Source organism: Macaca nemestrina, chromosome 14 (assembly GCF_043159975.1).
Source record: "Macaca nemestrina isolate mMacNem1 chromosome 14, mMacNem.hap1, whole genome shotgun sequence".
Classification (NCBI taxonomy): domain Eukaryota; kingdom Metazoa; phylum Chordata; class Mammalia; order Primates; family Cercopithecidae; genus Macaca; species Macaca nemestrina.
Genome location: NC_092138.1, coordinates 86,025,895 through 86,170,073, shown reverse-complemented (window position 1 = coordinate 86,170,073; position 144,179 = coordinate 86,025,895). Strand labels below are relative to the sequence as shown.

Sequence of the window (144,179 nt, the reverse complement as noted above, 5' to 3'; positions counted from 1 at the left end):
TTATGGTGAGCCAAGATTGTGCCACTGCACTCCAGTCTGGATGACAGAGTGAGACTCCATCTCAAGTTAAAAAAGAAAAGAAAAGAAAAAAAAATGCCACTACCTCTAGAATATGCTATTTACTACTCTGGCTTAATAATGCAAGTAAGTAAATTCTAAGCAGAAGGAGTAACTTATCAGAAGGCAAAAAGTGTAAAATAGTATAGATCTCTGGAATGAACATTTAGGACACGGGAATGTGCAGAGTGCTTGCAGGAGGCAGATCTGGAAGGATATCAAGTGGTCAGATCCTGAAGAAACTTGACTGTGAATCCAGGAAATTGAACTTTGTTCCAGAAGCCAGAGTCTCTACCTGGGCCCACCCTTTAATTCTACAAATGAGGACACAGAGAGGAGAATAAATCGAATAAACCAATTTAACTATGGCTGTCCAGTTTTGACTTGAAGAATTCTAAAAACGTGAGTAGAACTTACAGACTATGATATTAGCCTTTGACTTCAGTGATTGCAAAGCACATATGGGTAAACTTAAAATCAAAACATCTCTGCCTTTATCCTGAATCTTGGACCAGTGGTTGCAAAGTCATTCTTCAAGTCTCCTTATCGTGCAGATGGGGCAACAATCCCAGAAAAACAGAAACAAGATAGAATTCAGGTCTCTATCTCCAGCATGAATCTCTTTGCATTCTCCATTCTGTCTTCTAAAGGTGTCTTTCAGCCTCACTCGAACATAACCTAGAGGAATATAAACTTGCACTTTAGCTTCTGAGAAAGGGGACAGCCCTGGGATTAATTAAAATCCTACACACTGATTAAAAGCACTCTAGTACCTCAGGATCAGTTATGAAAGCTTTTCATCATGCAACTTCAGTTAAAAAAAACTCAGTAAACAGCTCCCATTTCCAACCTGTAGTTTGAGAACAAAAGAGATCTGTTGGGAGGGAGGAAAGATGGGGCTGGCCATGGGGATTGTTTTTATGTGGCTGCAGTAGAAAATAGTCTGGTTTGAATTGTTGTAAAGTAGAAAAACAAATGACATGTAGCTGTGCATTTTAACTCACAGTATCAGTCTGAAAAAAAAATGTTGTTTTTCCCTATGACTCAATGGAGCGTCGCATTTGGCAGCTGGACCCTATTACTGGCGTCCCCACAAAGGAAATGTCAAGTCAGGCGTTATTTACAATTTCAAGTTTACTTTTTCACTAAAGCCTCTCATGGCCCACATTTCAAGTGACAGGGCTTCAAACCAAAGTCATTTACACTCCGTCTCATCACGTGTAAACTTTCACATGTTAACATCTTTAATGCCAGAACCAATAAGTCTTCTCCACCAAAATCGTACTTAGAGAACTAAGGGTTCTGTTAATGTATTCCCTGGCAAGGAACAATGTGCATGGGCTAATATTATTTATTCAATGTTATTATAAATGTTTGAAAAACAAACAGGAGTGGTTGCAAACTGGTTCCAGCCATATAACTGGCGCCAGATGATTTTAAGTAAGTTAGAAAGGATACATACACATTACATGCCATGAAACTCCTGTGTCTGCACGAGAGACCATCTGAACTTGCTAAGTCTGAAAGTTTCCGTTGCTTTGTTTTTATCTAAGTTTGACCACTTTGGACAATGAGACATATTGGCCAGCTTTTAATAGAAGAGCTAACATACATAAGGCTGTGTCTTTATGAGAATGTTGGAATTAGATTTTCTTGAATGTCACTCCTTTCTCCAAGGCATTCTAAATTTCACTTAGCCCATATAACGTGCAGAAAAACGTGATTATGTAACTAGAAGCACCTAAATTCAAGTCCTTACTTATAGCAGTGGTTTATATTTAGGCAAGTTACTTTAACCTCTTTAAGCTATTTCCTTGGTTGTAAAATGAAGATAAGGATGTCTATTTTGGGGAATCATTGTAAGGTGATGGGATTGTATTTGCTAACTTCTGGTTTTATAGAGGATTATAGAGGATACTCTGTAATATCCAGCCTCTTCTTTCTATACAAATTACCCTAAAGGAAACTCTCTCAGATACATTTTGTATATAATTTTCCTTACATCACATTTGTTTGTATACATTATTTAGGTAGTACACTATGTGCCTCTTCAAGACAAGTGGTTCCTTTTGGTAAATGATGTAGTAGATATAAATGTGATTCTTTCTTGCTTCAAACACGATAACTTGCATATTGTAGAAACTCAACTAATGGTAGTAAGTAATTGAAGCAATTGAGCCATCCCATTCTCTCCTTGCATTATCTTAAATAAAACATACTAGATATTTCCTGGTTCTTTTCCACAATCTTGGATTCTCTGCTGGTTCTGTAGAAAGTACTCTATAGATCTCAGTAAATTTTTTTTTTTTTTTTGAGACAGAGTTTTGCTCTTGTTGCCCAGGCTGGAGTGCAATGGCATGATCTCAGCTCATTGCAACCTCTGCCAAACGATTCTCCTGCCTCAGCCCCCCGAGTAGCTGGGATTACAGGCATGCACCACCATGACCATGCCCAGCTAATTCTGTATTTTTAGTAGAGACTGGGTTTCTCCATGTTGGTCAGACTGGTCTCAAACTCCTCACCTCAGGTATCTGCCTGCCTCGGCCTCCCAAAGTGCTGGGATTACAGGCGTGAGCCACCGCGCCTGGCCTAAATCACTTTATTTAATGAACTGTTGGAAACTCCCTGAGAAGCCACAAAGCTAGCCACCCTCAAGTACTGTGTCTTTGAGAACCACATTGACATATCACTTTAATTTCTCCTGGCTACATACGTACCCATTTTGTGTTGCGTCAGTTTTATAGGTTGGCAGACAGAAAGGCCAAAAGACACAGACACAAGAAAACCATCTTCATATGGCCTGCCATGCTCTTCATGCCTATTCTTCCTATGGCCTCACTTCCCACTAGAGCTCACTCCACCTGCCCTGCATTCCAGCCGTATTGCTCTCATCTGCGTCTATGACCTAGGAATTCCAGTTGCTGCAGTGTCCTTGCTCTCATGCTTTGTTGACCAAACTGCCCTACTGCTTCTGCAAAACACAACGTAAATTGCACTTGTTTTGTGAAATAATCTTGCAAATTTCTAGGCTGAGCTGCTTTTTCCACTCATTATGGCCCCTACATCACACTTCACAGCACTTGTCCTGTAGCTTCATAACCTGATCTTTGTTTAAACTGTAAGATCCTTAGGGCCAGGCAGTGACTGGCATGTAGAAGATGCTTGGTAAGGTTTTTCCAAATTTAGTGAAGAAGCATAAGGAGGTGTCTATGAAGAGGAGGAAAGAGAAACTGGCTCAATAAGAAAAATAACATGTAAGCAAAAGACATTTAAAAACAAAATAATTTCCCAAATGCCTTTATTCTATACATCGCTTATTTGCTAGTGGGACATAATGATATAAATATATACTATTTACCAGTAGATAAACTCCTTGTATTAGAAAAAAAAATCCTTCAACTTTACTAACAAATTTTATATTTTGAAATCTAAAGCTCCTTTTTCCAGAAAAGTTTTCCAGTCGGCTTATAAATATTTTAACCATAGCAGAGTAAAAATCAGAGAGCCAAAAAATAATTATGCAAAAGCATCCATCAGAAAAGAAAAAGAGATACTTCTGTGTCTCTTTTACTTCTCTACATGTTTCAAGAAAATCTCAAAACCACTCAAAGAGATCCCAAATCTCAGATGTAGTCCACATTTCCTAATTGTTCAATCATACTGTAATTCCCAGTTCCTAGTGCTAGTAATTGTCAAATGGTCTGAGGAAACACACACACGCGCATACATACACAGTCTTTTTCTTGAATCATCTTCAGTTTAGAGCACAGTAGCCATGAGGGTAACACTTTTTTCCTGTCTGACATTTCAGTTCTCAACTTTAGAAATCTGATTGCAGTTGGATTAAGTTTAAACATGATGTCAGATTTTCCACTACTTCATGAGCAAAACATGTTTCTCCTGAGTTTAAATAAGTCTGATAGTGCTTACTCTTGTGTCAATTTGGGAAATCCCTAGATTCTTTTGGACGGAGGCAAATAGCAGTGTCCTACCATACATGATAAAGGGAGGGGAGCACTGAGTGATATGTGTCGGCCAGCAGCAACGCTGCTTCATAAGTAAACTAAGACACACTTAGGTAGGCAAAGCTGAATTGGAGATTTTAGGAATGCTACAGAGAGCATTTTTGGTAGAAGCATGAAAGGATAGTCATTTCAGTAGACCCTGTATCCTTAGTGCTTAAAACATTGCATCTGGTAATTGCTCAATAAATATGTGTTGAATAAAATAAGTGGATAAGTGATACTGCCTCACCAGATAAAGATTAATATATATGGATGGCAGGAACTTCAAGAAAACAAAATATTTGCAGAGTGATGCAAACTCTTTTTCACTTTTTTACATCAACAATGTTTTCGAAGAGTACAAAAATGAACTACATTTCTTCTCCCATAGCAGGAAACAATCTCAGGATTGCTGAAGAGGATTTAGTCCAAATATCATTATCATTATCCTCATCACCCATTTGTCTCTGTCCTCATAAACACAGCCATCACCACATCAGCCACAATAAATGCTCTGTGACCTTGGGCAACTTCATTAAAATCACTGAACCTTAGTTTTATTTCTGTATGTGAAAAGTTAGGGTTTGTCCTCTCTTAGCACCTCCACATCTTCTCTCTAGTTGTGAAAATTTTTTAAGTTAATAGAATATCAGTGTTATACTCTGAGAGATTATTAATACAACATTATAAAGTTTAATTTATTTTATTGGTGAAGTAGTCTAAAGAAGTGAGAATCCAGACTACAGTTGACTAGGCAGACTGAAAACAAATTGTGGTGATAAAATTTTTTGAGATTCCAAGGTAAAAAGAAAAGATAAGAAGAATAAAGAGAAAATACAAAGAAAGTGTGATTTCTGAAGGTTCAATTCATCTTGATTTCTAAAGGAAATAAAGATGTTCTATGGGGAAGATTGAATAACTATGGCACATTCACTTACTATTGATTGGTCATAAATAACATGGGATTCTTCCCATTACAGAGCAATCCAGATGTTTCCTGGAAGCATAAGGGAAAAGTTTTATGCAAAATGGAGAAAAGAGTACAAACTTTCTGTGGTAGAAATTACTAATACTTACCATACCTAGTCTTTTCCTTCTTGAGATTGTGAGAAGACTTTCCAGATTTCCTCGCAGCTAGGCTGAGGTCATGTGACCATTTCTGGCCAATGGGCTGTAAGAAGTGTCACTTTTAATAACAGAATTTGAGAAGCAAGAGTTAGTTCTCTATACTTTCTCTTCCCCTGACACAGCAATCAAGAAAACCATTTGTTGAGATGGCAGAGCCACAAAACAGAAGCACTCTGGATCGCTGCATTTCCACATGAAGAGCTGTCTTGAAGAGTTACCTCCCTCCCATTAGACATGGCACTAGAGAGTAATAAGCTTGTGTTTTGTATAGCCACAGAGATTTAGGAGTATATTTATCACTACATCACAGCTTCAGCTGTCCTAACTGGTTTACTTAACTCATTGCTGGAAAGATTAAATGAGAAAGTATGTGTCAAATTTTCTGGAAATGGTAAAGTACCATTTACTAAATGGTACTTTAATGCTAAATGCTGCTTGCTAATAACTTTGATGAAAGCCTTTCTGGTGGCAAAGTTTTTATTACCAAATAGCTCTATCTACAAGTGCTAAAGAAAGTATTTCAGGCAATACTCAGACAATACTTGCTGCAGCTTTTCATCAAGACAGTGTGTCACATTTAGGACCAAAATATCTATGACGGCAGGACAAGAAAGAGAACACATTTTGGAACCCAACAGATTTGCACACAAATCTCATCTCTGTTATTTACCTGTTTGTGACTTTCATATTTTGTATCTATAAAATGTAATGTAGAAAGTGTGAGAGTACAGAGAAATGCCTTGATTGTGTTAATGTCAGGATAACATTAAAATGTGAGTGACCAATAAATTCCAGTGCCTTACACCCAAATCAAAGTACTAACAGAGAGTAATATCCAATTAACATTAAATATTATCTGATTACCGTAAGAGTGAAAGATTAAAAATATATAGTTGCCCAGTATATTAGATCTTTGTATAATCTTATACAGTAGAAAAAAATGATGTAAAGAAAAAGTAAGAAACAATCAGTAGAAGGTTCTGGTTATAATCCACCTTAAGAGAAAGTTTGAACGAGGGTAGCTGTCTTCCCATTCATGTTCCATTGGCCAATTCCCATGTTGACATTACCTAGTTAAGAACTACAAACTCTAAAGATTGAATTATATTTGGGCAATTAAAAACCAGCCTAGCGGGGTGATGTGAATAAAGATTGTCCTCTCGAGCCAAGAGTTGCTGTCATCAATTATAAACAGACGTAAACCCAGGATGGAGTAGATCTTTGCAGAAAATATTTATGTCGGTTACTATGCACTTGGGTTTTGTGGGATACGTCTATTTTTCCAACAGTTAATGACATGATATTTAATGTGCCCAGGTTAGCTCTCAACTATTTTCTCTCTCCCTTTTACTTTTCTTGCTTTTTTCTTTTCTCTTTTTCTTCATCTGTTTTCCTTTCCCTTTTTCTTTCCTTCCACATAATGACCAGTTTCCATATACTAGGCCTACCTTGCCCCAGTTTTGAATACACAAAATGACTAATACTCAACTACTTAGTTGTTTGATTTTACTATTTCTGTTTCATATCCAATTCTAGCCCTGGATTCCAAAGGTAATTTTTTTTTCAGCTGATATTCCAGAAATAATGAATAGAAAATCTTGGAAGCTGAGACTTATTTTGTGTAATCCAGGCCACAGGATTGACAGAGCTAAAACTAATCCAAACCTCAGGATTCCAGAGACCCTATTTCCAATCACAATTAGCCACAACTAGGTCTCATAAAGGGTCATGTTTTAAAACTATCAATTTAGACCAATTGAAGAAGCGCCCTTGTCTTGATCCATCTCCCCAACTAAAGTATCTCTGTCAATTCAATGAGCTCAGAATCCTTCAGCTTTAGGCCTTTTCCAAGCTGAGAAGAAACTCCCCTATGATATTTTCAGTACTCTATATCTTAGTATGGTTTAGTTTACGATAACCCCATGCAACTTCTTGGATGTCAGGGAAGAGAAAGCCACAAATACTAAATATTTAAGGAGAGATACCAAAATCAAACTTACAGCTTTTGCCTGGGTGTTACCCAACATGTGTGATAGCCATATTCATAGTATTTCTTATTTATTTATCAAATTTTTCTCCTATCAAAAGTGAAAATCACTATCCTAGGCCTAGGTATTGAGGTAAAATGGTTACAAATTTCTGGGACCCTACAGCTAGGAAGGCAATCTGTCTTCAGTAATTGAACACAGTAATAAAACAGAATAATATGCGTGCATCGATAGACATACATGTAACATTTTCAGGGAGTGGGGACGTTGATTTTAATGGAAAAAGGTAAACATAGTAAAGGCTTTCTAGAGAAAATGACCTTTAAATTGAGTTTTTTAGAGTTAATAGCAAGAAAAAGGAATTGCGAGGCTGGAGGAATGTCATATCTAAAAAATCATTCAGCATTTTAAAACTATTTCTTGTGCTCTTTGATGAACCCCAAATATATAATAAAAAAGATGCAGTTTCTTACTAAAGAGGTTTACTGCCTCAAACAAGCCATTAAAGAAACATTAATTAAATACAAAGTAGCTGTAAATGAACAAAAATAGAGTCAGCATATTTAGCTCTAGGCAAACAGCCCATCCAGTTCACTTTCTGTACATAATGCTTCTTGAATTAATTTTTTGTTTTGTTTTTCAACAAAGGCAAATGCTCCTGCAGGGGGGAAGCCAATCTTGTTCAGATTTGCTTTTCCTCTCTATACTCTTCCCACTTTACGCTTGGGCCATTGCAGCAACCCCTTCCACCTTATCTACACTGAGTTTTCTAGCCCTTCTTTTGCCAGAAGCTATCTATTTTCATGGTTTGGTCTTGTCTGCAAAACTATGCTCCTTGGAGCCCCAGATCAGGCTTCTGTCACTTAGGTACTATGTCTTATGTTACGTAGGTACTGTGTCTTACTGAATAGGGTATCTAGATTTTGTGAGTTTTATTTCAGTCTCTTGGAACACCCCATGCCCTGTGACACCGGCAAAGTCACATCTCTCTGAACTTTAGTTTCCCCACCTGTAAAGTAAAAATGACTTGTACTTCAGGGCAAAGGTAGTTGCTTCTTTCCCCCATGTGTATGTGGGGTGTGTGTGTGTGTGTGTGTGTGTGTGTGATCTGTGGAGGAAAAGTAGTTTCTCTGGAAATCAGAAAATCCAAAGTCTTTCCTATTTAGTTTTGAAAACATCATGTTATGCCTTGTAATGACTGACTCTTCTACTTAAGGGGACATGCATGAAGATTAAATGTAAAACTGAACAACAGCATAACCAAATAAGCCACCTTGGAGAGGGGAGAAGGGTAGAAGCAGGTCAACTGATTACTTGACTGAATGACTGATTATTTGACTCAATTGACTAAACTAATTAGAACCATCCGTCTAGTAGCCAAGGGTGCGTGCACATATCAAAACAATCTCTAAAAAGACTTGGGAACATCTGCTCATCTGGACTAATGTAGACAAAATATGGTTGGCTAAATGCTTTGATATCTTCTAATCCTAGTTGAAGCACTTAGAAAAAAAACATAGTTAATGAAATACATGGCTTTATTAAGCCTTGGAAAGTTGACAAAATTGTATCTACATATTTATTCAAAACTTTTTATGTCCCTTCTAATGATTCAAATACAAACTCAGTCATCTGTGTTTTGTTTGGTTTGGTTTTTCTACATGAAAGGAAATGGATCATGGCAATTATAATGAGGATGATGAAGGAGAAGCAAACAGAGGAGCAGAAGGATGATTTCAATAGGTTAGAACATTTTATTGCTTCAGAGTTGAAGCTGCACACTTTGTAGACATCATCTCTAATTATCAAGACCATGATCTGAATATTCATATACTCATTTTTAAAAGGAAGAAAATAAAACCTCAGATAGAATAAACGGTATATTATTTAGGTCTCCTTTAGCTACAAGTAATGACATTAACAACAAGAACAAAGCCCCACTGGCTTAAAAAAAAAAAAAGGTGAAATTTGTTATAAGCCTAGAGATGTGTCTCATGGAATCTAAGGCCAAAGATATAGCCTAACCTTCTAGATGTCCAAGATGTTCTGTCTTTGTTCCTTTCTGTTTCACACAGCCTATCTTATCTCATTTTCATTTATTTGTGTCCTCTCTCACCTCTCTGTCTCCTGATAAAAGAAAAACTGCAGCCGAATTAAATTTAAAGGAGTTTAATTGAGCAATAAATGATTTGCGAATTGAGCAGCCACCGGAACCACAGCAGATTCACAGAGACTCCAGCCCAATCACGTGGTTGAAGAAAATGTATAGACAAAAAAAAAAAGCAAAATGGCATACAGAAATTGGAAGTGAGGTACAGAACAGCTGGATTGGTTACAGCTCGTCATTCACCTTATTTGAACACAGTTTGAACACTCAGCAGTATATGCATGGTTGAAGTACGGCTGCTGGGATTGACCAAGACTCAGCTGTTGTTACAGGCACATACTCCTAAGTCAGGCTTTCAATCTTGTGTACCTATTAAGCTACGTTGCAGTTCGTCCACAAGGACTTCAATATTGAAGTATGGAGTCCTTCTCACACCATATTTAGTTCACTTTAACACTCCAGACTAACGCTTGGGTTTTCAGTTCCTAGAAAAGAACATCTCTCTCTTTTTCTCAGCTCACTTTGTAAATCCCTGTAAAGGTACTCTCATAGCTAAATTTGCACCCAACTCTCAATCTTGATTCAATCATCCGTAACCTCTGACAAGGTCACAGATGCTGGGGCTTTTACAATGTGGGTGGGAAGAGAAGAAACTGAGCAGACAGCCTAAGAGGTGTTCATCACAAGTAACCTGACTCTGGTTACAAAGAAGGATTCAGCAAGGATTTGAACTCAGGTCTATCTAGCTCTGAAGTCCAAGATGCCTTTACCACACCATGACAACATCACACTTAGTAGTTTGAAGAAAGACCATAAAAATGTATCCATACATAACAGATATCTAGACTTTTTCTGTTAGGAAACATCAAGCTAAATCAAACTTAGATTAGGTATTTACTCAGGTCACAAATGTTAAGTGTCTACTTTGTGATTAGTACATTGATAAGTAAGATGCTAACATCTAATAATGATAATATTAATAATGATAACAATTCATATTTAGAAAGCCCTTAGTATGTGTCACTCTTCTGAATTCTTTACATGCATTAACTCAATTAATCCTCTCAAGAACTCTGTGAGACCAGTATTATCATGTAATTCCCATTTTACAGATGAGCAAATTGAGACATAGTGAGGAGAGTGGAAGCTATCAGGCATTTTCACCTCATTAAATTTTTATTGGCAATAAAGTAAAACATGAGAAATTACTAACTTTAATGTCACAGAAAGGCTTCAACAATTGCCTCATATATAGTGCATATAGTTCACAATGTGCTTTATCTAAAAAAAATCTTCAAGTCATCCCAACAATCTCAGAAGGAGTAAAGAACACTCCACTGCCATTTGTTGATAACTTCACTGAAAGTTGAAATAGGTGTCCCACATTTGTGGAGTTGGTTCTCAAATCTACACTATTGGTGTCTAATGATTTCAGAAAAGGAAACACCTTGAGTATTTGAGTTGTATATTAACTTCCTGTGGCTGCCATAACATATTACCACAAATTTAGTGGCTTAAAATAATAAAATATTCCCTCACAGTTCTGTAGCCCAGAAGTCTGAAATTAAGATGTCAGCAGTGCCACACTCCTCATGAAAGGTCCAAGGGGAACACTTCCATTGTCTTGTTTAACTTCTTGTGGCTCTAGGCATTGCTTGACTAGTGGCTACAAGTTTCTTCCTCTTCTGCCTCTTATACTACACCTATTATTGGAGGTAGGAGCTCCTAGGGTAATTTAGAATGACCTCATCTCAAGATCCTTAGTTACATCTGCAAAGACCCTTTTCACAAATAAGGTGACAATCACAGATTTGGGGGTTAGGATGTGGACATATCTTTTGGGGGACAACCATTAAACACATTACAGGTATTCAGGGGAGCCATTTCAGATTTTTATAAGAAACTTAATAGTGTTCAACACACAATTCTAAGTAGTTTACTTAAAATGAAGGTGATATCCATACCCCTCTTTGTTAGTCTATTACCATGCTGCTATGAATAAATGCCTAAGACTGGGTAATTTATTAAGAAAAGAGACTTATATGACTCACAGTTTAGCATGGCTAGGGAGGCCTCAGGAAATTTACAATCATGGTGAAAGGGACCTCTTCACAGGCCAACAGGAGAGAGAATGAGTGCAAGCAGGGGAAACACCAGACACTTATAAAACCATCAGATCTCCCAAGAACTCACTCACTATCACAACAACAGCATGGGGGAGCCTGCTCCCATGATTCAATTACCTCCACCTAGTCTCACCCTTGACATATGGGGATCATGGGGGATTACAATTCAAGGTGAGATTTGGGTAGGGACACAGAGCCAAACTATATCACCCTCACAATGCATGTCCTGGGACCATTATCAGACAAAGGACTCTTACTTAGGGAATACAAATGATTCTGAGATAGGGGCAGGTGTGTTTTGACTTAAAGCAAAAACAGACTTATAAACTTTCACTTTGTCTCTCTAAAATAAAGTACTGACTTTTTAAACTATAATTTTGAATTGGTAAAACATTCATTTAAACTTAATTAAGATCATATGTTTTAGTTTTTCCTCTTTTGACAGTTTTTAAACTATCATTCAGAAGTGTTAACTTAGCAAAAAAAACCACTAAATTTCTGAATGAAATGGGTAAAAATATTTCCAAAATGAAAAAGTAAAATTCTAAGGAAAAAGATAGATTTGTATATTACTTTTAATATTGGAACATATATTCTCACTTCTACACTTTTTAGACCATAGATTTTTAAGTATTAGATATCTTAAAATGTCAACAACTTTTCATAGATTTAAAACTTGAGATTGCTTCTTGAGTCCTTAGAGAAAAATGGGATTATGTTTGGAGGAAAAATGCCTCTGAGAAATGACTTGAAGACTTATATGAGTATGTGTGAATCTCAAGTTTGAATAGTTTACCCTGTGGTAAGAGGTTGGCAAGATTCTAGGGCCCTTTGTTCCTTGCAATAGAGAAACAATGTTTCCTAAAATGTGGTCTGTAAAACACCAGTCAGCTGCATGATACCCAGTTCCTTAATTCTAACATATATATGCCCACCTCCATTTTAATGAATCTGAAACTGGGTTGCCTATTACATAATGTCAAATGACTTTTTTTAGCCACTAGACCTTGATTGAACAAACTTAACTATTTATGGATAATGACCTATCATCTAATGATCTCCTCAGTTGACTTATTTGCATTTATTGCACCTCATGTTGCTGAATTTAACTTAGATCTTCAATTGTGGCTTATAAAACATTATGCTCCAATGTTAGATTAAAATGAAATATTTTTATAAAAGTGAAGATTGACAGTCTCAAGACAAGTCTTTCAATTTAAGGTAGCAGACACTGCCAAATCTCTTGAAGTAAATCATAAAATACTCAAAGCTGGGAGAAGTCTGATTTATTTAGTCTTTGAATTATTTTATCTGTCAAAAGCTTCCAGATGAATTTCAAGAGAAGCTGATTAACTTCTAGTGATACATACTTAAATGAAGTACATAATAGGAAATGCAGATAAAAGTCTAAGAGTCTTTCTTATGATATATAATTATAATGTCAATTCTGAAGATGCTGAAAAAGTTGATATGAGAGCATAGTTTACAGAAAAAAAAAAACATGTCAATCTAATGTCATATTCAACACTTTAGAAAGATGGAAATATTCCTCTTAGAATTTCCAAGGGCAAATTAGCTTATTCAAAGCTCTTAAACATCCTGTAATAATAAAATCTACTTAGCTTTATTTTTTACCATCATTTCCACACACATATAAAACTAAAATTCCCCCACCCCCACCAGTATTTCCTCCCTTCTCCCAACCCCACATACAAACTAGCTACTACCATTTACCATTGTTACATCCTGGTGAATATATCTTATCCCAGGGAATAAGTTATTGTAAAAATGTACCTCATCCTCACTTTTGTAAGTGATAAAGTCATGAATACAGTTAAAATCACACACACACCAAAAACTGCAATCCAGAAGACAATACTACTACTAATTTTTCATTAATTTGCTTTATGACTACAAGCACATCTTTTCTTCTCTGAGCTGATTTTTCAATCTGTTCAATAAATAGATTTTACAAAATAATTGTCAACTTTCCTACTGCCCTACCCTTCAGTGCCTGTGATGAGGTCTATTAGATGGGGGATAGAATATCAGCTTGTTTAAACGTTTGCGTCTTGCATTTGAAAACTTTCTTGCTAAACATAAAACCACAATTTATTCTTTGGTTTTCAAGAATAATGCATGAATTTGCTTAATATTTATTATTTTATATCACCCACACTTCTAATGCCACATTCTGAGAGTGCTAGGCTGGCCATCTCAAAGAGATCTATGAAATCAAATGTACCACCTGGTGTTCATTTATCAAGCTCCTTTGATGAGTTGACCCCAATCCTTGCATGAATAGAGCTGTCTGAGGACACAAGAGGGATTTTTGAATTCTTGGCCACATATTTCTCTTTGGTGATGACATTGTTGAAGGTGATTGTTCTCCTTCTTCTTCTCTTTTCTCCTACTTCTTCTCCATCATTATTACTTCTCAGCTTCAACCCACTTTCTACATTATTTCTTATAAGATTGATCTTGGCATGCCTCTGCTTAACACTTCACCCCAAGGGTAAAGTCCAATCTCTTTGCAAAATTTACCGCCCCTTTAAGGAATGGTACATTTTCCCCTCTCTATCCTCATCTTTTGCTATTTTCCCACCAACCACTGTACATTCCAGACATGACTGATTTCTGTTCAGTTCCTTGAATGTATCACGCTCTCTTTTATTGCCATGCTTCTGCACATGCATTTCCTTTATTCAAGGACATGTCTCTATCTCTACCCTCCTCCTTCCACTTGGTTATAATTTTAGTATAGTTTCATCATCATCTGAAAACATCACTTCCTCTAGGTAAATGTATAATGCCCTTATCACCAATATTGCATTCAGTGACATTCCTATCAGCTCCCACAGCATTTCATACATTTCCTAACTCAATAGAATCAGCATTCTGTTGAAATTACCTTCCTCCATGTATACGTCCCCCTAAATTTCAACTTCTGGGGTGGCTTTCCAGCTAGATAATTTCAGATTATATGAGGAGCTCATGATATCCAGAGCTTTGCTCAGCAGTGAGATCATGTCTGAAATCTACTATCTAAAGCGTGTATATGATAATATAAATGATACAGCCTGTTTGGAGTCATTGTGGGTAGCAAAACCTTTTCAGTCTCACCAAACCAATGTGGAAGCAAAATAAATGGCCAACTATTCATTAGATACACAAATCCCAAACATCTTTGACAAATGTCATACATCTAAAATGATCTCCTGTTGCCCCAGGAATTTCTTGCAGTTACTCTAGTGTTCTTGTCTAATCTGGGGATCTGAGAATACTCCTCTACCTTCTCTCTTACATACTTGTTTGCCTGACCTGGAAATGAGTTCATGCTCCCCTCCTAACACCAAACACAGCTGACTTTTTGAAGCTGTGAATCAAGCTAACTACCTGAAATTCTCTGGCATCATAATCATAAGACTTTCGAAAGTCACTGGATCTAGAAAATAACTCTTTTTTATAACTGCAATTCATTTACTAATGTAAAGGTAATGTAAAATTTATTACTATGTTTTGGGGTTCACTGTGATCTAGATACTTTCAACATACTATAACAGTTAATCCTCTCCACAATTCTACAGCTAGTTATTATTTTCCCCATTTTACAGATGAAAAGACGGAGACTCTCAGTAGTCTAGTGGTTTGTCCAAAGTCACACAGCTATTAAGTGTCAGAACTCATGTTAGAAAAAACATATCTCTGATTCTGAAGTCCATGTTATTTCCATTAAGTTGTGTCTCAATGTTTCAGGGCAGGATATCCCTTATTTGGAACCAATTTAAAAACAGATGATTTATTTGAAAATGCTTGCTTTTCATCTGCAATAGAATGTAGTAAAAAATACTTTTTCTTTGGGTCAATGATTTTCAATAGTTACTGAAATGGAGGACTAACCAGCAACACCATCCACCAGGACACATTTGTGGCAGGTGGGAGACATTGGGGTGCACTATCCCCTCTTCTAAAGAACATTCCCTTAAAATCCCTCCTATATCTACCCAGGCAGTTCTTTCCACCATTGCATTCTAGGAGCTGACAGAGCACTGAACCTGGGGTTAGGCAGATGGGAGTTTGAGCCCTAACTCTGCCAATTCCCACTTATGTGAACTGGATGATTGCTAAGTGGCTTCATATCACAAGGAGGAGAGAGAATCTCACAAGTTTGGAAAGGGAGCCACGTGAGCAAAATCACACATGTGCAAGAACCCTAGAAACTGTAAAGATGCTGAACATATATGAGGCAACATTATTGTGCCCTCCAAATCAGCAGTCAATCAAAACTTAAGATATCAGGATTTCATGTGGATATTATAATCGATTATGAGCACTTTAGGAAGGGAGACATGGTCTCATTCATTTCTTTGTGTGCCCCCTAATTAGCCTAGGGTCTGAACAGTATAGAGGCTCTATAATGACTTGATCTTGATTTTCTGAATGGCAATGATCACAGTTCTTCCCTCACCTCCAAGCTGGAAGTCAGTGGTTTCTCCTTACTCTGAAAACATTCTCTGTCTGAAACTTATACCTGAACTTAGAATCTACTGGCTTAGTGTTTTTGGTTTGTTTTTTATTATTATATGTACATAATAATGTTAGCAGGCATCCTTTATCAAGCAGACAAATTGCACTTTACTGACTAATTTAAGCCTTACAGCTTCTATATTAGTCCATTTTCATGCTGCTATAAAGAAATACCAGAGACTGGGTAATTTATAAAGAAAAAGAGGTTTAATGGGCTCACAATTCCACATGGCCAGAGAGGCCTCACAGTCATGGCAGAAAATGAAGGAGGAGCAAAGGCATGTTTTACATGGCATCAGGGAAGAGAGCATGTGCAAGGGAACTGTCCATTATAAACCATCAGGTTTCATAAGACATATTCACTGTCATGAGAATAACACAAGAAAAACCTGTCCTTATGATTAAATTACTTCCCACCGGATCCCTCCCACAACTTGTGGGGATTATGGGAGCTAAAATTCAAGATGAGATTTGGATGGGAACACAGCCAAACCATGTCAGCTATCTCACATATTACTGTACAATATATATCCCCATTTCCACATGTGAGCTAACTGAGATTTAGAAATGAGATGACAACCCCTTTTTTCTGATTCATCAGGACTCACTGGCAGAAGGGATCCAAACTCAGAGCTTCCTGAGGCCTGACACAGCCTCTTTACCATGCTGATGACTTTGCTAAATTTTGTCTGACAAGTCAGGGAACATCAGGGACTTGCATGAAGTAAGTGTTAAATAAACATTCTCATATTCTTCATCTGTGACAGAGAGATAGTAAAGGTCCCTACTTCATGAGATCATATGAAGATAAAATGATACTGTCTACGAAATGTTTAACAAAATGTCTGCCACAGAAAAACATTCAATGATAAGTGAATCTCATCTTGAATTGTAATCCTCTTAATCCTCACGTGTCAAGGGAGAGAGCAGGTGGAGGCAATTGAATCATGGGAGTGGTTTCCCCCATGCTGTTCTCAGGAAAGTGAGTTCTCACAAGATCTGATGGTTTTATAAAGAGCTCTTCCCATCTTTGCTTAGCACTTCTCCTTCCTGCCACCTTGTGATGAAGGAGCCTTGCTTTACCTTCATCTTCTGCCATGATTGTAAGTGGCCTGAGGCCTCTCCAGCCATGCTGAACTGTGAGTCAATTAAAGCTCTTTCCTTCATAAATTACTCAGTCTTGGGTATTTTTTATAGCAATGTGAAAACAGATTAATACAGTAAATTGGTACTGAGGTAGTGGAGCATTGCTATAAAATACCTGAGAATGTGGAAGCAACTTTTGAACTGGGTAATGGGCAGAAGTTGGAACAGTTTTGAGTGCTCAGAAGACAGGAAGATGTGGGAAAGGTTGGAACTTCTAGAGACTTTTTGAATGACTTTAACCTAACTGCTGATAATGATATGGGCAATGAAGTCCAGGTTAAGATAGTCTTAGATGGAGATGAGGAAGTTCTTGGGAACTGGAGCAGAAGTGACTCTTGCTGTCTTTTAGCAAAGAGACTGGTGTCATTTTGCCCCGCCTTAGAAATCTGTGAAACTTTGAACTTGAGAGACATGATTTATGATATCTGGCAGAAGAAATGTTTAAGTATTATAGCAAAGCATTCAACATGTGACCTGGGTGCTCTTAAAAGCATTCAGTTTTATGCATTCACAAAGAGATTGTTTAAAATTGGAACTTATGTTTAAAAGGGAAGCAGAACATAAAAGTTTGAAAAATTTGCAGCCTAATGGCTTGATGAAAAGGAAAATCCACTTTCTGGGGAGAAATTCAAGTTGGCTAAGAAATTTGAATAATGAGAAGACAAATGTTAATCACCAAGATAATGGGGAAAATGTCTGCAGGGCATGTCAGAGGTCTTCATAGCAGCCTCTCCCATCACAGGCCCAGAGGCCTAGGAAGCAAAAACAGTTTCTCAGGCTATGTCCAGGGCCTTCTGCTTTGTGCAGTCTCAGGACTTGATGCCCTGTGTCCCAGCCTTGGCTAAAAGGGTCCAACATACAGCTCAGGACATTGCTTCAGAGGATATAAGCCAGGAGTCTTGGCAGCTTACACATGGTTTTGGGACTGTGGGTGCACAGAGGTCAAGAATTGAGGTATAGGAGCCTCCACCTAGATTTCAGAGGATGTATGGAAATACTTAGATATCCGGGCAAAAGTTGGCTGCAGGAGTGGAGCCCTCATGGAGACCCTCTGCTAGGGCAGTGCAGAAGGGAAATGTGGGGTTGAAGCCCCCACAAGGAGTCCCCATTGGAGCACTGCCTACTGGAGCTGTGAGAAGAAGGCAACAGTCCTCCAGACCCCAGAAGGGTAGATCCACCGCCCGCTTGTACTGTACACCTGGGAACACTGCAGACACTAAATGTCAGTCTGTGAAAGCAGCTTGGAGTGGGGCTGTACCCTGCAAAGCCATGGGATGGGGCTGTGCAAAGCTGTGGGAGCCCACCTCTTGCATCAGCGTGACCTGGATGTGAGACACAAAGCCAAAGGAGGTCATTTTGGAGCTCTAAGATTTGACTGCCCTGATGAATTTCAGACTTGCGTGGGGCCTGCAGCCCCTTCATTTTGGCTGATTTCGAATGATTGTATTTACCCAATGCCGGTACCCCCATTATAGCTAGAAAGTAACTAACTTGCTTTGATTTTACAGGTTCATAGGAGGACGGGACTTATCTTGTCTCAGAGGATACTTTAGACATGGAGTTTTTAGTTAATGCTGAAATGAATTAAGACTTCGGGGGACTCTTGGGAAGGCATGATTGGTTTTGAAATGTAAAAGGGACATATCATTTGGGAGGTGCCAGGGGTGGAATTCTATGATTAGTCCCCACCCAAATCTTATCTTAAATTGTAATTCCCATAATCCCCACATTTCAAGGGAGAGACCAGGTCGAGGTAAGTGAATCATGGGGGCAGTTTCCCCCATGCTGTTATCATGATAGTGAGTGAGTTCTCATGAGATCTCATGGTTTCATAAGGTGATCTCACCACCTTCACTCAGCACTTCTTCCTGCTGCCTTGTGAAGAAGGTGCCTTGTTTCCCCATTGCCTTCTGCCACGATTGTAAGTTTCCTGAGGCCTCCCTCCCCAGCCACGCTGAACTGTGAGTCAATTAAACCTCTCTCTCTTTTTTTTTTAAATAAATTACCCAGTCTTGGGTATTTCCTTATAGCAGCATAAGAGCAGGCTAGACAGGTTATTATTAAGCTTTTTCATCAAATTTTATTTTTTTCCTACTCTCCTCCCTCTTCTGTGGCATAATATTCTCAAACATAGTGTCAGCACTAACATTTCTTTTACTTTTGCCCCACACAGAAGCCTGCACCGGATCTGTAACCCCCAAAATATATGAATAGATAGGATATAAAGTTCAGAAGGTCTGCTGGGATTTGACTCATAGGGTGATCAGTTTGGGAATCAGAACCAATGACCAAATGCTCATTACATATGAACAGCACTCTATAGTTTAGAGTTAAGCAATACAATGCAATGGTTAGAATCACAGACTTTGTAGTCAACTTGAATTAAAAAACCAAAATTTGGTATAGATTCAATACATGCAAATTGAGTGCTTGCTATGCATCAAGCACTGGGAAAGAAATTTTACACTAACACTTTGTGAACTTGTGCAAGTCAATAAATCTTCCTATCCTCAGTTTCTTTGTCTGTAAAATGAGCATGACAGTCTTGCTGATAGCACTGTAGGCTTCATAAGAAGCAGTATGTCAAGAGTTCTTAGAACAGTGCCTAGTGATGGTACCTCTAATTACTTGGCCTGACGGATTTGCTGTTGGAAATCTTGAGCAATATTTTTATTACCATTGACCTCATTTTTGGGGTGAGGAAATTGAAGAGACTCATTTACGATGCTCTACTATTCTTGCGGGCAGCACTAGCGGGTGTCAGCAGGTATTCATCAGTCCTTCATGAGGGAGTTGTAAGAATGAATAAACTGTGGAGGATATCCAGCAGCTGCAGAGGAGAATATTACCCAGCTTTCTCTAAGTCTTCCCACCAGTGAGTCCTGGAGCACCAGACATGGCCACGTGAATTTGTTGGGCCTCCAGGAGCTGAATGAAAGCAGGAAATCTGTCAGCCTTGGCCTCAACCCTAAGAAAATTCTGCCACCCCTTGATGCCAACTCAGATGCTTGTCATATTATTCATGAATGTGGTGTCTTCCCCAAGAAGCTGCTGGCTCCCCAAGGCTGGCATGGGTAGGCAGGCACTGGAAACCCAGAAATCCAGACCAACAGTGGGAGAGTCTGGCATGCAGTTGGGGGGACTGCTAGGCCCATCAATTTATGTCGATTCTGGGCAAACTAAGAATGGTCCCCTAAGGCTGGCATCCTAAGGACAAGTCTATCAATCACTCCATGGAAGCGAAGCATTATGCCAGACATTGCATGGGAAGTGCGAAGGGAGGTGTCTTAGACTGCTCAGGCTGCCATGACAAAAACTGGGTGGCTAAAACAACAGAAATGTATTTTCTTAATGTTTTGGAGGCTGGAAGTCTGAGATACCAATATAGTCAGTTGATGGTGAGGGCTTTTTTCCTGACTTGCACCTTCCCACTGTGTTTTCATAAGATTGTGAGAGAGAATGAGCAAGTTCTCTGGTATCTCTTCTTATAAGAGCACTAATTTCATCATTAGTCCCCACTCTTATGATCTCATCTAAACCTAAATACCTCTCAAAGGCCTCATCTATAAATACTAAAACAGTGGGGGTTAGAGCTTCAATGCATACATTCTGTGGGGAACACAATTCATCAACAGTAGGAGATAAACATTTTATTGCATTTGGGGTCTGGTCAATTTTGATTGATGTATTTAAGAGAATCAATGATAAATTAGGAAATTCACCAAAGAGAAATCGGAATAGTAAAGGATCTTAAAATCATGTTATATAAGAAAAAAGTAGACATAAAGCAACTATTGGGGGCCTAGACTAGTTTAACAGGAGAGAGTGTTATGAAATTGCAAATTGTGGAATAGGAACAGCTCCAGTCTCCAGCTCCCAGCGCGAGTGACACAGAAGACAGGTGATTTCTGCATTTTCAACTGAGGTACTGTGTTCATCACACTCGGGAGTGCTGGACAATCAGTGCTGGTCAGCTGCTACAGCCTGACCAGCCAGAGCTGAAGCAGGGTGAGGCATTGCCTTACCTGGGAAGTGCAAGGGGGAAGGGAATTCCTTTTCCTAGCCAGGGGAACTGACACACACAACACCTGGAAAATCGGGTAACTCCCACCCCAATACTGCACTTTACCAAGGGTCTTAGCAAATGGGCACACCAGGAGATTATATCCCACACCTGGCTGGGAGGGTCCCACGCCCACTAAGCCTCCCTCATTGCTAGCACAGCGGTCTGTGATCTAAGGGCAAGGCAGCAGTGAGGCTGGGGGAGGGGCGCCCACCATTGCTGAGGCTTAAGTAGGTAAACAAAGCCACTGGGAAGCTCGAACTGGGTGGAGCTCACAGCAGCTCAAGGAAGCCTGCCTGTCTCTGTAGACTCCACCTCTGGGGACAGGGCACAGCTAAACAACAATAACAACAAAGCAGCAGAAACCTCTGCAGACACAAACGTCTCTCTCTGACAGCTTTGAAGAGAGCAGTGGATCTCCCAACACGGAGGCTGAAATCTGAGAATGGACAGACAGTCTGCTCAAGTGGGTCCCTGACCCCTGAGTAGCCTAACTGGGAGACATCCCCCACTAGGGGCAGACCGACACACCACACCTCACACGGTGGAGTACACCCCAGAGAGGAAGCTTCCAAAGCAAGAATCAGACAGGTACACTCACTGTTCAGAAATATTCTATCTTCTGCAGCCTCTGCTGCTGATACCCAGGCAGACAGGGTCTGGAGTGGACCTCAAGCAATCTCCAACAGACCTACAGCTGAGGGTCCTGACTGTTAGAAGGAAAACTAACAAACAGGAAGGACACCTACACCAAAACGCCATCAGTACATCACCATCATCAAAGACCAGAGGCAGATAAAACCACAAACATGGGGAAAAAGCAGGGCAGAAAAGCTGGAAATTCAAAAAATAAGAGCGCATCTCCCCCTCCAAAGGAATGCAGCTCATCACCAGCAATGGATCAAAGCTGGACAGAGAATGACTTTGACGAGATGAGAGAAGAAGGCTTCAGTCCATCAAACTTCTCAGAGCTAAAGAAGGAATTACGTACCCAGTGCAAAGAAACTAAAAATCTTGAAAAAAGAGTGGAAGAATTGATAACTAGAATAATTAATGCAGAGAAGGCCATAAACGAACTGATAGAGATGAAAACCATGACACAAGAAATACGTGACAAATACACAAGCTTCAGTAACCAACTCGATCAACTGGAAGAAAGAGTATCAGCGATTGAGAATCAAATGAATGAAATGAAATGAGAAGAAAAATCTAAAGAAAAAAGAAGAAAAAGAAATGAACAAAGCCTGCAAGAAGTATGGGATTATGTAAAAAGACCAAATCTATGTCTGATTGGGGTGCCTGAAAGTGAGGGGGAAAATGGAACCAAGTTGGAAAACACTCTTCAAGATATCATCCAGGAGAACTTCCGCAACCTAGTAGGGCAGGCCAATATTCAAATTCAGGAAATACAGAGAACACCACAAAGATACTGCTTGAGAAGAGCAACTCCAAGACACATAATTGCCAGATTCACCAAAGTTGAAAGGAGGGAAAAAATCTTAAGGGCAGCCAGAGAGAAAGGTCGGGTTACCCACAAAGGGAAGCCCATCAGACTAACAGCAGATCTCTCGGCAGAAACTCTACAAGCCAGAAGAGAGTGGGGGCCAATATTCAACATTCTTAAAGAAAAGAATTTTCAACTCAGAATTTCATATCCAGCCAAACTAAGTTTCATAAGTGAAGGAGAAATAAAATCCTTTACAGATAAGCAAATGCTTAGAGATTTTGTCACCATCAGGCCTGCCTTACAAGAGACCCTGAAGGAAGCACTGAACATGGAAAGGAACAACTGGTACAAGCCATTGCAAAAACAGGCCAAAATGTAAAGACCGTCGAGGCTACGAAGAAACTGCATCAACTAACGAGCAAAATAACCAGTTAATATCATAATGGCAGGATCAAGTTCACACATAACAATATTAACCTTAAATGTAAATGGACTAAATGGTCAAATTAAAAGACACAGACTGGCAAACTGGATAAAGAGTCAAGACCCATCAGTCTGCTGTATTCAGGAGACCCATCTCACATGCAGAGACATAGATAGGCTCAAAATAAAGGGATGGAGGAAGATCTACCAAGCAAATGCAGAACAAAAAAAAGCAGGGGTTGCAATACTAGTCTCTGATAAAATAGATTTTAAACCATCAAAGATCAAAAGAGACAAAGAAGGCCATTACATAATGGTAAAGGGATCAATTCAACAGGAAGAGCTAACTATCCTAAATATATATGCACCCAATACAGGAGCACCCAGAATCATAAAGCAAGTCCTTAGAGACTTACAAAGAGACTTAGATTCCCATACAATAATAATGGGAGACTTCAACACCCCACTGTCAACATTAGACAGATCAACGAGACAGAAAGTTAACAAGGATATCCAGGAATTGAACTCATCTCTTCAGCAAGCAGACCTAATAGACATCTACAGAACTCTCCACCCCAAATCAACAGAATATACATTCTTCTCAGCACCACATCACACTTATTCCAAAATTGACCACATAGTTGGAAGTAAAGCACTCCTCAGCAAATGTACAAGAACAGAAATTATAACAAACTGTCTCTCAGACCACAGTGCAATCAAACTAGAACTCAGGACTAAGAAACTCAATCAAAACCGCTCAACTACATGGAAACTGAATAACCTGCTCCTGAATGACTACTGGGTACATAACGAAATGAAGGCAGAAATAAAGATGTTCTTTGAAACCAACGAGAACAAAGATACAACATACCAGAATCTCTGGGACACATTTAAAGCAGTGTGTAGAGGGAAATTTATAGTGCTAAATGCCCACAAGAGAAAGCTGGAAAGATCTAAAATTGACACTCTAACATCACAATTAAAAGAACTAGAGAAGCAAGAGCAAACACATCCAAAAGCTAGCAGAAGGCAAGAAATAACTAAGATCAGAGCAGAACTGAGGGAGATAGAGACACAAAAAACCCTCCAAAAAGTCAATGAATCCAGGAGTTGGTTTTTTGAAAAGATCAACAAAATTGATAGACCGCTAGCAAGACTAATAAAGAAGAAAAGAGAGAAGAATCAAATAGATGCAATAAAAAATGATAAAGGGGATATCACCACCGACCCCACAGAAATACAAACTACCATCAGAGAATACTATAAACACCTCTATGCAAATAAACTAGAAAATCTAGAAGAAATGGATAATTTCTTGGACACTTACACTCTCCCAAGACTAAACTAGGAAGAAGCTGAATCCCTGAATAGACCAATAGCAGGCTCTGAAATTGAGGCAATAATTAATAGCTTACCAACCAAAAAAGCCAGGACCAGATGGATTCACAGCTGAATTCTACCAGAGGTACAAGGAGGAGCTGGTACCATTCCTTGTGAAACTATTCCAATCAATAGAAAAAGAGGGAATCCTCCCTAACTCATTTTATGAGGCCAACATCATCCTGATACCAAAGCCTGGCAGAGACACAACATAAAAAGAGAATTTTAGACCAATATCCTTGATGAACATCGATGCAAAAATCCTCAATAAAATACTGGCAAACCGGATCCAGCAGAACATCAAAAAGCTTATCCACCATGATCAAGTGGGCTTCATCCCTGGGATGCAAGGCTGGTTCAACATATGCAAATCAATCAATGTAATCCAGCATATAAACAGAACCAAAGACAAAAACCACATGATTATCTCAGTAGATGCAGAAAAGGCCTTTGACAAAATTCAAGAGCCCTTCATGCTAAAAACACTCAATAAATTCGGTATTGATGGAACGTATCTCAAAATCATAAGAGCTATTTATGACAAACCCACAGCCAATATCATATTGAATGGGCAAAAACGGGAAGCATTCCCTTTGAAAACTGGCATAAGACAGGGATGCCCTCTCTCACCACTCCTATTCAACATAGTGTTGGAAGTTCTGGCTAGGGCAATCAGGAAAGAGAAAGAAATAAAGAGTATTCAGTTAGGAAAAGAAGAAGTCAAATTGTCCCTGTTTGCAGATGACATGATGGTATATTTAGAAAACCCCATTGTCTCAGCCCAAAATCTCCTTAAGCTGATAAGAAACTTCAGCAAAGTCTCAGGATACAAAATTAATGTGCAAAAATCACAAGCATTCTTATACACTAGTAACAGACAGAGAGCCAAATCATCAATGAACTTCCATTCACAAAATTGCTTCAAAGAGAATAAAATACCTAGGAATCCAATTGACAAGGAAAGTAAAGGACCTCTTCAAGGAGAACTACAAACCACTGCTCAGTGAAATCAAAGAGGACACAAACAAATGGAAGAACATACCATGCTCATGGATAGGAAGAATCAATATCGTGAAAATGGCCATACTGCCCAAGGTAATTTAGAGATTCAATGCCATCCCCATCAAGCTACCAATGAGTTTCTTCACAGAATTGGAAAAACTGCTTTAAAGTTCATATGGAACCAAAAAAGAGCCCGCATCTCCAAGTCAATCTTTAGTCAAAAGAACAAAGCTGGAGGCATCACGCTACCTGACTTCAAACTATACTACAAGGCTACAGTAACCAAAACAGCATGGTACTGGTACCAAAACAGAGATATAGACCAATGGAACAGAACAGAATCCTCAGAAATAATACCACACATCTACAGCCATCTGATCTTTGACAAACATGAGAAAAACAAGAAATGGGGAAAGCATTCCCTATTTAATAAATGATGCTGGGAAAATTGGCTAGCCATAAGTAGAAAGCTGAAACTGGATCTTTTCCTTACTCCTTATATGAAAATTAATTCAAGATGGATTAGAGACTTAAATGTTAGACCTAATATCATAAAAACCCCAGAAGAAAACCTAGGTAGTACCATTCAGGACATAGGCATGGGCAAGGACTTCATGTCTAAAACACCAAAAGCAATGGCAACAAAAGCCAAAATTGACAAATGGGATCTCATTAAACTAAAGAGCTTCTGCACAGCAAAAGACACTACCATCAGAGTGAACAGGCAACCTACAGAATGGGAGAAAATTTTTGCAATCTGCTCATCTGACAAAGGGCTAATATCCAGAACCTACAAAGAACTCAAACAAATTTACAAGAAAAAAACAAACAACCCCATCAAAAAGTGGGCAAAGGATACGAACAGACATTTCTCAAAAGAGAACATTCATACAGCCAACAGACACATGAAAAAATGCTCATCATCACTGGCCATCAGAGAAATGCAAATCAAAACCACAATGAGATACCATCACACACCATTTAGAATGACAATCATTAAAAAGTCAGGAAACAACAGGTGCTGGAGAGGATGTGGAGAAATAGGAACACTTTTACACTGTTGGTGGGATTGTAAACTAGTTCAAACATTATGGAAAACAGTATGGTGATTCCTCAAGGATCTAGAACTAGAACTACCATATGACCCAGCCATCCCATTACTGGGTATATACCCAGAGGATTATAAATCATGCTGCTATAAAGACACATGCACACGTATGTTTATTGCAGCACTATTCACAATAGCAAAGACTTGGAATCAACCCAAATGTCCATCAGTGACAGATTGGATTAAGAAAATGTGGCACATATACACCATGGAATACTATGCAGCCATAAAAAAGGATGAGTTTGTGTCCTTTGTAGGGACATGGATGCAGCTGGAAACCATCATTCTCAGCAAACTATCGCAAGAACACAAAACCAAACACCTCATGTTCTCACTCATAGGTGGGAACTGAACAATGAGATCACTTGGACTCAGGAAGGGGAACATCACACACCGGGGCCTATCATGGGGAGGGGGGAGGGGGAAGGGATTGCATTGGGAGTTATACCTGATGTAAATGATGAGTTGATGTGTGCTGACGAGTTGATGGGTGCAGCACACCAATATGGCACAAGTATACATATGTAACAAACCTGCACATTATGCACATGTACCCTAGAACTTAAAGTATAATAATAATAATAATAATAAAAGAAAATGTGGCACATATACCAAAAAAAAAAAAAAAAAAGAAATGGCAAATTGTTAGAGTGTTAACAGAAAGATACTAGAACCCTAGTTACAAAATTATTGGGGCAATAGTTAAAATTTAAGATAGTATTTATAAACATTTAGTATTTTATCATAATTTTAGTGTGCAAGTTTTACATTGTTACTGTGTTACTTGCTCATTATATGGGTGATCATCACAAATGAATAGTGCATTCATTTAGTAATTATAATATTAAAATTCAACCCTACTGGTCAATCCTTCTAGCAATAGTCAAATGATTTGAACAGAAATGTTTTTTAGTCTGCAGTCATAGGCCAGCAGATACATAAAATGTTATTGAAAAATTAACCTTTTATGGCAAATAAATCTAGCCCCAAGTAAACCCTTTTACCAGGATCTCTTACTTACTCATTTGGTTGCAGCTTACAAGCCCATTTAAAAGATTATCGGAGGTTTCTTTTAAATTGTTTTGCCTTTTTTTTTTGTTTTGGTTTTTTAAGATGGAGTTTTGCTCTTTCACCCAGGCTGGGGTGCAGTGATGTGATCTCAGCTCAATGCAACCTCCGCCTTCCGGTTTCAAGTGATTCTCCTGCCTCAGCCTCCCGAGTAGCTGGGATTACAGGCACCTGCCACCACACCCGGCTAATTTTTGTATTTTTAGTAGAGATGGGGTTTCACCATGTTGGCCAGGCTGGTCTCAAACTCCTGACCTCGTGACCCACTGCCTCGGCCACCAAAAATGCTGGGATTACAGGCATGAACCACTGTGCCTGGCCTCGTCTTGCCTTTTAATCTTTATACTAGAGATATAATTGATTTACCCATCATCATTACAGCATTAGATGTGTTACAGATTTCACAGTGTACTTTTACCAATGAGGAGTTTACTTTCATATGTTTTCATGTTACTAATTGAAGTCCTCCTTCATCTTAGAACTCCCATTAACATCTCTTGTAAGGCAGGCCTAGTGTTGATGAACTCTCTCAGCTATTGTTTTCCTGAGAAAATCTTTATCACCTCTTAATTTTTGAAAGACAAATTTGCTGGGTATAATATTCTTGGCTGATAGGTTCTTTCCCCCCCAGGTTTTTGAATATTTATCTCACAATGCATAGACATATAGAAACATTACATTGTATCCCATAAATAGATACAATTATTATCTGTTAATTTAAAACAAAATAAAATTGCAAAGGACTCATTGGAGTAAATGGATAAATTCATAAATCCCTTCCATAGAAAAATGCACCAATACATAAACCCTGACATGTAGTTTCAGAGAATTAAGAACCACCAGTTTAGATAGTATCATAGTTGGTGTTTAGTAATTATATGCTCAATGACTGAATAAATTCATGAATGAGTAAAGATTGAAGCCTACTTTATCTTGAGATTAGGATATTTCATATGCATGAATATGTATAATGAGGTATCACTTTTCTCTTAAGACAGAGGCCTTTTCTGGAGAGTTTCAGGTACATCTTCTTGCATCCATCGGGCTCTAGTAGGCTCTGCTTAGCTTAGCTTCAAGATGTAGGTCTGGTCCAGCTCTGCTCTTGATGTCTCACTCTGCGGCCCAGGTTTATAGGGGAGTGGGCACCCAGGCTATGTGCACATGGTGATGGCAGAAGCAGGAGATAGCAAATTCAAGAGAGCAGGCACATTTCTCATCTGTTTGCATCATGCCTGCTCACATCCTACTGACATGACAAATCAACAGCCACCCCAAAAGTCACAGGGTGGGGAATATATTTTATTACCACAAAGCCAAAGCAAGAGTGTGGATGGTTAATGTTACAGGGTAATGAAAAATTAAAACCAATAATTCAATTTAGCTAACTCCTTCCCTTCCAGTTGTAGGAGCCAGTTGTGTGACTAAAGTCTCCTTATTTCTCAAAAAGGCATTTCTTTTTCACCAAACTACCTTCTTTAGGTCAAATTCAACCTTTGAAAATTACATGAGATGATTATTAAAATGTATTTTCAATTGATCAGATGTGCAGCTCAGGATTCCTGGTCATTCTTTGATGTTTAACCTTACATGACTCTTTGGAAAGCATCACTCTGGGTTCTCCTTACTCAGAATAGATTCAATAAGTGATTTCTCTCCTTTCTTTCACTCTTTATTTATGTAAATATTTCAAATTTATATTTCTTAGTTGGGGGATAAGACAAATAACTTTTTTTTTTTTTTTTTTTTTTGAGACTAAGTTTTGTTCTTGCCGCCCAGGCTGGAGTATACTGGTGTGATCTTGGCTCACTGCAACTGCCGCCTCCCAGGTTCAAGCGATTCTCCTGCCTCGGCCTCCCGAGTAGCTGGGATTACAGGTGCCCACCACCAAGCCCAGCTAATTTTTGTATTTTTGGTAAAGAAGAGGTTTCACCATGTTGGCCAGGCTGGTCTTGAACTCCTGACCTCAGGTGATCCGCCTGCCTCAGCCTCCCAAAGTGACAAATAACTTTTACAACCTACCATTCTAGACTATCACAAGCAACTTGTCTTTTTTTTTTTTTCCATAGTAGCCAGGTTTTTAATTCTCTCTTCATTTATTATATATTTCTTAATGACACTTCAGATGTGCCACAAAATTAGCATTCTAGAAGCCCTTATTTGTAGGATAAATCTGAGCTAAAAAAAGTACACTTACACTATATCTAGAATTTGGAAAGCAAGTTATATCTGGCATAAAAACAGTAAGAAAATGAGAATGGAAATGTATTCCTACTGGGTGGTATGTTTCCAGTTAAATCCGGCTGCTATTTTAATGATCTTAGAGGAACGGATGTAATTCAATGCAAAACATATTGGCACCTGATCTGTGCCAGGTGCTCTGATGATGGGTTCTGGGGACTTAAGGATGCACAAGATTCATCTCTCCACTCAAGTTTCTCACAGACCAGCAGGGAAGGCCTTAACTCACTCACTCATTCACTCACCCATTCATTCAACAACTAAGTCCCAAGTCATCTGCTAGTCATAGTTTTGGGTGCTGAGGATACAGAGGTGAAAAATGGACTAAATTTCGATCTTTATAAACCTAAAACTCCAGTTGGAGAGAGCCATTTTAGAATAATGTGAGGTCTAACTTTAGGACAATGTGAATAGCCATTACCTATTTCTAGATCTTTTTCAGAGTTTTTCTTTCTCTCCCAAAACACCTACAGGATTTGAGCTATAAACTAAAGTAGAGATTTTACTTTGGACAAGATGGTCACTTGAGGTATGAATTAACCAGACTTCTTATAGTAAGCTCATTCTTAAGAGGTACGTGCTCACCCCTCATACTCCAAAGGAAAAAATGTAGAACAGTTGTACCAAAACTTACTTTGTTTTACTTAATGCACCCAAATAATCTGCTGTACTTCTCAAAAATGCAAATTTCTGCACCTACTCTAGACCACTTGTTTGTGAATTTTCACACATTAAGTACAGGGATTTCTTCCTTCAAAAAAGTTCTCCAATAATTTAGACACAGTTAGGTTTGGAACTATTTGTCCCAGGACATGAAAAAAACTTCACAGAGCTGCGTTTGAAGGACAAATTCAAGGGAGCAGAAAAGAATTTCAGACAAACAAAACACAGATGAAGAATTAAGAGTAAACAAATGAATAAACAAAGGAAGCAAGAGAGGGAATGAAGAAGGAATTTGTAAGAATAAACTGATAGAAAATTTTTTATCAGTATTATCAATGTTTGAGGCCCTTTTTTGTTCTTGTTTGTTGCTTGAAAATTCCTTGAAGTTCTGAGATTTAGATCAGGAGCTAGAAAACCTGGGTTTAATCCCAATTTTAGTATTGGGAATACTTGGTCAAAGTTCCTCCCTTCTCAGACTTTTATGCTCCATTCATAAAGATTAAGGATTCACCCAGGTGCTGCTGAAGGGCCTTTTAGCTTTGAGAATGCTCATACTCTGATCTGTTTGGCAATAGATGAGGCTATCACAGAGTTTCCCTCTAGAATCAGAAGACAGGCAAGAAGGGGTGGTAACTCAGTTGTGCATTCTCAAGCATATCAATGGAGACCAGCATTTAAAAATATGCACTTTGTGCCCGGGCCCAGTGGCTCATGCCTGTAGTCCTAGCACTTTGGGAGGCCGAGGCAGGTGGATTGCCTGAGTTCAGGAGTTTAAGACCAGCCTGGGCAACACGGTGAAACCCCGTCTCTACTAAAATACAAAAAAAAAAAAAAAATTAGCCAGGTGTGGCAGTGTGCACCTGTAGTCCCAGCTTCTCAGGACGGTAAGGCAGGAGAATTGCTTGAACTCAGGAGGTGGAGGTTGCAGTGAGCTGAGATCACACCACTGCACTCCAGTCTGGGCAACAGAGTGAGACTCTGTCTCAAAAAAAAAAAAAAAAAAGGGTGCACTTTCCAAAAAAGAAAACAACCAGCTGGGAAATCCATGTTAAAATGTTCCCTCCAGGTTGGCTCTGAAAATGCCCAAAGGTAGAATATTATTATCTCCAAAATTCTGAAGGGGCAGAAGGAGGGCAAGTCTATATCTGATGCCAAATACATAAAGGCCATTCTAGTTGGTTAATGGAATTCACAGTTTGAAAAGAAAGCAACTTGTTTTTGTAAGACTCATTTCCAGAGAGCCAGCTCCTCTGTTTCCACTTGCACCAAATGACTTCAGGTCAGAAGAATATGGAAAGGACAGTCTCAGTCAAGGCTCCAAGAGCTGAGGCTAACAAGGCCCTAGGGGAAAGATCTTCAAAGGGTACACAGATATTACTTACTGTGTCTGCCGTTTGGTCCAAACGGACCAAAAGGAAGCAGAACTGCCATTGCAGGCTAGGCACCAGGAAGTGTGAAAATGCCATGTTAATGGCCACGGACTGTGGACCCTCCTACAAGCTGTTCTTTGGAATTCTGATCCGGTTTGGCTGAAGGGCTGTGCCAGTAAAAACCACTTCCACCTGGCTACTTTGCAGAATTGGGGCATTAGGAAGTTTGACAACCTGCTTTTCATGATCATCAACAGGTACCATTGGAAGAGACCTGAATTCTGGCTGTGAATGGAATTCCCACTCCTGTGAGATCTTGTACAGGTTACTTTCCCTCTCTGAGCCTTAATTTACTCACTGTTAAGAGAAGGAAATTGGATTAGCCTTGATGCATTGGGAGTACAGAAAAGCAAGCTTTGCTTTAAGTAGCTAATATGTGGCTAAAAACTGGCTGTAGGCTATACTATGTCTGCCTGTATGTGTTTATAATGGAGGCAACTAAGTTTCAGAGACAGAGCTTTCCTATGGTCAGTTCAGTAAATGTGAGTTGGGCATATTGCTAGGTACAGGAGGTCAAGGAATGAACAAGGCTCAGTTCCTTCTCTTGACGAGTTTCTATTTGGTGGCAAGGCAAACGTGTAAACAGATAGTGCAGTGTGTTGGGAGCAGCAGAGGACATAATGCCACTGGATGGGAGAGATAGAGATAAGGCATGGATAGGAGTATAGCATTCTCCAGTAAGTAGGGGCAGGAGAGACTGAAAGAGAAGGCTTGTCAGTAGGAAACAAATTCCTGAATTGTCTTGTATGATGATTATGGGTCGTCTTTTTAAAAAATAAAATGTGAGATGGAGTGGCTAGAAGAAAGAAGAAAGAATAAAGGAAGACTTTCCAAGGCAGGAGAAAAGAAATAAGGCATGGAACTGTATAAGGAGTAGCATAGCAGAGATGGAACTAAAAATTCATCCAATTAATTCAGTGTTGCTGGAGGGTAAAATAGAAGGAAATGAAAGAGTGGTTAATCTGGGCTAAAGCAATATCTTCTAAAAGCAAATTCATTCTTTATTCATTAAACCATTCTTCCTTTTATTGCATTTTATTTGAAAATACATTATAAAAGATTTCAATACACAAAATGTGACAAAGAATAAATGAAAGCCCATATACCTACCATTCAGTTTAGGAAATAAAACGTTGCCAACGTAATTATAGAGGCTTGCATTCCCTATGCTAAGCATACCCATTAAGAGCAGATTCATCTCTCGGGATGAGAATCACAGTAATTAAACTCTGAGGAATGAAGTATAAAATTGTAAATTTAATTTATTAACTGATATTGCAAAATACAACTGTCACATGGACCGGAATATGAATGTCCCTGAGGTCAGTACATTCCTTCCCTGTACCAAGCTACAGGGTACACCACATCTTAGTCAAAAGCCAGTTTTTCAGTTAACAGTGAGAAATTCCAGGCAGTCTGAACAGCTTATTCTTTTCCAGTGGCTGGTTCCTCATGAAATGTCAAATTATTGTCAGATGTTTTCTTGGTAAATCTGGGATCAGATTAATCAAAAATTGAATGGCACAAACTTCCTGTTTCCTTCCTTCCTTCCTTCCTTCCTTCCTTCCTTCCTTCCTTCCTTCCTTCCTTCCTTCCTTCCTTCTCTCCTTCCTTCCTTCCTTCTCTCCTTCCTTCCTTCCTTCCTTCCTTCCTTCCTTCCTTCCTTCCTTCCTTCCTTCCTTCCTTCCTTCCTTCCTTCCTTCCTTCCTTCCTTCTTTCCTAAAGTAACCCAACCACCTCACCTTGGGGACATGTTCTCAGGACCTCTTGAGATAGCGCCTTGGGCCATGCTTACTCATATTTGTCTCAGAATAAATCTCTTCAAGTATTTTACAGAGTTTGGCTTTTTGGGTCAACATTCCCAGCAACACTGTGAACTGTGACTTTTTATTCTTTTAACAACCTGTTACTGCTTAATCATCCAGAGTTATTTGCTATTTCCTATGTACAAAATCCTGCTCGTGCTAAGAGCTGTATAATTGACAAAAATAAATAAATAAACATAGGCTCTGACCACATTATCCTTGTAAATTCATGGAGGAGGCAAATGTAAACTAAATGAATACAGAATTACAAATTTATAAAATGTGATAATTTGTAGTTATCTCTACAAGGAACACTACATTAATAAAAAGTGACAGTAGGGAAAACTAATTTCAATTTCAGGGGAATTCACAGTGGCTTCTCTGAGGAAGTGACACTGGAGTCGAGACTGGAAAGTAAGTAGGAGTTAGAGAAATAAAAAGTTGGGTGTGTCTCAGGGGAGAAGGGTTAAAATTATTGTGCAATTCAGTTAATGGCACAATATCAATAAGATTTCAGATTTCTCCTGAGGAGACTGGGAAGCCACTGAAAGGTATTAGGGAAGAGAGTTACCTAATTTAATTTGTTTTCTGTTTATTTGTTTATTGCTTTTTAAAAAGTGTACTCAATGTGTATAATGAATTCGCACTAGATAAAAATAGAAATAGGCAATTCCTCCCACCAGGTCTACCACACCACCATCACTTTGAGTGTGGGCTATACTTAGCAAGTCACATCCAATATTTAGAGTATGGGACAGGGCAAAGTAGTAACTTTATAGAAAAAAACTAACAGACAAACTGGCGAACACTTCCTTAACAAAATAATCAAGGTTAATGTCACCAACAATAGGCCATTCTGATAATAAGTACCTTCTAATATAATGTGATAGGGAGGGAACTTCAACTCTGTGAGATTTTTTTCCCAAATCCATAAACTTAGTTCAATGAGGCAAACATCCGAAAAACATGAATTGGGTTCATTGGCAAAAATGTCTGGCCTCAGGTACTCCACAAAGCTATCAAGGCATGAAAAGCAGGAAAGGACAGACATTGTCACAGACCAGAGGACACTAATGAGATATGATGACTACATGCTATGTGGTATCCTGGAAGAGAAAAATGATATCGGCATAAAAATTGGCTAAATCTGAACAAAGTCTGCAGTTTAGTTACTAGTAATGTACTAATTTCGGATTCTTAGTTGTGATAAATGTGCTGTGGTGATGTAAGATGTTAGTACTAGGTGAGAGATCTACAAAAGCTATCTGTATTATTTTGGAACCGTTCTGTAAATTTAAAATTATTCTAAAATAAGAAGATTATTTTTTAAAAAAAGAATAAGCAGAAAAATCTGTTAGCTATTGAAGCCAGTTTTCTAGACAAGAAAGTAGACTCTAGTGAGGACATTGAGATAGAGAGCAGTGAATTAGAGGTTTATTTTGGAGGTATGATTGACAGTTCCAATATGTCCTTCTCACATTAGAGGAAAGGCTTTTCAGTGGAAAAGCAAGGTCTATAATCAAAAGCTACATGCTGGTGAGGACTTTACTAAGTGACTTACTGTCCTAGCAATATGCACCAGATGTGTGCATGTCTGAAGTCCTGATAGATGTCCAATCATCTAATTCCCATGGAGAATAAATTCTTTTTTTCCAAGTACCAGAAGCTCTCCCCTTAAGCTTCTTGTTTAGCTAGTTTATAAATGTTTGATTTTTTTATTTGCATCAAATAAATTATTCCCCCCAGTGAGGTGGTGATTCAGACTGAGTGGGAAACTCTCTGCTATCCTAGGGCCATGAGCCTGCTAATTTGTCATGCTGTGCTTGTGGCCTTAGGAATCCCTTTATTTATCTTATAGTTAACTACTATCTTCAGTTGTTAAAAGGCTGAGTGAAACTGAAATGCTATTTTGTTTTTTCAAAGCACTATGGTTTTGACAGCTATCTATGGAAGGAGATCAAGAGGAGGCAGGAATGGAAAGTAGTGGGAGGGGTGGGGGCACATGGCTTTCCTCCCAGGCACAAGGTTGCTTCTCTGTTTTTTTTGTTTTTGTTTTTGTTTTTGTTTTGACAGAATCTCACTCCACTCTGTCTCCCAGGCTGAAGTGGAGTGACGTGATTTCAGCTCACTGTAGCCTAGACTTCCCAGGCTCAAGTGAAGGTTACTTTTTACAAAGAGTTTACAGGTTGTCACAGTCTTTGAGTCATGAAATCCAACATGGCTACTACACAACAAAATGAGAAGCCTGGTGGTGGCCAGAAATATTTGAAGTATTTGAAAGTATAATCAAATAGCAAAAGTAAAATAGTGGACTGAAATGTTTGCCTCCTTGACCCTCCTTTAACCTTACTCTATGAGGTTTGGGTGAGGCTGATTCCAGCCCTTGGTAAAAGAGAATTCCAACCTCTTGTCCATAGTCAAGAATGTAGCATATTCTAGGATGGGCCAAGAGTCATATCTGGACATTTTGCTGAAGATATTGGAAAAGAGACATTCTTTCCACTGAGATTGCCAGTAGTCAGAGCACCAATTCAATATCATAAGGACACAGATGGTGGAATAGTTAACAGATAGCTCTGCTTGAGGTAGGACAAAAGGAGCCTTGATGACAAAACAAATAATATTTTGTAGCCTGACACTTGGAATACCCAGCTTTATTGCCTCAGTCTCTTGCATTATCTGGTTAAAGCCTGCCTGGTGATAAAACTGATAGATCTGAAAGCAGAGTGAGAGAGGAAAAGAAACTGAGCTTTGATAAGCTTGGATCCAACCATGCCTAAAGCCATTTTTGAGTTGAGTTAATGAGTTCTGTTTTTATTTCATTTTATGAAGTTTCTGAGATTCTTAATTAGATAAAAAGAGAAGTAATACTTTCTGAATGCCTGTGAATGGTAGCAGAATATGCCACTTTGGCATATTGATTATTTGGAGCTGAAGACAATTGAGAGGAAGCAGATAAAATAAAAGCTCTCTGTCCTACTCTTATTTGCCTAAAAGTGGGACATAAATTTATAAGGGTGCCCCCACACCATCCTCTCTACCAGGAAGGATGTAATTTAATCACCTGAAACAACTCTAAACTCTTATTATCCTGGAGACTGAAGACTGTACCAGGAGTGTCTACATAACAAATCTCACTAATTAGCTCTATTCTTCTGCTAGTTTTCTCATATATTTTCCTTCCTACAATTTGCCACCTCTAGAATGCAAAGTCATTTTCTTTTGTCTTATCAATTGTCTACAAATTTATTGTTGTTTGCTAAGATGATATATATGTTGTTTGCTAAGATGATACATATATATACCCATCCCTTTGAGTTATTCATCACTGAATATTTCTTTGAATAATGCAATGCACATATTAGTCAATTTCTCTTTGTTCTTATCTTGTTAATCTATCATTTGTAGTCTAATTTGCAGGAGTCCAGCCATTGAACCAAAGATGGGTAGAGGAAAAAGTGATTTTTTTTTCCTCTCCTACACCTGCTGACTATTCCACACTAACCCTGCCTGCTAGGAGCTACTCTATAAGTTTTTATTTAATACTCAAAGAAACATTGTAAAGTGTTATTTATCCCATTCAGAGAAAAGGAAACTAAAACATAGAAAGGTTAAAATTCCACCAATTGTAATAAAAGGGTTAAGCAAACGGAGTGAGGATTACAACTAAGGTCAATTCTATGAGTTGCAACCTCACCCTGATGCCTTCTTTTTTTTTTTTTTTTAAAGTACCAAAGACTGTTTTTGTGTCTTTTGAGCAAACTATTTTGGTGAACTTAAACAAAATTACCCAGTTTTGCAGATCAAATCTTGTTAGTGTCTCCCAAATCTTTTTCTATTCCCACTGCCAACACCAAATTCAAGACAAGATGTCCTCTGCTAATTGCAAAAGCATCTTCTCAGGCCTGTCTTCACTCCCACATTGTTCTCTACTCTGCATCCAGATATCAGTATAATATTGTTTTACTCATTACTTTTTGTACTTTGTTCTATTTATTTATTTTTATTTATTGTGAGGTCTTCAAGGACAAGCATTTGGTTTATTTTTCTCTCTGCTGAATGTCCCAGTGTCTGACAATGTCTGACTCTCAGTGTTTTCATTTATTCTTCTACATCTAAATACCTTCCATAGACCAAAGAACTCCAGATTTGTAGGTCTATACCACACCTTTCCCCAAAATGTTGATTTTAATAACTGTCTTTGTACTTGCATATGCAATCAATATTTTGATCAAAAACGGAGCTTCTTATCATCTCTCACAACATTCTCCCAGCTTCTTTCCCATCGTCTTGCCCATGGGACACAGCTAAGGACAACCCCATCCTTTCAGGTGCTCAAGCCGATAACATGAAGTCATTCTGGACTTTCCATCTGTCCTTGCACACCACTTCCAGTGGATCAACACATCTTGTTGGGTGTCACTACAACTTCTGATCATACTCACTGCTTCGACTACAATCCAAGTCACCACCATTTTTTATTCTTGGTTTACTGTACCAGCTGCCTAACTAGTTTCTTTGTTTCTGTCCTTGTTTCATCTCAACTCCAAGAAATTGTTCTGGACTGGAAGGCTTAGTGCTTCAAGCTTCTGATCAGAACATTCCAGTGGCTTCCCTTCTGATCCAGGGTAAGAGCCAAAGCCTGCACAATGTTCCACATGGTCCGTCATCTCTCTAGATACACCTCCTCTCCAGTCCCATGAGCTTCCTTGGTGTTCCTCAAACACACCAAATACCCTCTTTCCTGTAGAACTTTGCCCTGGCTTTTCCCTTTGCCTAGGATGTTTTTCTCATGGATACCCACATGGCTTACCCTTCACCTCCTTCATATCTTTGCCCAAATGCCACCTTCTCAGTGAGGTTTTCCCTGACTACTACATCTAAAATTGCCATCTGCTCCTTCAAGGAAGAAGGATTTGTATGTCTTTTTGTTTGTTTGTTTGTTTGTTTTTGTTTTTGTGTTTATTTATTTTTCTGCTTTGTCTCTAGTGCCTTTATGTGTTCAATAAATGTTTGTTAAATAAAAAGTACAATATGCATGACAAATACCTGACAAGTAAATGTACAAATAAATAACTCTCATCTAATGATTGGTGGCTCTCCATTGCCCTGGAATCACATTAAAATTGCTTAGGACACAAGGTCCTCCAGAATCTCACCCTTGAATCTTGGTTGAGCTTTATTTCTCAACAGCCACCTCATCATGACTTGCTTACATCCGCATACACTGTGTCCCAGCTATATTAAATAACTACTTAGAGTGAGTACACACTCTTTCTGTCCACCTAGTCCATTCAGAAGTTTTCCCTGGCATATCACATTTCCCTCCATTAGAAAGGGTGGCCTCCCAGTTTGTCTCATTGTTCTCCCCTTGCAGCACTTACTAGATTGCATTTCTCTACCACAATTTTCTGCTTCTGGGAGATCTCTATGTGAGACTGATTTCCCCGGAGGCAAAGGGCATATTTATCTAGCCACTGTATCTCCAAGCCCAAGAGAGTGGGCAAAGCTGTCTGATACTTGTTATCAATACTTTTTTCATGACAGGACACTGCTTCCATCTCATCCAACCTGGAATACTCCCAGCTTTGGCCCATTTCAAGTCTTTAGCTAATTTAATGTTCATTTTATTCTATGTCAAACAAGAGTGGTAACAATAAAAAGTAAACATTTCTGTCCTTCCAAAGAAAGAAAAACTCCAAAAGTTTGAGTATCATTGATACAAAATTTTAACATTCATTCAAAGCTTTCAGTTGTGGTTTAAAATGGAGTAGATTCGTCATTATAAACATTAAAATCTACTTTTATTTAGTCTATAGTCTACAGTCTATACAACAGTTCAATGAATGTCATAATTTTATGTAGAAGAACTAAAACAATGAAACATTTAAAAACGTCAAGTAGGCCGGGCGCGGTGGCTCAAGCCTGTAATCCCAGCACTTTGGGAGGCCGAGACGGGCGGATCACGAGGTCAGGATATCGAGACCATCCTGGCTAACACAATGAAACCCCGTCTCCACTAAAAATACAAAAAAATTAGCCGGGCGTGGTGGCGGCGCCTGTAGTCCCAGCTACTCGGGAGGCTGAGGCAGGAGAATGGCGGGAACCCGGGAGGCGGAGCTTGCAGTGAGCCGAGATCGCGCCACTGCACTCCAGCCTGGGCGACAGAGCGAGACTCCGCCTCAAAAAAAAAAAAAAAAAAAAAAAACGTCAAGTTGACTGAGCCCCATTAACAAAAGTCATGTAATATGCAAATGATATTAACAGGCTTGAGTCAGATTAGGTCTTGAGAAGTGATAACCTTTTCCTTCTTGAAAGAATTTCCTTTGCTGCTGGCCTTGCCTTTCCTCCCAAAGCCTTTGATCTGTGATCTCCTTTAGTTGTTTAGGATGCTGGAGATACCATCTCAGATCATATACTGATGGGGCAGTACACCTGAGAAATGGGCACAGAAGATGATGATGCCCTCCAGATATGCTGGGAAGAGGAAATGGCTTTCCCTGGTTGGGACTTTCAGTTGGCCACTGGTCATCAGTTAAGGAGGAGGTGGCAGGGGAGAAGTCAAGGAGGCAGTACTCAGAGGTTTCAGCTTCTGCTCTGGAAATCCTATCATGGACCATCAATCACCTCCTTTTCCTGTTCAGATCTTTGGCTTTGCCAAAGACAGCAATTCTTTGAGAGGATAAGGAGACACTGTAGTAATCACATGTATTCATGGAGGAGAAGACTAGTGGGCTTGTTCTTTTACCCCTGCTTCTCCAATTCTTATGTTTACCACTCTTAGTCTAAGAGACATGTGCCTATAGCTGGTCCCTTCTACCATATGTATCTAAAAGTTTCTCCTAGCTGACATTTCCAGCCATTGTTTCCAAATTGGTGATGAGTTGAAATGTCCTCTTGGGATGTCTGCTTGCAATTTTTTCTTAGAAATGCATGAAAATTGTTCGGTTATGATGGAGATGCAAAGACAGAGCTTGGTTCATGGGAGCAGTTTTCTGATCATGGTTTTAATTTTTCTAAGCTGGAGCTTCATTGTGCTTTGATGAAATTGCCACAATATCAGGATTCAGAAAACCTATGTTTTTTCAAAGATATTTTAACTCTATAAAATATTTACCATATAGTGTATCTTTGGGAATATGAAATCAAATTATGGTTGTAAAGCTATAGTGATTTGGGAATAAATAACTGATTCAGTTAATTGGGTTATGAAATGTTTGACAGATATCTTCCCTGTGCTCTTTATCCTATAGGAAACTTAAATTTTCTAAACTAAATGTAAGCCAAGCGACCCCAGGATCTCTTTCCTTCTTGGGGCAGCTTCCCCTTTCACATCCAAATAATATGATCCAGGTCCAAAATTGAGTATGCAGGAAGCCTTGCCTGTTTCCCATATACTTCTGAGAATCCCTGGGAAGTGAGTATATGTTGCACAAATCTATCTTAGTTGGGCTCCTCATCTCTCATTCCAGGTCAATGCCCCCAACTTCTTTTCCATCAGCTGAGACAAAACACTCAACTTTATCAAACTTTGCTAAGGCTTGAGCATGATACAAGGGAATGAAAATTCATAAATAAAAACCCAGAGCTGGATACAAAATATCTCCTCCTTGAGCACACACAGCATTTCTCTTTACAGGACAGCCCTATGGTCATTTTTCTCCTTAGCATTTGAAGTGTCACAGGAGAAAAGTTGCTTTTCTCAAGTCGCCTTAACCCCTGCTGTCTCTTAACCCTGCCAGAACATTGAAGAAATTAAAATCAACATCATCATCATCACTGAGAGATGCCTTCTGCTTAAAATGAAGGTCCTTTGTTTGAGAATCTTGCATTCTTGACTGAGGAAAAGCCCTCTATATTATTACTTTGGTTCTAAACTTTCCTTAGAACAATAAGTGATAACTTACCTGTATCTCTAAGGTAACAAAGGCACATCTAAAACTCTGCTCCGAGAGATAGATTTCATCTTTATTTACAGAATGCAGAAATGTCACACACTTTTAAAAATAGCTTTAAGGGGGATAGGAGAGGAGAAGCACCCTGCATTCAATACTAGCATTTTGAGAACTTCCTGACCCTATGAACTAGCAGACTTAAGAATAAGCTGAATGTTTAAGTTCTGAGGATGCAGCAGTTAACAAGACAGATCTAGCTTTCAGTCTAATGACACATCTCGACAAAAAGCCAAACTGCTTTAGGAACCATGATAAATATCATGATAGGGCAGCCCACAGGGTGGTGGGGTCTCAGGGGAGCTGTACTATGTCTTATAAAGTGCCAAATACATTTGAAGGTTGTGGCTTGGAAGTTAAATTGCAATTAAACCTCTTGAGTTTGACACTTGGCAATCCATAAATTCCTGTATAAAAATAAACAACCATACCACCACTAAAACCACATATGCTACCTCTTAAAACATCCCATGACATCTTGGACGCTAAATGATTCTGTGAGGCAATCTTTCCCAGTAGTTGAGGGAACATTAGACAATACCTATTTTAAATGTCTTTTGGAAGACATATTGTCAAAAATAAAGAAATGGAGATACCTGTAAATGAAGAATGGCTAGGCCTTTAAATGATAAAATAGTTGAAACTCCACTTATTATATTGTGTAAAGTTAACAGATAATTGTGCATTTTCTGGAAGCAAAACTTTTAAGTTACTTTTATTAGCGTTGTTCAATTGTACTTTTTAATGTCAAAATTGTTAAGTAGCAATTGTAGTATAAAGTAGTAGATAGGACCATGAGCTTGCAGAAGCAGAAAATCTACCTAAATTTCAACTCTGTCACTCTCTTGGGTAGACTGTCAGCCTTTTTGTGCCTCAGGTTGCATAATATTAAAATAGGGATTATTGTGATAATGAAATAAGTGTAAATAAGTTATTTTTCACACTGTAAGTATTCAATAAATATTAGTTTATATTATTGGAAAACAAAAAATTGAGGAAAATTTTAAGAAAGAAGTACAGATTATTCTTCATCCCACAATCAAAAGCCAAGCAAAAATAAAGTTGTGGGTTCATACACATTTTTTTCAGGTGTATATGTGTGTGTTAATTCTAAAAATATGGATTTATTCAGTATCTAATACATAGATTTTGTTTTGTTTTGTTCTGGTTTTAAAGAGAGAGGATCTCACTATGTTGCCCAGGCTGGTCTCAAACTACTGGGCTCATGTGTTCCTCCCACCTTGCCAAGTGCTGGGATTATAGGTGTAAACCACCATGCCCAGCCCTAATACATAGTTTTGAAATGCTTCTTACCTGGGCTATACATTAGACATGTTTTCATTGCAATCAATATTGATGTAAGTCATCATTTTAACAGCTGCATTTTGTTCCATTATATGACAATGCTATTATTTTACGAAGTGTCTATATTTTTTGAGTTTAACTTTTACTTTATACCATATTTGTTTACTATTTCTTTTAAGAGTACGCACAAAGAGGATCACTGTATACATGCTTTTTTTTTTTTAAGCATTTATCATATCATTTATAGGAATGTAACTGTTCGGTAGCCAATAAACTCCTTTACGTACTTGATAACTACCATCAAATTGCCCTCTGGAATTTATACCTCCCATATACTATATAAGAATGTCTCCAAAACATCCCATTTGAGGCTATGTGTGTGTTTGAGCACAGGGGCTCTGCAAGCCCTTCTGTCCTAGAGGTTCAGAGCATCACTCCTTTCTGTGTGTCTTGGTCCAGCTAAAAAGACATTGCCTGAATTGGTTACTATTTAGGTAAGTCAGAGTTTCTACAGGATATGTAATTCTATACCAGTTTCTTTCTTACACTTTCTTGGCTGTAGTCTCTTCACTTGTAAAATGAGAGTAAAATAGATAGTGTTATTGAGAAGATTAAAAAGGGGTAATGTAAAACATATAGTACCTGATTCATCATAAGCACTTAGCAAACATGTGCTCCATTGCCCCATTCTTTTGCAAATTGCAAGTTTTTATGCCACAGTGCTTTGTAAAAAGTGTCAAAAAATGTTTATCCTTATATTTTTAATCATTTTACTCTTGAAAAGGATATCAGGGATAACACATCAAAGAAGACATCTATGAGGTTAGCTAGCCTTAAGGAGTGGAAGAAGAAGAAGAAAAAGGAGGAGAAAAAGAAGAGGGGAGAAGAAAAAGTGGGGGAGGATGAGAAATAGAAGGAAGGGTGGGGGAGGGACCAAGTTCTGTCACTTACTAGCTGAGTGAATTGGGGTTTTGAGTTAACCTCCTTGATTTTCAGTTTCCTGTTCAATCATGAGAAGCTAATGACTTCTGTCTCAGTGTGCTCTTATGGGGATTTATTGTGAGAGTATAGATAAAGTATTAAGAATTATTTTAGACAAACACCAGATGTACAATAAAAGGTAACTCTTATCTGTATTGCCATCATTATCTCTACCAATGACATTTTTAATCCATCATTATGTCCGTTATATGACATTATACATTATATCTGGTGATTAATTCACTAAGAAATCTTCATGGATTAGCACAGTAGATCTATGCCCTGCGCCCGTGACCCACATCAATATGTTTTTATTCAGGCATTCATACTAGAGCCACACACTGAATTTACACCTCAGCCAAACTCGGGGCTTTGCTTATGGACAGTGACTAATTAATACACATTAATCATACTAATTAATTAATTGGTACAGTATTAATTATCAGTGTCACAGGAGTATGGTTAAACTCAACATAGAAAGAAGGCTTCTTTCTGTCTTTTGCATTCTACAGACAATTTGCTCATAATTCATTGCTAACAACCATTACATTAAATCCATACCTATATATCTACTTCTATATCTATATCTATCATCTATCTAACTGTATTAGTCCATTTTCATGCTGCTGATAAAGACATACCCGATACTGGGAAGAAAAAGAGGTTTATATGGACTTATAGTTCCACATGACTAAGGAGGCCTTAGAATTATGGCAGGTGGCAAAAGGCACTTCTTACATGGTGGTGACAAGAGAAAATGAAGAGGATGCAAAAGTGGAAACAACTGATAAAACCATCAGATCTTGTGAGACTTACACACTACTATGAGAACTGCCCTCATGATTCAAATTATCTCCCACTGGGCCCCTCCCACAACACATAGGATTTATGAGTGTACAATTTGAGATGGGATTTTGGAGGGGACACAGAGCCAAACCGTGTCACTAACTATACATGAAAACATATCTCTCTCTCTTTCTCTCTGTCTCTCTCTCTCTCTCTCTGTGTGTGTGTGTATATATATGTATGTACATATATATAAATACATATATACATATATATATGTCTGTTCTTTTGTTTTCATTTTTTGTTTGCTGATTTGTTTTTGTATTTTGTTTGTCACAAAAGGAAAAAAAGGATATAAGACCAAATCTTGAAACCAGAATAGGCAGTGGCAGACCTACACCATTTACACTAAGAGTTGATGATAAAGGAAATCTTCAGGGCAAGTGCTTTCTGACAGCTGTACCGTGCTGGAGCTTACAGAGATTAGGATGCAGAAGAATGCTTTTGGCATTGCCTCTGACTACAAATTAATCAGAATGTATAGACTACAAGAGAACCCTTGTTGGAAAGTATGCCAGAGAGATAACACACATAGGTGTGCCTCAGGGACACAGCACTTCTAGGACATGGTCTTCCATAGCTCCAAGTAGTATACATACCCTACAAAGAAGCCCGGTTGAATGCTCCGAGGAAACTCTTTCATATATTCTTATAGAAAAAGCCTTTCTAGTAAATGATAAGTGGTAAATTAACCCCCTCCAAATGTGTCAACACATTCTTAAGTAATCTTCATAGGTGCAAGCCTCTCTAGGATAGTTTGTGCATGTCTCTGATGAGTTAAATAGATGATTCTAAACAGATTTAGATTTTTGTGGGTTCAGCAGCCAAATGTTATATTGTGGGGGAGGTAAGGTTCTTTTTGTCTGCTTTGCTTTTATTTTTTTCCTCTATTCTCAACCTGTCAAGTCTTCTATTGACATTTTAACTGTTTCTGGCAACTCCTCTTCCTTTCCAAGTCACTTATATTCAATCTGCTGGGAGACAAAAAAAAAAAAAAAAGAAAAAGAAAAAAAAAAAAAGCAAATAACCAAGCTTGCTAAATAAAGTGTGTTTAATAAGATGTCATGAAACCCAGCAAGAGAGCCAGGAAGTTTGTGCCTTCATTAATTAAATCGAATCTACAAATATTCACTGGGCTTCCTTTGTGCAAGGCCTTGTGATGATCCATTAGCTATGCTTGCTCTAGGCAATAAAATACTGGTGTTTGGGGTCTGTAACATTTGAAATGTATACTTCTCTTCTCATGAGGCTTTTTAAATGTCTGAGTTATGGCTAAATTATGAATGGTCAATACTTTTAACTTTGGACCTCTAAAGATTTGGTTAATTACAGAACCACTCTGCCTATGTATATGTGAATTCTCTATGACTCCCAAAGTCTCAACACATGTCATCTCTTGTTTTGTCCACATTTGAGCTAAGGAAGGTTGGAATGTTTAGCCACATCTTAGAAGACAGTGAAAGGGACTTATAAACTGGAATCATTTCAAATCCTTTAAAATAATAGACTAGAATCGACTAGTTCATTAGGTCAAAGCCCATGCCCTAAGCCTTTGTCCAAGCATCAAATAACTAGTTTTTAGATCTCGCTTATTGCCATACCAAAGATCCCATATTGGAAAGGACACTGACCCAGGAATCAGCAGTTCTGGACTGTAAAATGAAATCTGTAAGAAACTCACAGGCAAGTGCCTCTGAATCCCAGGTTTGTCTCTTTTCATCTGTGAGATGAAGATGAACATATCTACCGCATAAGATGAAATGATGATATCCCTTAAAACACCATTATTAAATGAAGTATATTACCAATTCCCTCTGCAGTCTTGGGCCTGACAAGAGATACAGCAAAATCCTTTCCTCCATTGTAACAGACTCCTGCTTGCCACTTTACAGACCTCTCTCTGTGCAGGGCATCAGTAAAAGCCCAAAGATAATAAGAGACACAAAGAAGGTATCCGTATAGGCCATCTCCCTGGATGCATCATTCACCTCATTCCTTTCACACTAGCTTGGGCAGGAAAAGCAATTCTGGGAAAGAGTTGTTCAGAGCCTCCCTGGGAACCTTGGTGTGTTTCTCTCTTGCTGGCCGCTGCCTGGCCTAAGGTCACGCACAGGGAAGAACACCAACTCCATCCAGACTCCTTGCAAGAATTTCAGTGATGCATACTAAAGACTAACAGATGTGCACTTTCTCCTCTTGAAGTCTGAGGCCAGACACCAGCTCCCCTGGAAGTGAGGCCTCTCTCAGGGGCTCAGACAGCAAGCACCCTAGAGTCCCCTCAGCAGGGTAGGATCATATGCCATGGCTTTTGTTTTATATTTGGAGATGTAATAGAGAGATATGTGTGCTTAAGAGGCTAGAGTAGACAATCCTGTGTAGATTTCTGATTCTGACAGTTTCTGGCTATGTAACTTTGCTAAATGCATTTTTCTTATATCTAAAAAGGGGATAGCTACTGCTGTAGTTGGAGTGCTTGTCCCCTCTGAAACTCATGTTGAAATGTAAGTGCCATTGTATCAGTATTAAGAGGTGTGGTCTTTAAGAAGTGATTACGTCATGGGGACTCCACCTTCATGAATGGATTCATGCCTTTATGCCACGAGTGGGCTAGTTATCCTCAGAGTGGGTTTTATAAAGCTAGCTCTGCCCTTAATACTTCCTCTCTTGTTGAGCTCTCACCTACCATCACATATAACATGGCAAGAAGGCCCTCACCAGGTGCTGGCACAATGCTCTTCCACTTCCCAGCCTCAAGAACTGGAAGAAATAAACTTATTTTTTTTGTAACTAACCCAGTCTTAAGTATTCTGTTAGAGCAACAGAAAATAGCCTAAGATGGCAACATTTTGTAATGATCTAATGGAATAATGTACAATACATTAGTACCTTGCACAAAGTACATGTCTATAATTTATTAATCTTCTCATTCCACCAACCTACTTAGCAGATCCCATGGGAATTACTCCATTCTATGCAAAAGTTGACAATAAATAAAATCTTTGGGGCAAGCGTTTTCTGACAGTTGCACCATAGGAGCTCACAGAGATGAAGATGAAAAACAAATGTTTTGTTGTTGTTTTTGCATTCCTTCTGACAGTAAACTCATCAGGTTACATAGAAGAGATAATTGACCAGTGCTAATTAGATTCCCTGCTGCCCTCTAGCCTTCTACCTTTGCTCTATGGTTCTCACATGGCTATCCTACCATCCATCCCTCTTTGCCTATGGTGGGAGGGAGCAAAGGATGTATAGTGTGGACAAGGATGCTGCTCCCTCCCATTCACAGAGCCCTCCCTTATGAGAAAGGAGAACAGCAAAGATGGGAGATAGTCATGGTGATTCCCTTCCCACTTCCAGGAGTCAGGTCTCTCATTCTCTCTTAAACCCCTGAAGAATCCTCCTGACTCAGCTTGTTATGACCTTCAAGAAGGACCCATGGTCACTGCCTATTGAGAGTGTTCAGCAGATATTGAGGGTGTAGGTAAATGGGACATTTTACAAGTCTGTAAATGGTCCACACAATGCTCTGGGGATGCTCCTTTCAAAATCAGGAGACCTTTTAGTGGTACTAGAATAAACACAGTGGCTATAATATGAGTACTCATCATAAGCCAGAGTACTATGTTAAATATATTATAGCCATTACTGATGTTTAAGGACACATGGAAAGATTGAGCAAATTGTCAAGGACTACATCTAGAAAGTGACAAAACCAAAATCCACACGCAGTTCTGGCCGAATCCAATGGTGGTTTCCTAAAGTGCTGAGCTGCTGGGCATCCCCCAGTTGGTCTGGATCAATTTTGCAGTGTTTCTCTACCTCTGACTGTTCCAGGAAAAGAAAGCAATAGCATCTGCAGTGATGTGTCCCACACATCCGGATATGCTCTTCCTGGCAGTGTGGGTTGGTGACAGTCATGTCACCTCTTTGTGTCTGCTTATCATTTGTCAGAGAAGATAATACTAGCACTGGCTCCTTCCATCTTAACCACAAGCTGGCTAAGAGTAATGCTGAAGATACTTATGAAATATTCTAAATAATGTTCCCAGAGTAGTCCCAGCACATAGTAAGCATATTAATCACCCATTTCCCCTTTTCTATGTCCAAGAGGCTGTCTAGGGAGAATTATGGTAATTTCTTTGGGAAAAGTTTACTTCCTGTCTATCATTAATGCTAATTGGGTTTCTACCTTTGAAATTTTCTAAAAACAGGTATCTGATAAAACATCAAACTGAAGGAAGGTAAAAGGATATCTATTTCTATCTCTCTATTTATCTTTCTCTCTATATATATTTGGTGATGTGGGGAGTTTAAATAATTTTCAAGAACTGGTGTAGTGAATGACAATCTGCTTAGAAAAGAATTCCAACAAATAGTAAACATGCTGAAATGTTGCCAATAATTTGATATATTTTTAGAAAGAAAGGGAAAACAAATTTGTTTTAATTTTAATGATTGTTGTTGTTATAGTGTTGTCATTTTCCAAATTCAGCACACAGTGACTTAGAGATTCTCCTTCATAAGTGTCTTAGGTCCCCCAAGGCATGCTGGGATGTTGAAAAGTGTTATAGCACAGCGGCATGATTTTAAGAAGCTGTTGGAGAGATGTGGAGAAGAGGTGCATTTGACCCGTGCCCTGCTCTTCTTGCTTTGAAAAATAAAAACAGGAAGTGAATCTCAGCAATAACTGCCAACAAGGTTGAAAGAAATAGAGAGGGACAGGGAATTTTTACAAAACATTCTTTTTTGTTCTTTTTTATAGTTTCCAAAACTACTCAAGTCACAATCCAGTGCGGTTGGCACGAAAAGGGGTGGTTGTGCTCCAGGCTGTCATTGAGGATGACAGCTCCTTCCACCCTACAATGTTTTCATCAACAACACAGGGTCTCAATGGTTGCTGCAGAAGGATCAGAGTTTAGAACACACGTCAGGTTTTAGGGCCAAGTCTGGAAATGGTGACCGAGTCATATCATGCTCACCTCACTGTAAAAAGAGAATGTGAAGTGTCTTCACAAATACCCAGGACAAACTGGAAGGCTTTCATGCACACATTTTACTGTCTCTGCCCTATGCCTTCTTTGAATTTCTTGCTTCTACCCTTTCCCCCTTCAAACTAATATTAACCCAGCAGCCAATGGAATCATTGAAAAAATATAATTTGATTATGCCACTTCTGTGCTCAAAACTCAGCAGTGACTTTACAGTTTTTAACAGAGTAAAAGCCTAAGTAATCACAATGACCTGTATGGGCCCCCATGATTTGGCCCCATTATCTTGCAAAACTCAGCTTCCACTACTCTCCCCTCACTCACATGCTCTAGCCATGCCTGGCACCTTAGAAACTCTTCTCTTGCTTTGTCCTCTGCCTGGAAAGCTCTTTCCCAGATGCCTCTCTGGACCTTCTTCAAACTCAAATGTACCTTTTCAATGATGACTTCCATAGTCATCCTACTTAAAACTGTACTTGTCCTTCTACCTAACACTCTGATCTCCTTTGCCCTCCTCTCTTTCTTCCAGATCACTTAGCACCTTTTATCTAGTATTTAACCCAGAATTGTGATTATTATCTGTTGTCTGTGCCCACCTCCCCTACACAATAAACACTCTTTGAGTAGAAAGCCATGCTGCACAAGGTGGTGGCTGACAATGGAAGGGGAGACATTATACATATTTTATTCTGTATCTGACTGCAGAGGCAAATCTTTATGTCTTTCTTGTTCTGTAACATAACCTAAGTCCCTAGAGTAGGGCTTGTAGCATAGCAGGTGCTGTATCCATCCTTGCTAAAGGAATGAATGAATGAGTTAGAAAATAGGTGACTGAATGGAATGAATGGACCCAGGACAAGGCTCTAAGATGTTGTCAATTTTTTCAAAACAGGTTCAAATCCTGAACTTTGCACTTAATAGCTGTGGACCTTGGTAGATTCATTTTGCATATGCAAAGCTCTATTTTGTCTTCTGTAAAATGAGGATTTTCACCATAACTGTTATATCTACCTCTTAAATTCACTATAAACACTGAAACATTGAATACATTTTATATGAAGGGAAATAATTTTAACAACAGAAGCACTAATCAGTGTTATGTATCTAGGGATATGGATTGCCTACTCTGCTTCTTGCGTGGGGAATATGTATTGCTCTGGTGTGATATCTGATTGAAAACTGGCAGAGAATCCCTGAGATAATTCCCTGAGAGTCTGCTGTCAATTCACTGCTTGCCTGATGAATTCTGATAAATAATAAGACTACATCCAGTAGGCTTCATAGACAGGCCCTATGAGGAATGTTCAGGGCTCTTTCTGAGGCAGCCAAGGCAAGCAGAGGCACACCAGGTCACTGTTGTTGCACTTGCTGGGACTTTCTGTTGAAAGAGCTATCTCCCCTCTGGTTAGAAAACAAAGAGTTCAAAGACAATCAGACATCTCCGCCTACCCCAACCCTTCATGCAATCAGCTTGAACTGCCAGGCCAAACCCTGTCTGGAATGAAAAGAAATAAAAGATGGTTACCCTTAATGCCCTGTTATGCCTAAGAATTCTTTGCTTTCTTCACTCTTGGATTTCATATGGGCTCCAGGAGGTGGCATTAAAGAGTGAAGCTTTATCCATTCTCTGTTAGTGTTTTGTGTTTTATCCATTCTCTGCACTTGTGTCCCCTGGAGGAAAACAAAATTACTCCAACTCCACCCTAGAACTTTAATGTCAACTCTTCACTGGGGAGCTACAGAAAAGGATATTGGTGAAAAGTATGTGGCTACTTGCCATGAACAGATAAGGATTGTCTGTAACTGAACAGATAAGGGTTGTCTGTAGCTACTTAAAACTGAATGACTGCCTAAAAATGCTTCACAATTTATTCTTTCAAACAAAATGATTTTCTCTACATTATTCTATGAGTACTACTTATCTTTTTATATGAAAAAAAATTATCATGGTCATGAAGAAACTAATCTAAACCACATCTTGCCTGAGTGATCATCTGCACTTTCATTTATAACCTTGAAATTTAGAAAATTTTCCTGAGCAAACAGACCTTCCTCAAATTCCCACTTTCACTATGATTTTCTCTATGGTCTATTCACCTTTTTAAAACCCATCAATAAGAAGCCTTTGCTCTTGCAATCTGCTCTGATTAAGGAGAGTTTAGAAGTTCTATGGGAAGTTTCAGAAAGGAGTTTCCAGAGGCTAATTATGGACCTCATGGAATCTAAACACTTCACTGAATAGGAAAGTTGGCATCTTGCCTTCTAATGGAAGTAAGATAAACATGGTCAGGTGGAAGGGAAGTTGCCCTCCAAGACCAAGTTCTAGCCTGAAGAGCCCTTTAGCTCCAGAACTCTGAGAACATCTTAAAAGGAAGACTCTCAAAGAAATAAATTTTCCCATCTGTGACGGCCTCATTCCTGGCTCTTCCTTGGAACCCCTGAACTTGCCACTGAAAACCCTGGGGAGTTATATCTTGAGCTATGGACAAACTGATTTCAGGGGCTTTCCTTGTTACCACAGTGATATTTGGGCAACAACAAGCAATTTACCAAAGGACATGCCCCTTTTTCCTGTTATCTTCACCCCTCTGTTTTCCCAAACTGAACTGCTCTGTGGGAACTGACAGACATCCCCTCAGATCACTCTCTGAGCTCCCTCTAGCAATGTCCCACTTGAGCTCACAAACCCACTCCTTCTGTCTGTGCTTCTGACCTGATAAGATCTTATTATAGCTCCTATGCATTGATTTCCTACTGAGGTCCAGGCCCTGTGCTTGGAGACTCACATACATAGAATCAATTAATCCTCATATACCATTGGGGTAGGTTCCAACATGATTACTATTTAACACAGGAGGAATCTGAGAATTAAAAAGTTTAAGAGACCTATCAGAGATTGCACAGCAAGGAAGTGACAGAGATGGTCTATTGATAATGAATGTTTTTCCCCATTATCTCTTCTCTTTGAGCTTCCTTGAACATGTATTTCATCAGTTCTTGGAAAACACCGATGGACATGCAATGTCACAGCAGTTGTGTGACTACGAGCAACTCCTTCTTTCTCTCTGAATCTGTTTCCCCTTCTGTAAAATAATATGATGCGGTTAAGCTTTGTCTATGCCTCAGTGTCCTGGGATTCCAAGGATGCACATGATGGTTGTCAAAGCTGAAACACCCCAATTTGAAAACTCTCACATATTTGATCTCACTAAGCCGATGGAGAAGTTACCAGCTGGCAATGCTATATGGCTCAGAAAGAGAAGAAATTGGAAACATTTCAATCTAGAGGTCAAGAGAAATAAGACAGATGTAGAGTTTGGTCACTAAACATTTTTCTGATTTTTAGTAAGATAAAAAAGATCATTAGGTCCTCCAATAATTATGGTATAAATAAGAATTGGAGAGATTCTAGTTCACATTCTGATTCTGTCAGTAGGTTATTGTATGGTCTTGGACGAGTCACCAAAATTCTTGGGAATCTGTTTTCCCATATGTAAAGTAGAGACACTAATGATCATGGTTCCCTCCTATGATTGTTGAAAGGAACAAATTCGCCCCACAGGTGTGATCAGTCTCTGACTAGCCCATCACAGCCTATGCATGCAAAAGTTCACAACTAAATATCCAATATGCTCCCTTCCTTTCAGCCATAGCGAGTTGACCTCTTATGGACACAACTCTAGACAATAAAAATAGTCAGAAAAGGATGGGAGGTGATTGGCTTTCTTCCCCCAACTGCCTGACCATTAATGGAATTGAGCAAGAACAGAATTTCTCAACCCTTGCACTTGCTCTTCTGAGCCAGCAAGACCAAGGAAACGATGCCCATTGAAAACACTAATTTTGTTTCTTAGCCAGTGACTTTAAATACGTATTTGATCTTGAGCTTCTCCATTTTTAGACTGAACGTTGTTAGAAAGGTCCATTTACATTTACTATTTTCTCCTCTCTTGAAGCAGATTTGTCTTTGGATAACCTTGAATAAGAATGGCAAACAAAGACGTATTCAAAAGCTCTGTTAAACTTTCCAAAGCAATGGCCCCTGGTGGGACAGTAGCTTTGACTTTTATTTGAATCCATGTCTCTAGGCACAGAGGCAACATGCACCCAGAAATGTGCTTTCCCAGCATGCCTTGCTCCAGGGTCATACCCTCTTGGGTATTAGTTATTCTTAGCTCTTAAGATCAAGACTAAAGTTACATAAAAGCTAAAAATGGATGATTTGTCACCCAGCAAGCACCAATATAATGTAACCACAAGGAAAGACACGCTAAGCCCAGCCTGTCTTTCTCTCAGAGATAATTTTCTCTAATGTCTCACAAGTTACCATTTTTGTCCTCTGACAAATCCTTCCTGACCCAGAGAGCTAAGCCCAGCCCTTCATTTCTCCTTTACAAGCCCAGTGGCTCTTTCCGCCCAGTAAAATGTAGCTTCTTTGTTCTTTATGAAGAATTGTGCTTCCTGACTTGGGCAGGTACTGTGACTCTGAGTGGACCAGGATTGGCATCATCCACCTGCTGCCACCCTCGCCCCCAGCCAGCATATTTGCTGTTCTTATTTCTAGGTCCCCAGACCCATCCTAGCTGACTTCTGGAGCAACAGCAAAGTCAAGTCTGGTTTCCTGAGGACTGATCTTCTGGAAAAGATGAAACTGTGTCCTGATCCATCTTTTCTTTTTTTTTTCTTTTTTTTTTTTTTTTTTTTGAGACAGAGTCTCGCTCTGTCGCCCAGGCTGGAGTGCAGTGGTGCAATCTCAGCTCGCTGCAAGCTCCACCTCCAGGGTTTACACCATTCTCCTGCCTCAGCCTCCCAAGTAGCTGGGACTACAGGCGCCGGCCACCTCGCCTGGCTAGTTTTTTTTGTATTTTTTAATAGAGAACAGGGTTTCACCCTGTTAGCCAGGATGGTCTCGATCTCCTGACCTCATGATCCGCCCGTCTCAGCCTCCCAAAGTGCTGGGATTACAGGCTTGAGCCACCGCACCCAGCCGATCCATCTTTTCAAAAGATGCTCTCAGTTTGCCCAGTTGTTGGTCCTCACCAAGGGAACAACAGCCTATGTATAGGCTCCAACTATGAGTATTTTTATCTTCTGCGTTACTTAATAATATAGACACAAATAATAAAAATACTAACAAGGGCACTTAATGTAAAATAAAATACTTTAAACACTAATAATAAATTTACACAACTACTAATAATAGCTCTCGTATGCATACTATTAATAACACTAACAAAACTGGCAAGAATATTATATCTACCATATACTGAAAACTTACTCTGTGTCAAACACTCCAACATGCATTTTTCTTCACTACCTCTAGGTTGCTGTGAGTGGATCATGTAATCTTCAGTTTGTACATAAATAAATTAAGGTTCCAAAAGGTTAAATAACTTGCCTACATCATACAGCTAATAAAGGCCAGGGTCAAGATAAACACTCAGGCCTGACTGGGCAAGTCATGCCTTTAATTACTGTCTTCCTCTTCTCATCCAGGTGGTCAGGTAAATCATCCATGTGAAAAAGGTGAAATTTAGTCCTCTGTCTTTATGAAAGAATTAGCATAAAGAAAGATTTGTGTTACATCTGTAGCCACCAGTTCTACTGGATTTGACTATCTACCTCCATCTTCACTAATACACAGCTGAATTATTTCCCTGTGAACAGTCCTGGCTAAATGCACCAATATCTAGACACTGTTTGAACCAAATAAATGATGTAGCATCATTATACAGATTAGAAAAATGCAAGAACTTGGGCTGCATGATTTTTAAATCTCGTCCTTGTCTATTAAGCTAGGAGTCTATGAACAGAAAGAAGGACAGAAAGAAGGAAGGAAAAAAAAGAAAAGAAGAAAGGAAGGGAAAGAGGGAGAGAGAGAAGGAAGGCAGGAAAGAGAGGGGAGTATAGAGAAGGATTTATTTGTAATAGTAGTGAACATTTATTAAATCTTTCAAAAGTGCAAACCCCACAGTAAGAGCTCTATGTATGTAATCTCATTTAATCCCTCCAGTAACCTTGATGTAAACGAGAAAAGATGATCCCTTGTGAGGTTAAGAAATTTCTCTAGGTCAGATGACTAGTAAGTGGTAGAGATAGGATTCAGATCCAGAGTTGTTTGCCCAGAGAATCTGCACATTACCATAATGCTATAATGTCTTGTAGGTGCCAAGCAATGTGGTACACACTTCACATTGCACTGTGTGCAATGCTGCAGTACTTAATATATCATGGGGCTTCCTTTCCTTCCTCAGCCATTCATTCAGTCACTCACTCTGACTCTTTAGCATGATACATAAGGCCCTGTTTGATATGTTCTTTGCCTAGATCTCCAGCCTTGGTTCCTACCCACCCAATGCTTCCATTTAGTTGTCCAGTCAAGCTGGACTTCTCACAGATTTCTCACCTTTGGTTCACTGTCATAGGCTCTCTCTTCCTGGAGCACCCGTCCCTGCCCATTCACGCAGCTCATTCCTTCTATACTTTCAAGATTCGGCCTGTGAATTGCTTCATCCAGAAATCTTTGCTGGGTTACTCCCCAGCTTGTCATAGATGCCTCCTGTGTTAATTTCCTCCACATCCTGAGTTTCTCTCCACCGTGGAAGTCAGTGCACTATACACTGTGCATAAGGTTGGCTATGTCTATCTCTCTGCCTCCAGACTTTGAAGTCCTTGAAAGCAGAGACTATATTACATACACTATTGAATGCCTACTACTCAACATAGTGCCTGATACCTAGCAGAATTCTAAGGATATTTCCAACATCAATGAGTGAGTGCATAACTTGCTGGCTGGATGGCTGAATGGCGTGGCAAAGGAACAAAATTGGAAAATTGCTGCAATGAGTTGTTGCAGATGATAAAGCTTAGACAATGTACTAAGCTTGTACATAACCCTTGAAAGCCCTAAAAACTACAGAGAGGAAAACACAATACCAATCGAGACAAATTAGGAAACAAGAGAAGCACATACAAGCTCATCAAGTTCAACCCTCTTAAATTACAAATAAGGAAACCCAGGCACAGAGAAGGCGAGTAGCCAGACAATGATTTATAGCTAAGTGGAGAATAGGACCAGGTCTTTTGGTTCCCAGCCCACTGTTCTCTATCTTTTCTTCATCTTGAGATGCACGGAATGGGATGCTGCCCACATAAAATATTTGTTCTAATGAGGAAACGGGTTGAAATGGATTTCTTTTAATGAGAGGAAGTGTGTGGAGTGCCAAATCCAGCAAAGTCCAGCCAATAAAAGGCAATAATGAGAGCTGCAGTTAAAGTTAGACTGGGTAATAGGAAGTGCATCTAATTCCCTAGGGAAGAAGTAAGATGCAGAAACACCACCACCACCAAAAATATGATACAACATCAGGAGATGCCCAGGACTCTGGGTTACCTCCCTGATTATTTGAATGATCTTTCTGATGATTCTTGGTTGTAACACATGTCTATAATTTCAGATGTAGATACAGATAAGATCATGGAAGGCCTTGCACTCCTTCCTGTGGCCTGCAAGGCCTTTCATAATCTGATCCTTGGGAGGCCAGGGCGGGCAGGTCCCTTGAGCCCAGGAGTTCAAGACCAACCTGGGCAATATGGTGAAACCCTGTCTCTACAAAAAAAAAAAAAAAAAAAAAAAAAATTAGCTGGGCATGGTGGTCCATAAGGAGATGCATGAAATTAACAAAGAACATTTGATACTAGAAAGCTCAGTGAGTTGGGTTTGAAAACACTTAACTGATGTACATGTCTGATAACACTGAGATCACTCTATAATCCAGACCCAGGTCTCTAGGCTCCTATCTAAGGAACTTTACATTCAAAGTATTTATCATGAGGAGAATCACTTGAACCCGGGAGGCGGAGGGCACAGTGAGCGGAGATCGCAGCATTGCACTCCAGCCTGGGTGACAGAGCAAGACCCAAACGAAGTATTTATTCATGATTTCACTGCGTTAGCCCCCAAATATTATACATTTGCCACAAATCACACAAAATTATTTCATTAAACTACAAATAACATATAAGTCACCTTACTCTTAAAGGTCCTTCATCCATTGCTCATAGAATGGAATTTGCACTCCTTCCTGTGGCCTGCAAGGCCTTTCATGATCTGATCCTTCCTATCTTCCTATTCCTTTTCTTTCTCTCTCTCACTAGGCCTTAGCAACACTGGCCTGATTTCCTGTTTTCCTTTAAAAAAAAAAGCATCAAATTCTTTCTTGCCTCTGGGTCTTTTTACTTGCTTTTCTCTCTACCTAGACTATTATTGTACCTAACTATTCATAAGGCTGGTTCTTTTTCACTTTTCACGTCTAAGATCAAATACTGTGTCCCCAAAGAGGGCATCCGTGACTATCCTTGCTGAAGTAGCTCCCTGCAGTCCACCCCTAATGAGTAACGAACTAAACTCTCTGTTTAGTTCCTTCATAATATCCTTTATTATCCAAATTCACTGTGTCTTTCTAATCATTTGTTCATTGACTGCCTCCTCTAAGCTAAGGTAAGATCCTGGAGGACATGGATCTTGCCAGTCCTATTCACCGCCAAATCGCCTAGTGCCCAGAACAGTACCTGTTGCTTGAAAGTTATCTAAAATATGTGGCTCATGGATAAATTAGCAAATTCATATAACAGAGGTTTATGGATTGTCTCCTAGATGCAAAATATTATGATGAGTACTCGGCAAACAGGTGAATTAATCACAGCATCTACTAGGAAGGATTTTATAGGCTTGTAGAGAAGATAATTCTGGCAATTGGTAGTAAACAAATATAACTCCAGAGCAATGTAGACATGACTGGAGTCGTAAGAGAGAGGTAGATAAAATGATGTGGGGGATTGTATAGGAGGGATTACCTCCCAATAGAGTTAGAGCCTGGGAGAATAGAGCCTTTGTGAAAAATAGAATTTTCACAAAGACAGAAGGAAGAAGGTCAGATTCCCTGCTAGGCTGAAAGCTTTAGGAAGATAAGGATAATGATTATGTTGCTCATTGTTTTATCCCCAAAGTCAAGAAGGGTACCTGGAACATAAGAAGGATTTGATGAATGCATGTCAAGTAAATAAACAAATACATAAATGAGCTTATTGTAATAGAGAGACCTTTTTAAGATATATTAAAATATGCTTGTGTTTGCTTAATGGGAAAACCGTCCCTTGTTCTTATCATATGCCATTTGTAATAAAAGTCTCACTTCTATTAAAGCGAAGAAACACCCTCTTCCTCTATTTACACCCACTCAAATTCCAGGATTCTTGCTTTGGCAATAAATTAGCATTGAGGAAGAAGTTAATCCTCATCTGTCCATATTCTATCATCAAAGAATTGGAAGTTAACAATCCTGGGAGAGAAAGGACCTTTCTATGGTCAAATATGATTGTGGCTCTAAAGAGAAATGAAGATGCCCACACAAGAGGAGAAGCCATGAAGACTAAGAAAAGGCTTCACAATTTCTGTTCCATGTGCTTAATCTTTTAAGAGCTTTGTTGAGGCTTAATTTCCATACCATAAGATTCATTCATCTCAAGTGCAAAAAGAAAAATCAATGATCTTTAGTAAATTTGTGGAGTTGTGGAACCATTATTATAATCCAATTTTAAAGCCAGGTGTAGTGGCTCATGTGTATAATCCCATCACTTTGGGAGGCCAAGGTGGGCAGGTTGCTTGAGCCCAGGAGTTGGAGACCAGCCTGGGCAATATGCTGAAACCCCATCTCTACAAAAAATTAGCTGGGCATGGTAATGCATACCTGTAGTCCCAGCCCTCAGGAGGCTGAGGTGGGAGAATCATCTGAGCCCAGGAGATCAAGGCTGCAATGACTTGTGATCATGCCCCTGCACTCTAGCTGGGGCAACAGAGTGAGATCCTGTCTCAGAATAATAATAATAGCCAAATTTTAACACTTTCCCATCACTCCCGGAATATCCTTCACGGCCCTTGCAGTCACTCCGCATTCCCACTCCCAGCTTCAGGAAAAAACTAATCTGCTTTTTATCTCTGACCATTTACCTTCTCTAGACATTTCATGTAAATGGAATTGTACAAGTACACATCTTTAAATTTATATCAAAATGTTGTACCTCTTTGCTATTTGCAGGAAGAATCTAAGCAGGGTTAAATCATCTGCTCTGAAGTCATATTCCTCTTTTTGCATGTCTGACTTACCCTCCTTGTGCCTAACTTCTTCATCCATAAAATGGGATTCAGAATATTCCCACATATGACTAAGATATTTGGCATAATGCTGGTAAACAGTACATTCTCATTAAATCATAACTGTTAGCATTATTGTTGTTATTATCCCATCACAGTTCAGCAAGGCCAGGTTAGGAAAATAAGAAAAGGAACTCCATGAAAATCTACACGAATGGCATATTAAAAGGAGAGAAGTATTTCCATTCAGATCCTAGCAGAAGGAAGCTTGTATTCATTCCAGGGCTTTCTGTTCCCATTTCTTCTTTGGCGATAGGATATGGATAGATGTGAGTAGCCTTTTAATTCACTACTGATTTACTTCCAAAGAAATGATTCTGGAATCTGACTAGGTGTGAGTAGAAGGAGAGGGTGTTTTTCTGTTTTGATAGAAATGAAAAGAGATCTTTAATATGAGATCCAAGTGACAAGGACAGGGGACTGGTATTCCCATTAAGCAGACATAGCAGTGTTTTTCATGTCTGACTGTGGCATAACCATTAACAGGAAAGTTTTAAAAACATATTTCTATGTTGAAACTCTAGTGGAAATAAAGTTTTTTTGTTTTTGTTTTTGTTTTCTTGAGGAAAATGATTTCTTTCTCCTTTCAAGCTAGAGAGAAAATATGTAGTCCCTGATTTGGAGTCAGGAGATCAAGACTCTGGTGCTGGCTCTATCCCTGGAGCTGCTGACTCTGAATAAATCAGTTTCCCTATCTGGGCCACAGTTTAATATAGCTGTTAAAAAAGAGAGATTTGATCCTTCTCCAAGGTAAGAGTGGTTCTAAGCCTATGGAGTTCTTAAGATAAAGGCAGGACTAGTGGAGAAGAGCACAGAGCCACTGAATTTCCTACAATATTATGTTGCTTGTGTTTGGCGAAACTTACCTCCTTATAAATCATAGAACATTTACAGCTTCTTTACTTTAAAGCAGGAGTTAGCAAACTAATTCCTGTCAACATACCTTTTAAATTTAATTTTATTTGGTAAATAAGGTTTGATTGGAATACAGCCTTGCCCATTTTCGTATTGTACTATATTGTCTACAGTAAAGCCTAAAATGTTTACTATTTGGTCTAGTACGGAAAACAGTTTGTTGACCTCTGGTTTAATCTTTCAATTGATTTCAGAAACCACTCAAAAACAAAGTAAAAATAGTTCCAATATATATTAATAGTTGAACATTTTAGAAAGCCATGAGTCCTGGCTAATGTGAGGTGACTAAGGTCACAGAGCTGGTAAAAAAAGAGTAAGGAAAAAGGGCTAGTAAAGGAGAAGGAGGAGGATCACGATGATTGCACTCACAGAGTGCTTAAGGAAGCAAGATGATAATCTAAATGTTTTATGCTAATATGTTTAATCCTCACAACTGTCATCTTATTATCTCAACTTCATAAATCGGGACAATAAGGCCTGGGAGTTTAAGAAACTTGACTAAGGTCATCGAAGCTAATAAGTCATGGCTTGGGAGATGGAACAGTTACGGGATCTCTGGGGTGTCCATTTTTCTGGCTGGAAAAGCTGGAAAGCTCTGTGGCTGTGGTGCCCTTGCCCAAGTTCTTATCCTACATCTAGGAAGAATGAGGTACACAGACAAGTGAAAGGTGAAGAAAAAGAGTTTTATTTAGTGTTAGAACAGCTCAGAGGAGTGGGTAGCTCCTCTCTTTAGGCAGGTCGTCAGCTCTCAGCAAAGAGGAGGCTCTGAAGAGGGTGGTTCCTCTCCACAGGCAAGTCATTGGAATATCTTTGCAGGTCTCTCATCTCATTTTCACCAGCTATCAGCAGAGAGGATGCGCCTCTCTGCAGCTGGTCATCTCCTCATCTCTCAATCCTCCGCTCTTTTCCTCCTCTGGCAGTTCCCTACCCTGCGCTGACAGAGCCCAGGCCTTTTATGGACCCCAGAGGGGAGGAAGTGCGTGCTGATTGGTCCATGGGCAGCCATGGGCGGGCCTGGAAGAGGCACCACGAGTCCCCACTCCGGTAGGAGAAACTGGCAGCCCAGCCCCCAACCTTCAGGCCCTCTCTGGCCTGAGGGTGGGGCCTTACTGGGGACCCCATCCGCTTCCGCCCGGGACTCAGTCTGCCTCCTACCGCCATTCATGGCCCCGGGTCTTGACTCTAACCCGGCTCCAAGATCGTATCAAGTGCCAAGAGCAGAAAGAGGTTAGCCAGTGGGAGCAGTCACCCCTGAGCCTGCTGGGATGAGGGTGGAGGGGGGGGGGGGGTCCTTCAAGGGGCGTGCGAAGGTGCACGATGCAGAGACACCTGGGTCCTGTGCCTGGGAGGGTGGCCGCAGCTGCGCCCAGGATCTCCCACCACCCCACCACACCCCCGCCTCCAAATGAAAAGGAGCAGGGCTCCCACTTGTTCCCAGTTCCTGCCTGCTTCTTGGAGCCAGAGGCCCAGGTCTGCAGCCGCATATGCCACGGCTGCAGCTGTACCTGAGAGGGCAGATCTTGCCTATTCCCAGCTCCCCTAAAAGCACAGGGAGGCTCGGATCCACAGCTGCAGTTTGGGCAACGGAGCTCTGCCCGGGTAGGCCTGGGTCTGCAGCTGTGGTTTGGGCAGCTGCAGAGGCACAGGGAGCTCACATCCCAACTCAGAAGGGGCGGGGCTCCCATTTGCTCCATGGAGTGTGCAGCCCCAGCTGCACTTCCCTGCTGCAACTGACATGACAGCAGCCAATGCCATCCATCTCCCCTCTGAAGAGGTACACCTAATTGCTGTTAGGATGAAGACGATGACTGCTCTTAACTGCTTCATGCTGACAAGGGGCATTGTTTTGGGAAACCTACAGTCAAATCTCTCAGTGGGTCCTATCTAAAGGTCTCCAGTACAAGGGAGCCACCATCCACGGCTCCATCTGTGTGACCATTTGGAGTTTGATGGCCCATCCCTTTTGTTTCTTCTGAGCTGTAGTCAGAGATCACTGGTTGGTTCACCCTATAATTGTTAAAAGCTACAAATAGCTCAAAGAAACCCTTCCTTGATTCCGAAAAACAGGACATAAGGATCAGCAATGTTCTAAGCAAAAAGCAAAAAGTCAAAAAAGATTGGTCTTCCAATAGTTCAGTTTACCTATTCAACTCCTGTTCACAATCTTCAAAGTTATAAGAAACCTGCACTTGAGGGTTATAATCCATTCTTTGAAGAGGATCAAAATAAGACAACAATTGTCTATGAATGTTAAAATGACCTAGGGCAGTTACAGTCAAAAATATAATTGACAAAGAAATTTGGTCGCCTCTGTGATTTACAATAACCTAACACAATGACCCTAATTATGATTAATAACACAAATTCAGACATCAGAATTCTAGAAATCCCGTACTATTTTGGAACTCATATTAACATTTTTCACTAAAATATAACCCGAAGATCAAACACCACTTTATTTCAATAATCCTATATAACGAAACATATCAAATAATCCTGTTTACCTCTACTTTGGACACTCCAGGGTCCCTCTGCAGCTTCCAAAAGTTGAGAGATAGGAAAGGCAATTTTAAAGCTGTAAACGCTCAAACACTTAATAGAATTTCAGATTACCGTAAGTCATCCGTTTAGCCACAATGATGACTCAAATTTATTTTAAAAAGCAAAACTGTTTACTCATTAAGATAGAAGACCTAGTTTTCCAAATAATCTGTCTCTTGGCCTTCCCTTCTTTTGTTGATGTTTGCAAACAAAAATATTTCATTATACAAAAGTCTTGTTCAAGAGAAAGCCAAATTTCACCCCAATTTTTAAAAAATACAACCTTACAGACCAATCCTCAAGAAACCCTTGTTGTATATTTACCCTAATGTTCAATTTATGGAAAAACCAAATACCTTTTGAATTTAGTCAATATATTTACATGCTTTTATTTTACAAAACGTTTACAAACCTTCCATAACTTGTTTGAACCTTTAGTTTTATCTTATCTCATTTAAAACAATCTTTGAACCCTCTGAACTAGGCAAAAATTTACATTCCCATGCTTTTTCATATTCTTTTACTCAAGACACATTTTACTTTCCTTACATCTTACAAGTAAATCTGTTTTCAGGAGTCTCCATTAGATGTTATAATAGACAAATATAATCCAGACAAAAATGTATGCTAACAATTCTGAAGGATTCCTTTACTTAATTTATGAGTACCTTTTTACTTATAAGCCATTTTGGTTGACACAGCATACATCAGTAAATGCATCTAGACATGTATACACACACACAAACTAAGATCTAATAGCTTGGTACCCTAGCCATGAGACAGCAACATGTGCTCACTGGTTTTACTTTGTGTGCCCCAATAGATAATCCACTGAAGGCTGTAAACCAAAATTTCAGGCAAAACAGTTTCCATATCAATTTGATTTAAAGGTCAAATCTCCCCAGGCTTCGAAGAACACTGGGGCCAAACAGCACCAAAGGAGAATATCACACATTAATGAGGACCCCTACTTAGAACAGCAGCACAAAAGCCTGGATACACGCAATGCCATTCCACTTTCCCATTCAGCAATAAACTCCAGATTCCAGGTAATACTAGCCAAAGAGTGTTGCAACTGTGAGAATGAATTCCAAGGAGGGGTTAGCACTAGACCTCAGAATCTTTGGGCTTCCCCTTTGGAGAGGGGGAGGTCTGGAGGATCTTCTGAGGCATCCCTCTCTGAGATCCAGTCTTACTCTAACCTTAGGTGGGCACCAGGGCCACTTTATGTTTTCCCTCCAGAGGCAATGGCTTACTATGAACTTTAAGGCCATGCTTTCCAATGCTTTCCATTCCACTAGAGTGATAGCCATGAACTAAAAGGAATTACAGCTTTATTTTTCTTTCAAAATATTTAATCTAAGAACTTATTGTCTTTAAGTCAGTTAGAGCTCTTTTATATAAACATGACACACATGACACATATATACCTACACAGACAAACAGACGGAGATCCAGTAGTTGTAAGATTTTCATGTGCCAATCTCCTAGTTGCATTGTTGGCCCTGGGGTGGAGCCCTTCAAGAACCAGGGCCAGGAAAACATGGCAGTTTCAAAGATTTTGAGATCCGTTTTTGTCTTCCGGCTATGGAAGACAAAAGGGATCCATCAGCTCCTAATCCCTGGGGCTCCATGAGGAAAACAGAGATCTTTCCCAAAACGAGCCAGTGGCACCTCCTCCATTTCCCCAAGGAACCCCAGGCCATCAAAAGTTACCTTGGGGCCTCTCATGTGCACATCAAGAGTGGAAAGACAAAAATGGAGAAAAATAATTCAGGCAACTAAAAAGAAAAAAACCTTTTTTCAGAAAAGCAAGATCCACAAAGAGAGAAGACATAAAGGTCTTGTAAATATACATATAGCTTTGATACCAATGAACATCTACTTTAAGCTAACTTTTAACCATAGTGTTCCTTTTTTAAGTTATTTTAAATCTATTACCTGGTCTTAGCCATGCCAAAATGGCCAACTGAATCATGGAGTAGAGAATACAGTGATTTATATCATTCCTGCCACCAGTTTGCACAGAAAGAGAGAAGCCACAGTCTGAATGGCAAGAACCTTTCCCCTTTTGCCAGCATGTCAGGCTTCTGGGTTCCCTTCCCCTGAGCCATGAGCTCTAGAGTCCTGTCCAGTGATTTAGGATGCACTTGAGGAGTGCAGGTTGAAAATGATTGGTTGGTTACCCATCTGGGAAGAGGGGAAAAAGGCATCCCTTTGTTCCTTTCATCATCCCAGCGAACACCCAGGGTATGTGACAAAGAGAAGAAAAGGCATCTCTTTTTCTTCTTCTGACCTTATATCCCTGAGTCCTGGTGACTTGTGCAGGTGACAACTATGGGTACAAGTGCAACCTTCACCCATGAAGTGAGAAGCATAGCTGACAGGAATATTCACACTTACCTGAGTGGAGCCTGGGCCTCCCACTCTTGGTAATCTGTGAGTCCCTTAGACCTTATCTATACCATGGATGTGAGCATAACCTCCATCTGTAAAGTGGGAGGGCCTAATCGGCAAGAATTAGTCATGCTCACTTGCACTGTGACCCTCAACTCCCACTGTCATCTGTCTCAGGTCTAGTGTTCCATTACAGGGCTTCAAACCAAAGTTTGGGATAAAAGATGCCTCAGGAGGGTATATGAACCCTTTAAATTAGTTCCAGATGGCCTTTGTCACATTGCATCTAGCACCTGGCAGAGCCCACTCCTCTGTTGCCTCCCTATCACAAGCAGGTGAAGCTGTGGGGCCAGGTCCTCCTCAAACAAGGGAGATAAAGGCAATCCCAGGAATAGGAGTCCCAGGAATTGGGGTCCTTGCCTAAAAAGGTGACAACTAAGAGTTTTGGCTTTTCCTGAGCTCCTCACAGTCATGCTAAGAGAGGGGGGCCTAGGTTGGAGAGAACTGAAATGCCCACTTGAGTCCAGGAAGAGATCCACTCTCTTTCCCTTGATACCCATAATCACCCAAGGCTCCTGGATGATAATGGCAGTCTGAATCACCAAAGCCAGGGAAAAGAACCCTGAGACCCATAAGCCTTGCTGTACCATTTGAAAGACCAGCCCTGGACCTGGTGACCTGTGTTTCAGGAACAGCCTGCCCTCTGATGGTTTACATTTGCAGCAGTCAGAAAGTGCATCTTAGGAACTCTGGGGTTTCTGAGACTGTATACTGGCTATTAGACCCTCTCCCTTTTTATTCTGTCTCCTTTCCCTCTCTCTCTCGGACCTCCTGATCTCTATTATAAAAGACCAAGGTGGCCACTTTCAGAAGGTCCTCTAAAGTACTACCTGGTCCTATGTCCTGTTTCTGCAGCTTCCTCCTGATATGAGAGGCTGCCTGAGTAACAAACTCATACCCTAGGACCAGCTATCCCTCTACTGAATGAGGGGAGAGAAGGGTGTGTTTTGCCAAGACCCCTCTTAGCCTTTCCAGGAAGGCAGTGGGACTCCAATCGAATCCCTGGTCTACCACAGGTAGCCCAGTGAGATTGCGAGGTCTAATCTCAATCCCTTGCAAAGCACTCTAATATACACACATTAAAGTGTTACCTCTTCAACTCTCCCATTTCATCACTGGGGTCCCATTTAGAGTACTCCAATGGTACTACTGCTATTCTTCCAACTGGATAAGGCTCCTCCCCTTCCCTGGTGCTATACAAGATATAAAGCTCATCCCCAAAATTATTTGCCAGTTGCTGAGAATGGCTTGCTTTTCAGCATCGGTCAGGGTTTGATTCAAAAGTAACATGATATCCTTCCAGGAGAGTTCACATACTAATACTTGGGTTAAGTTCTGGAAGTCCTCTATATACCTCTCAGGGTCATCTGATAATTTGCCAAGATCCCTGATATGGTTTGGCTATGTCCCCATTCAAATCTCAACTTAAATTGTAACTCCCAGAATTCCCACGTGTTGTGGGAAGGACACAGGGGGAGGTAATTGAATCATGGGGGCCGGTCTTTCCCATGTTATTCTCATGATAGTGAATACATCTCACAAAGTCTGATGAGTTTATCATGGGTTTCCACTTTTGCTTCTTTCTCATTTTTCTCTTGCAGTCACCATGTAAGAAGTGCCTTTTGCCTCCCTCCATGATTCTGAGGCCTCCCCAAACATGTGGAACTGTAAGTCCAATTAAACCTCTTTTTCTTCCCAGTCTTGGGTATGTCTTTATCAGCAGCATGAAAACTGGCTAATACAGTAAGTTGGTATCAGTAGACGGGAGCACTGCTGAAAAGATACCCAAAAATGTGGAAGCAGCTTTGGAACTGGGTAATAGTCAGAGGTTGGAACAATTTTGAAGGCTCACAGAAGACAGAAAAATGTATGGAAGTTTGGAACCTCCTAGAGATTTGTTGAATGGCTTTGACAAAATTTCTGATAGTGATATGAACAATAAGGTCTAGGTTGAGGCTCTCAGATGCAGATGAGGAACTTGTTGGGAACTGGGGCAAAGGTCTCTTGTTATGTTTCAGCAAAGAGACTGGCAGCATTTTGCCCCTGTCCTAGAGATCTGTGGAACTTTGAACTTGAGAGAGATGATTTAGGGTATCTGGCAGAAAAGAAATGTCTAGGCAGAAAAGCATTCAAGAGGTGAGTTGGGTACTGTAAAAAGTATTCTCTTAAAATGGAAACAGAGCATAAAAGTTCAGAGAAATTGCAGCCTGATGATGCAGTAGAAAAGGAAAACCCATTTTTTGAGAAGAAATTCAAGCAAGCTTTAGAAATTTACATAAGTAGCAAGAAGCCTAATGTTAATCCCCAAGACCATGGGGAAAATGTCTCCTGGCCATGTCAGAGACCTTCACGGCAGCCCCTCCCAACACAGGCCCAGAGGTCCAGGAGGAAAGAGTGATTTCTTGGGTTGGGCCCAGGGTCTGTGTGCTGTGTGCAGCCTAGGGATTTGGTGCCCTGTGTCCCAGCCACTCTAGCCATGGCTGAAAGGGGCCAATGTACAGCTCAGGCTGTGGCTTCAGAAGGTGTAAGCCTCAAGTCTTGGTAGCTTCCACATGGTGTTGAGCCTGCCAGTGCACAGAAGTCAAGAAGTGAGGTCTGGGAACCTCTGCTTAGATTTCGGAAGATGTATGGAAACACCTGGATGCCCAGGCAGAAGTTTGCTGCAGTGGCAGGACTGTCATGGAGAACTTCTGCTAGGGCAGTGCAGAAGGGAAATGTGGGATCAGAACCCCCACACAGAAAATCAACTGATTCTCCTGCCTCAGCCTCCAGAGTAGCTGAGATTACAGGCTCCCACCACCATTTGCAGCTAATTTTTGTACTTTTAGTAGAGACAGGGTTTCACCATGTTGGCCAGGCTGATCTCAAACTCCTGACTTCAGGCAATCCAGCTGGCTTGGCCTCCCAAAGTGCTAGGGTTACAAGTGTGAGCCACTGCACCCAGCTGAGGCCAGCGCTTTTATGGACCTTAGAGAGGGGAAGTACATGTGAATGGGTCCATGGGCAGTCATGGGTGGGCCAGAAGAGGCACTATGAGTCCCCACTCTGGTTGGAGAAACTGGCAGCCCAGCCCCCAGCCTTTGGGCCCTCCCTAGCCTGAGAATGGGACCTTACTGGGGACCCCACCTGCTTCCGCCCAGGACCCTGTCTGCCTCCTGCTGCCTTTCATGGCCCCTGGGCTTGGCTCCAACCCTGCTCCGAGATTGGAGGTACCAGGAGCGGAGAGAGGCCAGGCAGTGGGAGCAGATACCCCTGAGCTTGCAGGGATGGAAGGGGAATCCTTCCTGGGGCACCCAAGGGTGCAGGCTGCAGAGACACTCCGACCCTGCACTTGGGAGGGTAGCTGGATCCACATTTGCAGTTTGAGTGGCCTGCATCCTAGAGCAGGAAGGCCTGAGTCTGCAGCTGCAGTTTGGGCAGCTGCAGTGGCGTGGGAAGCTCCCATCCCAACTCAGAAGGGGCAGGGCTCCCACTTGCTCCTGCTGCAGCAGGCATGATGGCAGCAGGCACTGCCATCAGAACTATACAGGTGGGTAAAATTCCTCTGTTATAATCATGAGACAACAATCCAGAGAACGAAGGAGGCTTGCACAAAATTCCTTATGACAAAGGAATAGGGAAACCAACTTCCTTACTCCATGACCAGTATTCCTGCCACTGAAGCAGGCACCCATCTATCTGCTAACTTATGGTAGATTTATGTGCCTATATGTAACCTATTTTACTGACTACTTCTAGGTTGTTAGATTTAAGAAACAAAAAGCACATCTTCTGATTCTTTTCCTAGAACCCTAGCATATAGAAAGTACACAACAAATGCCTAATAATGATAGCAAACATTTAGTGATAGAATATGATGCCACAGTTAATTATTTTAGCACTTCATGTGAACTATACTCTGTACTTAAAACAGTCCTATATGTTAGGCACTTTCATTATCTGTATTATATGCAAATGTTTAAAATGAGGAAATGAAGACTCAGAAGCTCAGTAATGTTCTCACGGTCTCAAGTGAACTTGGGCAACTGACCATGCTCTAAGACCTGGTCACACAGTGTGGTCCACAGACCAACAGCCAGAACAGCTGGTTAGAAATGCAGATTCTCAGGCCTGATGAAGCATGATCTGCATTTTAACAAGATCTTCAGGTGATTTGTGGGTGGACTGAAGTTTGAGAATCTCTTCTCTAAGTCAGCACACTGTTCTCTCTGTTGATCACATTAAAAAAAAAAAAAAAAAAAAAGGAGTAGGTGATCAATTGCCTTCTGGGCAATGCAAGAAGTAAACTGGTCAGATGAAAATTGTGTTCTAAAGAAAAGGATTGAAGTGTCCATTCCTATAAATTATACCTGTTTCAAAAACGAATGCCCATTTTTTCTCCTAGATTTTATACTGATTTCAGTGCCCCTACAGGCTCCTAAAACTATCTCACTAAAAATGTCTAAGATCTATATCTATACTCTGAGCAGCATGATAAATACAGAAGCAAACGCTTCTGGACTGAGTAACAGAGCTATAACTCGGCCTGGGCTTTGCTTATGACGCATCTAAAGTGTGTTTTTAGGCAAGAGACAGAGAGGAAATTGCCATCTGCTTGGTAACTTGTGAGTTACTATTTCCCGAAAATCTAAGCTTTTTCCAATTCCATTAACATGAATAAAAAATACAAACTTAAGGCAATAGTTACTGTTGCCCCTGGAAAATGCCCAACTTTCTTGACATCTTCAGAGACAGCAGAGACTACCAGGACTCGTTCAAGGGGCTAGAATTATTTTGTGGTTGGTTACTATTTTTTCATATTTTTAATATAAATTATCATCAAATAATCAAAATTAGGGTTTTGGCCTAAGTCATCTCTTTTTCTTGGTCCATGGAAATGTATCCCACTGAGTCAGGGAGATGAGAATCTGAGTAAGCATCTTACCTATACTTTCATTAGAAGGTGGCAAAGACAAATCATCTCCTTCTTTTGTAACTATATCCTTTTGGGGCTTTGACTGATTGCAACTCCTCCTACATCAGTTTTCTCAATGGTCAGATAAAGATGGTAGCATCTAGCATTATTGGATCTTGATGAAGATAATTCTCCTTTATTATGCTAACCTATTCATAGAGCCACTAACCTAATGGTTTCCCAACAATGATGAGGATAGTAAAACTCTGTGAGCTAATCAATCTTCAGATCCATTTCTCAAACAGTCTGATTCAGTAGGTCAAGGATAAGGTGCAAAAGTCAGCATTTTAAAGAAGTTTTCCAAATGATTTTAAACCAGATGCTCTAGACACCATAATCTGATATCTCTTTCCAATTCTTCTTGGCCACTTTCCATGTAGTAAAAATTTTAACTCTATAAGACAAATATAAGTCCCCAAAACAAGTTAAGCCTAAATTTGAGATGATACTTAAGCACTTGTGGGCAAATTCCATGATATGTTCTTATGGGTCTGAACCTCAAAAATATACTTAGAATGGGGAAAAAAAAAAAAAACCCTCAAAGAGGCAGGACCAACCAAGACTTGAAAAACTTTGCCTTGGATTGGTGTGAGCATGAGTTAAATGTATCCGTTTGAGTCTCAGGTCTTAACCCAGCTCACAGTTGAGGGACCACTACTCTGCTGCAACACTGTGCAGGGAACCCCAGAGCTTCACACACCCTACTTCTGTCAGAGGTTCTGCTCAGTGTATCCAACTATTATTAAAATAGCAGCAGATTCTACTCATGTTTTTTTAAACTTGACTTGTCATTGTCAACAACTTGATTTAAATTCCTTTTTACTTTCAGTGGTAGCTGTTCTACTCCTATGATCCCTCAGAGCTGACAGTGGTGCTAACTTCTCCAAGACTGCCTGCATAATCACACCCTGCTTGTTTTGCACTGGGCTCGTGTAACATTCATTTATTTACTCCGTAAAAGCAGATCTCAGGTCACGGGAATATCTTACCATTCACTATCATAACTGAGCTGCTTTCAGATTTCTCCTTGTCTTTCTCTCCCACATCTAAAGTTCCTTCTCTACTAATGAGAAAGAAATTGTGTTGAAAAACAATGTCTGCTGTATGTATATATCAAGATTCAAAATAAAAAGTGCATACTAACTACTAGGTTTCAGACCCTGTGGTAATTGCAGTAATATGAAAATTCAATTTTTATTTTATTAATAATACTAATAAAAGCTGTCACTCAATAATAGTGTCAATAAACTATATTAAACAATTTTTAGATTATATAATTTTTTTCACATTATGTGACATTATGTGATTAAATTTTATAACAATCTGGGTGAATCATATGTTAGTATTCCTACTAAGAATTTTAAATTAAGAGGTAACTGATACGGTTTGCTTTGTGTCCCCACCCAAATCTTATCTTGAATTATAATCCCCATAATCCCCACATGTCAAGGGATAAACCAGGTGGAAGTAATTGGATCTTGGGGGCGGTTTCCCCCATGCTGTTCTCATAATAGTGAGTGAGCTCTCACAAGATCTGATGGTTTTATACATGTTTGGTAGTTCCTCCTGCATTCATTCTCCCTTCTGCCACCTTTTGAAGACGGTGCCTTGCTTCCCCTTTGCCTTCCTCCATGACTGTAAGTTTCCTGAGACCTCGGCAGCCATGCTGTACTATGAGTCAATTAAACCTCTTTCCTTTCTAAATTACCTAGTTTCAAGCAGTTCTTTATATCAGTGTGAGAACAGACTAATACAGTAACTGCCATAGATTAATTGACCCAGTCAAGGTTTAAATCCAGGTCCATCAGAGACCAAAGTTGAGTGTTTTGTCACCACCATCTTTCCTCTCCCAGAGGAGGATAATGTGACAGCAGAACCTGATGGAGAGGTTAAATGCCAGTTGAGATTGGCAGCAGAGTGGGCTGCTAATTCCCTGGATGGATTATGACAATGTCCTTACCTCCCAGCTATTTTGGTTGACCTTGAAACCCCTCACATTTCTAACAACACATGAAACTTTGAGTTAACTCTAGGGTCACGCTAGTGGAAAGGCATAATAGTTTCTGGTATTATGTGGCCCTTCAGAAAAGGATAAAGTTCTTCTATAATAAATGAGACCATATATTTTCCAAACTGAGAAAAATTTGAGAATCAGAGGGATTATCATCAATATTTACACCTAGACATTAGGCAAAAGCCATGACTGTGCTGGGCAAACTAAGAAGCATGATTATTATATGCTTATATAATATATAGCATATATAGTTTTTATATGCTTATCTCTCCAAATTCACAGCCACTAGCTGAATGTGTTCAAGAATATGAAACACAAGTGTTGTTAGAGAAAAGACAAAATGAAGGTGGGGAAAGGGGCCTCTTGAGTGCACCAAAGTTAGCATTACTACCAGACCAATATGAAAGGGGTGTGGAGAAAAAGCTATGCAGTGAAAGGAGACACATATAAAGAAAGACAAGAAAAAAATTTCCAACTTTCCCATAGTACATTAAGTTTGACCTTGTACCATCGATCTAATCAGTATGGTGACACATGCTAAGAGCAAGATTTTTCAAGTTCCTCGTAATTTTATCCCTAGGCATTGCAACTACTACTAGGACAACTGTGGTCTACCTTTCTCTTTAAACAAAGAGGCTGAGGACAAATGTGTCAGCCACAGGCAGGTCATAGCTTATATCAGAAATATAAGGTGACAGCTAACCATATTCCAAAGAGTCCCTCAAGCCATAAGGCCACAGAGAACATGGCTTCCACTGGATTCTAAAGCTGACTTGCCATGAGTTTGATCATTAACTGTGGTTTCCGAATTGCTACTCCGGTCTTTTTTATTCAAGGTGACAGCTCCCTTTTTTGAAAAATGTGAATTCTTAGCAGCAAAGATACACAGATGCTCTCTGCATCTTTTCTCTCCTCTCAGCCATCCTTTGGAGAATGAAGTACACATATTAGGAGAATAAAGTAGGTCTGATCTTGTATTAGGAACTGAGAATTCGATTATGAATTAGACATGGTTTTTGCTTTGGGGGAAATTCATCCTTATTTGATGAAACAAATACACTTATAGGAAATTCAATATATCATTGTCATGTTGCCAAAATTTATTTTATGCCAGGCATTACACAAATATCTTGGTTAATCTCACAATCAACCTAGTAAGGTAGGTTTTATTGCCCCAATTTATAGATCACATGTTGTGAGTCACAGAGCCAAGATCTCAACAAAAGTCTGTCTCATTCTGCACTCATTCTACTGTTCAGTCTCCAATGGCTTCCCATTTTACTCACGGGAGAAGCCAAAGTCCTCACTGTGACCTAAATGACCCTATTATTGTTTGCCATATTTATGGGATTTCCCCCGGTCTGAACACATGATAGAACTGTACTTCCTGACTCCATATTTTAGGTCAATCCAACTAATCAATTCATTCCAATGAACGATGTGTGGAAATAACGTGCATTAATTTCAGGCTGAGCATTGCTTCCCCAAGGGGTGACCCAGCAGAAATCTCTTTTTATTTTTTCCACTATAATAGCACAGATATTTGTTGCTCTATAGTCAGAGTCCTAGAGTGAGGAAGACAGTGAGGATGTGGGAGCAGAGGTCCCTTCTTGCTCACGATGAAAATTAGGCGAGTGGAAGAAGTGACTGAGATTTCAGTTTGTTAATTATTGCATGTTGGCTGCCTAACCTCTCTTGATTGATACAGCTGCTTTATTTTTTTTTTTCTTTAACATATCACCATACATCTTACTGTGTAGTTTACTTATTTATCATGGTATTTTCTGTCACCCACATGAGAATATTAGCTTCATGAAGGCAAGGAGTAAGTTTAGCCAATTTTCTTCACTACTATATTCCCCGTGGCAAGAACAGTGCATGGTTTGTTGTAGGAAATCAGTAAGTCCTTGTTGAATAAATAGAATCAAGCTACCTCATTACATCTATGAGTGATAACACAAAGTTATGTTCGGGGAGCTATTAAAACACACAAAAAGAGTGATTCAAAATGAAGCTGGACTTGTGTCTTTCCCTCGTGTGACCCCAGTGTTTAGTGAGTGTCTGCATTGTGGGAACTCTATATATGATTGTTGAGCTGTTACAATGAAGAGCCGCTACTGTGGTTTTCATAACTAAATAACTCACCAGGCAAACTTGCATTAATAATTACTCCACTCTCCTAGTGGTGAGACCTTCGTTTATCACCCTGGAGGTCTTAGTCATGGCTTAGTCATGCCCAGTGACTCATCTCCATTCAGCTTTTTGCTTAGTGATGTTCCTCTCCTCCATTTTCTATATCCATTTTTCTCCTTTCTGTTTTGTTTTATTTCTTTTCTCTTTTCCTTTTAGAGATGGGGTCTCACCATATTGCCCAGGCTTGTCTCAAACTCCTAGGCTCAAGCAATCCTCCCACCTAGGCCTCCCAAAGTCCTGGGATTACAGGAGCGATCCATCACACCTGGCCCTCCTTTCTCTTAATTCACATCCCACTCAGATGTGTCTTGAATAGTTAGCCTCAAATGACTCTTACCTCCTTTCAGGACAAAGCAGCTCTTTTTGTTCCCTGTCACTAGAGGCATTTGTTCCAAATTGCAGCCTTAGGAAACTGCTGCAGGCAGACAGGTGGTATATCTGTTGAAGGATCCTAAAGGAGATATACCTTCTCTTCAAAGTATCTTTGCACACTGGAAATAATGCTGACTTCCGCTTAGCTCTGAATGAACATTCTTCTGAAGAATGTCTGTCTGGTTGTCCAGCTGACATCTAAAGGATAACATTCCAAATCTGAACTTTCTCCTCCTGAAATCTTTTCCTTTTTGGTGTTGACACCACTTTCAGGCACCCAAGCTCTCTTTGTAACCCAACTTGCAACCTTCACCTAAAGCAATAAAATCAAATGTCATCATGCTCTTGTCACCCCTCGTATCAGGGTTCTCCAGAGACAGAACCTACACACACACACACACACACACACACACACACAGTGTACGTGTATATATATCTTTAAGGAATTTTCTCACATGATTGTAGGGACTGGTAAGTCTAAAATTTGTATGGCAGGTCAGTAGGCTGGAAATTCAAAATCTACAGAGCAGAGCAGGTCAGCAGACTGAAAACTCAGGTAGGATTTCCACGTTACTCTTGAGGTAGAATTTATTCTCTGAAAAACTTCAGTTTTACTTTTCAGGCCTTCAACTGATTGAATGAGACACATTGTCAAGAAACATATCCTTTATCGTAAGTCGACTGATTGTAAATGTTCATCGTGTCTACAAAATACTTTCACAGCAACATCTAAACTACTGTTTTACCAAACAACTGGGCACTATAGTTTAGCTAAATTGATATACGAAATTAACCATCACATCCTGCTGTGGACTGAGTGTTTGTCTTCCCCCCAAATTCATATGTTGAAATTCTCATCCCCAATGTGATGGTATTAAGAGGTGAGACCTATGGAAGGTAATTAGGTCATGAGGGTAGAATCCCTTTGAATGAGGTTAGTGCCTTTAAAAAAGAAAAAAGAGAGCTAAGAGAGCTTGCTTTTCCTCTCCCTGTTCTCCACTATGTGAGCACACAGAGAGAGAAGATGGCCATCTGTGAACCAGGAATCAGGTTTTTGCCAGATGCAAACCTGCAAGGATCTTCATCTTAGACTTCCAGCCTCCAGAACTATAATAAATAAGTGTGTGTTCTTTAAGCCACCCATCTATGGTACTTTGTTATAGAAGTCCAAACTAACTAAGACACACCTATATATCCTTTACTCTATAGCAGACATTATTAATCAATCACTACCTTTTCCCAGATAAGTTCAGATGAAGTTTCATAATTTCTTTCATGACAACACTGCTGCCAGCCATTATTAATTGGTCAAATCTGGGATGTGGGTTGGAATTCATCTCTGGCTTGTAGTTCTAAAAGTAAGTCTAATCATTTGTCTTTCTTGATTAATGGTTCTTCGTTGCCTAAGATTCCATGTCACAAGATATTAGTCTTACAAGATATTCTGCCAAAAAGGGATTCTGTGATCAGAAAGGTTTATTATAATTGATACATCATGCCTCCCTCTAAAAATTGAACTCCTGCAGGAACCAAAGCAATTAAAATTTGATAAGGCAGTTTTTCCAAAATCTACTTGACTACTCAAATCATTCTTCGTATTTTACTCACTAACATTCTGAAAAATGCATTTTGGAAAATGTTTATCACTAAAGGCCTTTCCAGATCTGGTACCAACTATCGTTCCAAACAAATCTCTTTTATTTCTTGTTTGTTTTTACTTTGTTTGAGACAGAGTCTCAGTGTATCACCAAGGCTAGAATGCAGTGGCACAATCAGGGCTCACTGCAACCTCTGCCTCCCGCATTCAAGTAATTCTCCTGCCTCAACCTCCTGGGTAGCTGGGATTACAGGCACACATCACCAAGCCCAGCTACTTTTTGTATTTTTAGTAGAGATGGGTTTTTTGCCATGTTGGCCAGGCTGACCTTGAACTCCTGACCTAAGGTGATCCACCAGCCTCAGCCTCCCAAAGTGCCGGGATTACAGGTGTGAGCCACCATGCCCAGCCCCAAACCAATCTCTTTTGAATCAAAGTGTTCCATGAATACCCCCTACACTACCTTCATCCTGCATGTGATCTTGAATTAAATGATTCTGCAACACCTATGTCAATATTCCTTGTGGCAGAAACAATGCTATGTGCTCAATTAAGCTCTATTCCCTCCCTGGGTTTACAGGAAGAAGACATTTCCCATCCTTCTTTCAGTTATGTTGGGGCCATATGACTTGTCTGTCCATTGAGATGTAAATGAAATGAAGTAAACCACTTCTAGGCCTAGCACCTCTACTTTCCAATTGATCCTCCTCTCTCTCTCTCTCTCTCTCTCTCTCTCTCTCTCTCTCTCGCTCTCTGTCTGTCTTCTCTAACCAAGTGGCTGGAAACACAGGACTCTCAGAGGGTAGAGCCACGTTACACAAGAAGCCTATCGCCTCAGTGACATCAAAGATGAGAGCACTGCCTCACCCCAACAAAGAGTGAAGAAGAAATTCTTGTTGTGTTAAACCACTGATATTTTGGGGCTGTCACAGGAGCTAGTGTTAATCGTCCTGACTATTGCAATCTTCCATAAAGCCTTATGGAAAAATACTTGTAAATATAGTCTTCACATTCAAAGTTTTGGATAAGACTTATACCTTAGCTAGAATAGATTTCTCCTTTTTCAATTTTCCATCATAATTTAACCCCCTCATAACACTTACCACTTTCTATCTTTCATTAGAATGTTTGATGTTGCTGTTGTATCTCTCTTTCTAGACTTAGAGTTTCTTGAGAGCAAGATGTATACCTATTTCATCTCTGCATCCCTTCACCTCACTTTGGAGAGTAAATTGTACATTATAAGTGTTCATCACTATTGAATACAAGATGCCATCAAGATTATTTATATTCTAATAGTAAATTTCATCATAGTAAGAAAAAGCTGTAAGTCTTAAAAAGACTTAGGATCTATAGCAATGGAACTCTCTGTTGCCAGCTTTGACATACTGACCAAATTGCATCTCACTCACCCCTGTATGATTCTTTGGTACCTCTTGATGCAGAAAGCCAAAGTGAAAAGTAGAAAATGCACAGATTTTGGAATTAGCACTTGGCTGAGTCCCAATTCTTTCACTTGTTCCTCTTTGATTTGGGAAAAATGCTTTTACACTTCTAAGCCTCAGTTTCCTTATCTTAAAATCAGAGATCAATCCCCACCTCACGGGACCGCCATGTGGATTAAATAAAACCTTGAATTTAAAGTGCCCAATAGAGGGACTGGCACATGAGCAAGTGCTCAGCAAATGGCAGCTCCCTCCACCGTGGCTTGGAAAAGCTGTTGCTGCTGACATGTCAGCAGGGGCCATCCTGGCCAGGGAAGCTCGCCAAAGCCCTAAAGGAAATTGGATGGCTTTTAAAGCAGAGTTGATTAAATATGATTTTGCAGCTCCTGCTGAGAGATGAGCTGCAAGGGAACAGCTGTGTTGTTTTATTGGGGAATCAAGGATTGAATGTCATATGAAATCCTTTTTAAAAGAATCTAAAACTAGTTATTGATGCTACTGAGCAGTTTGTTTAGTAAATGAAGTCTTCTCTCAAAGAGTCATGGCTAAATGGTGAGGTCAGGACAAAAAGTAAATAATGGTTTTCTTTCTTCCTTGGTCCTAACAGATTAAAGCATACATATACCAGTGTGTCTGCCTGTGTCAGGCTGAGCCAACTCAACAATGGTGCAACTCCCTTGCTCAGTGGAAAAATTACCAATCAGAGCAAAGAGTCTCCTAATCTTTTACATAAACATGTTGGAAATGGGAGTCCCTGGTTGGCAATTTGAAATGGGCAAGTAATGATATATTCCTGTAACAACCATTATTCTTCATTTGCGAGTGGTGATGGAGAATGGAAGGTTTATGAAGTGGAGACATAACTGTTGTAGATTTGTTTTCTCTGTATAAGTGTCAGGGAAATGTGGCAGAAACTGTATTAAAGAGACCTGAGTTCAAGTCCTGGCTTGTCCACTGTGTCAGGAGGTGAATCCCTTTCCCTCTCTGAGTCTTGATTTCCCTGCATAACAGAAAATTGCACTGGGCAACCAACCAGTAAGCCCTTCCTGCATTTCCACTAAGCTTAACATCTTAAGATTAATTTTTTTTTTACATTCCTTGGGCTTGTGGGAAGAAATAAAATAGCTATATATGAGGTGGGATTGGGAGATTTAGTTTAAGAAGGAGCATTTAGTCTGAAAAGAAAATAATGAGAGCATTTGGTTCAGTTCTCCATTAAAAGATAATTGTCAAATTTGAAGTAACCAAATGGAACAAAGAGATGACATTTTTATTGAACTTTTCTGTTCTCATCAAAGTTATTATTCATAATTTCCTATATAAGCATAGAACATAGCAGGAAAGACTCTCAAACAAACCTCACCAATCCTGCCTCCTCCAATAACAAAAGCCGGCGTTTATTTTGCCCTTGCTATGTGCAAGCATTATGCTAAGTGATTTTTAAATTTTATTTTATTTTTCCTCATCAACAGCTATAAGGAAGTAGAGGTTACTATTCTCATTTCATCAATTTAAAGACAGGAAATCAGTTGCCCAAGGTCATGAAATTGGGGATAGCATTGGGAAGCAATGACAGCTCCTTCCGTTTTTCTTACAGAATAATTGTTCTGTTCTGTTCTCCTTCTAGTGTCCTTCATTTACTCCTTCAGCAAATGTTTACCAAAGGTTTGCAACATATTAAATGCTGGAGATTGGTTCTGTGGCAAGACAAGAAAGGTTCCTATCCTCAGAAAGCTTGTGTTCTAGCTGGGAAAAGGCATAAAATAAGCACGATCGCACACAGGAATATGAGAAAAATGCCAGCTAATAGTGAATAATGTGCAGATGATAATCTTAGAGTAAATGTAAAAAGGGAGCAGGTGACTGTTTTATATTGAGTGCTTTGAGAAGGCATCTATCTCTGAAGGTGTGACATTTAAGCTGAGACCTTGGGAAAAAATGTCTGACCTCTTTGAGCTGCAAGTCTCCCATCTGTAATATGGGAAACATTAAGATGTACCCAGACAACAGGATTTTAGAAAAGAACAAATGAGACTGTAAAAGTAAAGAACTCAGTGTCCACTGAAAATCTTGCAAGTGCAAAGATTTAACAAACAAGTGTTCCATTCCTCTATGATGATATTACACTTCATTCAGGATTTCTCAACACATGCTTCAGTCAGGATCATAATAATAATAGCTTAAGCTTACTGAGCTCTTTTTTACTATATGCCAAGCAGTATTCTCAATATTTTGCACGTATTAAATGATTTCATTTTCTCAACACCCCCATGAAGCAAATACTACTGTGAGCCCCATGTTAGAAATGGGGAAACCAAGGCTCATGGAGAGTAAGTAAGCTGGCCAACTTTAAGTAGACAATAAGTAGTGAACTCTGAATCCTGAGGCCACATCCTCAACTATCAGACTTTGCTGTTTCACATATAATTGTCTTTGAATCTATATCTCCAAAACCCTCTCTTGTCCTAGCAGGAGTGTAAAAATGCTTACAAATCCCATATCACCCTTGCATTATTCAGTTTTGCACCAGACATTGTGACCTCAGCCAGGAATGTAACCTGTCTGGAGACCAATACACAGTGCTGCATTTTCTCCAAATGATTTAAGATCTTCCTCGCACTCAGTGGGCCCTGAGAACGTATTTGATGATAAGAACCACAAGATAATAAGAGCAGACTTTCCAAAGTAATGAGTTGTTCAGCACCATAAGTATTAAAAGTTTCTAGGTCCAGCGGTTTTTCATCAGGGGTGCTATATGATTGACACTGCATATTACCTAAAGTATCGGCTCAGGATCTCTGCAATGCTAATAGACTACCTTCTCATAGAGGTATAAAATAAGGATCTCTCTTGCCTTTCTGTGCGCATAGATGAGGTAGAACGCCACCCGTAAAATAACACTGTAGTGCTGCTCTTCCTCCTCTTCCCAAGGATACCATCCACATGTGTCTGTCACTTTCAAACTAGAAATTGCCGCTCCTCTGATTTAAAGCAAAAAAGTTTTCAGTCAGAATGAATTTGTGATCTCTGGAAGGAGGTGGCTTATCAATGACAAATTCCAAAGCTACCACCTCCTACAATGGGTATTTCCCTACAGAAATAAACAAGGGACAAAAGATTTGCTGAGATAGTGAAAGGAAGTAAGAGTGAGGGCAAGGTCCAGATTGGAACCTAAAGAGAGAAGTTGGAAGATAGAGAAACAAATAACAGAATATTTTCCATTTTTCCTGAGGCCACCCTCAGACTTCTAAAAATATCTCCAAACCATAGGAAATGTTTTCGGATATAAATCATAATCCAGAAACAAAAAGTGGAGTCAGGGAAAATAAAAAGAAAACTCCTTATAGGCATTCCTGCTCATTCTCAAAGAAGGAGCCTTGTACTCACAGTCCAAGAAGAAGTGGGGGGGGGGGGGGACTACCACTATTATATTTTCCACACATCTAGGAAAGTAACCAGTTTATAGACTCAGACATGTGGTTCATAACCAGATTTTTATTTTATTTTATCTCTGTCGATTCACAAAAGTCAGTCTGTGTGAGGCCATCAAACTGAAAAATCAAGGGTTGAAAGTAAATTCTGAAAGCCCAAGAAGGAAAGAGGCTGATTCAGCAGCCTGGAGACTGGACAGAAAGTCTCCTTTTCCCTGAAATAAGGGCCAGACCGGACGTGGTCCTTCTAGGGCTGAAACCTAGAGGAGGCGTTGATGATTAGGCCTGCAGAGTCTCAGAGCAGGGTTCCAGTATTGAAAGTTCCAATTCTACACTGAGAATGGTATGCGACAGAAATGCAGGGTTCTGAGCTTCTGTTGTCTCCAATCTGTTGGAAGTTCTGCATGAGGATTATTTCCTGAGGGGCTGATTTATCAAGTCAGTGGCAGGACAACCTGATCAAAACTTATGGCTGACACCCTAAAGATAGCATCACATAGCAGCAAAAATAAGCAAAACAGACTTGAGTATTAATTCCGCCTCTACTTTGGCCCAGTTGTTTCCACTTTCTGAGCCACTTAACTCATCTGTAAATGTAGAATGGCAATCCAAACTTACTCTTGTGGAGACTGAATGAGGTAATGTAAATAACATTTAAGGTTCGATACAGTGAATTTTCAATACATTTTGTTATTAGCATTGTTTTTATACAATATTATACAAAACTATACTTACTATTGAGAGAGATTTATCTAGCAAATAACTGCCCGATACTCTTTTGTATTTTAAAATCTGAATTTCAGAGAGTCTGTCTGAATGGATTAACTTAATTATAAAATATCATCAGCCAGGCGTGGTGGCTCACGCCTGTAATCCCAGCACTTTGGGAGACCGAGGCGGGAAGATCATGAGGTCAGGGATCGAGACCATCCTGGCTAACACTGTGAAACCCTGTCTCTACTAAAAATACAAAAAAAAATTAGCTGGGCATAGTGGTGGGTGCCTGTAGTTCCAGCTACTCTGGAGGCTGAGGCAGGAGAATGGCATGAACCGGGGAGACAGAGCTTTCAGTGAGCGGAGATAGCATCACTGCACTCCAGCCTGGGTAAAAGAGTGAGACTCCGTATATATAATATACGGATATATATATATATATATATATATAAAATCAATCGGTGGTTGCCAGGGGGCAGATGTCTGCTTATAGCCCATTCGGATGTACATATTAGGTTGGTGCAAAGAAACTGCAGTTTTTGCCATTACTTTTACTGACAAAGGCTGCAGTTACTTTTGCACCAACCTATAGAATAGCCTACAGAAGCTTCCATGAATCAAAACTGTGGACCTGACAGTTTTGAACAGAGAAGGCCTTAGATTAACTTTGTGCCTCTCCTCGACTGAACCAATCACATGTATGTAAAACATCTTAAGAGAAACCCCAGGCATGGCAAGACCCTCTACATACCTTGGCAGCTAATCAGCAACCCCAAATCAAGGGTAAAATAAATATTCCCATTGGAGTGGTCTTGATGAGATCAGTTTTATGAAGTCACATCAAAGCCCATTTTATGCTGGCCTTTTATTTTCATAGGAGAAAAGTGAATGCTGAGAGTGATTTGGAGAAATCATACAATCTCTTCTTTTTTTTTTTTTTTTTTTTTTTTTTTTTGAGACAGAGTCTTGCTGTGTTGCCAGACTGGAGTGCAGTGGCATGATCTCGGCTCACTGCAACATCTGCCTCCCGGGTCCAAGAGATTCTCCTGCCTCAGCCTCTAGAGTAGTTTGGACTACAGGTACACGCCAACACACTAATTTTTATATTTTTAGTAGAGATGGGGATTCACCAAGTTGGTCAGGCTGGTCTCGAACTCCTGACCGCATGGTCTGCCCACTTTGGCCTCCCAAAGTGCTGGGATTACAGAGATGAGCCACCGCACCCGGCATGGCACAATCTCTTCTTTAGTTACTCAAGAATTTAGCTTCAAGGGCTTCGTTTCCAGCTTCGAGGCCTTCTGCATCCCTTGTACAGATTTTCCTGGCCTTGTATGGAAATAGTGTTCATTTCCTCTCCCTTGTAGTCCCATTGTTCTCAGTATCTGCACTGTTTATTTGGGACTTAATGATATTCACTCACTTACCTCATGCAGAGAAGTCCTTGAGCACCTACCATAGGCCCGACTCTATATGCAGAGATGAATAAAACACTGTCCCTACCTTTAAGTATCTCACGGTCTAGATCAGTGTTGTCCAAATGAAATAAAATGAGCCCCTTACATAAATTTAAATTTTCACATAGATGCATTTTAAAAAATAAAGAGAAAAAATAAAATTAATTTTAATAACATTTTCATTTAGCCCAATGTATATGTTAATTTCAATAGGTAATCACTATAAAACTACTGATGAGACACTCTACATGGTTTCATAACAAGACTTTGAAATGTTGTGTGTGAATTTTACACTTCCAGCATATCTCATTTTGGACTAGCCATATTTCAAGAGCTCAACAGCCACATGCTATCAATGGCTACCACATTAAAGTCTCCAAGTCTAGATGGAAAATAAACAAGCAAACCTATAAACACAGTTAATAGGTAGGTATGCAGGGTTTTAATGGAGAAAAAAATTGCTCCCTAACCTAGTATCGTGTGCATGTACATGTATATGTGTTAATATCTGCTTTTAGGTACTCGACTGTATGGTAGAGTGAGTTAAGAGAGGGAAGTTTATCATAAAAGAGTCATCAATGTTTTGTTGTTGTTTTTAATAGCATCTTTATTAAGATATATTTCATATGCCATAAAATTCACCCTTCTCAAAGATTTCAGTAATTAAGCTACATCATAAAGGGTGATTTTATTACTTGGACTACTAGAGTAGAACATTCCAGACTGAAGAAATAGTATTTTCAAAAGTTTAGCTATGTGAATAAGTATAGCATGTAACAGATAATTAAGTCATTTTTTGTATGGTGGTAAAAAGGGGCCTTAAAGAACATTAAGAGATGAGGCTAGGGGAGGTACAGTGTATCTTTTAAGGATCCCCCACCCCTAGGCCACAGACTGATAGTGGTCTGTGTGGAACTGGGCCATAAAACAAGAGGTGAGCAGTGGGCAAGAGGGTGAAGCTTCATTTGTATTTATAGCCACTCCTTGCTGCATTACAGCCTGAGCATTAGATTCTCATAGAAGCACGAATGCTATTGTGGACTGTGTAAGTGAGGGATCTAGGTAGTGTGCTCCATATGAGAACCTCTCACTGTCTCCTATCACCTCCCTATGGGGCCATCTAGTTGCAGGAAAACAAGCTCAGGGCTCCCACTGATTTTTACCTTGGGGAGAGTTGTATAATTATTTCATTATATATTAATTATATATTAATGAAAAATGTAATAATAGAAATAAAGTGCACGAGAAGTGTGATGCACTTGAATCATTCTGAAACCATCCTGCCCCCCTCATTCCATGGAAAAATTGTCTTCTACAAACGTGGTCCCTGGTGCCAAAAAGGTTGGGGACCACTGTTTTAAGGCATTTGAACTTGATCATTAAAGCAATGAAAACCCATTGAAGTTGTTTGATTGCAAAAGTAGTAAGAGATCAGGATCATTGCAGTGGGAACTGGAGGAGTCAAGGTTAGAGGCAGGAGGGCTTATCAACTGACAGCTTGATTTATTTTGAGGAAGGGATTGATATTTGGTCTGTCTGAAATTTTAACATATGGTAGGCTTTCTGTTGTATCAAATAGCATAGGGACTCCCCAAGGGCAGGGACTGTTTGTTATGGTTTTTCTGTTCAATATTCTTGGTCACTAGAATCCCTTTAGATGTTTTTCAGCTGCAATCTGTACTGTGACTGGAATGAGAAAGCCTTAATTTATACCATCTTCTGATGATACAAGACAAGCAAGTTTGTAATTTAATAAACACAGTCAAACCTGACCTTTGCAATGAACAACAAACATCTTGTAGCCTGAAATTTAGTCCCAAAAACTTTGCAGAGACGCTGGATAATATGATACCTTGATTCTTCTGCACATAAAATCCTGGGCATACAATTTCAAATGTGTGTCTTGAGTCTTCCCATAAAAGATAATCATGGAGTTCTTCCTTCTAAGATATTAAGATAATTAGAATGATGTCTCACAAAAAAACATGGCTTGTCAAGCTGGACCCAATATGTCAGGAGATAGCTTCTTAAAAGGATGAATTACATGGAAAGTAACTTGGGGCCAGCCAGATGGAAGTTGTCACCTGATGCTTTTACCATTGTGAAAGAAATGAAGAAATGTAGTGAGCAGATTATGAAAAACTTAAACCAGAGTCAAACTCGAGCCCTAATCTCTGATAAATGACAATACATCATGTCCCTTGGATACTAAGCCATGTAAACAAATAATAATGCAAATACGCTACTGCTCCCATGCATGCCTAATATGTTATGTGTGCACCTCTGACATTCTCTCGTCTCACCTCATTTGTGATTTAGTGTTTAAAACCATCAGAATTAGCTAAGTTGTTTGGGTAATCTCTTAAATAATTTGGTACTTGTCATGATTAGTTGAAATTTCTTTTTTTTATCTCTGTGTACTTAAGAGAGACAGTAAGCAAGAATGGGTTCTCACGCCGGCTTTGTGCTTACCAGTCTGGAGAATTTAGACAAGGCACTTTCTCTCCCGGAGCATCAGTTTCCCAATCTTAGAAATAAAACATTCACACTTTAATATTCCTCTAAGATCTGAGAATGACCTTCAGATATTTATGGACAGATCATGCAGTCATGCTAAGTGACCACTGATGAATCCAATAAATACAAAGTTGCAAATGTTGATTGAAGTCACATAACATTGCTTCAGACAATGCTTGGGACTTTTGAATGTGGACTCTTTTCCCCTAGAAAGAGATTTCAGTGTACACCTTGGTTTACTGTTTACCATCCATTTCCCTTTCTTAAGGATAATAGTTCCACAAATTTCCTTTGGAGAACTGACTTGCTACCATTCTTGGATACCCATTTCAGGTAGTTTTGACTGATCCCCAGCGATGTTCTTTTGATCTCTGCCTGTGAATAAGCATGTAGACCCGCTTATGTTATCATATTAGATAACATATTATATGGCTAGTATAGCAACCTTATATTCTAATATGATAAAAAAAAAAAAGGACAAAAACAAAGAATAAAAAGACAAAATATTCTTTTGGTAATAATCTCGAGCCACTGATGTGAGCTGTACATAAAGTTCCTCCTACCTCTGAACTTTTGGATGCAATCACAAATAAATTCCCCTTCATTTTCTAAACAAGTTTGATTTATTTCTGTTATGTATAACTAAACAGTACAATGAGTTCAGTCATGAAGACTGCATCATACCTGAAAATTCTTCACTGTTTTTCAAACTCCATGGCACCAAATATCTTTGTTAGGAAATCAGTTTCATGGACTGATTCCAAACATTTCAGCAAGTCTCTTCACCTTAAACAAAACTGTTTTTCTTTGTGTGTAAAAGGTGATACTTAACTAGATTTTAAAAACTTTATGCAATATCACAACGTATTTCCAGACAACTAAATCTTCCAGATAACTAAGTCAAATCAGTGTCTTAGACAAAACCGTAGTTAGGTTGTTGGTAATTGTCTAACAATGTACACAAAATAAGATTATTTCTGATATGAGTATTAAGGGGCTAAATAAGATGGTTTAAAGTTGTTTCAAAACTCAACTTCCAACTTCCCTGAGTTCAGTTTATGACTACATGCAGCATTAGATCAGGGTTGCCAGAACCACTGACTTCATACATGACGCTGCGATATGTTATTTACTGTACGGCCTTTTTTTTTTTTTTTTTTTTTTTTTTAGCAATATAGGAAAGCATTTCAATCCCAGACAGCCTGGCTTTGAGTCCCAACTCTACCACCTCTGGCCAGCATCTTCATGCAAATTCATACTTATTTCCACCGGGCTTCTGTTTTCTTCTTTGTAAAGTGAGAATAACAGAATTCACTATCTTATAGGGTCTTTGGCAGGATTAAATCCACGGTCACTATAAATCTCAGAACAGTGCATAACACAATATAAGCATTCAATAAATATAGCTACTCTTAGTGGTGTATTAGAAAACATCCAAATTTAGGATGGCTTCTTATCTTAAATGATGTTTTCTGAGTATCCCAGTAGAAGTATAGGCCCTGTGCTGAGAATTTTATATATAAAGGCATTATACATAAAGCTATTATACTTTCACAACAATTCCACGCAGGGATACCATAAATCACATCTTCCCGATAAAGAAACTTAGTCTCAAAAAGATGAAAGTCGATAGGTGGTAGGAACAAAGGCAAGGTTGGAACGCCATTCTCTCTGGGGCTTAAATACACACATTCCATTCTGTTGCCTACCCATGCAAGATGATTTGTCCATCTCTGCATTTCTTTAGGCGGGGCATAGGCCTTCCTTATTTAGTCTGTTCCCTGGGATGAATCCTCTTCTATGTGTCTCCTTCTCCTGTTTTCCCCATATTCCCGTTTTGTTACATGCTATGGTGATTGCAACACAGAGGAAGATTGTTCCTCCTATGTCAAGCTCTCATATGAGGCACCAAGTAGAATTATTTGTTAACCTAGATTCTATGATCATATAACACGAGTCAGATGCTAATTTAAATGAAGTAATGGCTCTTCATTTCCCTCAGAATACAGTTTATTGATCCATTTAATCTTTCAACAAAGATGTACCAATGTTCCAAGCACTGAGGTAGTTCAAATTCCTTAGACAAGATTTGCCTTTGGTTTGCTTTTCCACCCTCAACTCTCACTATGTCCAACTTTGTATACAAGACTTTGTGCAATCTTTACAGTTTTCTGTATGTGCTACGCTTTTGCTAATTCCTAGGCCTTTATATGTTGTTACTTCTGGCAGAAATACACCCTAATATCCCATTTCCACTTTGCCTGGCTTACTTTTACCCTGCCTTCAGACCTCAGTTCAGCAGACACATTTTTTTGACAGTCATCACTAAATGTAATCTGGCCCCAAAGAGGAGGCGGGAACCTTGCTTATGTGTCCCAGACATGTCCCTATGCCACCCTCCCATTTGCTATAATCTACTGAAATTTCTTGCCTCCTTATCTAACCCTCCACTGCAAGATAACAGTCATGATAGTAGAGATAATACTTTATTCCTGTCTAAATCCTGAGTACTTAGCAGAGTGCTTAGGGTACTGTGTGAGCTCAATAAATATTTTATTAATAAAAGAATCAGCTCTGTGGTCTCTGAACTGGTATGGGCAGGGTTGTAAGAAAGGCAGATGTTATTGGGAGTCGCCATGCATTTCCGATCACAGGGGCTGGAAGAAACTTAAAGATAACAAGTTTCAAGAGTTTCCAGTAATCAATTCACTTAAGCCAAATCCCTGACACTTGAGTGCCTGACGTGACAATGCCATAATTCTTTAGTCTTAAACTTCCTATGAAACTACGTGCTTAATCACTCAAGAAGAAGGCTTGGGTTAGAGAACAGTAGCCTGTCTCTCTGACTACATTCCAGACCCATGAAGAACGTGGAAACTTGTGGGGGGTGGAAATCAGTCTTCAGAGATGTTTTGGAATAATGAGTAAAACTTTCCCAAATTCCCAAGAGCTGTGTAATAATATTTAAAGAGTTCTACTGGAAACAACACCTCTCAAACATAATTATCTTAGAAAAGTTACACATATAAAAACACATTCAGTTCTACTTACATTGCAAAATTCTGTTTTCTTCTGCCTTCAGTGAATTATTAACAAAATTTAAGTGAGCATCTACTATGTACCCAAGAACTAGCATTATTGAGCATTTACTCTGTGCTTAGCCCTAAGTGCTTTTCATAAATTATCTCATTTTTTCCTTACAGCAACTAATAGCATTTTCCTCACTGTATTAGTTCGTTCTCACACTGCTATAAAGGTACTACTGGAGACTGGGTAATTTATAAAGGAAAAAGGTTTAACTGAGTCACAGTTCCACATGGGGAGGTCTCAGGAAACTTACAATCATGGCAGAAGGAGAAGCAGCACATCTTTCATGGTGGTAGGTGAAAGAGATAGTGTGTGTAGGAGGAAACGTAAAACACTTATAAAACCACCAGATCTCATGAGAACTCACTCACCATCATGAGAACAGCATGGGGGAAACTGCCCCCACAATCCAATCACCTCCCCCCCTCAACACATGGGGATTACAATTCGAGATGAGATTTGGGTGAGGACACAAATCCAAATCATATCACTCACTTCACTGAAGAGATACTTGAGGCGAAAGGAGTTCAGTGCTTAGATCTGGGACTCAAACTCAGGCATTCTGACTTCAGAGCCTGACCTCCTAACCAGTTTGCCATATTTACTCATGTTCATGCATACATGTAATTTAACTCTCACAACTGCCCTACTACATGGTTGCTTTTATTTACATTTTATAAATGAAAAAATACTCTCATTCATAAATTCAGCCAAAAATTTCTAAGAAGCCAGCACTGTGTGGGCAAGTACTATGTCCTTTCTTTTTTTCTCCCTGCTCTAACTCCAGCTCCCAGCACTGTATCTGCCACATGGCAAGCACTCCATATGCCTTCTTTGAATAGTTAGGAAGTACTTACTGCTTCATGGTCTTTGTTTTTATCCCATTCGATCCCACAGTAATACTCACTGGGACTAGGTAGTACCTCATCACTGGAGTGGGCAGCTTAAGATTTTATTTAAAAGAAAAATAGAGCAAATCAAAAAAAGCCTCATGAGAGCACTTAAAAGTGGACTGTTGGAAGTCAATGAAAAGAAAAAATAGATATTACTTGTGTCTATATACACTGTATTACATGATTCTAGAACAAGTAGGTTTGGAGACATCTGGGAAACTGAATCTTGCCATTTTCCACTGGAAATAAAGAATACAGGTGCATACATTGTTTTACACATATAAAAATTATAACATTTTATTTTTATAAATAAAACATATTTATAACATAAAATAAAAATATTTATTTTTAAAAAATAAAAAAGGGAGATGCAGGCAAGGTAAAAGACACACACATGCACATACACAGAGAGAGAGAGAGAGAGAGAGATTGGGGTGCCATGGTTTCTATTTTCAAAATGCAAAACATGCTTCTTTCTGTACTCAAATCTCTAGTGAAGGCAAGATTATCATTGAAGGGATACGTCTGTCGGAAACATCTTCAATGAAATTCAAATCTGGAAGTTCAGCCACTCCATTCCTATAGGGACTTACAAAGTTCCACTATTTCAGAGAAAAGAACTTCCATGAAAAGGTGCAGTCCAATACTGTCATTTCTAAGAAAAAAAACTATCTTTGAAATAAGAGACTAAAGAGAAGTCTCAAATCAGAGTCTTCCCTTATATCATCAAACTAGCACCTTAGCCCTGACAAGGAAGGAAATCATTTTGTGCACAGGTAAATAATGGAATTGTTGTATCTATCCAGAAAGTAACTGGTGTGCTCCACTGGTGAACATAAAGTGCTGCTGACATAGAGACCCTAGGGAGACATTCTTCAAATCCCAGCCAGTCTCTCCGGTTGGAGGAAGTGTTTCCAACCACCATGTTATCCCCCTCTGATAACACAGTCACAGTGATAAGAGATAAATCTTTGTTGGGATGCAGGGAGCAAAGAGAGTTCATATTCTTTGAAGGTAGCGATCATGTCAGATTCACCTTCCTTCTATCTCCTAGCAAGGGAATTTGAAAAACGAACTCGTATTAGGTCCGATTATATGTTGAACTCTGTCCTAGTTACTCTACATGTGACTTTTTTTTTTTTTTTAACACTCATCACAAACCTACTAGAGAGAGATTATTTTACTCCATTTGACAGGACATTGAAACCCAGGAGGAAGCTCATTCTTGGCCACAGAGTAAATCAACGGTAGATCTCTAACCTGGACCAAGATCCAAGTGGCTTCAAAACCTATACCCTTCCCAACACACCTTACTTGTGCAAGGAGAACATAAAATGAGAAGTAAGAATCAGAATCTAGCATTAGAACTATAAATGCTAGTGAGAAGATCATAAGAACAGGAACTATAAACCTGGGTCTCACTTCTGGCCTGGCCACAAGCACTCTCCATCACACTGAGCCAGTGCTGAATTTCCCTGGGCCTCAGTTTCCTAATGTGAAAGATGAGGGAGTAAGGTTTGCATGAAGTCTGAGAACTTCCTGGCAATAATGAATAACTGTGAGATGACAATTGTTGGATAATTCTTTGCTAGCATTCAATGGATTTGATCATGACATTCTTTTAGTTTGTGGACATCTGAACCAGAATGTGTGTTATACTGTACAATATATTGGAAAGTTCTTAGATTTTGTTTTAGAACATTTATGAAAACATATTTTTGCTGGATTGGTTGGTGTAAAAAGAATTGTGGTTTTGGATCATGAATTTTAAATCATTATAGCTAGGGTTAAACACATCTTTATTAATCAAAATAGGAACTATTACAATAAACACATTTTTGCCATTGAGGAATAAGTTTGCTTATTCCTGTAGAGTGGAAATCTATGCTTCGGGATTCAATAAACTCTTGGAAAGTGTTTTCTGCATCTTACTGGTTGTGGAAGCGTTCTCCCTGCAAGAAGTTGTTGAGCTGCTTGAAAAAGTGGTAATCAGCATTTTCTGCATCTTACTGGTTGTGGAAGCATTTTCCCAGCAAAAAGTTGTTGAGCTGCTTGAAGAAGTGGTAATCGGTTGGTAAGAGGTCAGGTGAATACGGTGGATGAGGCAAATCTTCATGGACTTATTACTAACGACTTATTACTTGCTGTTTATTTTATGTTTATTTTAGACTACAGAAATGATGTTAGACAAAAAGCAAATTCGAGCAATTTTTTTTACACAAGTTTAAAATGGGTCATAAAGCAGCAGAGACGGCTCACAACATCAACAACACATTTGGCCCAGGAACTGCTAGCAAACGTACTAAATTTGTCTGGACAATTTGTCCAAATTTTGAAGCACTGGTTGTGCGACATGCAGTCAGGTGTTGTAGAGAATTGGGCCCTTTCTGTTGACCAATGCCAGCTGCAGGTGTTGCAGTTTTTGGTGCATCTCATCGATTTGCTGAGCATACTTCTTAGATGTAACACTTTCACCCAGATGAAGAAAGCTGTAGTGGATCCGACTGGCAGCCAGCCACCAGTTGGTGACCATGATTTTTTTTGGTGTAAGTTTGGCTTTGGGAAGTGCTTTGGAGCTTCTTCTCGGTCAAACCACTGAGCTAGTCATCGCTGTTTGTGGTATAAAATCCACCTTTCATCACACGTCACAATCTAATTGAGAAATGGTTTGTTGTGTAGAATAAGAGAAGATGGCACTTCAAAAATGACTGTTTTTTTTATTTTCACTCAGCTCATGAGGCACCCACTTAGCAAGTTTTTCACCTTTCCAATTTGCTTCAAATGCTGAATGACTGTAGAATGGTCAATGCTCAGTTCTTTGGCAACTCTCATGTAGTTGCAAGAGGATCAGCTTCAATGATTGCTCTCAACTGGCCATTGCCAACTTCCAATGGCCAGCCACTATGCTCCTCATCATCAAGGCTCTTATGTCCTTTGCAAAATTTCTTGAACCACCATTGCACTGTAAATTTGCTAGCAGTTCCTGGGCCAAATGTGTTGTCAATGTTGTGAGCTGTCTCTGCTGCTTTATAACCCATTTTAAACTTTGTAAAATAAATTGCTTGAATTTGCTTTTTGTCTAACATCATTTCTATAGTCTAAAATAAACATAAAATAAACAGCAAGTAATAAGTCATTAGCAAAAAACATAAAGCAAGAAATGCCCCTTAAAATGATATATAACATAACCACATTTATTTAAGAATGTCTTTCAATATCAAATGGCAAATTCCAATAATGGAAAACCACAATTACTTTTGCAGCAACCTAACACTTTCTAGTTTCAGTTGTCTCATCTGCAAGATGGTGTTTATGAAACAGATCTTACAAGTTATGGGTAAATGGAATAATATAACTAAATGCTTATAAAAGTGCCTGGCAAAATGTAGGTGTTCAAGAAAGCTTAGTTAAATGGAAGATGTGGGAGGACTATAAAGTTGGAGTGGTCACTTAATGTCAGAGATGGGAAGATTTTTTAGACCTGAGTCATGGGAGAAAAATGCAACAGATATTTAAGAACATAAAAACATGTGCATTGAAAACATATTCTTCTCTTTGCATTGCAGAATTTATCCTCTGAGCTACTTTCTCCATGAAGAGCTCCTGGGGTTACATATTCTCCCTTCACAGTAATCCCTCCTTTCCTCACATCCCTCACCATTGCCTACTCTGTCACTATCAGCCCACTCTGGGTATGCTGAGTAGAAGATGACAGATTGCTTTCAGTTTGTTTCATTTTTGTTTTTGTGTCTCACAAGTTAAAGTAGAGGTCAGGGCCTGACTTCTGTTAGTATTTGATAGACTGCAGGCTTCTTGGAGGAGGGAATTTGTATTGTTTCTACCCACATTTTTCAGTGTGATAGCACCTAAGTACCCAATAAATGTTTACTCAAATAATGGATGAATGGTTCAATATCCTTTTAACGTGTTTAGCCATCAACATGTGGTTACTCTTAAGAGTTCAATCTCCCAAGGCAAGCATGAAAACCACTTCATGATCTAACTCACAGATACCTCTTCAACTGCAATCTTGGATATGCCTCTGAACCAAGCAGGTGCTCCAGGCAAACCAAACCATTTGCTATGGATGTTGTTTCACACTTTCTTTTCTTTTCCCTCTGCTCGTATTTCTCCCTTCATCTGCATTTCCTTCTGCCTAACCACATATCACCCTTGTTCACCTGATAAACACCTTTTCACTTTTGTGGGCTCCCACCAAGCTCCCTCTCCTCTAGAAACCCATTCCTAGGTAAAATGAACTAACTCTACCTTCTCTCCACCCAGGGACTTCCCTGGGCCCCCTATTACCAATAACACTTTAATTCTCTTATTTTTTTAAAGTAGTATCTTTAAAAAATAACATAGTAGTATCATAAAAAGATAAGACAGTCTCCCTATGGGACTATGAGCTCCTTGAAAGCAGTGCCATGTAAAACTTTCCACTGTACACAGCAAGGTCAATCAGCACAGGGCCCAGGACAGAATATGGGCTCAACAAAATGATCTAACTCATTTGCTTATAAGTGGTTATTGGCAACCTATTATGTGCCAGGGACTATTCAGGAGCTGGAGAAACAAGGGAAAACCAATCCGGGCATGTGGCTTGCATTCAGACACTAGTTAACTAATCACTCAAAAATGCTTGATTAGAAGTGACAAGTACAAAGAGGAGATGGAGGTCTATAAGAGAGGAGCTGACCTAGTGAGGGAGGTAAGAAAACCCCTCCAAGATGGAAACCATCATTCTCAGCAAACTATCACAAGAACAGAAAACCAAACACCACATGTTCTCACTCATAAGTGGGAGTTGAACAATGAGAACACATGGACACAGGGAGGTGAACATCACACAACAGGACCTGTTGGGGGGTGGGGGGCTAAGGAAGGGATAGTATTAGGAGAAATACGTAATGCAGGTGATGGATTGATGGGTGCAGCAAACCACCATGGCACATGTATACCTATGTAACAAAACTGCACGTTCTGCACAGGTACCCCAGAACATAAAGTAAAATTAAAAAAAAAAAAAAAGAAAAAGAACCCCCCCGCCCTATAAAAGTGACGTTTGAATCGAAATGTGAAGTGTAAGTAAAAGTCATCAGGTAGGCCTGGGGTGGGGAAAGGGAATAAGTGACCAAGGCATCCAGGTGTTCAGGGTATTATTCTTTCTCCTCATATACCCTGAGGCTCTCTGAGTCTTGATTTTCTCATTAGCCTCACTGCCGGGAACAATCCTCACCTCAATGTGTGGTTTGTGAGGATGCCATGAGAAAATGTGCTTTACGTGCCCTGCTTAGTCCTTGGCATAGAGTTCCTGCTTGATCAATGCTAATGGCCCTACTCATTCTTCTGAGGCACCTAATCTTTCTCTTGATGTTTCTAATCATTTTCCTGGTGCCTCTAATCAATCTCCAAATAATAGCAGGAGACAGAACATGTGGCTGCTCAATAGGCCACGTCAGGGAATTGGCTTTCACTGAGAAACAGCAAACTCATATACTTCATGTTACAAGGATAATTGACCTCTCTTTGAATTATCTCTGGATCTATTGTACTTATTTGTTTGTTCTACTGAACTGAGATTCAGGAGACCTAGATTTTAGACTTCAATTCTGCCATCACCTTACAGATAAGTCCAGAGATTGAAACTGATGATTGGAAATTGTTTTTGTTTTACAAATTAAATTATTCCCTTTCTTCTCCTTCTTTCTCCTCTTCCTTTCTTCCATGTATCCTTCTTTCCTCTTGTCCTCCCTCCTTCCTTCCCTTCTTTTCTTCTCTCCTTCTTTCTCCCCCTTTTTACTTTTTATTAAGTACTATATTCAGTAAAACCTTCTATACGCCAGGTGCTGGATTAGGTACTAGGTATGGAAGAGAAACTAAGGTAGATATTTTCTGGCCCTCCTATAGCTCACAGAGTCATGAAGAAGACACATGGGAAACACAGCTATTGAAAAAACTGCAATGAAGAAGATCAAGTTACTATGGAAACATGTAACCGCAATCTGATCTCTCTGGGAGGTCAGGAAAGTTACATCCCAACTTATCCTAAGGATGAGAAGGATTCAATCAGGATAGGGGTTGAAGAGTAAGCCCTTCCAGGATAAAGTAATAGCATTTGCAAAGACTTTGAGGAGAGAACAATGCCCTGTTAGAGGCACTAAAATGTGGTCAGCCTGACTGGTGGGTAGATATTGAAGATAACGGCAGCGCAGGGGGAGGCTAGAGAGAAAGATGGCATGGTAACCTGCTCATGACAGGCCTAGTAGGCCACATTAGGCAATTTGAACTTTATCCGAAGAGCAGTAAGAGTGACGTGATGCTGAGATTCCTCCACCTCCTTCTCAAACCCTTGCTTTTATTTCTCTAAAAACTCTAGCAATAATTCATGAAAACCATTTTCTTCTTTTTCTTCGCCTCACCAACTGATGCCTTGAGGGACCCACCCTAGATTTTCCCCCAGCCTCCATTAACAGGGCAGAAGTATAAGGAGTCCCAGCTTGGAAAATTGCCCTTGGAGCCTGGGGCTGCAGCTGGCGTTGCCCACCACATCACTGACCCAAATGTGAATCAACCAGAAATTACTGGGTGAAGCTCATTCATTGGCTGTGCCCTCAGCTATGTGGTCACAGTGGAAGAACTGGCCCCCTAAAATAATCATGCCTGCCCATCGAGGAACATCTGAGTCAATAGCTCCATTCATCAGCCTGCCTACGCCTCCCAGGTCTTCTTCTCTCCAGAGATATATGGCAGGATATCCATATATGCAGCTGTCAGTGGAAAACCATTGCATGGGTGGGGGTGGGTGGAAAATATATTTCTTTTTGCAAATTTATGGAAAGCAAATATTGCAGTTCTCCTCCTTCATGATGCTAAATATAGCAGGTAACAGATCCTCCTTTTAAAATGGGCATTAATTTTTTTTCATAAAGAAAGAATAGCAAAAACACAGGAGACAGGCAAATCTGTTACAGTCATTGAGTATTGATTCAAAGGCCAATTCTTGCTATCTAGGCCCCAAACCACCCAAGCAAAGGATGGCTGGTATGCAGTGGTAACTCAGAACTTACTATTAACAATGATGTGCTTGTGGTCAGCAAATTCCTCCCAAGGCTCTAAGTCCCACTCTAAAGTATATTTCTTTTCCTCTTCTTTCTGCACAGCAAACCCATTTCTTTGTATACTTTCAGTCCCTCTAGACATAATAGTGTTAACATTAATGTGCTAAAAATATAATTTTTATAAAGATCAGTAACTTCATTCCATTCTTGATCTCAGCATTATTGACATATTGAGCCAAGTATGTCTTTGTTGTAGCAGTTGTCTTGTGCATTGTAGGATGTTTCACAGCATCCCTGGCCTTTACTCAGTAGACACCAGTGGCACCCCTTTTTCCTCCCACCCAGAAGCTGTGACAGTCAAAATGTCTTCAGACATTGCCAAATATCTTCTGGGGGTAAAATCACTCCAAGTGAAGAACCACTGGTTTATTCTCGTACTTAAGAGGCAATATAGCACAGTGGTTAAAGACATAATAGACTTTTAAGTTGAAAAGAAACTAAGTTTCTTTTGTGATTAATCTCCTTTGTGATTCAAAAGCTGTGTGACCTGTAGCAAGTGATTTAACATCTCCAAGCCTCAGTTTCCTTGGTAACATGAGGAAAAGAATATACCTTGCTGTTGTATTGAGAATTACATAATATAATGTGGATGAAACAATTTGGAGGGCCTGAAACCTGGTAATCACTTAATTAATGAAACTTGCCATTAACTCGAATCAATATTATTGATCATTTGTTTAGCTGCTTCATTCCTCTTTTTCAAACTTAGTCTTCCTTCCCTGCTCCTTTTTCCTTCTCTATTCACTTATTCTCTTAAAATATATCTATCTCGGCCGGGCGCGGTGGCTCAAGCCTGTAATCCCAGCACTTTGGGAGGCCGAGACGGGCGGATCACGAGGTCAGGAGATCAAGACCATCCTGGCTAACACGGTGAAACCCCGTCGCTACTAAAAAAATACAAAAAACTAGCCGGGCGAGGTGGCGGGCGCCTGTAGTCCCAGCTATTCGGGAGGCTGAGGCAGGAGAATGGCGTAAACCCAGGAGGCGGAGCTTGCAGTGAGCTGAGATCTGGCCACTGCACTCCAGCCCGGGCGACAGAGCGAGACTCCGTCTCAAAAAAAAAAAAATATATATATATATATATATCTATCTCTAAATTAGTAACATGCAGAAAGTTGCTGTATTATTAACATTGCCCATGAAGTCTAGCCCTGTGTTCTAAATATCTAGAAAACTGCTCTGCTTGAGTGTCATGGGATGCATTAAAAGCAGAATGTCGAAAACTAAACAAGCCCAAATTTAACAGAGATGACTAAGACAAAGATTACTAAAGGAAATGCAGAAATATGAATTGTTTAAATGACTCAAGTGAGGTCACAGTTCTTAGACAAACAAAACAGATATAAAATCCCTTGAGGAATAAACTTGGGATTTAATATGATCATAGCAATTTTAGAAATACATTAACAAACAGTGGAGCGTCTAGAGTAAAGAATCCAACCAGAGAAAGGTCTGATAAGAAATCATCAATCCAATCAATTGATAAACATTCATTATTTTTAGGAGCTGATTTCTGCTCAGTTTTACAAAGGACACTCTTGTGTTAGTGAGCGATTAAGTGGCAATCATTTTTTTAAGGCTACTTCATCTCCAAGCATGGGCATTTTATCATAAACTTCTTAATGTCTCCTTAAAGATGATGATATGGTTTGGCTCTGTGTCCCCACCCAAATCTCATCTTATAGCTCCCATAATCCCCACATGTTGTGGGAGGCACCCAATGGAAGATGATTAAATCATGAGGTTGGGTCTTTCTTGTGCTGTTCTCATGATAGTGAGTGGGTCTCATGAGATCTGATGGTTTTAAAAATGGGATTTTCCCTGCGCAAGTTATATTTTTGCTTGCTGCCATCCATGTAAGATGGGACTTGCTCCTTCTTGCCTTCTGCCATGATTCAGAGACTTCCCCAGCCATGTGAAACTGTAAATCCAATTAAACCTCTTTCTTATGTAAATTGTCCAGTCTTGGGTATGTCTTTATCAGCAGCACAAAAAATGACTAATACAGTAAATTGGTAACAGTAGAGTGGCACACTGCTGAAAAGAGACCTGAAATGCAGACTCAACTTTGGAAATAGGTAACAGGCAGAGGTTGGAACAGTTTGGAAGGCTCAGAAGAAGACAGGGAAATATGGGAAAGATTGGAACCTCCTAGAAACTTGTTGAATCACTTCGACAAAAATGCTGATAGTGATGTGAAGAATAAGGGCCACACTGAGGTGTTCTCAGATGGAAATGAGGAACTTGTTGGGAACTGGAGCGAAGGTGAATCTTGCCATGGTTTAGCAAAGAGACTGGTGGCATTTTGCCCCTACCCTAGAGACTTGTGGAACTTCGAACTTGGGAGAGATGATTGAGAGTATCTGGCAGAAAAAATTTCTAAGCAGCAAAGCATGCAAGAGGTCATTTGGGTGCTGTTAAAGGCATTCAGTTTTATAAGGGAAACAGAGCATAAAAATTTGGAAAATTTGCAGCCAGATAATGTGATAGAAAAGAAAATCCTGTTTTCTAAGGAGAAGTTCAAGCCAGCTGCAGAAATATGTGTAAGTAATGAGGAGCTGAATGTTAATCCCCAAGACCATGGGGGAAAACGCATCCGGGGCATGTCGGAGGTCTTCGTGGCAGCCCATCCCAGCACAGACCTGGAAGCCTAGGAGAAAAAAGTGGTCTTGTGGGCTGGACCCAGGGTCCTCGTGCTATGGGCAACCTTGGGACTTGGTGCCCTGCATCCCAGCCACTCGAGCCACAGCTGAAAGGGGCCAATGTAGAGCTTGGGCTATGGCTTCAGAGTATGTAAACCTCAAGCCTTGGCAGCTTCCAAGTGGTGCTGAGCCTGTCAGTGCACAGAAGTCAAGAATTGAGGTTTGGGAACCTCCACCTAAATTTCAGAGGATGTATGGAAATGCCTGGATGTCCAGATAGACGTTTGCTGCAGAAGCAGGGAGCTCACGGAGAACCTCTGCTAGGGCAGTGTGGAAGGGAAGTGTGGGGTTGGAGCCCCCACACAGAGTCCCTACTGGAGCACCACCTAGTGGAGCCTAGAGGGGAAGGTCACCATCCTCCAGACCCCAGAAAGGCAGATCCACTGACAGCTTGCACCGTTTGCCTGGAAAAGCCACAGATGCTCAACACCAGTCCATGAAAGCAGCTGGGAGGGAGGCTGTACCCTGCAAAGCCACAGGGACAGAGCTGCCCAAGACCACGGGAGCCTACCTCTTGCATCAGTGTGACCCGGATGTGAGACATGGAGTTAAAGGAGATCATTTGGGAGCTGTAAGATTGATTGCCCTGCTGGTTTTCAAACTTGCATGGGGCCAGTAGCCTCTTTGTTTTGGTCAATTTTCCCCATTTGGAATGGCTGTATTTATCCAATGCCTGTACCCACATTGCATCTAGGAAGTAACTAACTTGCTTTTGATTTTACAGACTCATAGGCCGAGGAGACTTGTCTTGTCATAGATAAGACTTTGGACTGTGGACTTTTGAGTTAATGCTGAAATGAGTTAAGACTTTGAGGGACTGTTGGGAAGGCATAATTGGTTTTGAAATGTGAAGACATCATATTTGGGAGGTGCCAGGGGGAGAATGATATGGTTTGGCTCTGTGTCCCCACCCAAATTTCATCTTGTAGCTCACATAATTCTCGTGTGTTGTGGGAGAGACCCAGTGAAAGATGATTAAACCATGGGGGCAGGTCTTTCCTGTGCTGTTCTCATGATAGTGAGTGAGTCTCACGAGATCTGATGGTTTTAAAAATGGGAGAAACAGGGACATGGCTGCCTTTCTCTCTTTTTCCGTGTGAGAGCTGTTAACCCTTCACCCACTCAGGAAGCTGCCTCTAGCTCCTCAGGATTTCAGTGGAACACTGAGGGGAAATAAAGGGCAGGAAAGGTCTCCGTATTAGTCAGGGTTTTCTAGAGGCATAGAAGTAATAGGATAGATAGTATATATGAAGGAGAGTTTATTAAGGAGTATTTACTTATGCATTCACAAGGTGAGGTCCCACAGTAGGGCCGTCTGCAAGCTGAGGGGAAAGGAAGCTAGTCCAAGTCCCAAAACCTCAAAGTACGAAAGCCAACAGAGCACCCTTAAGTGTGTGACCAAAGGCCCAAGAGCCACCGGTAAACCACTGGTATAAGTCCAAGAATCCAAAAGCTGAAGAACATGGAGGGCAATGTTCAAGGGCAGGAAGCATCCAGCACAGGAGAAAGATGAAGGCCGGAAGACTCAGCAAGTCAAATCCTTCCACTTTCTTCTGCCTGCTTTATTCTAGCCATGCAGGCAGCTGATTAGATCATGCCCACCCAGATTGAGGGTGGGTCTGCCTCTCCCAGTCCACTGACTCAAATGTTAATCTCCTTTGGCAACATCCTCACAGACACACTAAGAACAATACTTTGCATCCTTCAATTCAATCAAGTTGACACTCAGTATTAACCATCACAGTCTCTCTTTTTCAGTGCTAATATAATCTAGTATTGGTTTCCTTTGGGCATAATGGGATCTAAAATCTGAGCCTGGGTTCCATGGATGTTCAAATCTGAAGCTTTTTGAAGATATATTCACGAGTCCTTCATGGACAGTCCTCCATCAACTGAGGGTGTCCCACTTCCGGTATCCTGTGGTGGACTCTCTACAATTTCCCTTTGGCCCCTGGTAACCTAATTGATGCTTTCTACTGGGGTCTCATTATCCATCCAGAAATCTCTTTTGGGAAAAATTACAACTTCTTTTGGATGACTCCTGGCCAGCTCTTTCCAAGTGACCACCATCTGACCCATTAGAAGTATATATCCTATGCTCCAATGCACTCTGGAAGAGCAGGTGTTTCTCAGTAGAAATCTCCCTCATCATCTATCCCCAGAGCAAATACCAGGCACAGTTTTTCTTATTAGGCTTTAACAGAGACGAAGCCAGCATCAGCCACTGCCTACAGTTTCTGGTCTCCTTAAAGCTTCACTCACTCACCCTGAGGTTAGGTAAAATGAGCCCTTGTCTCCTCCGATGTGCAAGAGCCACATCCCTAACAACTTTTTTCAATTAAAAAGTCTCTCACTTTTTAAATCTTCTTTTCATTCATTTTATATCCTCCAGGTGAATATTGGGGTAATGGTCACATAACCTTTGAGCTCATCCTCTGCATGTTCTGCATGGGTCTTCCAACACCTCACTCTAGAATGTAATAGTAGTTGGCGCTATATATTTTTAAACTAGCTTATTGGAAGGTCTTATTTTAATACCTCATTACAGAAGGTAATCTTTCAAAAACCAAGGTAACCATTGCACTAAAGTCTTATCTTGCTCTCTAAAGCTGTGCAAGTAGGCAGCAATGTCATGAGGTTACAACCCCAGCATCCTCACCCTTTAGCAGACTAAAGGAAAACAGAATAGAGAATGTGTGGGAAGCTCTTTCCAACCTGTGAGCCCTATACCAAAGTGATGTGAGTGATTAAGGATCTCAGGTTGTAGTCTTTTTTTTGGTATCTGCATACTTAATCTCTTCTAATTTTTTCTTCTTTTTCTCTCAAACTCATAACATACCAGAAGGTAATCACCTATGGCAGGCTCAAAGCCCAGTGTGGGCTGACAAAGTGTCATTTGGCATTTGACAAAGGGTTTCATTATCAGAATTCTACTGTTCCATTCTCTAGAGATTAAAAAAGGGAGTCTGGTATAGCAGAGAGCAGAAAGACTTTTCCATTAAAGAGTTTCTTCAGTTTAAAAGTCACTTTACTTTCTGAGCTTTGGTTTCCTCATCTGAAAAGTAGGAAAGTCATAGCTATCTAGCGTAACTACAGGGTCTGTGGTGAGCCTCAAATTCCAGTTTTGTCACTCCCTTCCTAGGTGCACCTTGGGAAGAGGGCTTAATCTTCATACACGTATCATTCACGAATACTTGTTAACTCAATTCACGAATGCTTATTAGGCACTATTATATGCCAAGTACTATGCCAGATTCTGAAGGATAGTAAATAAACATGCAAAAGTTACACAATATATATTCTTCACAGAGTCTATAACCATGAGTGGGATAGACATCTAAGTCCAGAGTCTAATGATAAAACTCTTGAGAGAATAATATAGCTGATCTTAATTTCAAAAGGTAGAAGCAAATTTGGTTAAACATCAGTCCTGATGACTTGCTGATGACAGTTGAGAAGGTTAATTGCACAAAAAACTTGTATTTTTAATGCAAAGGGTGTATTAGTATCAGATGTTATAAGAGGCCTACAAAGTATAAGTGTTGAGCTGTGTAGGGCTCACAGTTGTAATACACACTTTCTAAGATTTGCTCTGTTACTACTGAGCATGGCTTATTATGGTATTTAGTAGTCCTAAGGCACAGTACATGTTTCCTCATTTCCTCATCTTTTATTCATTATTCTTTTTTCTTCTTCACCTTCATAGATTTTAATTTCAATCTAATTCTATTTGATCCCTGTTCTACTATTTTATTAGCATATCTCCTATGGTTTCTGAGAGATTGCCTGCTCGATTCCATCATGTGCACTTCTTAAAACAGATACAAATTTGATTAAGAAAAAAAATCACAGATATGTAATTTTAAAACTAATCATTGCCTATATGTATCCCTTCAATGAAAGCAGAGTTCTCCAATGCAGACCACTTAAAATATAAAGCATTATTGTCGCTTGTCTTGAATTTATTATAAAGTAGAACCTAACATGAAACTAAAGGAGTAACTGAAAAATTTATATAAGTTTCCTTATACAAATAGATTTCACTTATGAAAATCTCTAAAGTTCAAGGCAGAAAATATTATTTTAAAAAATTAGATTGAAGATATTTTTAAAAATTATAGGCCAGGCATGGTGGTTCACACCTGTAATCCCAGCACTTTGGGAGGCTGAGGTGGGCAGATCACAAGGTCAGGAGTTCGAGACCAACCTGGCCAACATGGTGAAACCCTGTCTTTACTAAAAATACAAAAAAATTAGCTAGGCATGGTGGTGTGCACCTGTAATCCCAGCTACTCGGGAGGCTGAGGCAGGAGAATTACTTGAACCCAGGAGACGGAGGTTGCAGTGAGCCAAGATCGCGCCTTTGCACTCCAGCCTGGGAGACAGAGCAAGACTCCATCTCGAGGAAAAAAAAAAATTATATACCTCCTTGCACATAGTATCTCTTGAATTCTTGATTTGCCTGTTTTCTTATTTACAATATGATTTTTATTGTCAAGTTTTATAATATTTTATTCTACTGGGTAACAATAATACTCAGAGCTATTAATCTTAGTTACATACTTAAATGGATTTAATGATCACTACCAATCAATCTTTTTACTAGACTTCTCTATTTCTAAGTTTTGTTTTGTTTTTTTTTTTTCATTTCTTCATTGGGTGTGTTTCTTTGTCTTGTGTCTGTTTTTTTAATCCTAAGGAAAGTTTATGCATGCCATAGGATGAATATCTGCATGTCTGAGGTTTTAGATCTTGTCTTCATCTTCCAAAGTCAAGCTGTGCTGTGTATAATGGGTCTAGTTTTCTTCCCTTTAAACATTATGGATATTATGCCACTGTCTTCTGGTATTACATGTTGCTGTGGAGAAGTATAAGGTAAGTCTGAATTTTTTCCTTCTAAATTACTTTATTATTATTATTACATTATTATTATCATATCAGAAATGTATTAAATTTACTGGGATCTGTGCTGTTGATTCTATATAAAAATTTCTTGGCATGTAATATGATGATATTTCTTTCTGTTAAATTATTTTCATTTCATAAAACATTTTCTAATGTGATTGTTTTCAAGCACAGCTTTGTCCTTGATTAGGTTTTCAGTTGAATTCATTCTACTTTTGGAATTTTCATGTGTCTTCCACTTCAATATTACTTAAAATTTCTTCTTTAGTTATTTCTTCAGCTCTTCTCACCTTCTGTTTTGTTTTATTTATGTATTTATTTATGTATTTATTTATTTATTTATTTATTTTTACTGGAACTCTTGCTTTTTATCTCAGAACTCCCTTTTTAATGCAACAGAGATATCAGGGTGACCTAATGTTCCTGAAGCTGCCTGGAACTGGAAAACTATTTGCTAGAACTCTTCCTCCAGAGATGTGTGTTCTTTTGTTTGCTTTTCATTCCTTTGCTTATTCAGTGTCTATGCATAGACTTCTGTGTTTATGTCTTGCTGATAATCCTTTTTAATATGATAAAGTATTTACTAAATAATATTGTGCAGAGTGAGGAGTGCAGAAGTCAAAGATGGAGGGAAGTTATTTAAAGGCAGTATTCATCTTTATAGCAAGTTTGTTTTCCAGAACATTTTTATTAAGTTTAACCCTTCCATTCCTGCATGCAGCTGTCTATTCTTTCTGGTTTAGGTATTTGGAAGATCAGTTTGGCTTCCATGCTATCTCTGTAGACACAAGCCTTCTGGCCTGTCATTCGGTGAATACTATTTTCATTTCATCCTCCACCTTTCTTTTCCCCAGAGATGCAGTGACCAGACTAGGTGGGCTAAATCACAAGCAATTACAAATGTCATGATATAGCGTCCATCTCCAGCCCAGTGGTTTTTTTATAGCTTTATCTCCCTTCTTCCATGACTTCCCACAATTTTATATTCTTCTACTTTAATCAAAAGATCACTGAATAGTCTTTTGAGGATTTTGGCACTTCTAGGAAAATCTGCACCCAGTTTCAGGTCCATAACAAGAGTGCATGGTGCTAAGTAGGAATACATCAAAGTCTATGGTTCAGGGTTATAGCTATTTCCACATTCACTGAAGATAGAGTAGATTTTATTTCTTTTTTAATTTTTTTTTTCTTTTTATCATTTTCAGAAAACTTAAAGGAAACATTTCTTGATGTTTAATCCAATCAAGTCTCTTTGAGTGCTTAACAATCCCCATGTTAAGAATTGATCACCAAGTCCATGTAAATTGCATTGCTCTGCTTCCAGCTAGAGAAAAACATGTGAGGCAGATCTAGAGGCTGCACCTGTAAGGAGAGATGAGCTACATTTAATCAGCCTCCTTTAGTGAAAGATGATCATTTTGAAAGACATATTTTGTATTCTGTATTTAAACTACGACTTGAAAGAGGAGAAAAATTACCTATAGTTAGTTCATTATGCCCTGCTCTTTGCTAGTTCTGTTCTTTGAACAAATCCCACTATGATATCACTAAGAGATTATGACTCTTTAAATCCTCTAAGAGTTCCCCCAGCACCTAGCACAAGGTGTTTCACACAGTACACTCAAACAATGGGAAATCAAATGAAATAATTCCAGAAATTTACTGTGCAAAACAAATCTTAAAGCAGTGTGTAGAGGGAAATTTATAGAACTAACTGCCCACAAGAGAAAGCAGGAAAGATCTAAAATTGACACTCTAACATCACAATTAAAAGAACTAGAGAAGCAAGAGCAAACACATTCAAAAGCTAGCAGAAGGCTAGAAATAACTAAGATCAGAGCAGAACTGAAGGAGATAGAGACACAAAAAACCCTCCAAAAAGTCAATGAATCCAGGAGTTGGTTTTTTGAAAAGATCAACAAAATTGACAGACCGCTAGCAAGACTAATAAAGAAGAAAAGAGAGAAGAATCAAATAGATGCAATAAAAAATGATAAAGGGGATATCACCACTGACCCCACAGAAATACAAACTACCATCAGAGAATACTATAAACACCTCTACGCAAATAAACTAGAAAATCTAGAAGAAATGGATAATTTCCTGGACACTTACACTCTTCCAAGACTAAACCAGGAAGAAGTTGAATCCCTGAATAGACCAACAGCAGGCTCTGAAATTGAGGCAATAATTAATAGCCTACCAACGAAAAAAAGTCCAGGACCAGATGGATTCACAGCTGAATTCTACCAGAGGTACAAGGAGGAGCTGGTACCATTCCTTGTGAAACTATTCCAATCAATAGAAAAAGAGGGAATCCTCCCTAACTCATTTTATGAGGCCAACATCATCCTGATACCAAAACCTGGCAGAGACACAACAAAAAAGAGAATTTTAGACCAATATCCCTGATGAACATCGATGCAAAAATCCTCAATAAAATACTGGCAAATCGGATTCAGCAGCACATCAAAAAGCTTATCCACCATGATCAAGTGGGCTTCATCCCTGGGATGCAAGGCTGGTTCAACATCCGCAAATCAATAAACATAATCCAGCATATAAACAGAACCAAAGACAAGAACCACATGATTATCTCAATAGATGCAGAAAAGGCTTTTGACAAAATTCAACAGCCCTTCATGCTAAAAACGCTCAATAAATTCAGTATTGATGGAACGTACCTCAAAATAATAAGAGCTATTTATGACAAACCCACAGCCAATACCATACTGAATGGGCAAAAACTGGAAAAATTCCCTTTGAAAACTGGCATAAGACAGGGATGCCCTCTCTCACCACTCCTATTCAACATAGTGTTGGAAGTTCTGGCTAGGGCAATTAGGCAAGAGAAAGAAATCAAGGGTATTCAGTTAGGAAAAGAAGAAGTCAAATTGTCCCTCTTTGCAGATGACATGATTGTATATTTAGAAAACCCCATTGTCTCAGCCCAAAATCTCCTTAAGCTGATAAGCAACTTCAGCAAAGTCTCAGGATACAAAATTAATGTGCAAAAATCACAAGCATTCTTATACACTAGTAACAGATAAACAGAGAGCCAAATCAGGAATGAACTTCCATTCACAATTGCTTCAAAGAGAATAAAATACCTAGGAATCCAACTGACAAGGGATGTAAAGGACCTCTTCAAGGAGAACTACAAACCACTGCTCAGTGAAATAAAAGAGGACACAAACAAATGGAAGAACATACCATGCTCATGGATAGGAAGAATCAATATCGTGAAAATGGCCATACTGCCCAAGGTAATTTATAGATTCAATGCCATCCCCATCAAGCTACCAATGAGTTTCTTCACAGAATTGGAAAAAAACTGCTTTAAAGTTCATATGGAACCAAAAAAGAGCCCGCATCTCCAAGACAATCCTAAGTCAAAAGAACAAAGCTGGAGGCATCACGCTACCTGACTTCAAACTATACTACAAGGCTACAGTAACCAAAACAGCATGGTACTGGTACCAAAACAGAGATATAGACCAATGGAACAGAACAGAATCCTCAGAAATAATACCACACATCTACAGCCATCTGATCTTTGACAAACCTGAGAGAAACAAGAAATGGGGAAAGGATTCCCTATTTAATAAATGGTGCTGGGAAAATTGGCTAGCCATAAGTAGAAAGCTGAAACTGGATCCTTTCCTTACCCCTTATAAGAAAATTAATTCAAGATGGATTAGAGACTTAAATATTAGACCTAATACCATAAAAACCCTAGAGGAAAACCTAGGGAGTACCATTCAGGACATAGGCATGGGCAAAGACTTCATGTCTAAAACACCAAAAGCAACGGCAGCAAAAGCCAAAATTGACAAATGGGATCTCATTAAACTAAAGAGCTTCTGCACAGCAAAAGAAACTACCATCAGAATGAACAGGCAACCTACAGAATGGGAGAAAATTTTTGCAATCTACTCATCTGACAAAGGGCTAATATCCAGAACCTACAAAGAACTCAAACAAATTTACAAGAAAAAATCAAACAACCCCATCAAAAAGTGGGCAAAGGATATGAACAGACATTTCTCAAAAGAAGACATTCATACAGCCAAATCTCACCTTTGAAAGCTAAAGCTCATCTTTCTCTGAAACCTCTCTCTCACTCCTTACAGTTTCTCCATACGGGTTCCCTCTTTCTGGAGATAAACTGAAGAGAGGAGTCTTGTTTGCTATATTCTTTGCAGGCAGCATCATGTGAAATAGGCACAGTGAAATGATTTCCTTTCAACTGCAGCCCTTATTTTTCCATTTTTGTTCAAGACTCAAGAGTCCAGCTTTGCCCAGGCCTGAAGAAAGAATGAAAAATTAAGGAAAAAGTTTAAAATCATGATGCTCAGAATCTCCATCCCAGGCCTGGAGGGAGCTCCTGGAAAATATGTGTCACCTTTGTAAGCAAGACTCTCTGCTCCCTCCTTTTTCTTTCCTCCAAGACTCTGGAGCAAGCTTTGGGTGGGGCTCCTCTTCTCCCTAGAGGAACAGGCTGCTATTTTGTGGAATCTGATTGGGTTTCACGTTAACTGGAAACTTTGCCGCAAGGAGTGGCTCAAGGTCAAGAGAGACAGCTTCCAGTTTGCTGTGTATTAGAAAGATTACCCACACACAGGTGCTTTGGCATCAAGAAACCTTATTTAAATCTCAAATCCCAGGTCTGCATTTTCTAGACATTTGACCTGAGACAAATTATTTACGTTGTCTGAGCTTCCATTTTTCTCATCTGTAAAATGGGTTTAATAAAATCTGTATCAGATAATCATATACACATGACAATTAGCATAGTTTCTACCATAGAAGTACTCAATAAATGCTAAGTCATATGCACAAACACACACTCTCTTCCTCCCTCCCTTTCTCTCTCTCTCTCACACACACACACATACATGTATGATCATCATTCACTTAGTACCAGTTGTGTCCTTGAGCCAACTCTATGAATTGGTTTTTAGGACAATTATTTTGCAGATGCAAATGATAAAAGCAATGTCAAGTAACCTCCCTGAGGTGGCATAATGAAGAAGTGAAGCAGTGAAACTCATATTTGAACCCAGATCTTTGACTCCAAAGCCTGTGTTCTTAAATGGTCTGACTGCTCCATTTCAAATCATTCACCAACATACCCCAAATTATCTTTTCAACCCAAACCAAAGTACCCAAAGTGACCTTACCTCAGGTTGATAAAGGGACATTGCAAGAAAAATCCCACATTGACCAAACCTCTTCTCAACACACACTTCCCTTCTCTGCTCCTCTGCAGGAGTAGCACTCTAAGTCCTCATCAGCTGTCTCTTTAATAAAATCTGAAGAGGACAGAGGATGAGGTCTGAGTTAGGTACCCAGGAAGAAATGGTTCCAGGACAGTAGAGGGGCTCAGAAAGGAGGTAAGGACCATGAAAGAATTGAGGACTGAGGGCAGGTCCCGCTCTCCCCCTGCTGTTACTAGGACACCTCAGGATCTGGGACTGTCGGCAGCTAAGCAGGCAAGGCCACGTCCCTCCCTGTCTGTCTCTGAGGTCATTCCCCAAGCACTCCATCAGCCTGACTCGCCAGGGATTAGCCCCATCTCTAAGGGAGGTGCTGCCCCTGCCTGGCTCTGTGTCCTCTGGTTCCAGACTTTGAGCCAGTCCTAGAACCGACTCAGTTGCCCACTCCTTGCAACTCCTTCCACACTAAGTATGGGCCCATTTTGTCTGTTTATCTATTTGCATCCATACAGAGAATCAATGTCATCTGCATATCCCTGGCACATAGCAGAGTCGGTGCTTAGTAAATGCCTATCTGTTTGAAGGACATCAAGGTATGGAGAAAAATGTCTTCAGAATTAAAAACATGGATTTAAATGCTAACCCGGCCACTCAGTCTCTGTGACACCTTGGGTCTTTACAATATCTCCACGGGCCTTTTTTTTTTTTTTTTTTCATTTGCAATTGGAACTGATAATTCTTCCAATTCAATACTGCTGGGTGGATCATGTGAGATAATGCAAGTGAGAGAAGCTCATAAACTGTAAAGTGCTTACCAATGAGTAATTCTCAGGGAGACCAAGTGTCTAATGTCCCATGATTGGAACAGCTATCCTAACCAGAGACTCATTTTACAGGTACATATGTGTCTCAAACATTTGTCTTATGCTTTCTGTGTGCTTAGAAGTTGTTCCTTACATCATTATTTAAGTACACTGCATCTCATTTGTATTATTTCATTCAGCATATGTTTATAACTTGGTATTTTCCAGGTTCTGTGATAAGTTCAAAAGATACCACAGTGAGGAAAGCAGACATGGATTTTGTCTCTTGGTGCTTATAGACTAATGGGAGAGAAAGGCATTATATAGATAGAAATTCAAATATTTTATTATAGTTGTGATAGTACAAAAAATGAAAGATACAGAAAATCAGAGCAGTATATAACAGACCATAAACTCTGTGTGTGTGTGTGTGTGTGTGTTTTCATGGTAGTGAGGTAGAAAGTCAATGCTTAAAAATAGTGAATACTTTCTTAGAACGTGTCAATTAAACACAGCCTAAATAATGAGTAGGACATCAGCAGGTTAAATGTCTGTGTGGAGGGTGTTGATGGGTGGGGGTAGTTAGACACAAGCCTTTCAGAAAGAGATCAATTGGCAGCAAGATGACCACCAGGTAGAAAAGAGCTTGGCACCTAGAAAGCTGTTTGGGGAAGAGACAGGAAAAGACACTTTCTGTCAAGTCTGAGATTTGTCTCACTTTTTCCTATTGGCTTATACCAATGCTGCTAGCTTCACAGAAGAAGAGAAGAAAGAGAAGGAGGAGGGAGAGGAGAAGAAGGAAAGGAGAAAGGAAATGAGGAAGGGGAGCAGGAAGAGGACTTTTGGATTTCTTTAAAAGAGGAAATATAATTATTCTTTATGGAATTTTTGCCATTCTGCCTGGGTTCTCCGTCTAACCAGTGACCTCATTTCACTCCACCGTTTGGGCAAAATGATAGGGATTATCTAGAACTTCTCTCTTTTCTTCACATTCAGCATCCAATTACCACTGTTTCTACCCATAGAACCTTCAAATCTGGGGGACAGGCTTGCTGGGGAGAACATGGAGAATCCCCCAGTGCCCATGGGTTGCTGGGCATATTGACTGTGTTTGAACCAGCTTCCTTTCAAAGAGGACTTAGCCATCTCCTGGGGCTGGAAGAATCCTGTAGCAAATGAGGATTTCTGGCTGAGGCTATCCCCGGGTGTTATCTAAAGGCTTCTGGACTGGCCCCAGCCTCTGACCACCCGATGGGTGTCAGCAACAGGGTCTCCAACTTTTCTATCCTAATTTCCTCCTTTCCTGTCCATGACCGTTATATCTCCTACACTCTCTGTGTATGCAATGTGCAGGAAGTTTTATAGATCAGGAAAGCCTGTGAGACCTATGTAAATCAGACACCGCCTCTTCAAAACTGACTGTAAAATCTGGCACATCTGCCACCAGCCTTCTTCCCTCTCAGAAGTCCCGTCTCTCTCAAGAGAGAACTATTTTTCCTTCTCTTTCTTCTGCTTTTTAAAATTCTGCTCCAAAAAATAAAAAAATAAAATAAAATAAAAAAGAAAAAAAAAGAAAAGCCCTGACATTTCCTTGCTAACAGAAGTTACTGAACTTAGGCTGGGCATGGTGGCTCACATCTATAATTCCCACATTTTGAGAGGCCAAGGGGTAAGGTTTGCTCGAGGCCAGGTGTTTGAAACTTGCCTATGCAAAATAACAAGACCCTGTCTCTATAAAAATTAAAATTAAAAAAAAAATAGCCAGGTATGGTGGTGTATTCCTGTAGTCCCAGCAACTCCAGAGACTGAGGCAGGAGGATTGCTTGAGTCTGCAAGTTCGAAGCTGCAGTAAGCCACATATGATAAATCCACTGCACTTCAGCCTGAGTGACAGAGCGAGATTCCATCTCTTAAAAAAAAAAAGTCACTGAATTTCATTGGAACTGTTTATTTCACAATTTCTTAACCATAACTTGAATTTGCTAGTCGCATGGACAAGGTCCTCCAACTCTAGACCATATATAGACCTAATATTGATATTTTCTGATATCCACTGATTAGTTAACATTATGAACTAATTGTGCTAAATAATTTACATATATAATTTAATGTGACACATATTATTATAATGCAAGTAGTTTGCCCAAGATCACAGATAGGAACTGGCAGAGACAGTACTCGGGACAAAACTCTTTTGATTCCAAAGTCTGTATTCTTAACCTATATACTTTACTCATTCTCAAAATGTGGAGTAAAATAGAAATTTAAATTTTGAGGTAGAAAATTTACTTACAAATTCTATCATTATGTGTGTGTGTGTGTGTATATATATATATGTGTGTGTGTGTATACATATATATTTCATATTGAGGGAGGAGAAAGTGGCATACACATAACTAAAGGAAGTGGTAGGCTGAATAATGTCCCTGCAAAAGACATCCTCATGCTTGGATTCTGTGACTATTCATTATCTCATGTTCCAAAAATGGGATTTTGCAGGAATGATTAAAATTTTTCAGGTGAAAAGTTTATCCTAGATTATCTAGGTAGACCCTAAATGTAATCACATATATCCTAATAAGAAGGATGCAAAGGGAGATTTCACACTCAGAAGAGGAAGCAATATGATCATAGGGGCAGAGATTGGAGTAAGGCAGCCACTAAAAAATCAAAGGGGCAAGGAACACACTATCCCCTAGAGCACCCTAACGTAACACATCCTACTGACGACTTGATTTCAGCCCAGTAATACTGATTTTGGACTCTTGGTCGCCAAGAATTGTGAAAGGGTACATTTCTCGTGTTTTAGGTCACCAAATTTGTGACAATTTATTATAGTAGACATTAAAATTAACACATGGGACAAATGAATGTTTATTCAGCAGAATGAATGAATAAGTGGTGAATGTATAAGAGAACAAATAAATTATACAGTGAAGGATTCCAATCGAAAACACATACAATTTATAACTTCCAGGGTAAGCCTTACACAATTGTAAGAACTGGGACTGAGTTTAAATGACTTTTATAAATCACCAGCTAATGAGAAAAGGATTTGGGTGTAGACGCCAGGCTTCCTGACTCCTAGTTGAGCCCCTTTTCAACTGTAACCCACTTTCTCCTCCCTCAATACTATATATATATGAGTGATTGAATTAATAAGTAAATTTTCTACCTCAAAATTTAAATTTCTGTTTTACTCCACACTTATGTCCAGTTGATGTATAATTGGTGGGGGGCAGAGACCACAGTTCCTCAGCCACCACAGCTGTGAACCCCGTGAGAACAAAAAACATCTCTTTTATTTTTTCACATTAAAAAAATAATGTCACTGGCATGATGTTTGGTACTCAGTCATACTTGGTGAATATTTGATTAAATAAAGAAGAAATGAATCAAAGAAATTGAATATCAGACTCAGTAAAACTTGTGATTTAGTACATTTTTCCCCATTTATTATGACCCTGAATGCCTGAGTCACTAAAATATTGGTAAAAATAATTTCCAAATGAGTGGGAAATATTAGCTGGTAGTATAGTTAGAGATGTGTCTTCACCACGAGCTGCGAATGTTATGAGAGGAGACAATGTTTTCCCATGTTTCAGTATCTCTCTTCTCATGGTGGGTATTAAACAAATCTGTATTTACTGCAAGTAAAGCTATGGCAAGACCCCTTTCTCTGGGACTTTTATGCTTCTAGGACTCAAATGTGACTGTGTTCTTTCTGTGACTTTGTGAAAAGGCTCCAACTTGAATATAAGTGGCATTTGTATCATTTCAGCCACCATGCATCCCCATCACTGTAGGTAATTGAGAGCTAACTCTGTCTTCCTCAGGGAGGAATTACCTACGGAAGATTCATGCCTTTGGGATGTAGCGTTCCCAGTTGAAAGGCCCCTGTTAATTTATAGGAGGCTATAAATCAGCAGGAAAAGAAACATTGGCCCACAACCCATGAAAGGAAAATACATCCTTCAGGACCAAATGCAAACCTGGCCACAAACCTACGAGTGATTTAAGACCCCGGGCATACTTACCTGTCCCTGGCTGATTTAGATTCTTTGGGGGCTTCTCTGCTTAGGGCAAGGGAAAGAGGGTTTTGCACTGGCCGTTGATCACAAATGAGAGATACAAAATGTCATTCAGTTAATGATACATCACCAACCATGCTATTTCTCCTGAAAAGAGTGATGCCATCCTTTGCATCATTTACTATGACCCTGCCAATTGGCTGTGGCCCTTGTGGGCCCTTGGGCCAAGGTTTGTATTAGTAGGAGGCAGCTCATGTTCAGATATTAATTTAAAACTGACATTCTTAGCCTTGGCCAAGGTGTTTAACAGATTGCTTTTGTGGGCTGGAAGCAAGGAAAACAAACAAACAAAAAAATGCGTCTATAACTTCTTTGAGGTGGTTGTTCCCCAGATGCATACAAATGTCAAAACTCATCTAACTGAATACTTAGAATCTGTATATTTTATTGTATGCAAGATTATAAGAACGTTCCAATAGCATTGTTTCTGGGAGTGATGAATGATTACTTAATAACTAGAAACTATTTGTCAGTTTGTGATTTCTGATCAAGGCAATAAATGTTTCCCAAGCACCTGCAATTATTGGTCGAATTCTGCATTAGATGCTGGAGATAGAAAGTCCTTGTCCCCAAGTGGCTTCTGGGCCAGAGGAAGAGGCCGGGCATTTAAACAGACAATTCTAACAGAGTCCAGTGAGTGCTATGATGAGGCACATATAGAGAGGGGATATGGCAGCAGACAACCCATTTGACTTGCTTGGAGGTCAAGGGTAGATTTCTAAGGCTTGAGGAAGGATAGAAGTTTTCTATTCAAAGAGAAGGACAATTGGAATAGGAAAAAGAGCTTTAACAAAGAAACATGCAGTAGTGTGAAATAACAGTTTGGGGTTTATTTAAATCATTATGAGTAGTGGTGTTGGATCAGAAAGTATGAGGTTGGAGAGGGCAGTCAATGAGACTGGAAACCTTAAAAAATGAATTTTTTCCAGATGAGAGATTGTCTCCACTGAGTTCAAGGAAAGCAGACTAGAGACTGCATCCACATTTAGGTAGACATGGGAACAAGGGAATATTATTTTGTTCTGTTTTACCCATTGACATAGTGGAATAAAAAATAAGATATTGAAGGTAGCATTGCACAGGGGTGAGTAGGCTAGATAGAAACTAGGAGACCTGGGTTCCAGGTCCCTCTGTTTCAGGACATTTACAGTGTGACTTTGGGCAGGCCTCTACTTCTCTGAGCCTGTTTCTCACTAGTCAATTGGGGACAATAATAGCTACTTCACAAACTTTGAGTGAGATGCAGAGTTATATTGGGTAAAGCTCTTTGGATATTATATAAGCTTTTCTTACATTTGGTTATAAAATTGATAGGAGGTACAGGAGGAAGTTTACATATATCAAGTTATTTCCAACTTTTAATTTCAACAAATCTGGCAGATGACTCCAGAAGGGAGTGAATGAAGATTAGGCTGACTAAGTGGGGGCATGAATATATCCAGCTAGACATTCAAAGAAGAATACTACAAATACCCAAGAGAGGAAAGAAGTGCCATCAGGAAATATGGCTTGATCAAGAGCAAGGACAGGGGATGTTTTGTAGACTTAATGATTTTTGTTAACTCTCTACAAGGCTCTTACAAATGCCCCCAGTGTGTAGGGATATTGGAACCATGTCACGTTTCCTGCTCTAGGGCCTTCACACGAAGTGGGAGGCAAGACTATAATTCCTTGGGCACAGTCCAGGAATGGGCATAGCTTTTGGCACCATTGAGTCATCCACAGGATATGACGAGACTTTCAGGGCCTCCCCTATGCCTTCACTGACCCGTCTTAATGCTCTGTTGAGGCCCAAATCCTGTCTGTAAATGGAAGACCCCCAGGTCTCACAGGGGTCCCCCACTGCTGTTCTGTGAGAGCCATCCAGTCCCGTCCAATTGATTGATTTCTCCGGATACATCAAGGGTGGTCTTTGGGGGAAGGGGATCTTGGCAGGCTCTCCCCCCATATTCTCAGCTCATTTGCCACTGTGCCCTTGCCAAGTTTTGCTTCCCCTGCATTTCATCAGATCATTCCTCAGTCTGTCTCCTTAAGGCACATTCTGAGAATCTGAATTAAGCTTCAGTCAGTCCCTGACTTCCCTCAGAAAGCGTTGTTAGGGAACTCGCATACAAAGGCAGCCTGGGCGCAGTCCCAGATTCCAATCTCCCTTTCCTCTCCTCCTCATCCTTCTCCCCATCATTCAATTAATTTTCAGCCTGTTTTCCTCAGTGGCCCCTACTCTCCTGGTCACTGGGCAAGTCCTTGTGCATCCTGAAGAGCTACGCCAAGAATCTGCCCATCATAGCCCTTCTTTCTTGCTCCCTGCAGCAGTGAGACTTTTGTCTAATTATCTCTGGATCTGGAAGTAGTTTCATTTTCTGGAGAAGAGCATATCAGCTCTGGTCTCTAGCTTTTCCTATACCCCTTGGGTAACAGGGCTGCTCAAAGTGCCTCCTGTCAAGTGCTCTTAGCTACCCAAAGCAAACTCCTCTCTGAGACAAAGGAGAGGATTAACTTACAGTATTTTATCCACAAGTCAGACATCAAAGTAAGTGAGTGAAAACTCTTGTTTGTTTCCACAGCCTTGTCTGAGAGTTTGTTTGTAAATGTTCTCTGAAACATCAACAAGACCTTTCATAAGGTGGCTACTGGGGAGAATGGGAACTTGCCTGTCACAAACAGCAAAAATAAACCCCCCATCTGCAGAGTTATCTCCATCCAGTTGCTATCACTCTAGTCTGGATCTTCATTGGCTCTTGCCCTCCCCACTACAGTAACAGCCCGCATAGTCTCCTTGCTGCCACTTTTATAGCCCTATAGTCCATTCTTCACTTGGCAGCTAGATAAACTCTTTAAAAATAAAGTTATGGAGCTAGAGGTCATTATCCTAAGTGAAATGACTCAGAAACAAAAAGTCAGGTACCACATGTTTTCACTTATACGAGGCAGCTAAACAATGGTTACATATGGACGTACAGTGTAGAAGAATAGACACTGGAGACTCCAGAAGGTGGGAGGGCAAGAGGGGGATGAGGGTTGAAAAATTACCTATATGGTACAGTGTTCACTAATTGGGTGATGAGTATGTGGGAGATAAACAATGGGTACACATGGACATACAGTGTGGAAGACTAGACACTGGAGACTCCAGAAGGTGGGAGGGCAAGAAGGGGATGAGGGTTGAAAAATTACCTATATGGTACAGTGTTCAGTATTTGGGTGATGAGTACATGAAAAGCCCAGGCTTCACCACAATGCAGTACATCCATGTAGGAAAATTGCACTTGCACCCTCTAAATCTACAAAAATAATAAAACATCAATCAGTCAATCACATCTCATTTTTTCCTATCTGTCCCTAGTCAAAACCCATTTAGTATAAAACTCAAACTCTTTACTCCTGCTTTCAAAGCTCAGTGGTCTTACTTCTGCCTACCCATCCCAACTCAACCTGTACCACTCTGTCTCTCACTCACTCTACTTCAGTCATAACAGGAGTCTCAGTGCTCAAACTCACCTGGTCCCCTCCTCAGAGCACTTGCAGCAGAAGATTCCCTTTGCATAGCTTCTTCTCTCTTCTGAACTTTTATATGCCAAGTTCCCTGTTGTTCACATCTCAGATCTTCAGAGGCCTTTCTTGGCCACCGAATTTAAACTAGCTGGCATATTATATTGGGTTGAGCCATATGACATTCCTGTTTTGTAGGTTAAATACATATTGGAAGTTTCATAAGGTTTAACCTGATAAAGTCTCTATACGTATGTTTCACAACTTGAGAGTTTTTACATATAGTTGTGTTGTTTACACTATTTTTATATAATGAGAAGCACTGTGTCTGACATATAGTAAGTAAATTAAAGGTAGTTGCTGATTTTATCATTGTCATCATCATCATCGTCATCATTCTAAATCATGTAAGAAGATGTAGAAGATAAGAAATATGTAGGAACAGAGGAAACCTCATTGTTGCACTGGTTTGGGATACAGGACAGAAGTGGTCTGAGATTAGATCTTTTATTGTTGCCCAACTTTGTGATCTAGGATCAGGCAGTATCTGTTGGAGATAACACAAGGGCTAGATTTTCAAATCAGACCCGCAAGACTGAAATATTTTACCAAGTATCAAGCTTTACTAATAATTTCAAAGCTCTAATCACAAGGTACAGGGAACACAGGGAGAAGCCCATGACTACCAATACTACTCCACAGCCCTTTTCTTACCACATTAGGACTTGGTCTGATTCAGATTTAACATATAACTCTCTAAAAGATGTACACAAGTACATTACTTGCACGAAATGAAAGCCAGTTCTTTTAACCCTGAAGTAGCTCTATCTCCTGCAGTAGTTACATAACTTGACACTTTTCAAGAAGCCATTCCCCATGAATCCTTGGATTCCAGGTTTGTTTACCATATATAATTCTGCTACGGGGGTAAGGTTCATGCTGCTAAAAGTCTCCCAAAGATAAAGACTGCCACTAATAAATATCATTAGTGGTTTTCCCCAGAGTCTTCACAGCATCTTTATAAGGAGATTTGCTCAACCACGTTTCTTCTCCAAGGAATCCCCAGGGAAGGGAAGGAACACACTGCAAGCCTGGATAACCCTTTTCTTCCCACCTCTTTAGGCTGCAATTTCTTCATCTATGAAGTGAAAACCTTGCTCACTATATCTGGGGACCCAAAGTGTTCTAAATCTCATTAGACCTACAACAAGGGAAACCATTTTCTGCTGCTGCATGTACCAGGCAGAAGCTAAGTAAACAGCATATAGCAGAAGAGATTCTCTACCATGGAAATTGTTAAACTCAACCCAAAAGGCACTTTCTTACTTAAAGGTTACTCAAGCCAGGCACAGTGGCTTACACCTGCAACCCCAGCACTTTGGGAGGCCGAGGTGGGCAGATCACCTGAGGTCAGGAATTTGAGACAAGCCTGGCCAACATAGTGAAACCCTATTTCTACTAATAAAACAAAAATTAGCTGGGCATCGTGGCGGGCACCTATAACCCCAGCCACTCGGGAGGCTGAGGCAGGAGAATCACTTAAACCCTGGAGGCAGAGGTTGCTCTCAGTGAGCTGAGATCATGCCATTTTACTCCAGCCTGGGTGACGAGAGTGAAACTCCATCTCAAAACAAACAAACAAACAAACAAACAAACAAACAAAGTTACTCAGCAAGCAGAGGGCAATGAAAAGAGCATAAACTCTGGAGTCAGAAGCCTGAGTACAAGCCTCAACTCAAGAATTTAATGGCTGCAGGTCTTTGAGGAAGTTGCCCAAACTGACCAAGCTTCTGTTTCCTCACCTGTTAGAGGAGAATCATGATATTTATCTTCTGAGTTGTGGCAAGTTTTAAATGAGATGATGCACGTCAATGCCAAGCACAATGACTGGTATAAAATCATTGGTAGTGATGAAGTCATTTGAACCACTGTATGCAACATCCACAGTGTACAAAAATTGAATAAAATGACGGAGTTAGGCATACTCTTGAGGGCAGTGGAGATAGAGCATTAGCCACTCATGTCTCCCATTCCCACCATCTAGTGCCAACCCATTCAGACAACACAGCATTCAGAACAAATGTCCTGAGCCACAGATCTGAACCACTCTGTTGCTTAAAACTGTGCAATAGCTCTCAATATCCTTAAAGATAAATCCTAACCTCTTCATTCCATGTATAAGGCTCTGAGTATCATTTTCCTCTCCCAACCACCATGATTAGTAAAGATAGACTAAGCACTAGAATGAATAATCCCCAAATTTTATCAGCATAACACAATAAAAGTGTGTCCACTGAGAAAGGGGTGATTGCCTAGGGCAATAATTCAGAGACCTTTTCTTTGGTCTTGTGGGTCCTTTGGGTTCTGAGTTCTCTTTGACTGCCAGAATATGGGGAGAGAGGAAAAGGATCACTTATTGAAGGGTTTATGATCCAGACTTGGAAGATGGGCATATAATTTCCTGTCCTATTCTATCATCCAGAAATGAAATCAGAATACTGCTTCACCTAATTACAAAGGAGGCAAAAAAAAAAAATAGATATTGATTAGCATTCTATTATCTTTCAGTTGACACTAGAGCAATTCTAGACTCCTTCTATTTATCTGCCACACCATTCTAGTCCACATCTCTCTGTGTTTTTGCCTCTGCTGGTCTCACTGTCAATCGTGTTTTAGATGAACTTCTTTTCTTCTCTATGCTGAAGTTCTTGTCCAAGGATGATCTTCTCTTCAAGTCTTCCTTTACAAAGCGCCTTCCTTACTCAAGGAAACAGCTAATCGCTCATTCCTCCTTAGTACATTTAGACTTGTACTAAGCCCTCTTTAGTACTTTTAGATACCCTTTTAGATACATCTGCTCAGATGATTTTGTTCATATGCTTGTCTCCTCTCTAGAATTTAGGCTCCTTCTCTGCAATTAACAGAGACCTGTGCTAATTGCATCATAGCTGTCCCTTCTCCTCCCTCTCTCCTCACCCCACACAGCACACAACCTGGTGCTGAGTAAGCTGCACTGGGGGGGAACTGCAATAACACCCAGTGTCCCCAGAGAAATAGAACGGAGTATTAGGAGCTAAGTTTAAGACAAACCACCTGGTTTTGAAGCCCAATGCTGTTGCATAATCTTAATCAAGTTGTTTGTTCCGATTCTCAGAAAAAAAGAATGTCTATAAAACCAGAAGATTATTAGCTTCCCATATCAGATGGTTGTGAAGAGTTTATTAATTGAGGAATACAAAGGTCTCAATATGGTACTTGCTACACACAAGGAACGCTAAATAAAATTCTACCTATTGCTATTATCATATCCTTCTCACCTATTTTGTGGATGGAAACAGAAAGGCTCTCCCCTGACTTTGAGAAGCCTTAAATTAGGACAGAGAAACTTGCCCTGTGGATATGTGGTCCCCAGAGAGTGACTCAGGCAGACTGAGGCCTTTGTGAGCTCCCATGGCCCTGGAAGCATTCCTTGAGTGAGGTCTGGCAAGGACAGGGAGAAGCTGACAAATTAAATGATTTAGTCTGCTCAGCAAAGTAAACGTGGCTCCAGGAAGTTAGAAGTAGCACAGAATGGAAGCTCCAAATGCCACTGGGTGGAGGAAATTTTTTTTTTTTTCCAAACTCAATTTGTTTTCACTTAAACTGCTCCATTTCATCAACATGGCTCTTTGGAACATTGGCTAACTTCCCTAAAAATGTCTCTCTTTTTAAATGTTTTCCTCCCTCCTTCCTAGTTCCTCAAATGCAATAAAATTAAATACTTGGAACTCAAGAGAAAGCCCCCCAAAACATCAGATCAGCCTAGGTGTGCATCAGGTACCTGTTTGCAAATTGATGGCAAAGTAGGAGCTATAGGTGTGGATGTAAAGTTGCTGTGAACAGCACCGTGACCACAGATAAATCATTCCCTGAAATGGCACTGCAGTTAATAAATTGCCTTCTCTTTACAAAGACCCTTTTATCCAGGTCAGTCCTGTGTGAGGCTTTCCATGCCTCCCCATTTAAGCCTCGGGAGGAAGGAAATAGACCTTCATCTATAGAGGCACAGAAGGTTTCTCAATCAAGAGTCCAGGTTGCAACCCATTCTGCACTTACACACCTGGGAGATAGACACCCACTCCATTGCCCCAACAACATGACTGAGACAGGGGCCCAAAGCCAGAACATGTTGAGGGAATTTCTTTCTTCATTACCTGGAATGTCTTTTAAAATATAACAATAAACCAGAGAATCCTGCTTGTACTGGCTCATGAAAAGTTTGACACAACCTTACCCTTTCAGTCCATAACCGACTCATACCAGACCAGCTTTGATTCTTTTTGAGTATGAATCATCCCAGTTTTAAAGCCATAGTTTTCTCTTCTGCAGAGGAAATCTATGTCAACAGTAAAATACTACAGAAAGGATATCTTCCTTTTTTTTCTGCTGCTTCACCTTTTTTTTTTTTTTTTTTTTTTTGATTTTGTAAGAACTTGGCAGAGCTGATAAATGAGGCAGATTTTTCCATACAAGGGACAAAAGGATTCATTGTAAACTTACATGCAGGAGTTAACAGGACTATAGTATACTAGTTTAGGAAGATAATTTCACTTAATTTCATCCCTGGATTGTTAAGCATTTACTATCTATGGATATTAAAAAAAAATCTGCAAAAGAGTAAGAAAAGAGTAACACCATCATTTTGTAGGTATTTTCCAACAACTAGCACTCTGTTGTAACTCTTACACAATCCTTCAAGATCTCTTTATTCAGAGAAAATATAAGCTCCTGGAAGTTAGATACTTTGTTCAAGGACCTACAGATAGGACCAGGAAAAGCTATAAATCAATCAAGTTTTGGTTTATCAGATCCTAAAGCCCGTTCACACCTATAACTATGAATCTCCTCACCTTACTGGTTTTTTTGTTGTTGTTGTTTTTGTTTTTTTTTGTTTTAAAAGACAGTGTGATCTGCCTCTTGGGGCTTTTAGAAGGATTAAATGAAATATATTTTATGTGCCTATTATGTGATTGTATGTGAAATTCCACCAGCATAAAGTCTAAATCCTCAGCTATTTGGAGAAGTTCAAAGCAAGAGAGTGAGTGGATGGATCAAGGAGAGGAGCAGACCCTTCTCTGACTTCTCCACCTATCAATATCATCCTACCCTAAGCTAGGCACATAACATGGTTACTGCACTAACATAACACAGAAGGGCTAGTGATAGGTCTTAATTCTCAGACCTCTGGGAAATAACTACTACACAGCTGCTTCTAGTAAATGCTGATTTAGATTTTATCTAGGGTCTCGCTGACCTTTGAGATCTTAGCGAAATTAGCTTCTTATCCTCCCCAACTGTGCAGCCTGTAGATATCTTCTCCAGTACTTTGGCAAATTTTCAGAAAACCCAGCACCTCTTGTATCTTAAGATTTGTTTCTGGATGGGTATCTCTGTCTTAGTCTAGAAAGACTTAGCTGGGGAAAAAATTCAACTATTGCTTTGAGTTTCTAAAAAAAACTCCACTCACATTTGTAAGAAGAGTGAACTTCACACAATAATGGGGAGAGGGGCTTCAGGGGGAAAAAAATCTCCATAGCCACCAACAAAACAACTATCAATGGAGCAGAACAGAACACGTTTAGAAATCTCCTCCAGACATCTAACTATCAAGGTGCTTCACAAACCCCTTATATTGCCCGGTCTCAGCCTCTCTCTATTTTGCAGACTTCTTTTTCTCCCTTCTTTTATCTCATTACTCATCTCTTATCTATTCATATTCAGGATAAAAAATGATTAACCATGTTCTTGTCCCATCAGATGCTGAGACTCGCATCCATGATAGTCTGACATCTATCAGCATCCATGTCTTCAAGATCTCACTTCAAAAAGATTTATGAAGCTCCAGCCTTCTTCCATTCTAATGGAGGCATGCTAAGATCACGAGATAAATAATAGCAAAGTTGTCTATAGCTCTTAAGCTGCACCAGGCATCATTTTAAGTAGTTTGTATTTATGAACTAATTTAATCCTCACAACAACTCCATGAAGTTATTATTATATCCCCATTTCACAGATGGGAACTGAGGTGCAGAAAGGTTAAACGACTTACTCAAGGTCACATAGATAGTGGCAGACCTGTGATTCAATCCCAAGCAGTCTGATTCATAATGTGTACTATTAAATTCTACATAGTCATTTGGCAGAAAGATGAACAGTCAGATATTTCTCCCTCCTAACTCATGACAACATTGAATGAATGCATTTATTTACGAAATAAATGAATGAGTAGAATTTGAAGCAAATCTCTGGGGTTTTGAAATATGTACAAAATGTAAACAACAAAAAGTAGGACACAAATTATTAGGGATAAAAAAAATAGGAAGATTTAAATGGGTAGTTTCAGGACAGAGGGAGGCCCTGGGGCAGGCAATCGTCAACTGCGTTGAATAGGATCCAGGAAGTTATATGCAGAGGTTAAGTCGGGTTCAGGGAAATAACTGTTTTTAATTGGATAATCTATCTCCCATACCTACAGGAAAACATCATGGCCGCTGAGCCTGGCTGCTTCCTTTGGAAAGGCCTTTGGGGGAAGATAGAGGTTGTAAAGCGATAGGAGAAGAGAGCTCTCAGCTACACGAAGACTCATTTTGCTTCAGAAGAAGGGCCCCTCATCAGAGCAGTAAGTTCAGGAAATTATCCACTTCCAAGTGGTCTTTGTTTCCTATTTGGACATCACAGCAGTGCATCTACATCTGGACAATGATGTCCCTTATAGGAATACAGTTCTCTCATCAAAATTCAGCAGACTGCATAACCAGGGCTGGGGCATCGTAAAGAGTTGAGGGCCTTAGGTTCTCTCCCCCAGCTCCCCTTTCCAAACACTTTGCTCTGTCAACACAGGAAAAGTTAAATCATTCTGTATTTCCAGACCCATTATTGTAGAAGAGTAGAAAAATAACTCTGATGATTAGGTTCTTTGACATTTTACATTGCTTAAAGATCTATCTTGAGAAATAAAGGTCTCATTATCTGAACAATTTCATCTTTTTCATTTGGCAAACTAGTATACTTTTACCTTCTTCATCCAGATTAAGTGAAAGTTTATCTCATCAAGCACAATACTTTATTTTTGGGCTCCAAAATCATCTGTACTCAGAGTGGCAAGAGTGGTAACAACAATACCCCTTAATAAACATTCTATAACTACACAGTGCTGTTTGATTATCATTAACTTTTTCTGAACACTTTATTGGAGTTTTAAGATAATCTTGAGGTAAATAATATTTTCCTCATTTTGTAGTTGAAGAACCTGGAATTTAAAGAAGGTCCCACATGCAGTAAGTGATGAGCAGAACCTGGGTTCCACCCAGGCCTGACTGATGCTAGAGCTTTAATTACTTCACTATTGCTCAGACTGAGAGAGTGAGCACTGTCATTGGTGGCCACTGACATTGGTGGAGAATGAAGCAGAGCCCATCATCTTCACCACTAAACTGTCTGCTTCCTCATCCATCCTGAAGGGTCTCCCATCACCAAAAAGCCTCTATTCATGCTATGCATATCAGCAACATTGAGCCAGGAAACCCTCCATAAACCCCTTTTTCAAGCCACACAATAGACCACTCATGGGGAAGATGTTCCTCCTCCCATCTCCCATGTCACTGAAGGTTGGGAGTCCATGTTCTCCTGGTTTGTAACACCACTTCTGGATTAACTTTCCTCACTCCTTCCGTACAGTTCCCACTTACTGAAGGTGTTTGCCTTGTGGTTCTACCTTTGGGTACTCCTCCTGAGCACTTCATCAAAACACCTTCTGTCCTGGCCAATCCTCCAAATTCTCTGAAGATTGGCCTCTGCCTTTCCATCATTCTCCCCACCACAGGCATTGCTATTATTGGTGATTTCTACCAATAGCATTGGGTGATCCTTTTGACAACCTAGCTTTTCAGATTCCTTGCCTTCTTCATCCCCTATGGTCTCAGTTTCTTCACTTTGGCCACATTATCCCAATTCACTGATCCCCAATATATTATTTTATAGGCCTTCTAGGAACTTCCAGTTTACAGACTCCTTTACTTTCTCCTTATTTCTCAGGACTCCCATTTCCACTTCTCTCATTATCCAGCTGAGATTTTATTGATAATCACATTAAATACTGTCCTCAAAATATTTAATTTCTTAAGTTGTAATTATCTTATTATGAGTCATCTGTCAAACTTCAAACCTGAATAAACTCAACTTGTTATTTTCTCCACTCTACAGTTGGGTTGCTGAGTAATTGTGGAAGAAAAAAAAAATCACTCTCAATTGGAAATGTTCTAATTCATGGTCCTCAACCTTAACTAGGTCCTTAATAATGCCCAGGAGATCTATTATGTTTCTATGGGAAGTACTTTCCCCTTCTCTGAGGCAGCATATTTCAAACTGTCTTCTTTTCTCTCAAACCTATGACTTCCACCTCTCTCCCTCAGTCTCTGTATGACATTGACTCCACAGAAAAAAACAAAAGGCATCAGTCAAAACTCCCTCAACTTTGTGTCATAAAAGTTACACACATATTTGCCTCTTCACTCATCACTTCCTTCCCCGCTCCTGATAGACTGAAAGGAATGTCCTTTATCTTACCAAAAACTGGATCCCATACTCTGGATCTCATCCTTTTTGACGTTCAGAAGAATGTTACTCCATTTATTTCCACTCTCTAGTGGCTACATCCCATTAGCCTGTAGAGGTAGCATGATGCTTTGTTTTGGGGCTTTAACGTCACCTACAGCCAGAATTGTAATGGTAATAACAATACTTTTTACTGAGTACTTATTTTATGGCTACACCATGCTGTTTGATGATCACAAACTTGGGCCATCTTGGGCCTTCTTGTTTCATGTTTCCCCATCTCTCTGGTTGATCTCATGCTGTCTTGTGATGATTTTAATGAGTTCATTTACCCAAACCTGGATCTCTATCTCAAGTCAGTTTTCTGTGCTCCAGGCTTTATTTCAATGGTCTTTTACAGACTGCACCGGGATATCTCAAAGGTACTTTACATTCAATATTTATGACATCCCTTCTCCCCCAGCCTTTCACTAAGCCCATTTCTTTGCTTATGTATTTAAATTTCAATGAAGAGTGCCGTAATTTTCCCAGTTAATCAATTTAGAAAAGTAATAACATCGTTGTCCTCTTTGCCGCAGCTTTCACATGTAACAATTATTAAATTCTATAAATTCTATTTCTCAACTATACATTGAATAAGCCTACTTATGTCTAACTTCAAATTTATTCACAGGCTACCCCCTGCTCTCTCACTCCAAGTCCAAGGTATACATTACCATCTCCTTGGATCGTTTCCCACACCCTCATCCCTTTTACATATTCTTCCATCTGTTTTCCACTCTGATATTATCTTTCCTGACCCCAAGGCTGAGTTGAGTACCTCTTCTCTCTGAATCCATAACATTGTGATTACCAACATCATATCAGTTATACTGTTTTTTTAAATTTCCCGTTTACTCACCTGTTCCACTCACTGTCTAGCACTCACTTTGTCTTGAATAACTAGACTAACCTTTGGCACATAATAAGTGATAATTCTATACTGGTTGAAAAAATGGCCTATTTTAGGTCATAACTTTGTTTTCTAGTAGTTGTACAGTGACATTCAAAATTGTATCACTCAACAAGTGTATAACTTTTAAAAGTCAGCTTCATTGAGGTATGCTTACATACAATAAAATTTACCAATATTAAGTGCATATTTCAATGAGTTTAGACAAATGTATGCAACCACAACTACAATAGTAATAATACAGAGCATTTCCATCACTGCAAAAAATACCCTTGTCTCTCTCTGCAATAAATTCCTTCCCCACTCCCTCAGGCTCTTGGCAGTGATTTATCTGTTTTTGTCACTATAGTTTTGCCTTTTCTAAAATTTCACAAAATTTTAATCATAGTGTGTAGTCTTCTGACTCTGGCTTTTTTCACTTAGAATAATGCATTCATTATGTTGTGCATATCAGTAGTTGGTTCATTTTTATTTGCTGAATAATATTCTATTGTATTGACATGCCACACTTTGCTTATCCATTCACCACTTAATGATTACTAAGGTCATTTCACATATATTACATTATCATTTATTATGAATAAAGCTGCTGGGACCATCCAAGTAACTTTGTAGACAGATGTTTACATTTCCCTAGGGTAACCACATAGGAGTGGAATTTCTGGATCATATTGTAAGTATTTGTTGAACTTTATAAGAAATTGCCAAACGTTTCCAAAATACTGTGCATTCCTACTAGCAACATATGAGTTTCCAGTTGTTGCACTTCTCACTAAAACTTAAAATCATTTTTAAAAATCATAGCCGTTGTAATGGTTGTGCAGTGACATCTCACTGTGGTTTTAATTTGTATTTTCATGATGTCTAATGTTTAACATGTTTCCATAAGCTTATTGGGCATTTGTGTCTTCTTTTGTAAAGTGTCTGTTAAATTTTTTTGCTAATATTTATTGAGCAGTTTATCTTCTTATTTTTAAACTGTAAAAGTTCTTATATTATTCTAGATACAAGTCCTTTGTTAGACACACCTATTGAAAATATTTTCTCATAGTCCATAGCTTGCCCTTCAAATTTGTAAGAATATATTGTGAAGAGCAGAAATGCTTAAATTCCATGAAGTATATTTACTAATATTTACTTTCATGGTTTATACTTTTTTGTGTCTTATTTAAGAACTCTTTTACACTATTCCCAATAGAAAAGATTTATTCCTATAGTTTCTTCTAAATCTTGCCTGAAAATAAAGGCAATTTTTATGTTTTTATAAGTTTGTATTTTATATTTTTCTTGTGTTATTTCACTGCATAGGACTTCCAGTATAATGCTGAATAGAAGTTATGAAAGTAAAGAACCGTGGCTGGATGTGGTGGCTCATGCCTGTAATCCCAGCATTTCGGAGGCCAAGGCGGGCGGATCACCTGAGGTCAGGAGTTCTAGACCAGCCTGACCAACATGGAGAAACCCTGTTTCTACTAAAAATACAAAAAATTGACCGGGCATGGTGGTGCACACCTGTAATCCCAGCTACTCAGGAGGCTGAGGCAGGAGAATCGCTTGAACCTGGGAGGCGGGGATTGCAGTGAGCGAAGATCGTGCCATCGCACTCCAGCTTGAGCAGCAACAGTGAAACTCCATTTAAAAAAAAAAAAGTAAAGAAAGTAAAGAACCTTGCCTTCTTTCTGATTTTATGGAAAATGCAGTCAGCCCTTCACAATTAAATATGAGGTAACATAAGTTTTTGTTGTTATTGTCACTTGCTTGCTTGCTTTTTATCAGGTTAAAAGCTCCCTCTACTTCTAGGGCTCTCAGAGGTTTATATCTTAATACATACTGAGTTTATTCAAATGCTTATTCTTCATCTATTGAGATAATCCTTTAGTTTTGGTGTTTGTTTTTTACTCTGTAAATACAGTACATTTTGTTGTGTCATTTTGATTAATAGATAAACATTACATTTCTGGGGTAAAACTCACTTAGTCATGCTGTAATACATTTTATATATTGCTCTATTTGATTTTCCAGTATTTATTAAATATTTTTGAATATTTTTATAAATAATATTGGATGGATTTTATTTCTGGATAACGTTGCCTTGTAGAATTAATTTGAAAGTGTGTTAGTTATCTATAGCTACATATCAAATGCCCCCAAAACATAGCATCTTATAGCAACAAATACTTACTATCTTAGAGTTTTTTTTTCAGTCAGAGATCCAAGAGAGCTTAGATGGATGTACTACTGGTGAGGGCATCTTAAGAGGTTGTAGTCAAATTGCCTATTTATTAGTCCATTTTCACACTGCTGATAAAGACATACCAGAGACTAGGCAATTTACAAAACAAAGAGGTTTATTGGACTTACAGTTCCACATGGGTGGGAAGGCCTCACAATTACGGTGGAAAGCGAGGAGGAGAAAGTCACATCTTATGTGGATGGCAGCAGGCAAAAAGAGTTCTAGAAACTCCTGTTTTTAAAACCATCATATCTCATGAGACCCATTCACTATCGCGAGAACAGCATGGAAAAGACCCACCCTCATGATTCAGTCGTCTCCCACCAGGTCCCTCCCACAACATGTGGGAATTATGGAAGCTACAAGATGAAATTTGGGTGAGAACACAGAGCCAAACCATACCAGCCCACTAGGGATGAAGTCATCTGTGGCTTGAGAATTCATTTCCAAGCTCATCCACATGCCTGTTGGCTAAAACCAGTTTCTTACCATGAAGGTCTTTTCATAGATTGCCTGAGTCTTCTCATAACATCAAAATTGGCTTCCCACAGAGTGATTGATGAGAAGAAACAGAGAGAGGCGGAGGCAGAAACAGAGACATAGAAAGACTTGTCTTTTATAACCTAATCTCAGAAGTGACATACCATCACATCAGCCATATTTCCTTGGTTAGACAGACCAAACATGATACAGTGTGGGAAGAAACTACACAAAGGGGTGAATGGCAGTAGGTGGGGCTCATTTTCCTTAGGCCCAAAGAACTTCCTGTAACATTTCTTTCTTTTCTTTTTTTCTTTCTTTATTTTCTTTATTTTTTATAGAAACAGGTTTTCACTATGTTGCCCAGTCTGGTCTCAAACTCCTGGGCTCAAGTGATCTTCTCACCTTCACCTCCCAAAATTCTGGGATCACAGGCATGAACCACTGTACCCAGCCTGTCATATTACTTATAGCATAGGTTTGCTAGTAACAAATATTCTAAGTTTTTTGCTTTGTCTAAAGATGGTTTTATTTCACCTTCAATTTTGAAAGATAGTTTATCTGGGTATAGAATATTAAGTTTTGTCTTTTTCTTTTAGTTTATTTCACTGTTTTTCCTAGTTCCATTTGCTTGAATAGTTTTATTCTGCTATATCCAGGGTACAATTTTTTTCTGGCAATTTTAAACTATGTCTATAAAATTTGCTTTCAAATATTTGATTATGATATTTCTTTATGTTATTTTCTTTGTGTTTATTTTCTTTTGAGCTCACTGAACTTCTTAGATTGATGGGTGGATGGTTTTCATCAAACTTAAAATTTTTTCAGCCATTACCTCTTCAGATCCCTTTCTTAGATTCCAGTCACATGAATTTTAAATTCTTGATACTTTCCAAAAGATCAATAAAGTTCTGTTCTTATTTTTCAGTCTCCTTTTCTTTCTCTGCTTCATTTTAGATAGTTTCTATTGTTATGTCTTCATTTTCACTATTTTTCTGAAGTATTATAGTTCTCATCCTATAGGATTTAATTTTAGATGTTATGTTTTTACAACTAGAAGTTCCATTTGCTTTTCTTTTTTATCTTATATTTCTCTCCTTATTATATTTAGGCTTTCTTTTCAATACTTGAACTTATGAAGCTTATTTACAAAAGTATGTTTAATGCTTTTGTCTGCTAATTTTATCATCTTTTTAATCTCTGGATCTGTTTATGTTGGCTGATATTCACCCAGTTATGAGTCCCCATTTTCTACTTCTTTGTACATATAGTATTTTTTGAGAATGTTACATTTGTACGTAGTGTATTTTTTATACTTCTTTGAAGAGTGCTACCTTTTCTTGTGGCAGGAAGTTAGGCTACTTGCAGATTTGTTTGGTCCCTTTGAAGTTGTTTTTATGCTTTTTCAGGGTGACTCTGGAGTAGTATTTTCTTCAGAGCTAAGTTAGCCTAACTTCTAAGATATGAAAATTCTGGGATCTCTACTGAATGCCTCCAGTATTCAATAAAGCCCCTCCACTATGGCTGGTGGGAACTAAAATGATATGTTCAGGAATCATCTGGCTTGAAATTCCCTAGTAAACTCTTTGTCCAGAAGTTCTTTATATAAGCCTGAAGTTTTCACTCTAAGCCTAGACCAGTCAAGAATTTTAAGGAAACCCTTTGCAGATGTCTGGTACTTATTCTTTGTTAAGCTCATCCTCTCAGGTACTCTCTTGCCTATATACATTTTAACCACTTTTGCCTCCTAAACTCCAATCTCTGTCTTAGCTACTCAGCAAGATCCTTCTTAATCCTTGAGCTGCCCCTCCCTATGAAGCATTCTGGAAATTGCCTCCTAGTAGAAAGCCTGCGTGATTCCAGGGCTTACTTCATTTGTTTCCCTTTTTATAGGAACTACAGTCCTAGTACGTATTAGCCAATGATTAAAAATGTTTGTTTTCTATCTTTTGTCCAGTCTTCTAGTATTTATGATAGGGGAATAATTCTGGACACCACTACTTTCTAACAGCCAGAAACAGAAGTAATAATATATTTCTAACTGCTAAATTTAAGTTCTTTGATAGTAAGACATTTTTATTTCCCCTAGCACTACATTCTAAATAAAGACAACGGGAGGAAATGGGGAAGGAAGTTGCTACTTCATGATGTATCAATATGATTTAGGTAGATGCTACTTCATAAGTATGAATGATTTAGGGAGATGTTTCATCTAGACCAGAGAGAAAAACAAAATCTGCTTCTTTGGGGCCAAAGGTTAGTAAAAGAAGGAGAGAGGGAGTAAGAAAGAGGAATTAGCTTATGTATATCCCAAAGTCTTCGCTCTGTAGAATAAAAGATTATGTAGTACCCAATTCCCCTCCTTTCTATGTGGCATGAACACTGAATTGAAAGTCAACAGACCTGTTTTTATGCAAGTGGTATAGGTAAGATGCTCCCAAAGCAGAAGCTTCAGTCCAAATGGAGACCATGAGAGAATTTCAGAGAGATATTCATCCCAGTAAGAGTTAAGGGTGGCTAGGTCAGCAGGAAGAATCTGTGTGATTCTGACTGAGTCAGGAAAGGATAATTGGACATAGGAGTAATTCAGGAGAAAGCAGAAAACCTAGTAGAATGCCCAAAACATGATGAACTGACTATACTTCAGTGGCCACTAGCCAGAACACTACTAAAAAGCACTATGAGGCCAGGAGAAATTTTCCTTCCAAAGCCATTAGCTTTTTCCTCATACACCTAAATCAGAAAGGAGACTGGAGAAAATGGAGGAATCTAAAAGTAAATATCATAGGGTAAAAAAAAAAAATCAAAAGGTTTTTAAATTATTAGATCAAAGTACGTTTCAAATTTGTAGATTAAGTTTAGTTTAGTTTAAATCTTTTTTGAAAAGTAACAGGAGGGGAGATTATGATAATGAAATAAACAGGCTACATTTTCATTGCTTGTCTGAATTGTGATGTGAGCAAATTTGCATTCCCACTACATAGAGGTAGAAAAATAAATGAATATTAAAGTTCAAAAAGAGAGAGAAAATAAAGAAAGAAAAACGAAAAAAAGAGGAAAGGAGGAAGGAAGGGAGAAAGGAAATATACCAGAAAGGAAGGGAAGGAGGGAAAGAGGAAAGGTAAGGACAGAAAGAAGAGTAAGAAAAAGAAAAAGAGAGAAGAAAGATTGTTCTTTCATTTTCCTTTTCAGAAGTCTATATTTCTAGAGATTGGTCCTTCTTTATAAGTTGAGAATACCATTAGGAATTTCTTGGCATTGGAAAACTTTTTTTTTTTTTTTTTTTTTTTTGAGACAGGGTCTCGTTCTATCGTCCAGATTGGAGTGCAGTGGCATGATCTCGGCTCACTGCAAACTCCCGAGTCCAAGCGATTCTCCTGCATCAGCCTCCCGAGTAGCTGGGACTACAAGCACGCACCACCGTGCCCAGCTAATTTTTGTATTTTTAGTAGAGACAGGGTTTCACTATGTTGGCCAGGAAGCTCATGATCTCTTGACCTCGTGATCCACCCGCCTCGGCCTCCCAAAGTGCTGGGATTACAGGCATGAGCCACTGCACCTGGCCAGTATTGGTGAACTTTTAAAAGTCAGTGATGCAGAGTTGGAATGAAAATTTTAAGGGTGAGGATGAAAGAATGAAATAATAAATTTAGAATGTTTCAAAGGTACCATTTTACAGATAGAGATTTTAGGCTCTTCCAATAAGTCTACTCTATGGAAGTGGGGTGTGGGAAAGTAGGTTTACCTAGGGTTCAAAGCCCAGGTTTTCTGCTCAGACACTTGCCAAAAACTGATTTCCTCCAACAATTTTCATTAATTTTATGTTAACACTATTCAGTAGAGTATGTTTTCACCTCTGGATGTTCTCTCTCAATACTAACCAGCATGGGAACTAATCCAAACGAGAGATATAAAGAACTTCAATAATACTCTGTGACAGAAGCTATTTACTTATATTTATGAACCGTTTGGGATATTCAGATATAGGACAATTCTTAAACCATATTTTTACAACTTCTGAGTAACCCTAGCATACTTTGGGTTACCCACTCATGTCAACTATTTTTAGTTTTTGTTTGATCTAGTATTTTCTTTAAAAATGTAGATGTGAATCTTTATCTTCCTTGCTTGGAAAACTATCTTTTGATTCTCAACCTATAGGATAAAATGCAAATACACATTCCTTTATAATTTGAAACTAATTTATATTTTGGGCTTTATTTACTACTGTTTTCCTTCTTGCACTATATATTCTCATTAAGTGACCTCTCTAATATAGTATTTTACGAAACTATTTTTAAAAAAACTTCCTTTTCTTGGAATGTGTTCCTTTTATTTCTCTACCTACCTGACACCCTTCAGTGTTTACCCTGCTCAGAAGAGAGCCTGGTTTAATGTAAAGGCATACCTCTGAAATATCATGGGTTTGATTATACACCACTGAAATATAGCAAATATACCAATAAAGCAAGTCACACAATTTTTTTGCTCTCCCAGTAAATATAAAAGTTACTTTTATAATATACTGCAATCTATTAAGTGTGCATAGCATTGTGTCTTAAAAATGTACATATCTTTTTTTATTGTTTAAATTTTGTGGGTACATAGTAAGTATATATATTTATGAGGTACATAAAATGTTTTAATACAGGCATGAAATGTGAAATAAATGCATCATGGAGAATGGGGTATCTATCCCCTTAAGCATTTATCCTTTAAGTTACGAACACTCCTTATGTTATTTGAAAATATACAATTAGGTTATTATTGACTATAATCATCCATTGTACTATCAAATAGTAGGTCTTATTCATTCTTTGTATTATTTTTGTATACATGACCAATCCCCACCTCCTTTCCCACCCTCCCAGTACCTTTCCGAGCCTCTGGTAACCATCCATCTACTCTCTATGAGCATGAGTTCAATTGTTTTGATGTTTGGATCCCACAAATAAGGGAGAACATGTGATGTTTGTCTTTCTGTGCCTGGCTTATTTCACTTAACATAATGGTCTCCATTTCCATCCATGTTATTCCAAATGACTGGATCTCATTTTTTATGGCTGAGTAGTACTCCATTGTGTGTATGTATTGCATTTTCTTTAACCGTTCATCTGTTGATGAACACTTAAGTTGCTTCCAAATCTTAACTCCTGTAAACAGTGCTGCAACAAATATAGGAGTGCAGATATCTCTTCGATATACTGATATACCTTCTTTTCAGTATATACCCATCAGTGGGATTGCTAGATCATATGGTAGCTCAATTTTTAGTTTTTTTGTGAAACCTCTAAACTGTACTCCATAGTTGTGCTAATTTACATTCCCACTGACTGTTCTCTTTTCTCCACTTCCTCGTCAGCATTTGTTTTTGCCTGTCTTTTGGATATAAGCCATTCTAACTGGTGTAAGATGATATATCCTGGTAGTTTTGATTTGCATTTATCTGATGATGGATGATGTGTAGCATCTTTTCATATGCCTGCTTGCCACTTGTATGTTTTATTTTGAGAAATGTCTTTCAAATCTAAAAATCTACATAGCTTACTAAAAAAATGCTTTCTTGTTTAAAAATGCTAATGATCGTCTAAGCCTTCAGCAAGTCCTAATCTTTTTGCCAGTGGAAATTCTTGCCCCAGTAATAATGGCTGCTGACTGATGAGGGTGGTGGCTGCCGAAGGTTGGGTGGCTATGGAAATTCCTCAATATAACAATGAAGTTTGCTATGTTGATTGACTGTTCCTTTCACAAAATATTTCTCTGTAGCATGTGATGCTGCTGTTTGATAGCATATTACTCACAGTACAACTTCCTTCAAAATTGGAGATAATTCTTTCAAATCCTGATGCTGTTTCATGAACTAAGTTCATGTAATATTTTAAATCCTTTGTTGTCATTTCAACAATGTTCACAGTATCCTCACAAAGAGTAGATTCCTTCTCAAGCAACCACTCTTTCCTAATCCATAAAAGCAACTCCTTTTCATTCAGGTTTTATCATGAGACAGCAGCAATTCAGCCACTCCTTCAGAATCCACTTCTAATTCTAGTGTTCCTCCTATTTAAGCCACCTCTGCAGTTACTTCCACCACTGAAGTCTTGAACAAAGTTATTTATATGTGAGAGTTGGAATCAACTTCTTCCAAAGTCCTGTTAATGTTGACTTTTTGATATCCTCCCATGAATCACAAATGCTCCTAGTGACATCTAGAATCTTGAATTCTTCCCAGGTTTTTTATTTACTTTGCTCAGATTCCTCAGAAGAATCACTTTCTATGGCAGTTATGGCCTTACAAAATGTTTTTTGTTTTTCAGTAATAAAATGTGAAAGTCAAAATTACTTCTTGAACCATGAGTTGCAGAATGAATATTGTGTTAGTAAGTCATAAAAGTAAGGTTCATCTTCTTGTATATCTTCATCAGAACTCTTGGGTGATCAGGTGAATGGTCTATAAGCAGTAATATTGTGAAAGAAATCTTTGTTTCTGAGCAGCGGGTCTCAACAGTGGGCTTAAAATCTTCAGTAAACCATTATGTAAATAGACATGCAGTCATCCAGGCTTTGTTCTTCCATTTATAGAGCACAGGCAGAGTAATTTAGCATAAATCTTAGGATTTTTAGGAATGGTATATGACCATTGGCTTTTATTTAAAGTCAACAGCTGCATTAACCCATAACAAGAGTCAGCATATGCTGTGAGGCTTTGAAGGCAGGCATTAACTTCTCTCTAGCTATGAAAGTCCTAGATGGCATCTTCTTCCAATATAAAGCTGTTTTGTCTACACTGGATATCTATTGTTTATTGTAGCCACAGGTTAAAGCCACATCTTTAAACTTCATGAACCAATCCCTGCTAGCTTCAAACTTTTCTTCTGCAGCTTTGCCACCTCTCTCAGCCTTCCTAGAATTAAAGAGAGGTAAGGTGTTGCTCAGGATTAGGTCTTGGCTTGAGCAAATATTGTGGCTGTTTTGATTTTCTATGTAGACCACTAAAACTTTCTTCATACCAGCAATAAGGCTGCTTTGCTTTCTTATCATTAGTGTGTTCATTGGAGGAGTATTTTTAATTTGCTTCAAGAACTTTTCCTTTGCATTCACAAATTGCCAAATTCTTTGGCACAAGAGGCCTAGCTCTTGGCCTATCTCAGCTTTCAACGTGCCTTCTTCACTGAGTTTAATCATTTCTTGCTTTTGATTTGAAGTGACACGTGCAACTACTCCTTTCACCTGAGCACTTTCAGGCCACTGTAAGGTTATCAATTGGCCTAATTTCAATATTGTTGTATCCTAGAAATTAGGGAGGCCAAAAAAGGGAGAGGCAAAATGACCAGTCATTGGAGCTGACCACAATATTTATTAAGTTTACAGTCTTATATGAGCTTGTTTCATGGCCCCCCAAAACAATTACAATATTGACATAAAAAATTACTAATCAGGCCAGGCGTGGTGACTCATGCCTGTAATCTCAGCACTTTGGGAAGCCAAGGTGGGCAGATCACTTGAGGCCAGGAGTTCAAGACCAGCCCGGCCAACATGGCAAAACTTCATCTCTACTAAAAATACAAAAATTAGGCAGGCGTGGTGGTGCATGCATGTAATCCCAGCTACTCGCTAGCCTGAGACACCAACTCTGTCAAAAAAAAAAAAATCTCTTTGTCTTGGACCATCAAAATGGATATAATGATAACAAAAAATGTTTGGAATATTGTGAGAATTACCAAAACATGAAACAGAAACACAGAGTGAGCACATGCTGTCGGAGAAATGGTACCTGTAGACTTGCTCAATGCATGGTTGCCATAAACCTTCAACATTTTTAAAAAATACAGTATATGTCAAGTGAAGCACAATGAAACAAGGTAGACCTGTACTTAGGGGTATGAACTGTGGGGTCATCTAGCCCAGGTTGTAAATCATAAACCTAATCATTGTACCTTCTTGGGAAATTTGTGGACACTCTCTTGGCATCAGACTATTATTCAACATGGTGATAATAATACCGACTGCAGAGAATTGCTGGCATGATTTAATAAAATAATACTTTGAAAGACCCAATACCGTATCTTGAAAATAACGTTTAATACATGTGCTGTATATTCCCCATTATTTCCCCTATCATAATCATAATTATCATCACCGATATCACAAGTTTGTTAGATTGAATGGAATAATTCACATACAGGCCATAGCACCGGGATTAGCATTAAAAGATCAATGAATTATGGTAATTACAACCACCATTATAATAACTCTCATTACTACTAAACTTAATAAACTCCACTTACTAATCAACATTCTTCTTCTGTTAGTCTTACAGATTTATACCTACCTTTACTATGGTACGCATCATAACACATCACAATTATCTGTTTATATATCCCCCTTAGTCCATTATTTCCTCAAAGTCAATTCTTGTTCAAGTTGACCATGCGGCTCCAGAGACTAGTACCTAATGGGCTTTTAGCAAATTCATGTTAAATGTGTATATAGAGTTAATGGTTCACACTAAGCCATTCCCACTGGTTTTTTTTTTTTTCTGCCTATTTATAGCCTATGCTATTTACTTGCTAATTAGATTAACAGAGTGAGGAGCATATATGTATATGTGTGTGTATATAAAAATGTATATGAGAACTAGAATAGGACAAAGGACTCCAACCATTGGCCTTAATAGCACCAAGTTCTATTAAACTAAACCAAATAGCCTCCCTTAAAAGTCATCTGGAACTTCCCAATTCCTTCAGAGAATCCTTGATTGCTACTCAAAGGGCCATTTTGGTGAGAATTGGAGTTTACCCATGAATCTTCTCCAAATACTCATTACCGATTCTGGGATGAGTTTACAGGAATTCACCAGTGGTCATTAAGTGATTTTTTTTTTCAACATTTTAGGATTTGGAATCATCCTGCTCCATGGAAAAATTTAGAGAAAAGTAGATTATGGTTGAAAACATTGGCCAACTAGATGAAAGGGAAATTAGTACATTTAATAAACACTCAGCTTTGTGGTTTCTAGTTGCAATCCATGTTTAATCTTGTATCAAAAAGAGGAAAGCATTAACTCCTTCAAAATTTCACTGAAGCTAGTCTCTGCAAAGGTTTAGAGCTGTGTTCCATAGGCAGGTTAAAAAATAAGGCCCGAAGATAATGCATGATATTTTTTAAGTATCCAAATAGTAAGATAAATACCACACAGAACTTAAATTTTATTTCCTGTTAAAATTCAGTGTATTGCTCTCAAGAAAGAATACTTTACTGGAATAAGTAAGGGATTTGGCATCCAGAAGATTTGATTTCAAATCCTGTACTTTACTCTTTTCTAGCTGAATTACCTGGCATAGTGTAATTTACTTATCTGAGCCTCATTTTTTTCCTCTCCAATAAAAGGTGAACAATGCTTTTTATAGCATTATGATGAGGAATAACTATAATATGTTAGTGAAGATGATTCACATAATGCTTAGCAAAAAGATGCTCAATAAATATCATTTTCCTTCTAGTTTTCCCTTGGCTCTTGGGGGATTCCTAAAACTAAAAAGCTTAGAAGTTTGCGTTGTAGAGAATCCAAATACATACCAATCCATTTATGTACCAATTTATTAAAAATGTAGAGACAAATTCTACAAAGTAACACAACATCATTCATGTACATCTATCCCTGGATTCAGTGGCAAATGTTCTTAGCAGAAGTATAAGATTGTATAGAGTACTTTATATACATAGATTAAGCACCTCCCTAAGAAATGCTGGTATCTGACCATAAGTATGGTAACTAACAAGAGATTATTCATTTTCCAAAGGGATCCTTTACACAAAACAATTAGCCACATGACTCACTTTAAAAATGAGTTTCCCAGGTGCCTGTAAAATAAGATTTAATTTTCTTAAAAACTACCATTAAGTAACTTTCAGGAATAAACCCCTGTGTGAAACAATATGATACTTTATGAGGTCAACTCAAATAAAGCCTACCGGTTGGCTAAGTGTCAAAGAAAGCATGCCAGATGATGAGACAAATCCCCGTGATGAAAAGCTCTTTGGTTTCATGTTTAGTATTATGGAAAGACAGAGTCATACTTTCTACAAGTGCAGCTCTTTACAGGCGCCAGTGATGGTGGATATTAACTCAAAGGATGGTAAAATTATAGTCATCTATTACTTCTCCTGTGCACCAAGGCTATTATATGTGTGATATGGTTTGGCTGTGTCCCCACCCAAATCTCACCTTATTGCAATAATCCCCACGTGTCAAGGGTGGGGCCAGGTGAAGATAATGGAATCATGGGGGTGGTTCTCGTGGCAGTGAATAAGTCTCACAAGATCTGATAGTTTTATAAATCAGAGCTTGTTCCCCTGCACAAGCTGTCTTGCCTGTCACCATGTAAGAAATGTCCTTGCTTCTCCTTTGCCTTCTGCCATGATTGTGAGGCCTCCCTATCCATGTGGAACTGTGAGTCAATTAAACCTCTTTCCTTTATAAATTACCCAGTCTGGGGTATGTCTTCATCAGCAGTATGAGAACAGACTAATACAATGTGTAATTTCCTTAAACTATCCCAACAACCAGATAAGGTAGGTCATATTAAATCACTATTATTTTTAATATTATCATTTTATGAAGAAGAAAATATTGAGATGTTAAGATCACCCAGTAAATAACTGCCACAGGATACACACCCATTCCTGTCCAGCTCCAGTACTCATATTCTCTCCTCTAACTGCATTGTGTCTCATTGCATCAGGGTAAAACATGGTTAATGCCATGAAACAGTTTAAATACAAGTAATGTAGATGTGCAGATGATGGATATATTATTGCAATCTGGGAATTAAGGAAAAATTCACAGGGAGATGGCATCTGAACTGGGCTAAAAAGGAAGGAGAAAATAAAAAAGCACAATTTTAAACTTTCCAAGCATAATCCCAGGAGCAAATTTAGGTGAGGTAAAAAACCTGAACTTCAACTGGCAAAAATCTAGATTCATGTCTGAACTTGAGCTCCAGGGACATCCCAAGACTACCAAACAAAAATTATCATTGATAAAGGAAACATCAGTTTAGTAGCAATTTTACCTATTGAAGGTAAGGGGAAAATGCATCATATAAACAATACCTTTCTCGCAACCTTCAATAGTCCTTCAAATTTTCCCTTTCTCCAGAAAGGGCTGTCTTCTTATTCAGGTACGTCGGCAGTAGCATCAAATCTGTGACCAAAGGAAAGATACTGGTCAGGCCTCATTAGGCTGTGATTCCAATTAAACATCATAAAGGAAAAGAAAGAGTTGACAGCAGTAGCTCAGAGAAACAGGAAACATGCAGCACCAGGCACACAGCTTGGCCTTCATGCTCTGTCTTATGCTTGGCCGGTGAAACAAACCACAACTTGTTGACAAAGTTGAGGCATGTTGCCTGTCAGAGAGGCCCAGGATAAGGAGGCATCTCAGGCAGTTCCTGAGAGTGCTGACCTTCTCCCAGCTTAAAATACCACCCGGGCCCCTGGGGTATCAGAGAATCAAGCATCAACTTCCTAGCTTGGAGGAACAATAGTCCAACGAAGGACAATTTATTTTCTTTCATTTAAAAAACTATTTTTAAACCCTCCTTTTTTCGAATGTAAAAGTAAAGAAGGATCAGTAAGAATTATAGGACTAATGAGGAAACAAGGAAACTAAACACAGAGAAGAGGAACAAGAAGAAAGAAGACACCAAAGCATGAGGAGGTGTTTCTTGGATGCAGTGTAAGAAGAAAAAATAAAACATAAATAAGACAGAACAAGACAAATATAATTTGCATTTCCTAAAAAGAAATCTGTATCTGTTAAGCAGAGAGAACTGAGATATAAGGGATATACTAACCAGGAGACATTGTTGGATTAAACCCCCTTAAGTGTTGGCATGGAGTTAACACAGGCGGCATTAGGGCCTCCAAACATTGCTGTAGACACATGCAGCAAAGTGGTCAAGGGTATGTGATTTGGAGTCAGAAAGGACTGGATAAAAATCACCACTTTACCACCTATGCACACTTGAGCAAGTAACTTAAACCCCATTAATCCAAATTTTATTATCTCCAAACTGAGACTAGTGCTGCTTATACCATATGATTTTTGCAAATATGTAAGATCATGTATATAAATAAAGTGCTTAGTCCAGTGCCCAAAACACTGTTAGCTACCAATTTGATTAATTATAATTAATAAACTGTTGTTGTGGAAGGTGAGATATTTGCTTGATTCATCTGGGAATTTCACTATTAGCCATTGCTAAGATTAGTAAGTTAAAAGAGGGAAACCTAGATATTTTGTTCCTTAAAGATCCCATTTACTTCTCTGAGAGAACAATTGGCACCGGCCAATATTTATCAAAAAGAAAAACAATTTGTTTTTACGATGAGAAAAATGCACACAGGTGATATAATTAGAGTATAGTCTAAGATGAAAAATTTTCTTAAGCTGTAGCTTGTACAAGAAAAATTGTAGGTAGAATAATCTAATAGACAATAGTAGTCATCTAATAGACTATAGATTGAAATTACTATAGACAAATAGACTATTAGATTGAAATTGGCAAAAACTGGAATTACTTTTGTACCAACCTAATAGAATAGTCAGAAAAGATATTAACATAAGATCTCCACTCCAAAAAATGTGCAATAAAATAGTTATAGATGGCAAAAGCATCTTAATTTTAAACATCTTAAGTAAAATTCAAGCATAATAAACCTAACCCTTGACTAAAACACATATTTACAAATATATGTAAATATATATATTTACAAATATAATGGCCTGTTAGAATTCATTAAACATCTTAAGTAAAATCCAAGCATAATAAACCTAACTCTTCACTAAAACTAACAAACAAATATAATGGCCTATTAAAATTCATCAAGAAAAAAAGGGAGGTATGGTTAACTAGGAAAAAAACTCTATCAAGGAAGGCTAATTCAATATATGAGCAAACTAAAAGTAAAAATAAATCTATCAACAGATATATAAAGTTAAGCAATAAAAT

The 144,179-nt window shown here is 39.2% G+C and overlaps 2 long non-coding RNA genes across 2 annotated transcripts; both read left to right on the top strand.

The window, feature by feature from the left end:
- Positions 1-64,419: 64,419 nt before the first annotated feature.
- Positions 64,420-71,865, top strand: LOC139358327 (uncharacterized). The gene is made up of 3 exons (XR_011613099.1): positions 64,420-64,500; positions 67,510-67,575; positions 71,692-71,865. It is a non-coding gene; the product is annotated as an uncharacterized lncRNA (long non-coding RNA).
- A 10,516-nt stretch (positions 71,866-82,381) lies between these two features.
- Positions 82,382-124,871, top strand: LOC139358326 (uncharacterized). Its single transcript, XR_011613098.1, has 4 exons — positions 82,382-82,552; positions 84,383-84,508; positions 105,102-105,277; positions 124,706-124,871. It is a non-coding gene; the product is annotated as an uncharacterized lncRNA (long non-coding RNA).
- The last annotated feature ends 19,308 nt before the right edge of the window (positions 124,872-144,179 follow it).